At 61.1% G+C, this 121694-nt stretch overlaps 2 protein-coding genes across 2 annotated transcripts; both read right to left on the bottom strand.

Moving 5' to 3' along the window:
- Positions 1-6919: 6919 nt before the first annotated feature.
- LOC119089799 (unconventional myosin-XVIIIa) lies at positions 6920-76175 on the bottom strand (the record flags this gene model as incomplete). Its single annotated transcript, XM_037212616.1, has 16 exons — positions 76036-76175; positions 48714-48920; positions 47803-47979; positions 34460-34682; positions 33406-33548; positions 32709-32870; positions 30306-30459; positions 29383-29641; positions 28837-29029; positions 28223-28454; positions 26909-27071; positions 24936-25125; positions 24358-24528; positions 23693-23905; positions 9356-9484; positions 6920-6946 (listed from the first exon to the last, which is right to left on the bottom strand). Coding segments are annotated over exons 1-16 (2646 nt in total), but the record flags the coding sequence as incomplete, so codon positions are not given.
- A 201-nt stretch (positions 76176-76376) lies between these two features.
- LOC119089798 (disks large homolog 1) lies at positions 76377-102766 on the bottom strand. Its single transcript, XM_037212615.1, has 7 exons — positions 102595-102766; positions 100601-101108; positions 100106-100348; positions 88703-88843; positions 79454-79504; positions 76742-76872; positions 76377-76380 (listed from the first exon to the last, which is right to left on the bottom strand). The coding sequence occupies exons 2-7, from the start codon at positions 101084-101086 to the stop codon at positions 76377-76379; spliced, it is 1056 nt and encodes a 351-aa protein (XP_037068510.1). The 5' UTR covers positions 101087-101108; positions 102595-102766.
- Between the last annotated feature and the right edge of the window lie 18928 nt (positions 102767-121694).

Genomic DNA, 121694 nt, shown 5'->3' with positions numbered 1-121694 from the left:
CAGCGCCGGCTGCGGCGCCTCCGGTCGGCCCCCTCCCTGACTGAGGCTCCGCCGGCCCCGCTGGCCACACGCTGTGCGGTGTGTGCCGCACGTACCGTACCGTACCGCACGTACCGTACCGTACTTCTCGTCGTCTCGTCCTCTGGGCGCCATCCTGTACTCCATTGCGCAAGCGTATAGCTGACCTGGTGGTTTACGGTATACCCAGCCGAGATGGTACAGTGCGGCAACAAGCCACCTCGACCTATCATACTAACGGAGCAGCTTTATGGCCTTGCCTACCATACCGGCGGGCAGCCTCGACAAAGGTGGGTCATGTGGGCAGATGGAGTCAACATTCCGTTAACAACTCCTGAATGCAAGTTCCACGATAACGAGCACCGAAATTAGACAGATATTCGTTGCCAAATAAATGTAACACAAAACGCTGGCCACGGTTTGTCGCGTCGTCGACAGCAGATGGTGTTGCCTGGCGGCCAGCTCGCTCTCGTTTGCTCCGCGATCGCCGACAGACGGCGGTGATCACTGATGACAGGCCCCTCCGGTTATCCGGAGCGAGCGAGGCGTCGCCGGCGGCGCCGCCGCCTATCCTCGCCCCGCCGCGGTCGTCCGGACGCCGCTGCCAGCGCCAGCCGCGCCCGGCCGACCGGGCGCCCGTCGACGCCGACTGTGACACAGACCCGTCTCCGGCACCTGCCAGATGGCAGTCCAGCGGCGCCGCGGTCGGGGCGGGCCCCCAGACCCGCATACCGGGCGGCGGCGGGCGGTGCCGGCGCCGCACCGGAGCCGGGGCGCGCCCAGGCCGCCCCTCGTAACCCCGCGAAACGACCACTCCGCGCCGGCCGAAGCACCTCGCGTGTAGTCACCAGCCGCCGCGGCCGGCCGGCCGGGTGGGCTGGAGACGCGCGCCGGCGGGCCGAGACGGGGCTGAGCGGGCGGGGCGGGCGGGGCCGAGGGGCGGGGCGGGGCGGGGGGGGAGGTGATGGCTGCCCCTCCCCCGCCGGCGCCGCACCTGGCCGTCATCCCGCTCTGTTGATGCGCCGCCGGTAAACACATCGAGGGCCATGTGTACCCACGGAAGCGTCAGCGCCACTTACAGATCACCCAGCCGGCACCTTTGTTTAGCCGCAGAAATGTGAACTGAAGGACTACCACGAGAGATATTCAGGGAGCTCCACTCCCGCTTGGGACTATGTCTCTGAAACGCAGAGATAGCTATTGCAATGGTAAACCACAGAACCTGCTTGGATCGACCATTCACCCCCAGCTCCACCGCCTGCGAAAGTTTGCCACCCGCTGACGGGCGCAACAGGTGCGGACGGTTTATCTACCGTTCCACCCGCCCTGGGCGTTTGTTTTCGTCCACCTGACCTCGGCCGTCCGTCCGGGGGGCGACAGGCCGTCCCATCCCCTTCCCCGCATCTCCCCGCCACCCGATTACCTGGGCGTCTATCTCCAGTTCGCTGACGTCGGCGACCGTGCCGGCCGAGCGGTCGCGCGTGAGCGCGCGCACCTGACAGTCGGCCTGGTCGCTGACCTGGCGGTACAGACTGCGCGTGACGAGCGCAGCCGCGCTGCGCGCCCGCCCCAGCCGCGGCGGAGCATCGGTGGCGGCGGCGGGCGCGCGGCCGCCGCCGCGTCAGCGCCTTCCACGCGTCGGTGCTGTGGTCGGATCGGCGAAGCAGAAACTGGTCGATCTTCTTCGAGAGGAACGCCGACTGGGTGTAGGGCACGTCGGCGGCGGGCACGGCACGGAAGAGGGCGCCAGGCCGCGGCCGGCCGGCCGGCCGCCAGCACACGCTCTCGGAGCGCGGCTCGGAGAGCGGCTTGAGGCTCGCGCAGCGTCGAGCCGGCGCGCCGCGGCGAGCGCTCGCGGCCCGGCGCCGGGCCCTGCCGCGCGGCCGGCGCGCCGCCCAGCAGGCCGCCGCCGGCCGCGGCGACGAGAGCCGGCGGCGACAGCAGCAGCGGCCGCGCCGGGCAGCGAGGCCCCGCGGCCGGCCGCCGGGTGGCCCAGGCCCGTGGCCGTTCAGCAGGGCGGCCCGCCCGCCTCCTCTGGCCGGCCCCAGCTGAGCCATCGTCCCGCCCTCGCCTCCGCCTCAGCCGCCACCGGACCGGAGCATAACCCGACCCCCGGCTGCGCGCGGGGCCCCCACTGTCCGCGGCCGAGCTGGCGGCGCCGCCCGCCCGCCGTCGCCGCTAAACATAGACAGGGACGCGCGCGGAACGCCCGACGCGTACCGCCACCGTCGGAGGCCGCCGCGCACCTATCGCCGCGTATGCGCGCCACGAACGAGACCCACCGCCCGGTAGCGTTCACCGAGGCGCCCTGCGGGGGACCCACTGCCGGGTATGCGTGCCCACCGATGCGGCAGCGGGGGACCCGCTGCCGGATATGCGGGCCACGAACGGGACCCATCCGCCCGGTAGGCGTGCCAACCGATGCGGCCTGCGGGGGACCCACTGGCCGGGTATGCGTGCCACGAACGAGGCAGTGGAGCGAACACCGCCCGCAGGCTAGGCGTACCACCGACGGAACTGTGGACGGTCCAATGTCGGGTATATGTAACACGAAACAAGACTGAGGTCTAGAGGATGCCAAGCCCCAACGGCGATCCTATGGCCAACTGGCCACCTTGAAAGCAGACCCTATGAACGAAGATTATGCGACGATGCCCTCGCGCAAAGGAACAGACGTGTTCAAGCCGTCCCCGCCAGAATAAACGACTTGCTGGCAGAGAAAAAACTGCGGCTGACGAAGAAGCCCTATAAAAGTCATTGCACCGACACTCGGTTGACACTAGAAGTTCACTATCTGACCGACACATTACGTTTCAACAAGGTCTATTTGCCAGGAAAACATTGCGCCTGTTTGAAGATACGCGCGATAGGATAACAACATCAATGAACACACAGGATAAAAAAGTCGACGAACTGGTCAGCTAAGCAAAACATTTACTTCAGGATTGCTTGCAGTACCTTATACCAGGACATCACCAGCTGGTTTACGGATGCTTTTCTAAGCCGTGCATACTGCACAACCAAATATGGTCTGTCATCACTTTACTGAAACCATTGTGGAACAGGACTCACGATGAAGCAACCGGCTATGATCGCAACCAACCTCTCACACACACCAAACAATGAAGCGTGCGATGTCGCGTAAGAAAACACCTTAGCTGAGCTGCAGAGCAAAACTGAACGCCAGGTTCACGCAGCCCCACGCAACCAGCCCATATTCCATCTGACGCATGAGCCGGACAGCAGGACATCGGACCAGTTTTAGGCCGTGTCTCCTCCCTGGCGCGCGTGGCGACGGAAAGCACCACACCCTGCTCGGTCCAGAAAACGGAGCCGGCGTACGCGGACGGCCGCTGGCATCGGACCAGCGGGGCCGGCAGCGGCCAGCCTGCCGCCTGGAACGCCCCGCCGAACGCAGTGCGAACACGAACGGACGTGGCCCAGGCTCCCGAGAGAGCCGGCTGGCGGGCAGCTCATGGCCACGTGCACTGGAGAAACGCGCCACGAAATCCCGCCCACTCTTCCCTTTTGGTAACAAGGCTCAGAGCTTAATGCTTGTGCATCCTGAACAACTGAAGCTTCAGCAGAGTCAGTTCTCGGTCTTCTATTTCCGTTCGTCTGCACAGCCTCTCCGTCATTTCCCGCATGCGCCCTCGCCTGTCCCTCTCCCCCCTCCCCGGTACACCCCTCCATTACGGTAGCAATCGTGTGCTTTACCATAAAACAACAGCCACGTTCCTAGTCCTCGCGCGATGGTCACATACGAGGAGGGGAAAAAACTGGAGAAACGCTACTAGCGCTACTATAAATAGTGAACACCACGCCACGCCACCATAACATTTTCAATCTATGGCTCTTCATCACTGGGGCATTTATTAACAGACCGGCACCTCCGACACTCAATCTATCTTCCCACGCCACTATCGTAAATAAAGCACTATCAACACCTAAATTAATTTTTCTCTTCTGGTGGCCAACCGACGGCGTACGCAATGGATGAATGCCAGACCAAATGCAAACTCTTGAGTGAGCCGCAGGCGCGTAAAATTTCTGACATACCGTAAAACGACATGGGGTGTGCTCGACCTGTAAGTTTAGTACGCGTGCCCCGAATTTATCATTGCCAAAATTGGTCTACGCACATCTTAATAATGTAAGAAACTGTATCAGGAGCGGGCACGTGCCCCGCGGGCCACCACGTGAATAATATGTGCACCCGTGGTCTGCTTCATCTCCACCCCCGCTCCCGGCGGGCACCGAGGGCCACCTCCTCCTTCGCTGTCCGCCCGCCCGCTCGCCAGCCAGCTGGCAGGGCCGTGCCGCTCCGGCCGGCCCCACATTCCCCACCTCTGTCTGGGCAGCCCCACCCCCACACTGCCCGCCTGTCCGCCCCCTCCCCACACCCTCCCAGTTCTGTCGAGGCAGCCGCTTCTACGGGACTGTCGGCGCCGCCTCCTCTCCGCGCTCTTCCACCGTCGCCCCTATCGTGACCGCCCCACCAAACACTGCTGGGGCTGCCCTCCCTCCGTCTCTACAACCCCCCCCCCCCCCCCTTCCCGCCTCCGTCAGCGCCACCCCACCCCCACAACCTGCTGGGGCTGCCCTACCTCAGTCTCTGTCCCCTCTTCCAGCCTCTGTTGGGCCACCCCACCCCCACACCTGCTGGGGCTGTCACCCCACCCCAAGACCTACTGGGGTTGCCCTCACACCGTCCCTGTCCCTCCCTCTCCGCCTCTGTTGGGGCCATCCCACCCCCACACCTGCTGGGGCTGCCCCCTCCGTCTCTGTCGTCCTATTCCCCTCCCCCGCCTCTGTCGGGGGCCGGCCCGCCGCAGTCGGCCGCGCCGGCAGTGGACTGACGGGCCAGCTGCACCGCAGCCCGCCCCCAATGTACCGGATGCACTGCACGAGGAGGGCTGTGCAAACGAGCTCCAACATTTCTCCCGGTTGCAGGATGCAACGCGCCGAAAGAAACGGACAGGCGCCATCTTCGAAATGCTGTCAAAGTTTGACTAGCTTCCAGGTAATGCGGAGCAGCGAACTAACGCCGGTTCGGGTTCAAGCTTCTGGCCTGCGTTCTTTTCTGCAGCAGACTTCTCCGAGCGCATGAGTCTGCTCCTCGCTGGGAGGCCAGCTCCCGTCCCGCCCCAGACGCAGAGTGTGGCTCGCGCCGCGGCCATCGTCGCGCCAGCACCACACATCCTCATCACATAACGAGCACCGACTGCAACACACAGCTACTTCCAATCTCCATGCTAACGTACGGCCAGCAACCCCACGCTTCTTTTCGGGGGAAGGGCCCCTCTGCCAGCCTTCGTGCGTAATCAGTGTATCGATGAGCTATGCAGGTTCGCGCAGGCGCACAGCCGGCGGGACAGCCTCCTTCCAACAGGCCGCTGGCCGCCTGAGAACGCCGACAACACTGAGCGAGTGCGGCGGCTCATCGAGAACATCCCGGCACGATGCTCCCGCGCGGCGGCACGCTCTTACATCATCGGGGCTTTCGTGCGGTTAATAGAGAAACTCAATGCCGGGACAGGTCAGCTGACGGGAACATGCTGTGAGCGAACTGCACACTAATGCTCACCTTGCTTTCAAGCTTGTCGTTTTCATGCTTGTAGACGGTGTTGCCCTTCTCCAACTTTTCGACCTTCTCTCGTAGCGCCAGCAGCTCCTCCTGTAGAAACCGCGATCATTTGATCATTGCGTGCGCCTGAGCCAGACACCTCATGTGCAACGACGCGCAATGAACACATAAAACAGCTACCTCACTTGCATGGCAAATGATCGAAGGAGAGCAAACAAAGTTACAAGTGAGAAGGGAGGGAGAAGGGGCGCGGGACAGTTTGTTTTCAGCCTTTGGCATGCAACTCCATACGGTTAAAGTCACATTTTGGCGAAACTGGGTAGGGCGTTGTCCTGTACCCGCCACCCAGACCCTATACTACTGCAGCCAGAACTTTCCATCGCTTCATTCATTCCAAACTTTCCATCGCTCCCAAAAAAGCGTGCGGCACCCATTTCATCTCTTAATTAAGCACACATGTATGGTGAAGTCAGACAAGCAAACACTCAGCCAAAACGTGTCAAAGTACCGCATAGTCTCTATCCTGCACATACAACACGCCCAACGGCTGAATACTTGGACTGAGAAGGGACCGGGACAGGTCTGAATCAAATGGCAGGCTAGCAGCCGGCTGACCGTGCCTCAGAAGCCACCGGGGCCTGACTTCCGTGCTGTGCTCCAATGAGACCTTTTGAACGTGTGCAGCGACCTCGAGGCTCTCACTGTTGCGAAAGCCATAGCACAAGTGTTTTTAATTTACAAATCTGGGGTCATTTGCTAAATGTGCTGTCGGCGAGACCGTGAAGTACAGCGGACAGTGACATTGGCCGTAAAGTGGGCTAGGTTATGGGCAGTGGCCAATGTTTCCTCCATGTTGGCATTTATAAGTCTGAAAACACACTGGTGACGATGTGTTGCTCTTTTTGTCGTGTATTGGTGTTTTCGAGCGCGCCGGCTGCAGTGATCATTTGGCGCCTAGATGTGCTGCTTTTTAATAAAAAGCAAGATGGCTGTTAGATGGGCCTGTTCTTGTTGTGAGCTGCGTTAACATTCATTTTACAAAATGGTTGAAAGAGAGTGCTGCAGCTTAACATTCATTATGGGAACTTCCCTAAATTTCGCTTTGGTTGCTACGTGACGCTGGCGAGGAAGTCACCACCGCACTCGGCGATTAAAGCGCCACCTATACCGCACGCCACAACCCTGCGCTGCCACCTACCGTTGCGGCTTGCAGCTGCTGTTCGGTGCGGTGCACGTCGAGCAGCGGCGTGACGCGTACTAGCAGGCGCCACCAGGGCCAGCTGCGCACGCCCACGTACTTGCGCACATTCTTTGGATACAGCGGATGGCCAGGTCCTGAACCTGCCGGTGCCAGACGGTGACGCGTCAAAACAGTACGGATGCCAAACACTGCGAACAATTGTACGGTGGTGCGGCAAAGGGCAAGTGCGGATGGTGCGGTAAAACAAGCGAGAGCGGACAGCGACTCAACGTGCTGGAGACGGTCAATACTACTTCTCCAGCGAGACAAACATTTGCTTACATTGCAAAGTCATCGAATGATAGTCGCCAAAGACCCAGTCGTTGATCCCGCGGCGAGCGGCTGCCTACGCTCGGGAGTAAAACCTAAGATAATTGAATGCCTTGTCATTAACTGCCGGAAAACACAGCCGCAAATGTACTCCAGAGCGGGCCGTCCATTACATGCAAAAATCCTTCACACGGCATGCCCCACCAACTCGAACACACACATTTCATCCCTGAAAGCCAATAACGTTCCCACCATCAACAACCAGCACCCCGTATTTAGGAAGCGCGTGGAAATCCCCTCCCAAAGAGCGTCACGGTGCGCGCGCGCCGCGTGCGGCCGTCTGTCACAGCAGAAGCCGTCAGACACGTCCGTGATAACAGGCCAACAGGTAATTGAGGCGAGCGCGGCAAACGGCGCGAGCGGCCAGCCGGCAAGCGGTCCCGCCGTGTCCGGAGCACAGCGGCAGCCTTCTCTCAGCCGACACGCACCCGCCGGACCAACCGCGGTCTCGCCGGGCCTGCAGCGCCGAGACGCCGCTTGCTCGGTCAGACCCACCCTCCTGCGGGCGACGCCGGCCGGCAGCAGGCGCAGCGCCCGCTCCCGGCCGGCCTGCGGTCCCAGCCGCGGGCCGGGCGGTACGGCTAGCCGTGCCGGCCTCGGGGGCTCGGCGCGCGCCCGTCCGCCGCCGCACAGCGACAGGCAACAGGCCGCCAGCAGGCGACCGACACACCGCCGGCACTGGGAGGCGCGGCTCCTTGCCATGCGGACACGACACTGACGCCCGATACGGTAACTTAAGCCCGGATCGCGCCGGGTCGTGACGCTGGACCGGAGCCAGAAAAGGAATGTCACCGAGCGCGCCGCACCGTTCGGTCAGTAAGTCAGCGGCGCCGAACAGGAAGGTTGCTGATGAATGCCCTTCGACGACACCCTTCGACAGACTTATAGAGTGCGGAAATCGGTTTCGTGAAACGGTTGAGGGATCACCGACGGCCCCGAATCACCTAGGCAAAGTCGTTGTATCATAAATTGCTTCCATGTTCGCTCATGTATCAGTAGACATCACTACATTTCTACTGCACATTCTCAGACTTTGAAAGTGTACGAGCGCACTTCAGAGAGTAAATCTACCCCAAAGCATACACTACCGGCGTGCAACCCCTACCCCCATCAATCTCTGACCCAGACATGCGCCATCCCGGTGACCCGCGACGGCCCCGCTGCCCGGAGGAGCCGTCGCCCGCGGCTGGCGGCACGCGCCGTGCCGACGCGGCCCGGGTCAACGACAGCTCCATCAGCGGCGGCCATCGCACGGCGGCTGGGACCGCTAACGAGCCGGCGGCCGGCCAGAATGGCGCCGGCGGGCGGGCCGTGGGAGCGCCGCTCGGCCGCCGGCGGCGCGGCCCGAGAGAGGGACGGCGTCGACCGACCGACGGCCGCGACGGCCCGATCGGCGCGCTGCGCGGGACCGGGGAGCCCAAACACGGCGACACGACGGCAGAGCGTGATCCGGCGGCGCGCCGACCGCGCGTCGACCCCCATCTCGCACGGACACTGGACCAGTGGACGGTAGATGTGGCGACGGACAGTCCCGGAGGTCCTGTCGGCCGTATCTGACACGCGAAGCGCGCCCGAGACGGATAGGCGAGTACGCGGAACACCGCTGTCGCTTGTCCATCTACAGGTGCAGCGAGTGCAGCCGTCACGCCGCGTGCTTGCGGTGACCTAGACACAGTTCACAGCAGCTATCACAGAACCCATCCCACCTGCAGCAGCACGACGGAAAGCGCGCCGCTCTATGAGCGGCGTGCCAGAAAAAAAAACATTTCGCCGTACGCAGAATTCACTGATGGATTACTGGGCCGTCATAGTGCCAGCTAAAGTCGATGACAATCTGCATGGAATCCAGGCACAGCTGCAGCACAGCTGACCACGAACGGCGCACTAATCACTCGACTGAGCGCAGTCAGAACACTTCAGCAACTGTGACATCTACGCTATCAATTATCGCAATCCCTGACAAACGACGGACATTGCCCGTCCGACACCGCAAGCAGTGACCTCGTGACCACAAAAGCTGCCGCCGGCCGGCCGGAGCACCACCGGCCAGCCTTATCGCGTCCACCCTTTGTGACCATCGCTTCCCCGATACAGCTGCGGCCGCGCAGCCGGCCGCGCCTCGCCGCCGCATTCCCGCCGCGTATTTCCGCCGACGCGGCACGCCGACCACGCGACATTACCTTGAGCCGGGCGAACTGCCTGCGCGCCAGCAGGCCGCGGCAGCACGCCTGCAGGCGCACCACCTTGTCCTGGAGCCGCTCGTCGCGCTGCTCCTCCAGCCGCGTCAGCGCCCCCGAGCGGAAGAAGATCTGTCGGCAGGGCGGACGCGGCGTCACACACCGGGCCGGCCTGCGGCGTGCGTCGGTCACACAGCCGGAGCGGAAGGAGATCAGGCGGAAACGGGACGGGCTGGGTCGCACGCTCGGGACGGATGGCGGGCGCACGGCGCACAGGTCACGCGCGCACCGGAAGGAAAGAGGCAGAGAGCGGGTCGGCGGCGCGGTCACACGCAGGAGGGAAGCGCCGCCGAAGCGGGTCGGCGCTGCTCACACGGGAATGACCGGGCACGCGACACGACTGAGCACGGGTCCCAGGCTAGCCGCGACTGAACGCGCGCGCGCGCGCGCGCAAACGCCACGGCACAGACACACACAACGGCAGTAAAAACACTATCACCCCTCATCTCACCCATCTGTATGTAATCACATCGTACTCGACATCGTACACGTCGTATTCTGCAGCGCACTCGGCCCAGACGTCACGCTGCACTTAAATCAAACGACATGACCGGATTCTTTCCCAGAGATTTAGTTGAGATCTGACATCTTACCTTGCATACGCTGTTAAAAACTCCGACCTCAGCTTATCCGCACATCAATTCAAGTTCACCACACATACTTGCCGTAGCATTTTAACGCGTCACAGATCGTCCTGACACGATCGCCCATGTCAGCCTCTCCTCTCGTCGGAGACTAGCCGCTGACCGTCACAGCAGATAGACGCGGTTTTTGGCAAGTGATGCTGTTCTGAGAACGCGTGCTGCCACACGTGCCCTTACGACCGGCGCCCTATGCATTGATCCACCACGACACTCGTGAAACGGTCGCTAGTTGGTCGGGGAGGAGTCTAACCGAGTGTCGCTGAGAGCACAAGCTTGGGCCGGGAGACATTCGCTGACGTCACTGGTTCGACGTCGCGCCTGCAGCCTCGTGGCACACCGTGCCACCCACACGTTACGAGCTGGCGGCTCGAGCTTCGAGAGCAGCTAAACGATGAAGGTACTTTGCGCTCTAGGCTGTAGCGAAAGGACAGTCCGACAGCCAAGCAGGCTACCACAGGTGACCAGTGACGTGGTCATCGGTCACTGAGTTGGAAAAAACAGTGATGCTGTGGTAATAATCAATTTGGGTCATCGTCTAGCTCAGATTATTCGGCGCTTTGATCAGTTAAAAATGCTCGCCAAGGTCCCCGATTTACGGCACATTAGAGCGGGACATTATCTTCGAATATCTTGTAATGACTAAAAATTATTCTTACGTAAGCAAAACCATACGTGATTGACATTTCGCCATTAATTAAAGCCGGCTGATGTCACATAACGCTTCATTAGACATGGTCAGTTGGCCACAACTTCCAGCGACTTTAAGCATAAGCCGTGGGTGACCTTCGAGAGGCAGCATTAGGGACACGCAGCGCCAAAGAACTCATTCCCTTTCCACAGCAACCACACAAAAGGACTATCAACGGCCGCCAGCGCACGAACAAGCGGGCGCACGGAAAATGCCGAGACACGAGAAGGAAAGCCGTGACGCGGTGTCAGCATACCGCCACGAACAGTCTCCAGACGCAGCGCGGCCGCCTCGGCAGCCCGTGACAAGGTCTGGCCAGCTGTCGCGGCGGGCCCACGGCCGCCGCCAGCCGGTCTCCCACGGAACCCAACCGAGTGTGTCGCGTGCGAGGCCCGGCTCCGGCCGCCGGCGGGCGCGCGCACACACACCCGGTCGCCGCGGCCCGGGCACACAGTGGGGCTCAGCGCCTCCGAGCGCCGCTCCACCCTCCACGGCTGGAGGTCAGGCGCAGCCGCCGACCGCCGACCACGGACAGACAACCTCGGACGCCGGCCGGGGCCGCTTGCCGCGGCCCTGGCCGGACAGCGTGCACATTCAGATCACTGACGAACGGCGGGCAAAGGACAAGCGCTGCCCCACCCCGGCCGACATCCCACACCCGATGGGGGTCGTCCCCAGCGCGGCCGCAGCACAAGGACAGCAGTCTCGGACATTCGCACCATCCAACAGTTCTCCCACGGGAGTGCGTGGGACTTCCCGTCCGCCCCGACACCACCCACTGCGGGAGGGCTGCCGATGACGCGGCGGTCAATGGAGCGTGAAAAGACTACTCACTGCCGCTGACCACCCTCCGCCGACGGCGAGCGAGGAGTGCGCGGTCAGAGAAGCGCACCGCTCCGCGCCACACGCACGCGTCACGGCGCAGACCGACGCGGGGGCGACAGCCGGCCGGCCGGGACAGTCACTGAAGAGCGGGCCCGTAGCGGGGACGGTCGCGCGCCGGCCGGCCGGACGCCATCCATCAGCGGCGCCGGCCCGGCGACCTCTCCGCCGACGCACCGCCAAACAGGAAGGGCTGATGACTGCCGGGCCGACCTCCTGCCCCGGCCCGGTCCACTGACCCGGGCGGAGCCTCCCACGCCGCCCCGCCGCCGCCGCCGGCGACTGCGGAGGCCCGGCACGGCGGCTCATCACGCCAACAGATACGTCCGTGCTCTACGCCGCTTGCAGAGGTCCCCGGCCCGTTAAGTGTGACCCGCTGCGCAGTGCAACAGCAATGATCGGGCGGACACGCCAGGCGGTGGTGATCATCCCTGACATGACCGCTACTCAGACAGCACGGGCAGGCGCGGCGCTGCAGCTCACGGCCAGCCCGCCGGCAGCAGGTGTGTGTCTGTGCGTGGGGTCACACACGGCAGGACGGCGCTGACAACTCTGCGCGACCATCACGGAACTCGGCCGCACTCCTTCACTCATCGTGAAGCCTCGATCCACAGCCAGGCGATCCGAGTCCCGGGAGCCCGTCCCCGCCGCTCGATCTGCACCCGCAGAAGACATACCACCTCCCGGCAGAAGAGCCGGCCGGGAGCAGGGCCGCCAGCGGCGTCCCCGGCGGACGATGACGCGGCCCGACCGGCGCTAACCCGGGCTGACCCGGGCCACCGGCCGCGGCGGCGGGCGGGCCAGGGGCGGCCCGGCGGGTGAGCGACGGCGCCGTCGATCACCCACCCGCGCATTCCCGGGCCGGTCGCAAACAATGGTCCGCCACCGGTCAGGAACGCCCGGCGGCCCGCGGTCCGCCCGCAGAGTGGGTCATCTATTCACGGCCGCCGTACACGCCAGTCATCCCGACACCGGTGACCCCCGCCGCGAGCCTCAATGGCTCTGCAGCACGCGGGCGGCACGTGTCCGCCCTGCACACGCAGTCACGCGGCTGCAGGAGCTCGTGTCACATGCCTGGCCGCCGTGTGACGGGACCCCCCTCCCATCGGGCCGTGTTCCTGGCGAGCGGGCACGGTGTCCCGCCGGGGGCCCGTCGAGTCCGAGGGCCCCCGTGCCGGGCGAACTGGGCCAGCGGCGGCCGGGTGGTCCGCTAACGGTGCGCGGGCGCGGGATGCGGCGGCGCTGCTGACCCGAGCTGACCGCGGGTCACGCCGCCGCACGATCCGTGTCAAACACATGCGGCGCCCGACCCGGCGCGGCCCAGTCGCCGCCAACCGCTGCACGATGGCGCCAGGCGGCCGCCGGCGCCGGCGTGACGGCGGCGGCCGCGGCAGAGGACCGCGCTCTCGCGATGCGCCGTCCGCGCGCGTGGGAGCCCGCAGAGGCCATACCGGATGCAGGATCGGCCGAACGGAAGCCCCGCTGTCGGCGCGATCGAGCTTCATTGTCTCTCGAGCCCGCGATATGCCGATGTGACACGCTGGGACCATCTCCGTCTTGTCTCTCGAGCCCGCGATATGCCGATGTGACATGCTGGGACCATCTCTGTCTTACAAGTCTGAGCGGGACGTCATCCACAGCACGCGACGGCGCGGCGGTGACCTCCGCACTCCTTCATATGGATCGGAATGTTTTTATCGACGCCCAAGGCCAGTGGATTTCGACGCGTAAAAACGGCGAAGCAGAGACCGCGACCACAGGCAAGATAAAGTAAGGTTCCTTGGGTCACTGGCCTACAAACGTCCGAGACACGCGCGGAACATCAGGTAACGCTTCATCAAGCACCGTGTAATTGATAATCAATGTTCATTGGTTCCAACCAAATATGTCGATTTGGAAACGCCCCAAGATCTCACAGCTGCCCATCGGGAGCATTAAAAGTGGCGAGATTACAACGTATAAAACCAAACGCGCTCACACTTCGAAACGCCACCTCATGTCAGGACTTGTGGTAACAATCACAGAAATTCGATCACCACCCGAGACATCGTTCCCCGGCCAACCGACCCGCCTCTCCTGCCTGTCGGTTCGCCCACTGCCCTTCCATACCAGACGCGCCTCAAACATCTGAGGCCATGACTGCGGCCGCACGTCCTGCAGCGCCGAGCCCCGGCGCGGCGGGAGCGCGCGGCACGCGGCCGTGTCATCACGACACGGGCCGTGGCGCTGACCGGGCCGTGATCGCCGGGATCGGGCCGCGGCCGGTAGCGGTACAAACTGGCCGGGCCGGTCAACAGCGGCGCGGTCACCGTCCGGCCGGCCGCGAGGCACCGGCGCCGCCGTTCATCGGCATGCCGGCGGCGAGCCTGCACGCCGCCGCGACAGGCACGCGCGCGCCATGGGCCGCCAGAGCACGCGTCGCCGCGGCCGGCCGTGCGTCCGGAGCCGTCAGGGTTCTCACAGCTCCCAGCGGCGGGAGCTATCGTGAGCAGGTCACGGCTGTGTGCCTTACCTGTGATGAGAGTCGACACGAGTAAAGCCAATATTGCTGTGTCCGGATAGGCCAGAGGAGGCAGATTCTTTGCAAGTGGAACATAACCCGTCTGACATCAGGCCACCAGCGGAGTGCCACCTGAGGAGCATCGCTCCTACCAACCTCGCAGCAATGCAACACCAGACTGCGTCCCGGTACCGACCACACACCGCTGGGACGCCTCTGGCAGTGGCTGATTGGACGGACAGCTGTCGACGGCAGACGAGGAAGTGGACACATCCGGCGCCTATCCCGTCCGGCGGGGCCGGGCGGACCTCCGTCCCGCGACGGGCCGCCTGCCGCCCGTGCACTCGCCTGCAGCAGCCCGTCTCTCCCGCGGGAGCCGGCCGCCGGGTACACAGCCGGTCCGCTGGCCGGGGGGCAACGGAGGGCGGCGCGAGCGGGCCGGACACGCGCCACCGCCGCGGCGCCGTGAGCTCGGCCGCCGACGCGGGGCAACCGTCCTCTCTGACCGGAATGGTCGCCACCCTGCCGTAGACGCGGCCAGAGAGCGGCCGCACGAGGCACGGACAGCTTCGCACCTCAGGGAGAGTCGTCAGGCCGACTGTGCGGGCTCTCGGCCCAGTCTGTAATCGCACGGCCGAGCTGGCGGGAAAGCGTAACGCCCGCCGTCCTGATCAAGGGGTCGGTAGTGTGGCCGTCGGCGTTTTCCTCCTTCCTGATGAACCGCCGGCTACCAGGTGACACCCAGCACGTGTTCTTCCCCACCGACGCCGCGACAAAGGTCCTCCCGCAACGACAGCGCTGCGACCACCTCAAGCGCTTATGGATGGAGCGACGGCACCGAGCTGCCGCCGGTCGGAGGAAGCCTCAGTGGGCCAGGCTGTGATGCACACCCGCCCATCACACGTAGAGAGCGCCGACGCAGTCGTCTTGCAGACAGCGCGCTGACCGCCCGCACAACCGACGCGGCTGTAATCTCCGGTTCGTCATGCCCGGATAAATGCCGACCCACGCGGATCTAGCTTTGCCCGAATCCAGGCGATGACAGTGAATATCTAAGCCTGCCAGTTAAATCGATGTAAAAAAGAAGTGATTTAAGCAGCCCCCAGATGAACAAGTAAGCCGTTATTTTAGCATGATAAATGGGCCGATAACAGACCTTGACATTCTGACGGCTAAATCGCGGCATTTGAACCCGGCTGATGGAAGATGGCACGCCGCAGGCTTACCTCCGCGACTGAGCCGAGCCGATCAGTATTCAGGACACATCAACGAACCGGAACGATCATCATTACGTTGGAGCGCGTGGGCGTCCGCGAGCGGGGCTTCGACTCGCCGTCGCGACCGCGGCCGCCGCCCCGCCTCAATCGGCACCACCGCAGGGTCAGGCCGGGTCAGCCCGGGTTACGGCAACAAAGGCCGCGCGCGGCGGGGTCAGTCTCGGCCGGCGAGCGGGCCCGAGAGCAGCCCTGATAGCCAGCTCTCCTCGCCGGCCGCCAGGCTGCGGACCAGCCGGCGCCGACTCACCGGAGCGGCAGCACCGGCCCGTGGGACGCGAGGACAAAGCCGCGAAACGCCGGGCCGGCAGTCAGCCGTGCCCCGGCATCATTAGACACTCCGGAGCGGGGCGGAGGAGCCGCGGGACGGCCGACGGCACGCAGCGCTCCAATCACTCCACCCGGCGCCGCCGACAAAAACTGGCAATCCTCGCACAAAGCGCCGACTCGAAGCGTGAACGCATAAAGCCGGCATCGCGTCGGCGGGTGTCGGGTAACGGGCGCCGAAGCACGCGGCTCGGCGGCCGGCACGCCTCTCGCGGCCGGCGGCCGGCGCGTGCTGGACGCGCCGGCCGGGTGGTCCACACCGCCGCCGCCGCCGCCGCCGCCGACGGAGATGACACACTTGACAGGGGAGGCGCGTCACGGGCCACCGGCGCCGCAGATCTGGGACGGCGTCCGGCGCCGCCGTCCCATCTCCCGAGGGTCGTCACCCGCCGGGCGGCACCGGACGGAGCGGTGGCGACAGAAGACCGTACGGCGTCACATCCCCGCGGTAGCAAACGTGTAAGCGGTCCACACGGGAATTTGCTCACATGTCTAGCCGGCTGGAATCGCTCACCGATAGTCTATTTACAAATGTCGTAGACGTCCGAGCGTGCTCGCGTTTCGACTCCAAACAAGGTGGGCGATGAATTCCAGCCAACCCACCACGTCTGTGGGCAAGCCGTTCGATACCGCCCATTGCTTATCACCAACACCATCGCGTGAATCGCAGCGAAGCTCTGCCGCTTCCTGAGCAGAAGACAAGCGCTCGTTTTGATCGGGGCAAAGGCGGCGCAGCGCGGACACAATGCACCCGCCGCTGGCCCTCAGTTTAGTTCATGACTTTCCAGACCACTCACGACGCTTGCAAGACAAAAGGATGGCTGCTTTCTAGCTATTACGGAACAAAGGCCACTACAGTTTACCCAACGCCAGCATGGAAACCCATTGTGATAATGACGGACTCTTCAAACAGGTCTGGTTTAAACGCTTGTGCACAAGACGCTAAAATGTACTGATGCTGTACACAAAGGAAGGCATGCTGACCCGAGATACTACCTTCACAACCTTCGCCCGATCGAGACACCACCGATCAAAACACCACCTTCTAGCAAAGAACATGCCGCACGTAAAATTTGATGTGTCCAAGATAACGCGCCAGTATAGCACGAACCGCGTCCAAATGAATGCGAACTATTCACTGAAACAATGGGGGAGCCACTAACCGCTGATATTTATATTTGCTGCAGCCAGCTCACTCCTGCGCTGCACGTAATTTTGCGAAATCAAGGCTACACTTCCAGATTTCAACGGCCTGCAACAGCATCCCACATGAGGTAGCTTGAAAAACGCACTATTGACAATCACTCCAGCTTAAGCATCGAGTCCCTGTAATCCCGGATCGAGGCCAGCCGACGGTCCGTTCCCACCGGCGCCGACTGACCCTTCCCACCGGCCGGCGCCAGGGTTCGGTTCCGGCGCCGTTCGGCTGGCTCCGACCCCCGCGCGCTGCGATCGGCCGGCCGGCGCAGAAGGGAGCGAGCAAATACCGGCCCGCGCCGGACAATGGCGAACCGTCCAGCCGTGGCGCCGTCAACAGTCCTGCCCGCGTCGCATGGCCGCCGTCGGCGACACGAGAACGGGCGACGGCAGCCGAGTACACGAGAGCCCGCGGCACAGAAGGCGCGAGTCGGACTGGAATGACGTCGTCTACGTCGGACCGGGCCTGGTCGCAGGCGACCTTCTGAACCCCGCACCAAGACGGTCCCCACCGCCTGTCAGCGGTGGCCCATTACGGCTGCGCGCTCCCATGTCCTTTAACCCGGATTTGGTCGCGGTTGTCCCTCGGCTCGGGCCGGACACCGGCGCGTCCCGCCGTCTCGCGCTCAGTCGCCAGCGACATCCCGGCGCCGGTCGCTCAGCATGCACTGCGTGGCGGTACGGCCCGCCGAGGCAGTCGCCAGCGACATCCCGGTGCCGGTCGCTCAACATGCACCGCGTGGCGGCACGGCCCGCGGAGGCAGCCGCCAGCGACGAGAAAACGCCCCCAGGAGCGGAATGTCCCACGGGGCGAGATCTGACGAGTCACGCTGGACGGCGTGAAGCAACAGGATAGTTGCGACGCCCGCCAATTGCCAACGACGCCGCGGCGCTGCACAACCGCAAACAGATGAGAAACCGCGAGAAAGGGCCGAGAAATCGCCTTCACGACGCCATTAGCCGGATCGCGCCCGTCATGTCGTCAGTCCCGGCGCGGCCACGAGCCGCCCAGCCCGTGCGCACGACGGTGCGCCGAGACATGGGAGAGTCGAGACCGGATCGCGCGCCGCCGTCACGCCCGGCGCGGCGAGCGTGACGACGGCCGGCCGGCCGGGATGAAGATCTCGCCGGCGCCATGAGCGCCTGTCACTGCCGAGCCATCTGGCCACTGACGCGGCGTGAACAGAGCCGCTGACGAGCGTCACGCGCGGAAAAAGGAGAGTTACGAGCGCTGAACCGACACCAGGCGGCACGTTCCTCATCTCGCCATACACCAAATCAGCAGATGGAATGCGGCGCCGTGTCGACGCCGCCTTCTGAGACTGAGACCCCACGCCACGACACCAACGATCTCCATCAGCCACATCCATCCATCGACAGCGCCGCGGCCGACGCTGCGGCGTCTCCGTTTACCTGCAGCTCGGTGCGGAACACATCCTCGGTCTGCACCTGGCGGTCGACGCGCTCCACGCGTGGCGGCGGCGGCGGCGGCGGCGGCCGGTACGAGGCGAGCATGTGGCGGGCGCGCGCGCACCGCGCCGCGCCCGCCGCCTCCTCCTCCTCGTCGGTGGGCTCGGAGCGCTCGTCGGCGGCGCCGCGGCGCGTCGACAGCCAGCCGCCGTCCTCGCCGCTCAGCGACAGCGACAGCGCCAGGGCGCGGCGCGGCGGCCGCGGCGAGCCGGCCAGCACGCCGCTGTCCCCGCTGTCGCTGCCGCCCTCGGTCGCCGCCTCGTCGTACTCGCTGAGCAGGTGAAGCCGGTCGACGCTGAACGCCCGCCGGCGCTGGCTGCGCAGGATGGCGCTCACCATCTGCGGGCTCTTGAGTAAGCAGTCGGTGGTGGCCATGGCGAACTGGCGGCGCGTCTCGCCGCAGCGAGAGCGCAGCACCCGACGGCGACTGCTGCCGGCGCGACTGTCCGGCCGCGACTGAGTCGCCGCCGCCGCCCGCCGCCGCCGCACGAGGCGCCGCCCGCCGCGCTCGCCCGCTCCCCCGCGCCGTAACGGGCGCGCGCTGCGCCGTCCGACCCCGGCTCCGGCCTGAGAGGCACGGCCGAGCGCGGACGGGTCACCGGTCTGGGGGCGGCCCCGGACCGGGTCCGCAGCGGCTCCGGCTCCGGCCGATATCGGCCTGATCAGTCGGGTGACGCGCACCCGTGTCCGGCGGCCGCTCCGCCCGGGTATCGCACTGTGCACTGATAACGGAACGATCTCACTCCGGTGCCACCGTGCTCCGGTGGTCTGCTGAGAACCAGCTCGGAAAAACTGCCCAGGCGATACAGGCGTATCGCAGCTAAGTAATGCGTTTGAGTGCCGCACGCGATAGTCATAAGCGTGGCGCCTGCTGGAGCTACCGGACAATTCTTCCCGAGTTCATAACCGGTGAGATAACCCAAACGGTAGATCACATAAACAACCGTCCAAAGAGCAATCAGAAAGATTCATCGCCAATTCGGATCACACAGAACAAGGTCCTTCAAGGGGTCACCCGCCATGAAATCGGCCCCCAAACGCCGCCGTCACTCAGGAGACGTACATTTATTCGGGCCAAACGAGAGGTCGAGGCTGACCGACGTGCAGCCATTATTTCCACTACAAGCCAGGTGCAGTGATGGGGAGAATCGGACAAGCCAGGCGGAACACCGGCGGCGCGGAGGCACCGTTGTCCGCCTGAATTATCCGCCAGCCGGCACGTCCACTCACACGGAGACGCACGGGTCGGCGGGCGCCGCCGCCACGCTGCCCATTCTCCGTCTCCGGTCTCCGCCCCACACACCGGTCTCCAGAGGGCCTCCGCACCAATCCCGCCAGCTCTAGCGGTCTCTACAGCACTCCAACCATCTCCGGTGATCTCCACACCACTGCCGCCATCATCAGCGGGTCTCCATACTATCTTCATCATCATACTATCCACACTATCTCCTCCCCATACCATACAGCCATCTTCAGCAGGGCTCTGCACTACACCAGTCATCTTCAGCGGTCTCTGCACTATTCCAGCGGTCTCCTCACCACTCCCGCCACCTCCCAGGTGACTCGGCGCATGCCATCCGGTCACGTTCGACCGTCTCATCCCTGCCTCGGGGAACTCTGAGGGCCTTTGTACCTTCATACACCACTCCAATCAGCGCCGCCGCCACAAGCTGTCCGCGCCACAACTAACACCGTTGGACATCCATTTCCACGTTAAGTGTGCACAGAAACGACATGGGCTTTGCGGACGACCGGCGGCAGACGACAGACGGCAGACGGCAGACGGCAGACGGCAGACGGTGACCTCGACCCGCGGTGGCGGCAAGGCGTCGCTCTCCGCACGGCCGCCGAAGTCCCGTGCGGCGGGGCCAGCCGGCTTTATCGACCGGAAACAGCCCTATCCGATCGCGTGGCGTTCGAACTTGGACGGCTTTATGACGCGCAAAGGGTGGAGGCCGTGGGAACACTGGCCTCGTCGGGCTCACTTCCCAGGCACGACCCTCCCTGTTCAGACGGAGGCCACCGATACGACCTGACCCCGCCGCATCGGACAGTCTGATAAACAGTTCACGGGTGTCACTAGACTAGCGCGCAACATCACCGTGTCACGCTCACCAGCGTCCACAGTCTGTCCTCCGCTCGCGGTGCATACAGACCTCACCCGACGGCGCGTCACGCGGCGGCGCGCTCGCCGCTTGTAAAAGAGCGTGAGATGACGGCATCGGTCGCGCTCCACCGGCTCCGTCGCGGGCCGTCGGCTCGGCAGCGCGCGCGCGGCCGGCTCCGACCACCGTCCAACGATGCACGCACACCACCGGGAGGTCCACTCTGGGCGCCTATCGTCAGACAGCCGGCCGGTGCAGGCAGGCCAGAGCGACGCGCTGCCGGGCCGTCTCAGACAAACACTGCAGACAGCGTCGTTCCGCGAGGAACGGCCATTCGATCGCGGTCCGAGTGTGCTCTGGTGCCGATGACTTCTAGGGACTGTCGCGGCAGTGGCCGCAGATGACATCGATCCTCGCCGAGTCATCAGGATTCGGCGGGAAACATCAGCGCGCGGAACCGAAACATCCGTGCGCGACACAACGCGACACATCGGTGCCGCCCGTGAACGAGCCGAAGCTGCGGCGGAGCGCATCCGTCGTCCCCATCCGGCAGCGCTGCTACGCCACCGGGGCGAAATAGCTGCCCTCTCGTCCGACCTGCGCCCTGTCCAGACACCGCCAGCGTCACCTCCGACCGCCGGCGCCACCCCGGCGTCGGCCGGACGGACCGGCGCCGCACACACGGCGACCGCAGGCCGGGGGGAAGCCGAGCCGACCGGCGGCGCGTCGGACGGCGGCTCTGACGCACCGGACGGCGCGGCGCTGGCCCCAACGCCGGCCGTGCGCTGGTGCCACCACTCGAGGCTCCGGGATGAATAGGTCGTAAACGGCGGCGGCCGTGACGCGGCCAGACGCGCGCCACTTCCGCCGCTGCTCGTCCACGCGTGAAACGGCAGCCTCGCGAAGGCTTCACACGCGCTTCTCCCGCGCCGCATGATTTATGGCGCGCCATTATGACGGCCTGCATCTTCCGTCGAACGCACTCCTCCACGCCCGGCGTCAGGCCGCTAGCCTACCGTGGTCGGCCCTACGCCAGCTACACAGAGTCCGCCACTGGCCGCTGCTCGGTAACAAGGGTCGCCGGGAGCCCGAGTCCGTCGCGGCGGCACGATCGCATCGCCCTGCACCGGAAGACCAGCCGCCGACCCGCAGCAGGACGTCGTGCCGCAGAGGGAGCCCGCGCCGACCGTGACCGAGTGCGGCGGCGGCCGCCGACGCGAGGCCCCGACACAGGCCAAACGGCGCGTCTTCTCGCAGGGGCGGGAGGAAATGGATGACCTGCGATGGCTACATCTCCGCGCCGCAGCGGCCGCTCACTGAGCACGATGGTCTCAGGCGAGGGCGGCGCCGGCCGGCCCACCGGGCGCAACCGACCGGCTCCGGGAGCATCCATCAGTATCAGACCACACGGCGCGCGGGCATCCATCCACTGCTGGCGCCAGCAGCGGCGACTGATCGGCAGCGAGCACCGCCCGCGGCCCCCGATCGGCGCCCGGTACACGGCCATTACGTCCCAGTAATAACACGCAGGCCGCCGGCAGACGGATGGCCCCGCGAGCCACGGAGTTCTCGTACCTGCGGGCAATAGTCTCATAGCCAGCTGATGGACCCATTTTGAAGGCTTGAGACAATAACACGGCCATTAGATACGGGCTGACGTTGGACTGCGGCTGCAGCATAAGTGTGTGATGATTAACCTTTGCCCTGGAAACCAAGCAATGTTTTAAAAAGCCCAGTTGAACTGACGTACTCAGCTGCTGTGATGGCCAAGCCACGCTATTCACTACTGAGATTCAGTCTGCAATCTTCGAGCCGATTGAGCACAAGATTCCACTGCCAGTGCTCTTAGTTAGTTATTGAGTTTCAAAGGCGCGCCAACTGGTGCCCGTGCTCTAACCAGTGCAGGACGCAATAAGCGCCGGTCCCCGCTCTTTGCAGCACCCTGCACTGCCTGCACCGCCCTCGCAGAAGCCTGTGGTCTGCAGCTGTCAGCAGCTCGAGCCGTTCTCATCCGCACGGCCGCACCAGACCCGCCGCCGTCTGCCCGGCCTTATCCCGGCCATGACAGCCACTCTCGGCGGCGGCGGCGGCGGCGGCGGCGGCGGCGGCGGCGGGCGACAGCTTTATCACGCCGTAATGGGCCGCCGATGCCGCACTAACGGGGCGCGCCGCCCGGTCCTGCGACAGCGGCAGCCCGGGCCGCCCGCTCGGCCGCCATCTGTCCGTCGGCGCCAGCTGACTCTGTGACGTCACGTCAGACCGGCCGCACAAGACGGGACATGGACACCGACCGCGACGCGCGTGCCGGCCGCAGAGACGGTCGGCTCGTGTGGAGAAACGGCCGCAGATCACGCCGGCCGTGACGCGCGCGCGTGACGAGCCGGCGTCACTTTCCCGACGAGTGTGTGACTGAGCACAGTGAAGCCACGCTGGTGAGATGCCAACTGCATCACGCTTGTCTAAACGCCGCCTGTCACGATACAGGGAGAACAGCGTCCTCCTCCACCAACTCCCGGCGGCGACCGTGATGCCCGCGCACGACGGCTTTACGATGACAGCGATGGCAATGAGCTGACACTGAGTCACCGCATCAAGCCCCCCTTCGGCCAGAACCGACACGGCTTAAGCCCCAGCAGGCGGCGCAGCCTCTTGTTCGGATCACTATCGCCTCTCACGGCGCCCAGCGCGGCACCCGTCAACGCGAGGGGGCGCGATGTAGCCGACCAATACCAGGGCCTAGCGAGGGAGCCGCCTGGACGCTCCATCGGTGTCACACGGGGGAAGGCCGGGGGTCTAACGGGGTGCTGTGACGGGACTGGTCACGACGTTATGGAACGCATTGGCCAGCGCCGCGGGACCCGCTCTTCGCGCCGACAGCGAGAGCCAGCACCTGGACTGCTGCAGCGTTACAGTGGCTCGCTCGCGTGGGGGCCAGCCAACGAAATGTTCCTGCTGACTGGGCAGTGAACACCACGATCGGCCACGCGCAATGGCCTAACCAAAACCCAATGCGCAGGGGGGGGGGGGAGGGGGCACTCCTTAGCAGTCACTGACCTGACTCAGGCTGGCCTGGCCTGCCACCATGACTGACCTGAGGCTGACCTGACCTGCCACCATGACTGACCTGAGGCTGACCTGACCTGCCAGTTACTGACCTGACCTGAGGCTGACCTGACGTACCACCGCGACTGACCTGACTGAGGCCGAGCCGGTAGGCGGTGGTGTCCACGTCCAGCTGCAGCATCAGCTGGTCGGCGGCGGCGCGCTCGTCGCCGGCCTCGTCCTGCTCGCCGGCCGCGTCCGGCGCCAGCAGCGCGAACCGCCGTCCGAACTCGGCGAACGGCATGTGCTCCGGGTAGCCCTGCTTGTGCAGCCGCAGCGCGTCCAGCAGCTGGGCGCCGCGCAGCTGCAAACGCAACAGAGGTCAAGGGACAGTCCCGTCGAGAGGGGGGGGGGAGGGGGAGCGGTCACAGGACGGCAGGGGTGAGCGGTGAGAGTTGGGGGGAGGGGGGGGGGGGGGCGGCGATCAGAGCAGCTGGTGACAGCACAGGCCGCGTTGGGTTGTCCCTGTGCCCTAGTCCGTGGGATGGTGTCAAGAAACGTCAGAAGAGTCGCTGCACAACGCTCGCCCTTAAGATCCTATACCGACGTGTCGCTTTTTGCCGGACAGTAATTACACCGCTCGCGCGGCTGTCACGCACCAAGCAAGGCCGCACGCTGCTGAGCAAGCAGCCTTGCATCAGGTCACGACCTCGCTCAGACGTCTGTACGTGGACGTACCGGAGCGGCCTGACGTGGACGCCAGGCCGCCCGGTGCGACCACCGCGCTCGCCGGCGCGCCCGTCACGCCACGCTCACCTGCGACCGCAGCAGCGGCACGTTGATGACGACCTCCTCGGGGCTGCCGGGCTTGGCGGGCTTGGCGGGCGCGGTGGCCGGCCGGAGGGCGCACAGGCCGGCGTCGTGTTGCGGCAGCAGGCAGTGGACGAAGCGCGGCCGCGTGCGCCGCAGCTGCTCCACAATGCCGTCCTGTTGGCGGGGACACGGTCAGCGGACCGTGGCGCGACGGCGACGAGCGGGCGCCATCAGCAGCCCCGGGCGAGGTGATGGGGAAGTGTTACACACGGCATCTCAAACGGCAAGGCCCATTAACGGCATACGTCAGCCGGGTGACTATGCTTAAATCTTCATCTAAATTCACCTGTACCAGCATTACCAGTTCCCCACAACACAACAGTCACTTACGGCACCGCCTAAACTGACGAACATCTCATAACTAGCCGAGTAATAAACCTAGATCAGTGACACCCAAGCCCGTTGTCACATATGGCCGTGAACCAGTACGCGCCCGTACAGTGAAGACAGAATCCGAGCCCTCGCCACTCGGCGCCCTCTGCCGGGCCGGCGCGGTGGCGCCCTCTGCACGCCGCACTGACCAGCTGGAACTTGACGAGCAGGGCGCGGCTGTTGCGCTTGATGCCGGCGGGGCCGGTGGTGAAGGTGCGCCGGATGCTGGAGGCGCGCCGCAGCGAGAGCGAGCCGTCGATGCCGACCACCGAGCCGCCGCCGACCGACGGGCCGACGCCGGCGCCGCGGGCCGACACGAACAGGCGGCTCACCGTCTCCCTGGCGGCCGGGGAGGGGGCCCAGTCAGTCACGGGGACACGCGGAAGGGGGGGGGGGGGACAGGCATGAACAGGCAGCTCACTGTCTCCCTGGCGGCCGGGGAGGGGGACCAGTCAGTCACGGAGACACGCGGAAGGGGGGGAGACGGACACGAACAGGCGGCTCACCGTCTCCGTGGACAGAGACCCATTAGAGCGGCAGGGTCGGGGGGGGGGGGGGAGGGGGGGGAGGACGTATTAACACCAGCAGCCTGCAACGGCCGGCTTTTTTGTCTTCTGCTGTCCCAGATTGCATAGTTACCGTGTCCACGCCACCCGAAGAAACACAATGCGCTATTCCCCGCCACAAGCAGAGGGGATACTTAGCACTTCCTGCCCCACCGATATTTTTCTCCTAAACAAAGGACCGTGAATCTATCGTTGGTCCCTCTCCAGTACTTCAATGCCGTGAGCTACTATCCAACGCGGGTGCACGAAAACAATGGCCAGCCGGTTTCACGCTTTCCTCTTCGCCCAAAGGCGGAACTGTACGATAGCATTGCAGGTATGCTTGCCTTAAATGGATTGCCACTGAAAATCACACGTGGGGGCCAAGAAATTAATCTCGTGACACGTATGCCACCCGTGAGATCGGTGCCAGTGGCTACACTCCCCCTCCCCATCCTCCGATGCCTCCACATGGCGACAGGCGTCCAGTGTCGACCAGTCCAAACCGGACAATCACAGGGCTTGACGTCCGATTGAAGGGTCTGTGTGATAGTTGTTGACGCGCCGAACACAACGGTGTTATTTTTTCTTCAGGGTCACTTTTTCCTAAGAAGATAAACCGCATGAATATTTACGTATGACCGACCACGTACTCATTCGCCCCTCAAATCTGGGTCGCTTTGGCATCCAGCCCCAGTCGCAGAATGTTCTGTAGGACATACCGAACAACAGTTATCCTCAGCTTTAGTCTTAGTACCTACACTTGAATGTAGTCCTTGTTTTAATCTTCCTTGAAAAGTCTGATTGCATGATGAAACGAAGGCGAACACAGCTACACCATGTGCCACGGGGCAATCTCAACATGCTGCACCAGCCACTCAGCGGGAAAGACCAGATTCGTTCTTTACCGTCGTACTTTTCCGGTCAAACCGTGAGGAACGCCTTGACCTCCACTACGGATAGACATGCTTGACAAATGCTGAGGCATACGTAGGTTTTTTAAAATTTCAAACGCAGTTAGACTAGCTCCCTTTATCGGAGCGTGTTTGCCGTCGCAATTTTCTGCCTGCTCTAGCACGTGAGAGCATCTACTGGCGGCACTTTGCATATCGCTGCGTCATAGACAGCGCTACCAATGTAGCCACATCCCGATCCTTCTTCTACCCGCTACCCACGTGATGCCACACCTCCCACCAGTAGCGTGGTCAGCGGGGAAAGGGGCGGGGGGGGGGGGGGGGGAAAAGAGTAGGGAAGGGCCCTTGGGGCCATGCCTCTCCCCCTGAAGGTTGTCGGGCCATGAAGGTCACACTTCCAAAAGCATAAAAACGGGTCTCGATGCTTTAAAATGGGACCCTGAGCCCTAAAGCCCGATCAAATCCAAAACCTGATTGTTATAATGACTCGGTGGGACCCATTTGATTGAAAGGGTCTCCTATCATGGATTCGCGCCGCTCCTGGGAGAAATCTTGCCCACGCCACTGCTCCCACGACCGGGCCCGCCTGAAGCTAGGACAGACTGAGCACCTAAACGTGCCCACGGTCCTTCACCAGCGCCGCCGTCCAACCCCACCACTCACTTGTTGGACTCCTGGAGCAGCGTGGCCGCGTTGCGTCCGGCAGGCGGCTCCCTGGCGGCCCTGACCCAGCCGCTGACATCGTAGGTCACCGGGTTAGTGCCCTGGAAGTGCTGCAGGGTGACGTGGCCGGCCGCCGGGCCCTTAACCAGCACCTGCTGGTCGGCTGGAACGACGGAGCGCGATGTCACGACTCGGAAGCGCCGACAGGAGACGTTCATGGGCGACTGGGGATTGCTTAGTGTCGACACGTGACACCGCACGGCGCCACCCGTCCGCAAAGAGCACACACAACACGACGGAACCCACTTGTGCATATGGTGTGACATCATTTCTGGTGGCCGTAACAGCCTCAGGAGCGCGAAAATGATGCCACGGTCTCGACCCACATCATCAGGCATGTATCGGGCAGGCATTGCATATTTCAACGCCTGGAGCGCCACTAGCGCGGGTGCAGATCGCTCCACTCGATACAAGAGACATCCGGCGCCGTCCTCCCGGCACCTCTGCATCCCAACGCTGTCTTCCGCCGGCGCCCCGCCCGGCGAACGTCCCGTGCGGAGGAGCGGGCCGAGGTCGCCGCGGCCACCCCACCCGCCCTGCAGAGGCCCCGGCCAGTCGTCCGTCTCGGCTCACTCGCCCGAGGCCGCCGCGGCCACCCTACCCGCCCTGCAGCGGCACCGGCCAGTCGTCCGTCTCGGCTCACCCGGCCGAGACCGCCGCAGCCACCCCACCCGTCCTGCAGCGGCCCCGGCCAGTCGTCCGTCTCGGCTCCCCCGGCCGAGGCCGCCGCAGCCACCCCACCCGTCCTGCAGCGGCCCCGGCCAGTCGTCCGTCTCAGATCACCCGGCCGAGACCGCCGCGGCCACCCCACCCGCCCTGCAGCGGCCCCGGCCAGTCGTCCGTCTCGGATCACCCGGCCGAGGCCACCGCGGGCCTCCCCACCCGTCCTGCAGCGGCCCCGGCCAGTCGTCCGTCTCGGCTCCCCCGGCCGAGGCCGCCGCAGCCACCCCACCCGTCCTGCAGCGGCCCCGGCCAGTCGTCCGTCTCGGATCACCCGGCCGAGGCCACCGCGGCCTCCCCACCCGTCCTGCAGCGGCACCGGCCAGTCGTCCGTCTCGGCTCCCCCGGCCGAGGCCGCCGCAGCCACCCCACCCGTCCTGCAGCGGCCCCGGCCAGTCGTTCCGTCTCAGGTCACCCGGCCGAGGCCACCGCGGCCTCCCCACCCGTCCTGCAGCGGCACCGGCCAGTCGTCCGTCTCGGCTCCCCCGGCCGTCTCCCGGCACCCCGCACCCGACACGCTCCCAGCGCACATACCTCGCGAGTCGTACATGGCGAGCGTTTTCTCGAGGAAGGCGGCGTCGGAGGGCGCCGGCTGCAGCGCCTCCTCGTCCAGCAGCCAGAGCAGGCCGCTGCGCTCGGCGCCGCGCAGCTCCGTCTGCGAGCTGCGCACCAGCCGCGCCGCCGGCGCGCGGTCCAGCGTCGCCACCAGCGGCGCCGGCGCCGACACGTCGCCCTCCAGCTCCGACATGTTCAACGCGATGTTCTCCTGCCGGCCGACGGCAGCGGGCGTCGGGCGATGGGGCGGACCGATGGGATGTGCGAGGGTCTCAGGCAGACGGCGTGCGGTCAAGATAAGAAATTGACTTGAGAACACGCTCGCCAGAAACCAAGGAATAGAGGAACGCGTTCTTGTTAAGCATGCAAGTGCAACGGCATCCGCACCTTCGACAACTTTAACGCACAACATTTGAACGACTAATCGGAGTTATAACGGAGGGGCACGGCAACACAACACTCTTGGTGTGACATCTCAAACTAACAAAAGCACGCCTGGTAAAACTCGAGCAAGACATCTCAGACTAACAGAAGCACGTCTGGTAAAACCCGAGCCAATGGCGTCGTAAGACGTCGCCACCAGCACCACCCACCTGGGCGTATCTGTCCCGCTCGTTGATGAAGGTCTGCTCGTGGAACAGCAGCTGCAGCCGCTCCTGCGCGTAGTTATAGCAGAACTCGTCGAAAGTGGCGCCGCCCTGGCGGCCGCACGAGCTCGGGTTCTGGAAGCCGGGCGTGTCCACCACCACGATGGAGTTGATCGTGTGGGCAGGACTGGAAATGGACCTGAAAGACGAGCAACACAGTAAATCACCCACATGACGCTTCCAAAAACTTGGTCCAAATCCAATGCAACGTTTCTGTCCAAGCCACTCGCAGCCGAACCAAACTTCAGCGAGACGAGCGAGGGCCAACGAAGCATAGGAGTACAAACGCCATGACCAGCACCTTGCGGCCAAAGACGCCGGGCCAGCGACAAGAAAATGAAGTCAAAAGATTTCACAACCGCGATCCCACCCGCGATGAAAGCCGCCAATGACAAGTGCAGTGCACGAGCGCCGCCACACACCCGTTTTTACCCGGGCAGGCCGTGACACGGATCCACAAAACCTCGCGCCGCGACCTCCCCTCCCCCTCACCTATTGATCAGCGACACCAGCACGGACACCAGGTCGCCGTAGAGGCCGGCCACGAACGCCTCGAGCGCCTCGCGCCCCTCGACCGTGCGCTCGGCGTCCTGGGCGCGCGGCGGCGTGCGGTAGGCCGAGCGCGCCAGCGTGGCCGCGCCCGACGACTGCGAGGCAAAGATGGCGCGCGCCAGCTCCTCCAAGCGCACGCCGAGCAGCGCGGCGGCGCGCCGCGCCGCGCCCGGCTCGGCGAACTGGTACTTGTCGGACGGCCCTGGCGACATCGCCGGCGCAGGTGAGACCGAGGCGGGGTGTGGAGTGCGCGGGAGACCAGGTGGGCGCGTTGATACAGGCGGCTTGCTGGGCCACGGGACGTCATTATACAACGACGTCGCTTGGATTAATCGTGACTTGTCAGAAGCGACCTAGCAAAACCAGTATATGGGAGATAATACTGATTCACTGTCTCTTCTGACCGTCAAACTGTTTTACCAAACTATTTATAATAAAATATGGTGGTCTGCCGTACGCAAAACAAACCACAACGGCGTTTTGCTAGCAGTACTGGGGCCATTCTGGTCACTGTCGAAACGGTCATCACTGCACCCCACCCACAAAAAGCCTTTGACTCTGCAATGATGAAAGCTCTTCACCACCGTGATCGGCTTACACCAAGTTCCTAACGGCCCGCTGTCCAACTAACGGCCCTCTGTCCTAAAGACGCTGATCACATGACACCCATTGCATCAGTTCACAGAATACCACTGGCAATCCAGCGCTCGCCTGCCCCACCAGTCAAAGCTTCACCCAGCGCTCGCCTGCCCACCAGCCAGCACTTTACCCAGCGCTCGCCTGCCCCACCAGTCAAAGCTTCACCCCAGCGTCCATCGTCGGCCCGCCAGCCAGCGCTTGACCCCGGCCCGCCACAGCGCGGCAGAGCGCACCTTTGCTGACGCCGGCGGCGCCCAGGTGGAAGATGGCGGCCAGCACAGCCCAGAGGGCGTCGGCCTCCGCCGGCTGGACGGCCAGCGTGCCGGCCGCCTGCAGCAGGCGGGACCAGGCCACCGTGGCGCGCTGCTTGTCCTCCGGCTGCCGGCACGGGCGGCGCGGCGCGGCGGTCAGCGGGGGCCGGTGGCGACGCCGGTGCCCGACGGCGGCCAGGGGTAGCAAGGGCGTGGTGACGGTGATGAGACAAGCACGTGATGTCAAAACGCGCGACTGAGCGAGAATTCGAGGTGGTGGCTCAATGTAGGTCTGTTAGCATACGGCGTAGCACAATGTGAGCCCTCAGATGGAGTAAAAAAGCATAAAAAGCACCTTCATTCACAACGAGATAGATCATATGGTACGCTTCATTGCACGGGACGGCCCTGCACGACTGCAGCGTTGGAGTGGTTTAAACCCCACACTAACAACACAAACAGACATAACAAAGGGGCATTTATGCAATGCGTTTCCGCATCATCGGAAAATGAACATTGCAAACCCATTCCACAAGTTGTACACACATTCCAAATCGGACTACCAGCAGTTGGGTACCGTTCGAGGAGCTCGTCAACAGATCCTCCCACTGCGCCGCGTAACAGTCGCGTACCACCGACAGCTAAAGCAAAGCCGCCACTCCCCAGCGGCCTTTCAACACACATCTGGACGAGCCAGTCGGCTGCCTTTGAACTCCCAACCCACCAGCATCGCCTTACAAATCCGCTGCGCCGTCCGCGGTCAACCACGCGACACGACAGCACGGCGGCGGCTACCGCTCCCCTGGCTCGCTAATTAAACGATCACGTCGCGGCGGCCCGTCTGCGCGCCGCCGCGCCGGCCTGCTAAGTCGCCCGATCCGACCCGAAGCGGCGGCTTACCGCGACTCAGCGCCGCGCCCGCACGGCGCGCCGCCCTCCCGAAGCGCCGCCGCGCCGACCGGCGCCTCTCGCCGCACGCGCGCACCGGCGCGACGCCCCGCTGACGCGGTCGCCGCTTCCGGCGGCGCGCGTCGGCCGGGGCGGGGCGCGGCCGGGGCGCGGCCGGCGTGCCGTCGGCAGGCCGCGACGGCGCGCCGACGCCAAACGCGGCGCTGCCGGCGACGAGCGCCGCCCGATAAACCGTAAAGTAAGCCACTCGAGGTATGCGCCCATGACTACGTCGCGACCTTATCTGGAGCTCAAGCCGACTTTCTCTCCAGGTTTAGGGCCTTCCATGCCGGTCGGCGGCGGGATCGCGGCGGCGCGTCTCGTACCACCACACATCTGACGTCTGCAATCTCCGTGATGACGCCCTCAGCCGCGACTCGGCCGTCGACCGCGCCTTATCGCGCACCGGTTCCCGCTCAGCGATCGTTTACGGCTATCGCCTCAAAACACACGGACCGGCTCGGACCGCCACACAATGAGCATACCACAGCGAGGCCCGTGGCGGGGGGACACGGCCCTGCGCGCGACCTTGGCCACGGCTAACATGGGACTGATTCGCGTGTGCCGCCGCCGGTCGGGCGGACACCTCCGGACTGCCGAGCGGCCGGCCGCGGTCCGGTCATCAGCCCCCGGCGACGCTCTGTGTATTTCCAGCGCAGCCGCGCCGCGCCGGGCCGGGCCGGGCGCACCTGTGCCGACTCCGACGGCAGCGTCAACATCCGGCCGGCGCCGCGGCGGGGCGAGGCGCGGCCGACGACCGAGGCAGGTGTCTGCTGGGCCGCTCGGAGCCGTGATCCACTCCGCGGGCACCGGCAGAGTACGGAGACTCAACGGCGGCTTCCCGGCTCCCCTCTCGCGGCGCGACATCACGCGCGGGTACCGACAGACAAAGCCGGGAAGGGCGGCGAGCTGTTCCGCCATGTCGCTTGGAGGATATCCCAGGCATTCCACCGCGGGTGATCACTGGACCAGAACACACTCTGACAAGCGTGAAAGTGGTGCGGGCCCGAGATCGAAGCTCAATCACCTTTAAAACATCCTGAGCGGCCTGGCATGGCTTTCAGTAATATTACTGTTACCACATCGCATTCACACACCCGACATCGATCGGACACGGTTTAGCTTTTTGTTCAGCGGATGCGGAAAAGACTCATCCTTTCCAGTCCGGCCAGACAGCAGGCGATGTTTCACCTACACCTCTGGAGAAGTGACACGGATATCACCATGAAAATGAGATACCTCTGAAAGAATGTTATCCCTCTATGCGCAACTGTGACCCGGGCTGGCGAGGGATGGGGGGGGGGGGGAGGGGAGCTGGCCCGATGTGAAACAGTGTACTATCTGCAGAGGTGCCCCGACGCTATTTCTCCGACCGTGACCTGCCCCCTGGGCGCGTGTCACCGCTCACAACACAACCGGACGCCGCACCTTCTGCAGGGGCGTCATGAAGCCATTGGTGTCGGCGCCGTCGTCCAGCTGGAGCCGCTGCCGCAGCGCCGGGTCGGCGCCGGCCAGCAGTTGGTAGAACACGTGGAAGTTGGGCTCGCCCTCTGGCCGGCGCACCACGCGGCCTCGCTCCAGCATCAGCACCTGACGAGCACCGACGTACGGGGTCAGGTCACAGGGTCACATAGCGTTATATAGGGCTACAGCGACATTTAAGGCCAAAGGGGCATATAGTGACAGGGTCACGTAGGTCATGTGGCTATATAGGGTCACAGGGTCATACAGGATCACAGGGTCAAATGGGGTCACCTGGGCCATAAAGGATCACAGGGTCATACAGTCTCAGCGCCATAGAGTTCCAGGAATATTTAGCATCACAGGAGCACATAGGTCCAAGGGTCAATACTGGGTCATAGCAGGCGGACCAGGTACGCGGTCACGAGTCGGGCCAAGTCGCTGCCACGGCGCAGCCTGAACACCGTCGGGGGGACACCGGGTCACCCTAGGCCACAAGGCGGGTTCACTCAGCCGCGCTCGCATCGGTGCGCAACGGCCAGCGCCCGCAACGGACCTAGCGTCATGTACGGCACGTGTCGTCCGCAGCCGCCGGCGACAGCTGGGTCGTTGAGGTCTGTGCTATCCGGCGTTAACCGGCATACACACACACACACACACACACCTGAACGGAGCCCGACGCCACCTGACCGGACTGGTCAAAGTCCAGGCTGAAGACGGACGTGAAGCGGGTGGCGTTGGTGTTCATCACCGTCCTGCAGTTGCCGAACGCCTCCAGCAGCGTCCAGGCGGCGTGCAGCTTCTCCACTGTCGGCGGCAGAAGCACCGTGACAGAGCCGTGCCGAGCTAGCGACACCATCACGCTCACACTTCAGAAGCACCGTGACAGAGCCGTGCCGAGCTAGCGACTCCATCACGCTCACAATGAAAGCCGGGGTCGTGGGTCCTTAGCTGCTGGGTCATAAATTCAGTACTTGCGCGGCTCGTATGGTCCCGGTTGACCAACAACTCAGACTTAGCGGGAACCTGAAGCGACCGATGCCCAAATATATGTGCACCCGAATTGGCGACTTCCCAATGGCATATCCAAAGCACGCTGCGCCAGAAGAGGCGAACAAATGGCTGATCCTCTTGGCATGGCAGACTAACGTCCGTGGCCAGTCGGCCCAGACCAGCAGCCTCCCCACGGAGCCGGTAATAGGCCAGCCACGCCGCCATCGTCAACCGCGCGGACTGCGAGGACCAGGTGAGACACCTCGCCGGTCGTACATCACGGGCCGGCGCCGCCGGGGCCGCGCTGCCCGGCACACAGGCCTGTCTGCCAGGCGGCTGCCGTCACGGACCGGGCGCGGCTCCGTCCTCACACGAAGAGGTGCGCCAGACGTCCGGCACGAGGCGCGCGACGTCGAGAGGTAGACGTTCGGCCGGCAACGCTCGTCACTCGCCCGGACCGGACACTTTGCATCCCTCACGTGTACTGACACGGCCACCCTCCCATCCTCCCGATTTCACCACCCGCAAATGCGTGCTGGCAAATACTGACGTCGAACGACTTACAGGGCTGAAGACAAACGGCACATACAGAACTGCAAACAAATATCCTCCTCCCACCCACACGTACACACGGGGAGCGCAGGGCACAGAGGCGTGCCTCCCCCCTAGAGTCGTCTCTCGGCGCCGCCCCCTCCCCCGCCCAGAGCCGGCCCTCAGCGCCGTACCGGTGAGCGGCCGTTGCGCCGGCGCGGCGGCGGCCGTGGCGGCTGTGACCAGGTAGTGGAGCAGGTGGCGGGCGTTGGTGGTCTTGCCGCTGCCGCTGCGGCCCAGCAGCACCAGGCTCTGGTCCTGGCGCTGGCCCAGCAGCGCCCGGTATGCCGTCTGCGCCGTGCAGTAGATGTGAGGCGGCATGTCCTCTGGCTTGCAGCCGCGGAACATCTGGATCACCTGCGGAGAGGCGCCGGCTCCAGTTAGCTCCGCCGAACACAGAGCAAGTCAGATACGTTACGACGAACGAGTCGCAAGCATGACAATCGGCTGACGATACGTGATGATAATGATGGTGATGATGATGATGATGATGATGATGATGATGATGATGGTGATGGTGATGGTGATGGTGATGGCGGTGGCGGTGGCGGTGGCAGTGATGATGGTGATGGCGGTGCTGATGCAGGTGATGATGGCGATGAGACGAGAGATAGCACACGGGGACCTGCACAGTCCGCCGCCATCAGGGCGTCGGGTCGCCTCTGGGATCGCCTGGCCCGCCTGCCGCCCCGCCAGCAGCTCCCGCTCGGCAGAGGCACACCTGGATCACGCAGAGCTGGAGATCCAGGTCAGTCAGGGCCGACGCCAGATCAGCGACATCTGGACCACCTGTCTCGTTTGCCCCACCTCGAGACGACACGAGATACGAGCACGGGACCACCCATGGCGCGTGCGGGCGGCCTCCAGTTCGATGATTTTACGGCACACCTAACTGCCGTGGTCATTAACGCCCTATCTGCTACACCGGTCGCAGTGGCGGAAACTGATACGCAACTCGTGGCCGGCTGCCAAACGAGCGACCTTCCAGTGACGAGGCCGACACTCCAGTGCTGATCTCGAGTCCACTGAACGAACGGAGTGGATCTACTGAAGGGGAATACGGTCACGAGAAAGCACGGCGTGTCCTACGAACGTCTGATCGACCGTATAACAGCCGACCGTATAACAGCCGTCACCAGTCGGTCGGGAGCCGACAGCGGTATCTCATCCGTCTACGCGACGTCGGCGCTACACCACCGACGCCACGGCGAGACCTCCCGGCGGGGCTCGGCCGACGCCGACTCGGGCCGGAGCCCGCCGGGGGCGCTCCAGCGCCATCTGACGCCGTCAGCACACGCCCGGAACAAGCCCGTCAACAGGCCGCCTCTTCACGCAGTCCGGCGACGACGGTCGTAAATAACCGGCGCGTCATATTAGCAGTCGCGGCGGCGACACGGCATCTGTCAACACACACACACACCGCACTGGAGCGGGGCGCGCGCCGCCGGCCGGACGGGCGCGTAAACAGGCGCCACCAGGCGGCGGCCGGCAGCACGAGCCGCGTCGGGTGGCGAGGATCGGACGAGCGGCGGCAGCGAGCCGGTGACAATTAGCGGGCTGTGGCAGCAGCCACCGACAGTGCCAACAGAGGCAGCGACCGTCCGACCAAACGACTGAGCATTAAGCCGCAAAGGCAGCCGACAACAGCACCAACAGAGGAGCAAAACGCTGGCGGGTCGCTGGCTACGAAATAAGTCAGAGATGAGAGGCGAAACGGCGGTGAGAGCCTTCGCCCACCCAACGGATTGGTCGGCAGATCCACGCTAACCCCGCCGCGACCTGACGCACGGACTAGCGAATTAACTAACCCGCACACCACGCAACAATGACGCACCATCCGCACCGGCGACGCTGATAGCCACCGGCCGCACAGAGCCAATCTAGCTGGCCTCTAGCGTCGCGGCAATCGCGGCGCACAGCGCCCGTGCGATTATCTGCGGGGCACCTGCGTCTGCGGCTGACCGATGCGGCCGTCTTTCGGCGTCCACGGCCAGCGGCTGCCGTCCGGACCGCAGCCGGCCAGCAGGCCGCCGGCGCGCGCGGCTCCCGCTGCACGCTCCCTGCCACCGTGATCAACGCGCCACCGTAAGAACCGCTCCGAAATGGCGCGCAAAAACACGCGCAGCACGATTTCACCGACAGCGGTGGCGCTGCTCTCAGAGCAGCTGAGGGCGAATCAACACCGACACCAAATCAGAAAACACGCCGCAAAACCGCACAAGTCGCGAGGATTTTGCGCCGGCCTCGCGGCACCAAGAACCGCAGCAGACGCTGCTCCTCAGCCATTGGTCGGCCTCTGGATCGATTGAGGGCTGAAGCTATCCCACGCGCGGGCGGGGACCGGCGCGATAAACGTCGTGTCCTCCACCTCCGTCCGCCAAATTTGTACACGGTGGCCATCGAAATATCTGGGGCGTCAGATTTTAAACGCATAGGCAGGCGTGATTTAAGACGGGCACAAAAGACTGGTGTAGATGTTATCCAGCCTGGCACCGCTGGAGGATTTAAGGTTTAATGTTCGAGCCAGGTGTCCAGATCTGCGATACATCTTCGTGCAAAGCAGGCAGAGGGTTCCTGAAGCTCTTTGGGCGTGCCATAACGGCAGTGTGTACGCAACACGGGGACCGTACTGTCGCGGCTATTGGTCTGATCACACTGGCTACGCTGGCATAGATTCCAAGGCCAAATCCAGACAGCACAGCACGAAATTCGAACATGCCAAGAGTAAAATGGAACGCATTCGTTCTGATCACTTCTACCCAGGATGCATGTGGCCAAACATAAGTCAAGTGGCCACATCTCCACACAAACGACCTTAAACGTCTCGATTATTCCACGACCGGTAAAAGTTGTGAAGTAGGTCCCGCTTATCTGCCCGCATCGGCCTTACCATGCATAAGCTCACGAATTCAAAACGAAGCCTGACCATGGGACGACGCTATCAGATACAGCGAAATGGTATTTGAACGGAATCTGTTTGGATTCTGGGCATGACTCAGAAGTCAAGATATATCGCCACATCACCATCGATTCATGCTCCCGAGTCAAAACGAGCGTCCTGTGTTGGCTGGCTTTGCAGAAAGTGAGCACACAAGGCCGTCATTCAAACCCGCTGCGCATGCTAAGCAGCGGCGACATTGTCAACATCCCCGTTAGCTGCGCACTGAAACCGAATACCGCGTAACGCGTGACCGGCCAGGGCGCGCCCAGAGAAACGAGCAAACGTAACAACGAAACAAACCTGTAGCATTTACTGGCTTGTCGCAGACGGGCCTTACATCACGTTAACGCCAGCCGGCGGCCTGCGACAACACGGACCACCTGCTGACTGTTCGACAACACATCATCAGCCACCAGGCGCGACAGTACACCGTCCGCGCATTTGGCCCGATCGCCGAACACCTCCGCGTCAACCAGCGCTCGCCTCGCGCTCAAATTGCCGCAGAAGCGCGCCACCCGGATCGAAAATGCATGCGACGTAGAGCGCAAAAACGCTTCCCGGCGGCGCTCCGGCCAGCGGACAAACAGCGAGCGCTCATGCGCGACCTTCGCGCTGCAGGATCGGCTTCGCGATAGGCCGGGTGCGCATCAGCTACGGCTATCGGCCACTGATGCCGCCCCCACAGCGTCGCTCACAAATGGCCACGGGCCGCCGCCGTCGCCGGTCAGCCGGGCGTCGCTCGCGACGGCCCCCGCCTCCGGCACGCGCGGCCGCGGACGTCCGTGCAGTGGGTGGCGGGGATTTGTCGCCGTGCCGTTGGTGCTGTGATTCGCTCACCACGCAGCCTGTAGGTGCACCAGTGGCGCCGACGCACGCTGCAGAGCCATGAGACCTCTCTTCTCATACCCAAACCACTGTCTTACCGTAAGCCACACATACAGCAGACCCCGTCAACGTCCCGCGCATTATCCACAGGTCTAGGCACAAACGCCGACGAATGCACGTCATCGCTGGCAAACAACTAAACCTAACTGCGCCACAGTGCGCAGGTCAAAGTCGTGTCGCCACACAAAACCATTCAGGAGATCTTTCTCGTCCCTCCGCTGTCCACGCCACCTGAGTCAAAGCCCCCGCCGGGTCCGGCCGCCTTCGGCATGCGCCCGGCCCACGGTCGGCGTCCGCAGCCGTCGGCCCGCCGCACACGAGAACGACGGCGTATCAGCCGCATCGACACGCGAGGTCGGCGTCTGTCGCCCGCCCGCTCATTATTCCCGGAATGCGTCGGCGACGGCTGCGATGGCCAGATACCGCGCCGCGCAGCCGGCCGCCGCCACCAGCAACATCCGGAGAGGGCGCCGTGCCGGGACGCGCCCCGAGTCACGCCCAGGCGGCGCGCCGCCGCGGGCCGGCGCCCGGTCAGCGGCACCTCGGCAGCCGGCCACCGCCACCAGCACCATCCGGAGCGGGCGCTGCGGCGGGACGCGCCCCGAGTCACGCCCCGGCAGCGCGCCGCCGCGAGCCGGCGCCCGGTCAGCGGCACCTCGGCGCTCGCTCGCACCTCAACACCGCCGTCACGGGCGGCGTGCGGTCCGGCGAACGCCGTGACCGCCCTATTAGCTGGCCCATAAACACCGAGGTAATCCCGCCGCCGCGCGTCCAGCGCCCCGGCCGGGTAAAACAAACAGGCCCGGCGCGCGGCGGGCGGCTCGGGTCGGCCGCACGGGTCCCCGACGGGTCAATTAACGGGGAGCCGGGGACCACCCAGCGGACAGGGTCGGGCGCTGCCGGACTCTCCGGCCCGTTCCGCTGCGGTTCAGTCCAGCCCGGTTCGGTTCAGTTAGATCCGATTGTAGGCCAGCAGCGGCTGTCGTCCGGATCTGCCGTACCAACCCGAAAGAGCGGAAGGGAATGGGCAAACACACCGAAAAAGATTAGGCATGAGCGTCAGGAATGCATCTCGTCTATGGGAAATACGTAGTGACCTGCTTCCCAGTGTGACTGCTCTAAGCGCATTCGCTTTTTTCCGACGTCTGCAGCTTCTGTAAAATTCGACGGTGCCAAAATTCTCACGTCCTCGTGAGTTTCAATGCTGTGCCTGGCGGTAGATCGATGCGGTGGCGCGGCAGCTCATGCATGTCTGCTCAATTTCCGAGCGCCTTCGCCGGGCGGGGCTCCTGTCAGACTCTCGGTCGGCGGGAGCTCATGATCGGCTCCAGGAGCGCACAGCAAAACCTCCCGGCCAGCTGCCGGTCGGCGGGGCTGAACCTCACGAGCGGCGCGGCTCGCGCACCGGACCGGACCACCTGATCGCTCCCAGGGCGCCTGAGCCGGAGCTCGGCCAGCCTGACCCCGGCACATCTGCCGAGGCCGAGTCATGGGCGGGCGTCGCCCAGATACGGGCTCAGATCGAGCGCCGAGGCCAATCAGGCAAGCCGGCGGCAGCGCGAGCCTACGGCCGCGCGCCTACACGCGGCCAGCGCCACCGGTGACGCCGGCGCTCATCAACGGCACGCTCTCTGGGCATGGTGTCGATGACGGCGTCGATCTGCAGTCTGAGATCACGGCGTCATTCCCCGCTCGCCATCGCGCCATCCCGACGTCATCATCATCATCATCATCACATCAGACGAGTCCTCCCGGACCGCCGTACACACATGACATCCAACACCGCCGGCGCGGCGGCGCAGAGATCGTCGGGCGACCCGAGCGGCCCTCAGACTGTGCCGCTCCCGCTCCACCGACGCCGACCTTGCCGCCCCAGCGCCATGGACCTCCGCGCTTATCGGCCATCGACTTGTCAACGCTAGCCGGAGTCAACAGGCGGCCACCCTTTCGTCGCCAGCCGGGCCGGACGTGGCACCGCAGCTCCACTCTCCCCCCCCCCCCCCCCCCGCCAGAGGAACGTCCGCCCTCGCCGCCAGCCGGACACGACGTTCCTTGTCTCGAGCCTGAGCGGGGCGCCTGTTCTTCCCCGGCGGTCGGCGCTCCACCATGCGAGTCGAGTTTTTAACCGTCACAGATCGGCGCCAACACGCCCGAGGCGCGCGTCTCGTCAAAGCCGGTGCTGATCCCATCCGCCAGCCTTCACCTCCGCGTCCGCCCATTTAGCCGGCGAATTGCCGCGATTCAGCGTGGCCACGAGCGGCGGGCGTGTCTGAGGCGCGCCAACACCGGCGGCCGAGCCCACGCGGAAAAGGCGGGCGCGCCCGCGCCACGCGCGGAAAAAATACCGCCACGGGCCGCGCCGCCAACAATGCGACCACGGCTCATTTGTATGTTTAATTCCATTCTCCGCGGTTATCCGCGCGAACAATACCCGACACGGGGGGCGCCCCGAGCCGCTGATTAGCGAGGAGCCCGGCCTCAGCGCCCGGCTGGTGCCGTCCGACGGGTCACGGCCGCGGGCTGCGCACTCGCGGTCAGACACGACTGGCGGACGCTGAGTCTGGCTCTGCCGACTCGCAGTCCGACTGCGGACTCGAGACACGACTCGACAAGGTCAGACTGCGAACTCCGGGACTGAGAGTGCGACCGTACTGTCTCCGGGAACGGGACTTCATTCCGGTGTTGGACTCCGACGCCGCAACTCTCGAGTCCAGCTCTGCTGACTCACGACTGACACCGGACTCGGGAACACGGGTTCGGCGACTCCCGAGTCCAACCTGACCAGCTCCTGACGTCACTGACTTCGGAGTCCGCCCCGGCCAGCTGCTGAGCCGACTGACTCAGCGACTCTGGTCGTAACCTTGCCAACCCAAGGCCCACTTCACACCCGGGGACACTGACTCAGCGACTCTGGTTGTAAACTTGCAGACCCAAAGCCCACTACACACCCGGGGACACTGACTAAGCGGCTCTAAGTCCAGCCTTGCAGATTCACGGCCAACACTCAACTCGCGGACCCTGACTTTGAAATTTCCGAGTCAAGACCGGGGCACTCAAGGCCGGTTGCCTACCGCATTTCGTCACACGGACTCCACGAATTTGACGCGAAACGCCGCTCTGGTTCTCAGCTCAACGCCAGGGCAGCCCAGACCACGCGCTGACGAAACAACAGCACGGCAGATCTGGTGATAAGCCGTGAAGTCCGTCCGGTACCGCACATCCCAAGTGACAGCTGCCCCGCTGCACCAGCTGAGCGCCTAGGCGTGCCTGATGAGCGACTGCACCTCGTGACTGTAATCGTTGCGGGTGCGAGCAGGGCGTTTAACGACCGTCTCGACAGCATATCCCTTTCAGGGTTAGGCGATCGAGTTGTTAAAGAAATGTCAAGCCGCGATTAAGTTCTGCAGCAGCACCTGCCTTAGCGCACGGAACAATGCGGAGGGTGCTTGCATATTGTCCGGACCCCATCTGGCAGGTATTGTCTCGCCACCACCTGACTGACAGTTACCACCACTGAACTGATGTTATTTTAGCCTCGGTCGGGAGGAGCGGTGGCCACCTTCTGCGCTCGTCCGCTGCTACGCCTCCGAGTGGGCGTGATAGGAGCGTGCACGCCCGCGTGCAGCGCCGTGCAGGCGTGCACGCAGGCGCCACATGAGCGTCAAGCGTCCATCCCTCCTCTCCGCAGCGACAGAGACCGAGACCGGGCGTCAGCGGCCGACACGCGTCCGCCCGGGGAGAAGGAGGGGGCGCCTCGCCTGCCTCCCACTCTCGCGCGTTCCGCCCCGCTAAGCCCGCCCCAAGGTGACAGCCGGGCGCGTCCCCCGCCGCTCCGCCCCCCGACACCGGTCCTCCGGCGGGCCGCGCCCCGGACACCGAGCGTCACCGTCCGGGCCGCCGTCGGCCGCCGCTCTCGGCTGGCGTTAGGTCACCGTTACGTCAGCGCCCTAGCCGCGGCTGTCGCTCCCAGACGCCAGCCCGCGGGCAGATGGCTCGGCCAAGGCCGCGCCACGGCCGCGTCCAACAATGCCCGCTACGCACACTCGCCGCGCGCGTAATCGAGCCGTTGTCAAATCGCGCGCCGCGCGCGATACCCGCCCCGCCGGTGGCGCAAAGCGCGCCGGGCCCGGGGGCGCGCGGTCCAGCCGCCGCCGCCGCCAGGAGCGGCGAGCGAGGCCCGCGGCGGTGACGACACGCGGCGGCCTCGCCTGTCGACGCGGCGCTTACGATGACCAATCGTCCACCGAGAAGCGAGGAACTAAACCCGGGCGACGCGCTGCTGAAGCGCCATCGCTCCCAAATGGAAAAGCCCTCATTTTCAGCGGTCACATTCGCGCCGGCCACCAGCTCTGATCCAAACGAGCTGCCGTCAGTTCCGCACACCTCCGCCAGGGCGGAGAGCGTCCCCGGACCCCGGCGCCCCGCTCCTCCCGCCCCGACGGCCACCGCTCCACCCCCGGCTCGGCACGTGCGGGCGTCGCGAGGACCCCCGTCGGGGCCACCCTCCGTCACTCCTCGGCGGCCGGCCGAACGTTGGCGTGATTACCATACTGGCCAGGCCGGCCGCCGAGGGGCCCGCGCCGGGGGCAACGGGGCTCGACCAACGGCCGCGAGCAGCCGCTCTGGCACGGCCATGTGGCGACGGACGTGGAACGGATGTAGACACGGACGCGGTGGTGATGTCGGCAGCACGGAGATTCCGGCCACCATAATCTGAATGGGAAACGTAAAGTTCACACAATGACTGGTCGTCCCAATAGAGCAGCAAGGTCAAAGGTCAAGCCGGAATTGTCGATAATGCGACATAGAAATTGTTGGGTCCCAGCGTGAGCCGGAGCTGTCCACAGCATGACATAAATTGTCGACCTCGAGCCTGCACATTAACTTCACCTGCAAGAGCGCCAGAAACAACAACTGGACGATCGCCCACACGTGCAGGGTCTATTTGGCTCCACGGACCACAAAGCGACCTATCAGACTGACACCGTGCAGTGCACGTTAGCGCGGTATCGGAAGGACAACATGGACCCTAATCATCGCAGCCAATAGATATTCCGAGCACGCAGGCCGCGCGGCGGGCCAGGGTCACGCGGCAGGACCCTTGAACCGGTTCCAAATTTTGCAATGGTTCCAACCCACTTCCGCGGACTGGCCATCCTTGGGTGTTATTAAACAATGCCTCGACCCTGACCATCGCGTTCAGATAAATCCTGAGCCGACGTGACCGAGCCGGGCCGGGGTCCGAGCGGCGGCTGGCACCGGAGTTCAGGGATCGCCCCGCGCGCCGTATACGGGTCGGCGGGTTCCTTATCTCCCGCGGAGCACTTCCCGTCCTCAGAAGGACCGGGAAGAACGATGGGGACCTTCGAGCTGCCACGCGCCTCGTCGGGGAACTCACACCTCCCGCGTCGCCCTCCCCCCACCGTCTCCACGTCGCTCGATCACCGCCGTCGTCGCGCCATCCCGCCGGACGGGCTCACCGACCGGTGGACCGCGCCCGCCGCGGCCAGGCCCGTGTGGGGCGCCGACCGGGCCGTCCGCCGCGCTCGGCGTCGGCCGCCCGGCCGGCGGGGGCGTCGGGTCAGGCGCCGGGCGACAAGGTCAGGCCGGGGTTGGCCGGAGGTCGGCCGGGCGCCGCAGAACAATCGGCCCGGCCAGGGTCGGCGGCGGCCGCCCGCCGCCGCTGACGGATGGAGCGACGCTTTCAATTTGGGGAAGTGCCGGCGGCTGTCGGCGCGCGGCGGCGGCGGCGAGACGGACGGCACGCGGCCGCGGGAAAACACCGCACGAGTCGTGACGACCCGAGCCAAACAAACGGCAGTACGGGCACCGGTGTCGGGCGATTTTCCAGCCGCCATCACTCGCTTCGGCACGACGGCCCGTCCGTCCAGAACACGCGAAAGGGAATTTCAGAAATAGCACACGCCAGCCACGTGCAGCATCACACCGACTTCGCTGACAACAACGGCCATGGACCGCATGGCTCCTGAGCAGCGGCTGACAAAGTTTGCCTAGAAGCGCCCACAAGGCGCAGCTCGCGTCAGAACGTCCCCGGCACGTCCCGACCGCAACCCGTCGGGCCCCGCGCCGGGCGGACGCCTGCGGCAGACCACCACCACACCGCTGGCCCGTGACGGATGAGAAAGGATTACCAGCGGCAGGTACGGCGATCGGTGCCAGTGCCGCCCGGGCGGAGGACGCCAAGACCGATGGTGCCCGGCAGCGAGCTCCGTCCCGTCTCCGCCTCTCCGGCGACCCGTACATGGCCGGCGGTCGGTCTCGTTCGCCTGACCAGGCCGCCCGCGGCCGGACCTTGCACGCGGGGGAAGCGATCCTAAGAAGGCCGCTAAACCTAACTGTTGTGCACGATCCCACCGCACGTACGGGCCCGCCCGGCGTGACGTCGACGAGGCATGCTGGCCGACGGCCACGTCGGAATGCACAAATAAGGCGTCGCCACCGCACGAGTGGACTTCGACGGGGCGCCGGATCGTGACGTCACGCGGGGTATGACGAATCCGAGGCGGCGGCCAGGGCACGGCCCGCTGCGCCGGCGTGGAGCCGGCACGCACGACGGCCCGGCGCGGGCGACGCCGGGGCCGCGCCAGCTGACGGCGGAGGCGGCCGCCGTGAAGACAGTTAACGAGATCAGGTGCGGCCTGTCGTCTCATCAGCAGTAAACCGGCTCACCGGCTGTGCTTTCTTCTCACGCCTCGGCGCCCTGTACCGTACCGGGGCCAGATTACATCGCACACTTTCGAAACGCGCCGCGGTCGGCGCGTTTACGCGGTCACCCTGGCGTGAAACAATACTCTGCGCAACGGTTTGATGATGATATCAACGTGTGATTTGTTCTAAATCATCTTTTTCGGGGCCGGCGCCGGCTACAACGCCGACACGACCTGGAGCGTCGGCGGAGAGCGCAAGCGTCGCTGCGATCTGGCGGACGCCCGACGGAGCATCGCGGCTGGAGTCCGGATCAGGGTCGTGGCGAGCACGGCGCAGGGTCATGAGATCGAATGGCCGGGCACGGGGTCCTGTCCGGAACAGAGCTAATTGGACCGGATCAGGAAGCGGAATCATGATGAAAATGAGATAACAGCGCATGGGTGTGAGGATTCAGAAGAAAGAGGAAATACATACGTGACCACGAGAGATACAAGGGAAAACGCAGCGGCTGGGATAAAGCGCCACACGGCGACGGGACTACGCGCAGGACAGAGGTCAGAAGCGACCGTGGATCGCACCGCGCATCTGATCTGTTTGAAAAAGCCCGCACGTCTTTCGAGGGCGGGCCGGAGCTGAGGGTGGGGCTGTGGGCGGGGCGCGGTGCTGGCGGGATCGCGCTGGCTGTGGGCGGGGCGCGGTGCTGGCGGGATCGCGCTGGCTGTCTTGCAAGTGCCCAGTCAGCCACCTGCCGGGGTTTCACCTGTCCAGACGACGTCTGATCCGGGTCGGTGCGGCCGGCGAGCAAGAAAGCGAGAGCGCCTCTGGCGCGGGCTCAGGGTTTTGCAATGGCCAGCAGGCGGTCGCGGGGTGAGTGGGGCGAAAGGCCGGGCGACTGCAGCTGCCAGCCCGGCCCGTCTGTATCAGGGGTAAACAACACGAGCCGTGTCCACTGAAGCGGAGCCGGCAAACGCCGATCGAGACCCGCACCGTCAGCGGCGGGCGACCACGCCGGTCCGATCCCCGCGTCGGTAACCATCCGTCGCCGGCCCGAGCTGCCGCTCTTCACCGCGCGCGCGACACCAGCGCCGCATCACCTGCAGCGAACGATGCTGCCCGGCCGCTTCCGACCCAGACACGACGACCCCGACAACAGGCGGCGACGTCGCCGCCCCCGCGCGCGGCGCCGGCGCCGTCGCCGCCGGCCTACGCCTGCGGAGACAGGTGCGGCGACCGGCGGCGAGCCACGCCGCGCGCGCGGGCCAACGAAAACAATCGGCGCGCGCCCATGATCGGGCCGCCGGCGTCGGCGCACGGACGGCGCCGACACACGGCCCCGCGCCGGCGCTGATCAGCGGACGCCATCGCGGCCGTTCACGTCACCGGTCCACACGCCGCCGCCGGCCGCACGCTTCGCAGGGCCGGCGGCGACGCGACGGCAGACGCCTCGCGCGACGCTTAGGGTTCGGGTGGGTGGCGAGCGCCGCTCGAGGGTTCGCGTTCTGCGCCTCAGCGTCGCGTGACGGAAGTGAGAAGGGGCGGGGCGGCCACCGCCGAAGGCGAAATCTAATACACCTCCTATTACCGCTCGCAGTCAGAACAGACGTCTGACAGCGAAAGTTCACCTAGTTATCCGTGCATTAATTGACGAGCATTACCGTCGAGCGCGGCACGCCATGAGCGCCGTGTGCGCCGAAAGCCGGGACAATAAGCTGTCCCGTCTGCCGCCGTACTGGCCTGGCATACGGCAGAAATTCCTGTGAGGAAAGCTGGCGCATCATATCTCACTATCAAAGCTAATATTCGGCCCATCTGGCCGGCTGACCCCCGGGGGTGGGGTGAGGGGGTTCGCTTGAGGGAAACTCGACAAGTACATAATGTACATACCAGTGCGCGAAGCAACCATTAGCAAGGCGCAACAGTGTCTTTTTTTCTAAGCCTTAATGCGCAGTGTTAATCTTATGGGTGCCTGAGCCACATTCATCAGTGGCTCCCGTCGTTTAATGAAGGTTACATTAGGCTTTCAATTGGAAGGCAGACAAATTGCATCATACGCAAACTTCTTGCTACGGCGCCTACTACCAATGGAATCTCTTCGCAAACAAAACGAGTTGCGAAACCGGGCCCGGTTGCGACTAGTTGTTTATGATACTAACACGGCATGAGAGCAAACATTTCGACAGACAATGACTGTTGACCATTACGAAGACGGCAAATACATGAACGTAATTGATAAACCAAGCTAGCGACAAAGTCCGCGTCGATGCAGAAGAGGCTTGCCGATTACCACGATGGCAAAAGCAACTACGACTTACCCAAAGAGAAAGCGCCGTGCAGCAAATATGGCCAGCAATTACGCAAGCTCAGGAAGAAGTGATTAACAGATTTTGAGCATTATCAGCAAAACCCACCTAACCATGCTAAAGGTACAGTTGACGTCTGTCGTGCGAGGCAGCAAGGCTGCTGACGCAAACTAGCTAACCAAGGCCAGTAGCCAGTACTTCTGCGTCCGCCCAGTTTACCCGTAAAGTGCGCTGCTCGCGTCCTTCCACGGTCAAACAACCTCTTGTTTTTAACTCAATCTGAAATCTACGAGCACCATCACTTCATGATCACAAAACGACAGATGATTAGCGCAACTTTGGACATCTTTTCAGGTTCTGGACCGGTCGGCCTGACGACTTTTAGAATCCCGAGAGTTTTCTACCCAACATTGCACCTGAAATATTGCTTGTGATACCCGATGTCTTGCACAAGACATCTCCTTCGCGATGACCGGCAAGATGTTATGTCCCACAAGATCCCACACTGGAACATCCACGCGTGCCCAACAGCGTGTCGTCACCAGTCAGCCGCCAGCGAGCATCCAAAGACGGCCGCACTTGCTGTCACGCCATCCCTAGCGCACGCGTCGGCCTCGACAGCACCTGCAACGCGACCGGACACCATCCCTCCCGCCCCCTCCGGCCTTCCCGGCCGCCTCACCTTATCGGAGTAGATGGCCAGGCTCGACATGGGGTTGACGACCAGCGTGCTGGCGCCGGCCGAAGTGTGGATCAGGTTGCTGCCGTACCGCTGGCGCAGCGTGTGCAGCGCCGACGACTCGTTCAGGTGCCGCAGCTGTGACAGCTCCTCCGTCTGGTCAAACTGCGGCGGGTTCGCCTGCCCGCCGGGAAACGGCCCGTCAACGACGGAGCAACGGCGGGGCAACGGCGGGGCAACGGCGAGGTAACGGCGAGGCAACAGCGGAACAACGGCGGGTCGATGGCGGGTGTGCAATAAAAACGCCTGCGCCTGCATAACCAATATGTCCACACCGTCCAGGCGCATCAAATTCCCAACCTTCAAATTAGTCTTAACTTACTAACTTCACCGCGTTAACCTGCTTTAACTCATCAAAGGTCACCTGAACGGATGTTTGCCGTTGTCACAAACACATGTCCACCCGTTGCGACTCGCAGGAAACCAGACGGTACCCCAATTCGGAACAGCAGCACTGTGCCAATCCCGTTACAGGTAGCTAATGGGACGGCCGGGCTAACGTTCTGACCCCGGCGACGGGCGCCATACCGCCGAGGCTTAGCCCGATCCCCAGCTGGATAACGCGTCCGCTGTCACAGCCGTCACGCACGGTCCGTCACGCCGCCACACATCGTCCGCCACGGTTGATCACACGCCAACTAGCCAGCCCACACCTCGTCACACACGGCCTGTCAAACTCACTCGAGGCGGGACGCACGTGATAAGTCGACAATACCGGCGCAGCACGCTCTGTTGAGTGTGATGCGATACAGCCATATGTGTCCCCTTCCCCTTCTCCTTCCCTTTGCAGCTATTTGCTGACTCGCCGGCTCGTCACGGCGCCCGGCCGCCAGCCGCCTGTCGCGGCCGCGTACCTTCTCGATGTCGTCCTCGTCGACCTCGATGACCTCGTTGCTGTCCTGGAGCCGGATCTTGACGCGTCCGTCGGCCGGCTGGCCGCCGGCGTCGTCGTCGGGCGGCCGCAGCAGGCGCGCCGCCGAGAAGCCCTCCTTGTGGACCAGCCATACCTGGTCGGCGTCCTGCCAAGCGCGCTCCGAGGCCAGCTGGTCCTCCGTCTTGGCCTGCCGGCGACGACGGCGGACGGTCAGCGCGCGGGACGGGCGCGTGCAGACCCCGGGGGCTAGGGCGCCCTGCACCGACATGGCGCACGCAGATTAGCGTCAAACTTGGGCAAACATCGATCACAACAACGCTTCGGATTACCAACAGGAGCACCGCTCGCGCCGGCGGGCGGCTTCCCGGCAAGGACACCGGCCACGACACACGGCGAGAGGCGTCGCCTGGACGCCGGCCATAAACCGAGCCAGCTCGTGCCGTTCACCCCGCGCCCAGACGTGAGCCTCATCGCCAAGAGCGCGCCGGGCTTCACACCCTTCCATAATTCAAAACCGTCCCGCCTCCGCTCCCAGCTGATCTCGGATCTGCGCTGCGGCGTCACGGCGCGGCTGACGGCTGAATGACCGCCCGGCCCACGCCGGTGCCCACCGCAGCCGCGTCAGTTAAACACCGGCATGCAAATACAACGGACGTATAGGGCGGCCCGATGCCGATCGGACCGAAATAGAGCGCGACGGCTGCATGCGAGCGGCCGGGAAAGGCGGCTGCGGTGGGCGGACCGGACCCCGTCCAGAGCAGGCGGCGGCCCGCCCGGCACGGATCACGGCCCGCCCGAGGGAGCCACAGTCAGCAGCCAGCGAGCGCAGGACCGCAGCAGCGGCGGCGGCGACGCACCGTAAGCGTAGCCTCCATCCGGCAGCCAACAGAGCGTCAGCGACAAAAGCGTCGGCCAGCCAGCCACCGGCCGCGTCTGCGAGCCAACCAGCAGCGACAGCAGCTCTGACATTCAGCCAGCCAGTCCAGCCGTGTTTCCGTCACTCAAGAACTGGCGCGTCCCAGAGCCAACAAAAGGCCGTGCCTTCTCTACAAAACAGGCAGCATCAACTCCAGCCGCCGACTGCCAAAAACATCCTCTTCAACACTCAGCCGGGCAGTCAGCGCCTACTCCAGCGGCGGCACGCGGCCGTCAGCGTGGCGACACCGCGGCCGACAGCGGCGCGGCCCACCTGGGAGCACACGTCTCGCGGTGTCGGGCCTACCTGCCGGTTAGCAGGGCGCCGCGGCGGCGGCAGAGGCGGCGGAGGCGCCAGTCGGCAGGCCCACCAGGTCAGCCAGCCGATACACTTCTCACCGGGCGGCGGCACGGGGCGACGGACGGGGCGGCGATCAACACTCGTCCCACTCGCTGTACCCCTCGGTGACGGCCAGCGCCATCCCGACAGCCGGCCCGTACCTTGGGCGCAGCTGATACATGCCCCATTCGAAGCGGGATGAGAGGAGGCGCAGAAGGCGCAGATCTACACCACAGTAATTATCTTCAATTAATGTGCGCGTAGCTGACAGATTAGTTCAATTAACTTTTGTAATTGAATCTTACGCGGGCGCAGGAGGTTATGAAGGTTTTCTAGGACACTCCGTCGTACTATTTTCAGTCGCAATCAAAATGCAGAAACAAGACTACAATTCCCTCTCAAGCCTTTGCAACCAGATAACGTATTTAGCAAATGCTCCATGACACAGCAGCAAAGCGGGCGGATCATTTACAACTTCGTGACTCAATCACATCCAAGCCTCGCAAAATCCCCCGCATCCATCAAATCGTCCAAGCAACAGCCCATTGGTCCGGAGTTGGGTTATCTCCACCACCCGAACCTCACGTCCCGAGCCAGAGTTGCACCTGCCGCCGGCGACACGACCTCCGCGCTCGACCCCGCCGCGCCGTCCTCAGCGCACTTCCGCGCCCAGTCGCGATCTGCCGCCATCCGCTTCCGCCCGCGCGGCACCCTCCCGCCGCGGTCGCCGTCCGAGTTCGGCGCGGCGGCCGCCGGCCGGCGAGCGGACGGCACGTCCCGCTCCGCCGGCGCCGATCTGGGTAAAGGTCGGCGCCGCGACACGGGCCGACGCGGCGCCGCCAATTACGGCCGCGCCGCCGATCCGGGCGCGCGATACGGCCGCCTCCCGCTGCGCCACTTCCTTCCTGGAGAGTGCCTGACGGGCCGGCGGCGACCCGGCGCCGCGGCACCGCGGGCCCGCGCCGCCGCGTCGCCGTCGGACCGTCCGCGGCCAGCCGGGCGGCGGTCGCGGCCCGCCGACAACGGCAGTCGGGCGCGCCGCCGCGCGAGCCGCGCGTGCCCGGCCGGCCCGGGCGCGGTCGTTACGCGTGCGTGGGATGGCGAGCCGGGCCGCGCCGTCCGCCCAGTGTCGCGCTTGGGAAAGGTCGGCGCCGGGCGACCCAGAGGCCGTCGTTGCTCCCACGCTCCGGTCACTGATGGCTGGTGATTACTGGCTGACAGGTGTGTTTTCACCGATAGCACCAGGTTTTCATAGATAGCGACAGGCACTACTCACGGGAAAATTACCGCGGATTTGTTCGACCATACAAAGCCATGTCGTGCACTCATCCAGCAACACGCGCATTTGGAGGGACACACACCGTGTTCCAGATTAGGGGGACGGCGTCCGGAAAGCCCCAGCACTCCATCCAACTTAATGAGCCTGATCTCCTAATAACCAATTGAGCCATCCCGTAGCGGGGATTTTCTCGGAAGACGAGCACATTGGAGCCGGGCGAGCATTCGCCAGTAGACCTCCGTCTCAACTGAATGAGGCTCATCAACTCTGGACCGCTCCACATCTTCCACCGTCCAAGCAGGACGGGGCGGCTCGCTCACAAAACCACTCGGCGCCATTAGCGAAGCAACCTATTACGAGGGGCGCCGCGGGCGGGCGCCGGCAAGCGGCACCTGCCGAAACGAAAGAACCAAACGAGCCCTCTCCACCCCTGCGGACGGCCGCCGGGGGTCAATTCCGCGTACCCCCTCCCCCTCCCCTCCCTCCGCAGCACGGCTCGTCAGCATGCCGCTCCCGCCGAGCTGGCCGCGCCCCGCCAAGGCTGGGAACGATGTGCCGGCATGCTGCGGCCAATACCTGCGGCCAACACGGACCATAAAGCGGGCGCTCATCAGGCGCGTACCGCCGCACCGGCGACCTCCCGCCCGCGCGATGAAGACAATACGCCGGCGCCCCGTGCGCGCTGATGCCACAACGATACGGGCCGCGCGCGCGGGTCACTGGCCCACGTGCCGCCGCGGCAGGCGGTGTGGCGCGGCCCATCCGGTCCACCAGTGCAGCGGTCACCGCGACGTGCACAGGTGGGCCGACGAGATGGACTGGATGACCACGGCAAACATAGCTCCCGGCGCCGTGCAACACTCGACTGCACACTCGCCAATCGAGGACAGACACTCCAGGAGAGGCGTGTTTGAACAGCCACGTGATATCACAGCCGGCGCCGTGCACCTGGACCGCTGCATCCGAGCTCAGCAGAACTGAGTGATAACTCACTAAGTAGGTCGGTTCATGGTCACAGCGCACCGCGCACCGGCGGTTGTTGCCAGCTAATCGCACAGGTGATGTGCCCCGAGCTCCAATGGTGTACAAACACCATCTGATTACTGCGGTAAACAGCACCGACTTTGTATCCTGCTGCAAACGGTGCAGCCCGGAGGAGCCGGCGGTGCAGCCGCCGCTCCGCGCGCGGAGCCGGTCCTCCGACTCCCTGGCGCGGCCGCCTCCCGCCGTGACCGGGCATAGCGGGGCCGAGCCTCGTTATTCCCTCACACAGGTCCGGCCGACCTCCCGGCCCGCCTCAGCTCGGCTGAGTCGCTCCGACGGCCGCCGGCGCCCGGCCGCTGCGGCCGCTGCTCGGCACGTCGGACCGGCGTGTGCGCGGCAGCAGCGGCAGCGGCGGCGGAGCGGCAGCGGCAGCGGCAGAGGCGGCGGCGGCGGGCGGGGCCGGCCGCCACGTCCTTGGCGCAGTTGTGACAAACGACGCGCCGCTGTCGATACACGGTCACGGTCGGAGCGCCGCCGCCCGCCCGCTCCGACACCCGGCGTCTTGTGCAATGCTAATGGCGCCGTATTTCACCGCGCGTCGGGCGCGCCATATTTCACGCGCGCCGCGCGCCGGCCCATTCGTCAGCGGGTTGCCGTGATCGGACGCCGCCGCCCGAATCTGGAGCCGATCGGGCCGCCAGCCGCCGTCGGACGCGGCGCGCCGGGGATAACAGCGGGACACGCGGCGGCGACGCTGTGTAAACGGGCCGGCCGTACTAGCAGGCGCAACGCGGACGTTGTCACGCGACAGAAATACGCCCCCAGACGCGGACCAGCTGGCGGTGCCCGGAAACAACAACACCGCACGCGCTGAGAAGCGTCTCGATGGGCCCTGGCGGAGGTCACTTGACGTTTTCGCCTCTCCATCTCTCTCTCTCTCTCTCTCCCTTCCCCTCTCTCTCTCTCTCCCTTCCCCTCCCTCTCTCTCTTGCTGTTCAACAACGTAATGGAAATCGCCTGCTCTCAGCGTCCTTGCTGTGGTCATACAATCCGATTCTGGCAACGAGACATAACGTAGATCCGCATTAGCATATCAGCAGGCTCTATGGATGATAAATGTCCACCTTATACGTCTGCAGCCCCGATTGTATCGGAACGTGCACTCGATAACCTCACCAAAAGCCGTACATTAGCCACTTCTTGGGTGTAATTCGATGCTTAAAACGTCACACCAAATCGCGCCATGCTAACCCTGCGAAGCAATGAAATATGAGAGCTTCATTCGCATCCTAACGATCGCATTCTCCACTACTAGCTTCTGATGCCCAGCGACGCCAGCGCTATCTTGATCCCGCCAGCTAACTAGCCCTTGCATCCCAACGCTGACTCCTGTCCCCTCACGAAAATTTTCGCTCACCTATACTCTTCAATAGTTCCCTTGTACTAGATTCTGCTTTCCATCCCCAGCTCTGCTCCTTAAGGTCAGACCATGCTCCCTCGCGCTGCCTCCCGCTCCCTTATACCACACCATGCTCCCTCGCGCCTCCTCCTGCTCCCTTACAGTATCTCCCACTCACGAGGCCAGCTTCCGTCACGCCACACCCCGGTCCCTTCCGCTACCTCCCAATCATTTTTACTGCTCCGCTACACTATCTACTGCTCCGCTACACTATCTCCTGCTCCCCAAACCAACCTCCATTGCATCGGAGCTGGTTTCCATACGCTGGCTTCTGCTCCAAATAGCTAATCCCACCTCCCTCACATTAGCTCCAGGCTCCAGATGCTTGTTCCCTCCCCTGCATACTAACTCCTGTTCCTTACAGTGTTTTCGCCCGGCAACTACGGCTCCCGCTTTCTTCCGCTAAAGCTCTTATTCTCCGAAATAGGCCGTCGCTCTCCCATCCCGACTCCAGCGACTGCACCACACGCCAGACCCCTAGCACCCACTTCCGCCACCCACACAGCGGGCACGCATTACCGCCGTGCCGAGCGTCGCCCGATGCTGCCGGGCGGAGCGCCGGCTCGGCGGCGCCGCGCGGAAGAGTTACGCCCGAGTAAGCCTTGACACGGGACGGCGCGGCGCCGCCACCGGGCCGGCCCCGCGACACCGATCAATCGGCGGCCGATAATGGCCGGCGCGTGATCACGGCCGGCGCGGGACGGCGGCGGCGGCGCCACGTCGGAGCCGCCGCGCCGAACCCCGATCACACACGCGCGCGCGCGCCACGCGGCGGACGTGTGGTCGCCGGGCCCAGTGGACGGCGGTGCGCGGTGAGTCGGCCGCCGGCTGACCGGCTGGAACTAATGGGAGGCGACCGTCCGCTGGCCATTACGTCCAGATGCCGACCGCGATTGGGACAGTGACGAGGTCAGAAAGGCGTGGGGCGTAACCTGTGGCGAGAACGCGTCGCGTTTCTAATGGGAGGGGCCACTACCCGTGGTGCAGACATACAGCAAAACGGAAGGCATGATGTGCCGACCCAGGCACTCTGGGTGCGAGAATGCGCTTCTATCAGGCCAAGCGTGCGACACAAAGTAAAGCTGATAATAAAGACCACATTTGCATTGCGGTTTAGTAACACGCGATCACTTGAAGTGACGAAATATACAGACCCAAAAGAGTGCGGCGAACAAAGACGGGAGCAGCGGCAGTCGGGCGGAAGGCGAGCCGGCGCAGGAGGCCAGCAGGCAGAGTGCCGTCAGTCACGTGCGACCCAAAGGCAGGGCGGGGAAGACGGGAGAGCGGAGAGCCGAAAACGGAGAGCGGAGAGCGGAGAGCGGAGAGCAGAGAGCGGAGAGCGGAGAGCGGAGAGCGACAGGCAGAGATCGGAGAGCGAAGAGCGGAGAGCAGAGAGCGGAGAGCGAATCATGACCCGCAGGGCGGGGAGGAAGGGAGAGCGGAGAGCGAGCCACGACCCACAGGGGGCGGGGAGGAAGGGAGAGCGGCTAGCCAGCCACGACCCACAGGGCGAGGAGCGGAAGGGAGAGCGGAGAACGAGTCATGATCCACAGGGCGGGGGAGGAAGGGAGAGCTGAGACCGCGTCACGCCACCGTGTCCTCCACGACCCTGGAGGCCCGGCCCGGCCCGCCCGGCCCGAGGAAGTCGATCGCAGATGCCATCGATGACGGCAGCCGCCCGATTCGGGTCAAGTTCACCACGCGCGCCGCCACAGCGGCTAAATCATCATTCAACCGGCCGTAAATATGCGTGGCGGCGCGGGGCGGCGCGGCCCGGCCGGCCGCTCGTGACTTTGAACCAGATGAGCCGGCGCGCAATGGCCTGTCCGAGCCGTAATTAGCCCGGGCGGCTAACGAATGAATTTCATAACGACACGGCCGCCGGACTGCCGTGAGCGCGTGAGAAATGGCCCGGCGCCGGCGCTACAAGGTCCGCCGTCACTGCCGGCTTGTTGGCGTGTTATGTATCGCCCAGCTGCCGGCTGCATGATTGGATGTGTGTATGCTCGGCGCTGAGCGATGGCGACAGGCGCCCCTGCCCGCCCGGCCTCTGAATTAGTCCGCGCTGGGAGGATTGATACACGAGATCGTTCTGTTGGTTTTCGTTTAGTTTGTGGTGCGGGGATTGGTTATGGTCACTGCGCAGTCCCATTCGTCATGCTTATTGCGGCTGGGAACTGCAACAAAACCGGCAAGCTTCAATTGTGAACTTCCTGTCGTGAAAACGACCATCTGACACTGAACTATCGCGTTTACTAACTCCAGCTTAATTAGGACTTACACACTGAGTCGACTTTCGGCTTTCATATCCGCTATACCCATACCAAATTCAGAGGCATCAGTGTAGGTCACCGGGGTATGCCTCATCACAACACAATGCCTCCAATCCCAACCTCCAGCGCCATCACGACCGACACCTCCTCGGGCCGTACTCGGCCTGCCAGCGAGCCGCCACAGCACCCGATCAGCGCGAGCACCGCGTCACCGGGCCGCCGTTACAGGTCAGCGCCACGGCGGGTCACCGGGCGAGGCCGGCGGGCGCCGCCCGCTCCAAACCGGGCCGACGGCGGCCCCGCGCGGCGGCGGCCGGCCCCGGACAGCCGACACGGCCAGCCGACCGGAGCGCCGATTTATGGCCGCGCCGCGGCCGGTTGACCTGACGCGCCGACACCGGGTCGCGTCGCCGCCGCCACCGCACCGGACGCGGCCCTGACCGGCGGCTGCGGGGCCGCCAGGCGCCGGCCCAACCGCCACCCCACACAGAAGCTCCGGCCGGCCGGCCGCGCTCGCACCCAAATCAGCGATAATCGTATTTGGACAGAGGAGGTTGACTGAAAAGGCGGCACGCAGCCTCCGCATGATTTATCCGCACGCGATGCGGACGGTGGCGAGCATTTATCTTGAGCGGGGCCTTCGTCTGGGCGGCGCGGATAATCGGCGCCGGGGCGCTGGCGGGTGACCTATGACCCGGCCAGGGTCGCCGGGGGTTCCGCCCGGCCAGGGTCAGCTGCCGACCCCGCGTGATGCGGGTGTCAAGCGGCCCGGCCGGTGACGTACGCGAGGTGACGGGAGGCGTCGAGTCCCCACAAACCCCGCCGGACTCAATGCGGTCGTCACACACGAGCAGTCGAACGATCGGAGAGTGCGCACAACTCTGAACGCAACCTGCGCCGCAGAAGACCGCCGAAGGGGGGCGCCGCCCGAGAACAAAGCCGCCGGCCGTGTCGGCCACTCCAACGTCGAGCGAGGCGCAATCACCGCCCGGTCACGTGCGGCGGGACAGAGCCACAAGCTTTTCGAACACGGGCACGAGCCGAGCCGAGTCGGGCCGGGCCAGGCCGGGCCAGGCCGAGCCGAGCCGAGCCGAGCCGAGCCGAGCCGAGCCGAGCCGAGCCGAGCCGAGCCGAGCCGAGCCGAGCCGAGCCGAGCCGAGCCGAGCCGAGCCGAGCCGAGCCGAGCCGAGCCGGGTCCAGTCGAATACAGCCGGGCCGGGCTAGGCCGTGTCGAGTCGGGTCGGGTCGGGTCGGGCCGGGTCAAGTCAAGTCAAGTCAAGTCAAGTCAAGTCAAGTCAGGTCAAGTCGAGTCAGGTCAGGTCAGGTCGAGTCCGGCCAGAGACGGCAGCCGTCACACCGGGCTGGAGCGGAGGCCGCGCGGTATAGCCGGACACCTCAGCGGAGCTGGCCCGGCCTCCGTCGGCCATGCTCGGAGGCGCGAGACGCGCCGGCAGCACGCGACCGCGCTCACGGCTCCGCCATCCCTCCATTAATCACCACTCGACAAAAAAACACGCTGGGCGGCATGACTAACAGCAAAATTAGCCGACAGGACGGCCGAACCGCGGGCGGCATCTTAACGAGTTTGTTTAATCCCGTAACAGGCGGCAGAACAAAAATACGCGACTGCTCGCGGTGAAAACGTCTGCGCGCTCAGTGGGCATTAGTGGTTATTACGAAAAGGGCCATTAAAACGCAGCCATAAATTCGTCACATCGCCGCCGGGCCTCGCGGCGGGGACGCTGCACTCGGCGCGCGCGCCACATGCCGACACGGGAGGCGTCCGCGGCACGCCCCGTTGCAATCGGATTACGATGTGTCGACAGACGGTGTTGGCAAAACTCGGCGCCCGATTCGCCGCGGCCGCGGCCGGCTGGCGGCGCGGCCTTCTCGGCTTCATTAGAGTCGGGCGTTATGCCGGAGCGCACGGGGCGGGCGCCGGAACGGCCGCGGGACGGGCCAGAGGCAGGCCACACCTGCCCGGATTCCGATACAGATTCGGGGGCGATGAATGACGCCCACGGTGCGGACGCCTTCAGTCGTTTCAAGTCAAACACTGACATGGCATATATCAAACTGCACATTCTAGTCGCCGACCCGTCCTCCAGACCCCGGAGACGTTGTTAGACGGCGCTGGAACGCTCCGCTGGCCGCGAATGCCTCATCGGGACCGCGGACTAAACGAGGGCCCTTTGGTCCAGACCCAGCCGCTGGCCACCTCCGCGACCCCGCCCGGGGACGGCGCGCGCCCGTCGGCGCGGGCGGCGCCGGCGCCGGTCGTCGGGCCGTCGGCGGCGGCGATAGTGTCAGCGCGCGGAGACGAACAGCGACGACTCAAGGCTCCGGCCGCCCACGCCGCGCCGCCGTCCGGAAAACACGCCGGCGGCTCAACAGCCGGCCGGGCGTGAGGGCGAGCAGCGGCGACCTTCGCCGGCCTCCGCAGCGCGCGCCGTCCGCACAAAAACAGCCGGCGCGCCGGCGGCCGCCACGTGACGCCCCAGCCCACTCCTCTGTCACGGCGACCACACGGGGCGGACGGATTGACGCACGGGCCACAAAAGACGAGCTCTGTCCCCCAACGTTTGTGTGCATCTCGAAATGTTCCAATGGAGCCGGTGATACCGACTTTGACAACAGCCGCTGGGTCTGCCACGTCTGTAGAATACGCATTCAGATGAGCCCAGGAGCTGTTTTCAATGTGCGCATTTTGCTAGCCCATGAGCCGTTGTCATGTCAGTGTCCTGAACATAGTTACATGGATGAGACAATCTTTGAAGCTCTGGCGAGTGCTTGGTGCGATCAGGACTTCTACGAATACGTGCTAGATAGACAAGTCAATGTTGTAGTGAATAATTCAGACTCGTTCATAGTAACGTTCAATCACCCCAGGGTTCCTGCGCTCCAGACAGATACTGCTCACCAGCGGGTCCCGAGGATGCGCCTGAGAGGACAGGCGTCTGGGGTGTGGCCCGCTCCCTGACCGCAGCCATTCCTCCCCAGACCGCTACGCCCGGGGCGGCCAACCAATTAGGCAACGCCGGCAGCGGCGGCGGCGCCGTCAAGGGCAGCAGTTCCACATCTCCGTCTTCACCGCATCTCCCCGCGCGGCGGGTCGTCGAAGGACGCCGACGCCGGCGACGCGGCCCGCCAGATCTCCGCCACACCCATACGCAAGTAAGAGAAACTTGTCGCCAACGCGCACCGTGAACGTATCTAGTACACGGCACCGGGAGCCGGCATACCAACGAGCCCGTCCGTCCGGCGCTGTTCCGGCGGCCGGCGGAGTCGCTGACCCGGTCGGCTCCCGCGGCGACCCCCGGCGGCGGCGGCGGCGGCGGCGCCGGCCTGTCTGTAGCTGCCGCTCGCGGAGACGGCGCGGCGCACGGCCGTCCCGCACACCAACGACCGGCCGTATCCACAAGCATGACTCTCCGGGCTGGGGCAGGCGCCGGCGCGCCCGCCCCGACGGCCGCCCACCAGGAAGAACCGACAAAAAGCGACCGGTGTTGACACAGCTAATTTCCGTATACAGTCATTTGCACTTGAATCGGCGGCCGCGCGCGCGCCGCTGATCCCAGTCCGCCCGATCAGGGTCAGCCCGGGAGGCGGCCGTGGCGCGGGGTCGGTGGCGACAGGCGACAGGCGACGCGACGGCATCCCGCGGGGTCCGGGCACACCAGCCGCGACCTCACGCGAGTGGGGTCACCCCAAAAAAGTCAGAGCAAGGCGGCATGAAGGGCGTCACGCTGCGGGGGGTCCAGACGCCGGGCCGGTGAGAAGACATGTTCATGGCCCAGAAGTCCCCCCCCCTCTCCCACCCAACGTTTGTAATGTCTCCAGCGCACTGTTGACGATGCTTTCGCTGAAGTGAGTAACGACGGCACTGGATTTCCTTCACTTGCATCATTTCAAAGGATCGACCGATGCTCTTCAAGTCGCTGTTACACATGAGCGCGGAAAAAAGACTGCCGACCTTACACGCTCCATATCGGCACACCACATAAGGTAAAAAATCCTTTAAACTGACGCTATATTTTCATATTTCCGACATTGAATGAGTATTTTACAAACCCAATGGTAATGCATATTGCATGCTACACGCTATATTGTATCAGTGGTCCTGACAGGCTAACATGGTCAGATACTTGCGACTGTGGAGCTTATTCACCGAGCCGTTATGAGGGCAATCGGTCAACATGTTGCAAGAAACGGCATCCACAACGACCACACCCAGCCAGAGTGTCTTCACCGAGCGTCGCCGAGTAGGACAAGCGGGTGGTATCTTGAGCCATCGGAAATACCGGCTAACACGGCGCGCCTGCCGCGTAACATTACGATTAATTGCTTTGCAGCCCCCTGCTGGCCACAGAGCCGGCCTTATTTGTCTGGCCTCGGTCTTCGAAGTCTTGTAAATAACCTCGTATGGCCTTACCGGGTGAAATATGGCTTAATCTCGCAGCACATCCGCGAACGGACAACAGTCAGAATTGATGTGCATTAGCGCCGCTGCCAAACCCAAGGAAACAAACAAGTGCTGATGTCCATGACAAAAAAGCTCCTCGTTCAAGACCAACATCAGGGAATTATCTACACATTAATCGAAGAAAGAGCAACACCCCGGGACAAAAATTTATCCTGAGTACATCAGGCACCGGCCACATGGACTGGTGCCGGATGTACTCAGGAGTAACCACGTGATGCCACGTAATGCGCTGACAGGTCAAATCTCTCCCTGAAAGACTACGTCGGCATAAGCATGTCCGACGGGCTTCCGGAGAACGTGATCTATAGGGTTGCACAACAACCGCCTATGCATGCAAGGCACTCATTTTCGCCATTCGTGAGGTTGATTCTGCTGAAACGACAACCAATTACCGCCGCGCCAAATACCGTGACCGCAATGCGCGCATACCGGCCGCAGTCGGCCAGGCTCAGGCACATAGCAGCCCGTGCCCTCCATCGCCAGATCACCCCACGCACGTCAGCAATCCGTCCCACCAGCATTGCAGCCCCTGCAGCAGCTACCTTTCTCCCTCTCTCTCTATTGCAGCGCCACCAGCTAGCCGGCGGCCTGACGCTGGCACTGGCGCTCCTCTCTCCACCGCCGCCGGAGGCGATGGCGGGGGCGGGGGCGGGGACGGGGCGGCGTGAAGGGTGGGGACTGGGCCGGTCCCCACGGTCCTCGGCTGGCTGGCGGCGGCGGTGGCCGGCCGGAACGCCCGGCCGACGGCCGCTCGGCGTGTTTACCCACATCGCTCGTTATTACATTTGCCGTTCGCGGCACGTGACGTCTCGCCGTGGCGCACTTACGGACAGTAAACAGGCGATAGATCGCTCTGGGGACGAGCTGATACATGTACTAATGTGACCGGGCGGCGCCTGCTGAGAGCCCCGGCTCGGTGCAGAGCGAGAGAGCGGCTCGAGGGAGAGTGGTGGGGGGGGGCGGACACGGAGATGGAGGATAAAGGAATAGACACATTAAAAAGGGGTTAGAGGAGCGGAGAATAGAGGGTGCAAGAGGAGACGAGATAAAAGGAGAAGAGAGATGAGGAGACATAAAGGAGGAGAGGAGGGGATGAGTGGAGTGGAGTGGAGTGGAGTGGAGTGGAGTGGAGTGGAGTGGAGTGGAGTGGAGTGGAGTGGAGTGGAGTGGAGTGGAGAGGAGAGGACAGGAGAAAAGAGAGGACGAGAGGAGAGGGAGAAAAGGAGAGAACAAGAGGGGGAAAGGAGGGGAAAAGAGAGTGAGGAGGAGAAGTGAGGGGAGAGGAGACAAATAAGATAGGGTAATGTATTACAAGCAGATGCAATGAACAAGAGGCAGATGATAAAGAGGGTGACAAGAGTGAGGAGAAAAATGGGAAGACGAAAGGGACCACATACGACAGAACAACAGGAAGCTTCCATGTCTGGAGGACGACGAGGATGGCGGAGTCACGTAAGGACAACATATGGATGCAAGGTGATGGAGGCCAAATGGCTCGACTCAGCTAAACAAACTGACAGAAAAACTAGAAAAGGTCGTAAACACAAGACCGTACACGAAATTGTGTCGTAACGGCCGTGACAAACAAGGTGGTGGATGCAGAATGACCCGAGATCCGAATCAAGTTAAACCCGGAGACGGAATCGCGGGTACCGAAAGAGATCCAAGCGTGGCACAGAAGGTAGCAAGCAACAATCCAGTCCACGAAAACGGCGAAAATATTCGAGAAGTGAGCTAGTTCGCGCCGGACTGCGAGGCTCACAGAAGGGACGGGGGACGAGAAGGGACGGGCAAAGACGAGGCTGACAGAAGGGATGAGGGACGAGACGGCACGGGACGGAGAGAGGCTGATGGCCGGGTGATGAGAAGGGACGGGACGGGACGGGGCGAGGCTGGCAGAAGGGCCGGGGACGGGAAGAAACTGGACGGGGAGAGGCTGACAGGAGAGCCGGGGACGAGACGAGACGGAACGGAAAGCTCTTCGATCGCGGCCCGTGAACCACAGCTGCCTCTCGAACACCGATAGCGTGCGGAGGACTCCATCCCCCACTGCAGATCTGCAGCCAGCACCTGCACCCGGGCCCTTCCCAGGAACGAGCCCTGGCGGCTGGCCTACGCTGGCGGCGTAAGCGCCGGGGCAGCGGGGTGGGCAGGACACCTTTCACCGGCCGACAGCTGCAGCGGCTGCGGCGCAGGGGGGTCAGGTGAGCCGGTGGCAGGCGCCGCCCAGGTCGCGTCAGTCGACGGCGCGGCGCAGCAGGCCGGTGTCTTATTCCGCCCGGCTGGCGGCCCGACCGCCGGCCGGCCGGAAGGCACCGCCAGCGGACGGCGCCCGTCAGGTAATCCCGCCGGCCCGCGCGCTGTAGCCCGGGTAATCCTGACGGGTACATTGCACAGCGACACGGACTGCGCGGCGACGGGGCGCCCGAGCGCACCTGAGCCATCCGGCGCGATTAGCAGGCACGTCCCAGAGATGGGTCGGCCGGCCAGCACAGGGGGCGGCGCTGAGCTACTCAGCCGGCGCACCACCCATGTCAAGGGCGGGTTCTCGGAAACATCGCAGATAAATCTACAATGTCTCCGAGTAGCTCGCCGATCGAACGTGAATGAATGTCCAGCGCTACAGCACCTTTTACACACCGATAACCGGTTCGGCAGCCAGAACGTACCCAAAAACTGTAATTCGGTATCCTGGCTCATCTGGTGCCCGGGCAAGAACAGCCTGACACTCTGGTCCGCCTGGTACCCGGGTCAGAACAGAGGACGGGGACCCTCACAAGGTCGTTGCGGACCTGCTCGTCTCCGCTCCGATGCACCCTCCAGTGCATGATCGTTAAGAGCCGGCGCGGACCTCCACAGCCGCAGAGGCATGCAGCGGATGCCGCGAGCCGCGCCCCTCTGTCTGGCGGAGGCCGCAGGCGGGCGGCTTCGAGACAAAGCTGCCCTCTTCCGCCGGGCTAAGCCCGCCGTCCGGATGTTCTGTGGTTACCCCGCCGTCACGCTCGGCACCAGACGACCTGTTCTTCTCAACCGCATGGCGATTGATCAGCGATGGTTTTTTCTGCTTTGGTTTGGTGGCCTTGCCACCTTCTCGGAAGCGCGTGGCGGTGCGCACTTACCGACAGAGCCTTATCACAGTCCGAGCTCAACCCCTGCAGACAACTCACCTGAAACAGAGGGAAGGAGACTTGAGCACACATACCAACAACCCGCACGCATGAAAGACAACCACAACGGTGAACACCAGCGCAATCAGCCTTGTGCCTATGGGTGCACATACACGGGACGCGCAGGATCCGCTGCGGCGAGCTCCGACCGCGGCTGACGGTGAGTCTCTCTCCGAGTCCCTCACGCTGTCTTCACCCCTGCGCCGCCGGGTGGCACTTCCGGCGGCCACCACGACCCGCAGCCGGACCCCGCCCGGCCGCCACCGACGGCGGAGTGCTGCGTCCACCGCCGCCCGGCCGCCACCGTCGGCAGAGCGCCGGCCGGCGGCAGCGAGCGAGGGACGAGCGCGGGCCGGCACACGTGTCTGGAGTGAGCCGAGACGGGCCGGCGACGGCGACGGCCGTCTGATTGACCGCAGGACGGCCGCAGCCGACCGCAGGCGACCGTCGCGGCCCTGAGCTCAGCCCGTCGGCAATCCGTCACGAGCGAAGGCGGTGAACCACTCGGTCACGCCATGAAGCCACGATAAATGAACGCACGCGTGGGCATCGAAAGCAGGTTTGTCATGAGCTGCACAGCGACAGAGAAGGGTGGTTCTAAGCTTACAGCCCAAAGCTTGACCGTTGGCCAAACGATCCGTGCATCATTCGGTTGCGTGCACTAACAAATCAGCTACCAGCAAATGGCGCAACTCCAACCCGTCATTTTAACTATCGGAAACCTGCAATTAGGAGCTGTAAACTGATTTGGCGACAGAGCAAATGGTCAGCCGGCGTCATAACAACAGATGTTTAACTCGGACGTGCTCACCATCCATGCCCACTAGCACAAGGCCGAGCAAGCTGCGGTGCTTCCTCTCTTAATGGTGCTAATGACCATCCGAGAATGCCCATATCGTAGGCGGGCTCGGTATGTCCGGTGTGAGCGCCTCTATCTCTGGGGCAAGAAAGCCATCCAGGCATTTTCACGTCTTCGCGGATGAGAACGCATACAACCTCCAGTGCATACACTGCATTCAATGATAAGGCGCGCGCAGCCACGGCCGCATCCTTGGTCATCACACCACCTTTACACGAAAACCTCCACATGTGAAACAGATCTGCTCATCCCGCCGGCTTGCCGCGGCCCGACCCAACAGGGACCCGACTCAGGACGTCGTGCCGCGCCACGCCCGGAGCCAGAGCCGGCGCGTCGGCGGTGGCCGACCGGTCGCGGCCCACATGGGCAGCGACGAGCGGGCGCGCGGCGGGCGGCGGGCGGCGCCGGCCGCCCCTGCACTTCACGCCGCCACACCTGGGCCACTTATTCACGCGCGCCGCTCGAAGTGGTCCGCCGCCGACCGGCAGTCGGCAGGCTCAGAGCGTGCGCCGCTGCCGGCCGCCGCTGCCGGCGCGGCGGCCGACCCGGGTCCCCGGCCGCGCTCTCACGCATACGGCGGCCTTATGCATGACATGGGTGTGTTGCTTCACGGTGGGTGTAGCAGCTGGCGCGTGATGGAGAAGGCAATCGCCGGTAAGCGTCGCGCCAATGCATGCCGCTGAAAGCACGGGCGGGTCGGCCTAAGCGGGGACGACGGGTAAAAACCCAGCAAAGGCGCCATAATTTACCGATGGAAAACAAAGACAAAAGCCGCGGAGTGCCGGCTCCAGTCACACCGTCACACCGTCACGACAGACAAATGACGACGGTGGCATGACTGGCCATCCGGGTCTATTTAAACCGAACGCCCTCAGCCAGCGAGCGTCATCGCCTCTGTGCCGAGCGGTGGTCTCGGTGAGCGGGACCACCGCCCACGGTCACGACCAGCGCCGGCCCCACCTCCCGTTCCGTGAGCACTCGGCACGGCGCGACGGCCGGCCGGCGCACGACCGGCGCGGCCGCTCTGTTGACCCAGCGGTGTCGCGGCCACTCCGGCCACCCGGCCGTCAGCGACACCACACACGGCACACCACCGGCAGAACGCGTCGGCGGCCGGGACGCGAAGCGGGTCCGCAGGCGGACCGCGTCGGCCGTCGGCCGCCGCCGGACCGGCGGAGGTCGGCCGCAGGGGCCGGGCGCGGTGTCCGCGGCGCCGCCGCCGGCCGCTACCGACCGCTGCCGTGCGCCGGCCGGCCGCAGGATGGCACGGCCGCGGACCGCAGCGCCGCCGCAGCCGAGCCGCCGTGCTCACGCCGGTGTCCCGACCCGGGGGTGCGCCAGTGACCTCGTGGCGGCGGCGCGGGGGCAGCAGGCCGGCCGCAGCGAGAGCGCACCACGCGCCGCCGCGGTGGCAGAAGTGGGGGACGGCCCAGATACGGCCAGCTGCCGAGAGAACACGACTGCACGGCGGCCCACTTGGCCGCCACGCCGGCCCCGTCGGCACGAGCTGTTTGACGAGAATCTGGGCCGGAGGTTACGGTGCGTTACTCAAAGTCGGCCAGCCTGCGTACGCACTCTCTCGGGCGACGTCTCTGCGCCACACCGCGGCCGAGCAGCGACTTCCTTGGGTGGCACAGGCGAGCCTCGTAATCCTGGGCGAGCCGTGACAAATGGATGCTCTCGATAGTGAGCCGGGATCAGTGGGCTGAACAACAACACGCGAAGGCCGATCATTACGCGCCTGAACGCTTCATGAATTCATCGCTCATTTGTCAGCGCTCGTGCCACGTCGCGGATTAATTCGTCCGGGAACCTGACGCCGGAGTCGACCCAACCTTGTGCTCTGTGGCAGTTGAAGCGTGACATTTCAGAGAGAGAGATGGAATGTGATGGGAGGACTGGCGAGGCTTCGTAAGAACCTCAGGTCACAATGCGTCGTCTGTTAGGTGCGTCCACTGCGACCTCAAACAACCACAAGGAGAAACTAACGCAGCCGGCGCCACGGCGCCTGCCAAAACCAGCGCGACATGGTCGTTGTTTCGCCTCCTTTCTCGGCGGTGTGTTCAGCTCGGGGTACCATTCTCCTCTCCGCCGACGGCCGCCCACGCGGCGCGCTAACAAAGCACACCGTTTGTCGCCGTCGCCGTCGTCGGCGGTCCGCCTCGTCGCCGCGCGCCGCGCTCGGCACGGGCTGACGGCGGCCGGGGGCCAGCGCGCTCGGCCGCCCACGCGCCGTCCGTGCCGGCCGGGGCGGCGGCCGCCGCCTGTCGCTATCTCCGCACTTTACCCGATGGGACGCCGACGTTAACGGCGCGGCCCCTTCCGGCGAAAGCCGGGCCGCGCGCGAGCCGAGGTCGCAACCCGAGGGGCTTCTCTCGGCGGGGGCGCTCCCCGCGCAGGTCCGCCCAGCAGCTGGGCACTGCAGCCGGAGATCAGCCGACTCCGGACGGCCCCTCTCCCAGCAGGCAACGGCCAGCCGAAGTCGTTGGCTAAACGACGCACAATGTAGGGCAACGACTTATCGCTGGCAGGTACGCGGCGTAGCGGCGGTCTCAATATGCTAATGGACGACTGAGGCGAATGACGGTGCCCAATGCCAGAAGGTGAGGCGGAGGGCCAGGTGAGTTTCGATGCACGAACTCGAGGTCAACGCACGCAATAAGTCCCGCTTTGTGGTGAAGTGGTGAACCCAGCCAGGAGTCGCACCGAGCGCGGCGGACAGGAGTGAATGGAAATTAGCGGGCAAGATGATATCATTCATGAGTTTCCAGCATGCATATTCATCGAACGGCAACGTTTTCGCTTAACGAAAAATGAATTCACGGACCGAAAAATTTTAATCAAAACGGTATGCCCGGCGCGGCCGTAACTCACGATCTTGCGCCTACTCATTCGGCCGCGCGAGCGCTGCTGCCCAGCGCTCATAACCACGCCAGAATGGCCTGCTGCCGTACAGCCGGCAATAACTGCATCGATGCCGATCGCCGGATAACAGCAGGTAGCCGTTACGAACGGCACCGGCTCTTTCATCTTCCGCCAGCGCCGCCGGCGTCGGCGCCGGCGCAGCCCGGCCCGCTCCCGGGTCAGTCAGACACCGTCCGAAGCGCGGCGCCCCGCGACCGAGCGGCGCCGCGGGCGGCCGACCGGCGGCGTGAGGGGTCACACTCACGTACGCGCACGCGCACGCGCACGCACGCGCGCGCCAGCCAGCCCGAAAGTGAAAGCCCCATAACTCGGCGTCATTGACGGCGCACGAAGACGCCACTGGTCAACTGGTTTATTCATGGTGGCCGCCGGCGTGGTCCCGTCGGCGCCGCGGCGGTGCGTCCGCCGCGCGCGCACGCACGCGTGCGGCTAGGCCGGGCTCAACCGGGCACCAAGGCCGCGCCGTCGCGCCGGGCCAGGCTTCACAAGCGTGTCGGCCATGTAATGGGGTGTCGATGTCGCTGTCCGGCGAGATCACACGGCCGGGCGGCGGGCGGCCGGTGCGTGAGTGACGGCCCGTGCCTGCAGACCGGACGTGCGGACACGGGGCGTGCGCGGGCCCGCCTCCGCCGGTGCTGCAGGCCGGACAGCGCGACGCTGGGCGTGTGTCAAGTCCACACATTGGGAGAGAGGGAGAGTAAGAGTGAGAGATCGACAGGGCGGGCAGGAGACACAGACAGAGACAGAGACAGAGACAGAGACAGAGACAGAGACAGAGACAGAGACAGGTGACAGGAGACCTGCACCCGGCCGCGCCGCGCCCGCCGCCCACACGCACCGTCCGCTGCCGGCGGCGGCGGCGGCGGCGAGCCGAGACAATCCGTTCTTTAGTCGCGTGACGGCCGGGACAGGAGGCCCACGGCGGCCCACTCTGAGCTCCGCTGACCCGCCCTCCGCCGGCCGCCGCCGCTCATTAGGCCATCTCGGCCGCGATCGCTGATCGGCTGCCGCCGGCCGGCGCAGGTAACGGTCGCCCCGGCGGGCCCCTTTCGACCTGACCTCGCCGCGGTAGCCCCGCACAGCAGTGGTGTGCTCCCGCCTACAGCTGGTGCTGGGCGGCAATTTCGAGCGCGCACGTAACTTTCCATTATTTCGTGGAAGCCATACACCGTCACATCCAACAACAAATTACGCCGTTACGGATGGGGCGTAAATTGCAGGATCATTAGCCGCAAATCGCAGCCCACGACCAGCGCCAGATCGTATCAACACAATAACGAAGCGAGCTGCAGGAGGACGGGCGGCGAGGCAAGCTCACGGCCCACGGCCCGTCCCACGTGAGGCCCGCGACGGCGCCGGTCCCACGGCCGTCGCCCGGCCGTGGGAGCCTGGACGATGTCAACAAACGCCCCTCCCGTCGCACGCGGCACCGGTCACGTCGTTACGCGTCGGATCGTAAGCCCGCTGGGTGGCGAAACCAGCCGCGTCGCTTTAAATTAGTTTATTTGCATATGACGGGCGCCAGCTGGCAATGTATAAACTGCAGACGGAGCGAAGCGGCCGTGCGGCAGTGCGATCAATAGTAACGTAGTTTGTTACGGAAAAAACGTCGAAAGAAACAGCGGAACTTACGAAATTTTAACAAACTTGAAGCATGTGTCACGGGTGAGGCTGCCACCTGCCAATGACGTAGCCAAACCATGAACAAGCAGGTCATTTGACTTAAGTATTCTCCGATGCGCATTGAAGGCTGGCAGTACGTACGCCGCTGTGTAGGTACCCCGCTTCGTAGAGGAAACGGGCCTTATACATCCAGGGCGAAGCTGCCAAAGACAGCCCGCACACGAACAGTAATGCCCGCCGGTGAGTGAGTCGCGCCTGTGAGTGAGCGAGTCGCGTCTGTGAATGAGCGAGTCAGCTGAGCCGCAATGGCGGACAAGCACACGCCCGTCCGCCTCCAGCTCAGCCAATCCACCCGAGTATTGACACCTACAGAGCACCCGGCACGGGGAGACCCCGCGGCGTCGGCAAATGAGCCAAGCCGAAACCAGCTCCACCTGATCAGGCGGCGGCGCGCGCGCCGGCGTGATGTCAGAGGTCCGCGCCTGCCGCCTGACCGCCAGCTGCGTCGGCAGGGTGGAGGGCAGCCGCCGCCCTCCCCTGCCGGCCGCTGGGTGGAGTCGGCCGGCGCGTCTCGGGACGCTCCACCGCGGAAACGATCGCCGCCCCCGCCGCGACACACGACGCGCAAAAACGCGACCTTGCAGCGGCGTCAGTGGCGGCGGCAGCGGCACGGCCGCCGCCGCCGGGGCGTCAGCGGCGACGGCGGTCGCGGCAAAAACGACGCGTCGCGTCACCGGCTCGCCGCGGGCGTGGCCGCGCCACCGCCGACCCCGTCCGCATCACGTAGCCGATAGCTTCCTGACGCCGGCCGGTCGATCGGCCGGGACAATGGCGCAGCCTTGGGTCGCCGAGCGCGGCGCCGGGCGCGGCCCACACCCGGCCCGCCCGGCGGCGACGCGCGAGGGGTGACGCCGGCTCGCGGCCGCCCGAAGGCTGGCCGCCGAACAACAGGGGCGTGCGCGGCGTGGGGCCGCGGCGGCGGCCGTCTGTCACCGGCCGGCAGCCGCCCCCGCGCCGCCGCCACACACCGGCCGTCCGCTACACCGACGCCAGACACCGGCGGTCTTCGCACGGACGCGGCACACCGATTGTGCTCATCAGGAACGAGGGGCACGGGCATCGTGACATTCCGCTCGCACGCGGTATACTGAAAAGGGCGGTCCATGCACGGTAACGAAACGCAATGGATACCACCACAACAGCCGGAACTAATCAACAAGTTCCAACCCAGAGTTCCTGTTCTTAGTCTGCACTCTGTTATCAGGCACCAAGAAATAAATGCTTCAAGATGCCGACCTCCAACCATCCAGCTGATAGCACCCGCGGTGTGATTCATCGTAAAAAGCTGGCTCCTCGCGACACTCATCGCGACACTGAACCTCAGTGCGTTATTCTCTCAACAGCCATTACCACGCACGCACACAGGAGCGGCGTAGCTCCCGTTCGCCTGTCCGTCGGACGCGAATCGTGATCGATGCGCGGTCATGATCGCCGATGAATCACACACGCATTACCCAACATCGCGCATCTGAATGTCAAAGCGTCCCACATGTGACGACACAAATGGACAAGATCGGGCCAGCTTATCAAGGCCGCTGTGAGTGGCCCCGTCAGCCAGACGGTCTCTTCATATCTCAGAGCCGACAGCTGAGAGCCCGCCAGAGTGACGCCTCGCCACCGTCACAAGGTCAGACAATCGGTGCGGCTGGGGGCGGCACCGCGTCTGTCGGCGCGCGCCTCCTCTCCCCAAGGCAGAATGCCGCCGCGTCGCCCGTGACGAAGCCCGCTCGCCGCCTCCGGCCCGTGCGCTCGCCACGCCCTACGCCGGCTGCCAACCGCGACGATACCGGCGACCGCTCCAGCCTGCCCTCTGACCCGGCCAGTGTCCAGTCGGTCGGCAGCGGGCGGCTGCCGTGGCCGGCGCCGGGGCGCGACCCGTCCCCGCCGCGACGGAGAACGGTCGCCGCGTGACCGGCCCGGCTCGGCCGCGGCGGGACCGTGCGCGGGGAGAGCTTCCGAGCCGGCGCCAGGAGACGTTGTGTGACGGCGCCGATAGTCCGAGGTGGGCTATCGGTCCGGGCTCTTTCTCTCCAACAAAATGCGGCGGATCGCGTGCGCTACACGTTCAAACGGTATCCCGATTCAGCCCATTTTCTGTGAACCCTCCTTTAAAAAGGGCGCATTTTCTGGAATAGCGTCGGGCAGCATTCGAGCCGCGAGAATATTTACAGCCGCAAAGCCTTCATCTCAGTATAAGGAAAAGCAGAAAAGCTGCATATTACGGCTTCGGCGTCAAAAGACGTGTGCTTCGAGCAACGAAAAGTACAACCTGAAAGAAAGTACAGACAAGTCTACATGATTCACAAAAATCGTTACACTTGATATGATCGTAACACATCCGAATATGGTACCTATTGGCAAGAACACACGAACGAAACAGTTAAATCGGTCAATCGCCCATTTTAACACCACTAACAGCCATTTCAAACCTCATCCGGGAACAAAATGAAAACCCAGCGCCGAGATCGCGGGCCGAATTACCGGCGTTCACCAACTGCACGCCCTAAAACGCGGCGCGTGCTTCGAGCCGAGCGTCCGCCCGGCGGTCGTCGCGCCACTTCAGACCGGAAAACGCCAATAAAAAGCCAACAAAAGCCGGCTCGTCCCGCAGCCGCCGGCGCGCCATTGACGAGCGCGGTGCGGCGTTGGGCGGCGCCCGGGGCGCGACGGCGCGGCGCGCGGCGCACGGCCCGACGGCGCCGCGCCGCCGTGACGGGCAGAAGGGCGCCGAAGAGGCCGGCGCAGCCCGCGTCGCCGAGCCATGACAAACGGCCGCCGATTACGCAAACCAAACAGAGCTCTTGACCTCCGACAATGCCGCCCTGCCGGTGACACGGCGGGCACCTCGTCACCGGCCTTGGCGTCTCCTGGTCGGCAGCGCGGCTGGACAGGCTCGCATGTCTGGCGCGGGGTGGCGCTCTCGGCGCGGCCGGCTGCGTCAGATACGGCAGCTGTCACGTCAAGTAGGGCAGAGCGGAATGACGCGGCCGTCAACTGCGCCAGACGCAGGGCGCGGCTTTTGTGTCCTGGGTTTTAAGTGCTAGCTGGCAATGTGGGGTGTTCCTTTCCAAGACAACGCCAACCAGTCTAACAACGCACTCAAGTGTGGAACCAGCTGTAATGAAGACAGATGATAATTATTGTTTTAACACAGCCATTATTGTCACAGACTCTCACGCCCGTTTCAGTCCTGTAGGCGGTGAGACAGTTACGCAATGCATGGGATTCTGTGACCAAGCGTTTGCCTCACAGCTGGGCCGCGATCGCAGTAGAAGCGCACAGGGATAATTAACTCAAAGAACAGAAGCTGACTCGACCGGGCGTCTTCTTACCAAGACTGCTACATCACTGTCAGTGCTCTCTGACACATGGACAGTTATTCATTTTTCATTAGGTCGCCGATGTCACCCCATGGGGGCTGTACTGTCAGAAGAAAAAGCCGAGTTTTGCATACGCGTTGACAGGCGGGGTGTTTGTTACTAAGCGCCGGCGAAGTCTCCAAGATAGACGTCAACACAACGTTGCAGTCTCCCCGTCAGCCGCTGCATACAAATTACAGCGCCGGGCGCCATGACAGTGGCCGAGCGATCTTCTCAGTGCATTCCACGTGGCGTGCGTCATACTGGACCGAAGCAACAACAAGCACGGAATTTCCCCAGCAAACCGACTAAAGCATCCTGTTGACTGGCCTCATTCAGGCCCAGTGGCGTTCAACAAAGCCGGCCGGCGTCGGTTGGTCGGCGGCGCACAATAGCCGCGCCCGGCCCGTCTCGGGCGCCCTTTCAGAGCGGCCGACCGCCGGGGCACGCTCGCAGCCCGGCGCAGTGTTGCAGGGCCGCGTGGCGTCACCGCCTCACGCCCGACGGCCCACACGCGGCGCGCGCAGGCCGCCGGCGACGGGCGGCCGGAGGCGGCGGCCGCCCGGCGGGCGCTGCCTTCCCACGGGGTCAGACGGCCGCCGCCGGTCTGGGAGAGGTCGGCCGGCGGCGGCCGGGCCGCGGCGCCGGCCGCGGACGCCACGGTCCAGCCGCGCTCCGGGGGTCCGCGTCCAATGGGCCGCGGCCAACGCTTCAGCACGGCGGACGCGGCGCGAGACGGCCGGCATTTCCGCGACGGAGTGCTGCAGGTGGCGTCCGGCCTGCAGCCCCACGGCTAATTCGTCGGCGCGGGGGGTTGCTATCCGCCGGCATCGACAGCTCACTGGTCCTGCCTGGAGCCTGCCCTTAATGGGAGACAGCCAACAAACAGTGCACGGCGGGCCTTGAACAAAGCTCCTGCCACGAGACACAAAAAGGACGCCCAAAAGCCGTCTACAGCGTGAGTCACACCCGGCCACCGACGGAGGCGGCGGCGGCGACTGATTCACAGCGGCGGCGCGCGCCCAGCCGCGTAACGGAACGGGCCGTGCCGTTACCGCCGCGTGACACTCAGCACCGCTCGCCCGGGCGGCCACGCCTGGGAGCGGCCTGACCCGGGGTCGGGCGGTCCGCCGCCGCTGGGAGCCCGTTGGCGCGCCGGCCCGACGGCACCGCGGAGAAGACGGGGCTGGCCGAGCCGGAGCTCGAGGGCGAGCGCCCCACCGCCGACCGGACGCCGGGAGTCCCGCCGGGAATCACCGGGGCCGAGTCCAGTGCTGCAATCCGGCCCGGGCGCGGACCACCCCCGACCCGAGGTCGGCAGAGCGAGGTCATGCCGTCGTCGCTGCAGATGCGCCGCCTTTGTCGCGGCCGCGCAGCTGAGCGGGCGGTGGAAAAACAACTGACGCAACCTGCTGTCGGCACGCCTAGCCGCCGCCGAGAAACAAACGCGCGACAAGTGTTTTTGAGGCGCCGCCGCGTGAGATTTCTGCAGCAGCAAATTGCGCAGAAGGCCCAGCAGGTGTTCAAAAGCGGCTCATTTGTAGGGCGGTCACCTAGTTAAGCGGACAGACAGAGACGCATGCATGTAATGTGAAGAGACGAGGGAAACATGCACCGAAACAAGTGAACAAGCACACGGTACTGCACCGTCGGACGGACATCAGATGGCAGATAGCTGCTTAAGGTATACAAGCAGTAAAACGACCACGGCATGACTGCCCGCTCGCTCACCAGCATGGCACTGAACCTTTCACGCCTGTTTCGGAGACATATCTACCCTCCCCGTGTCCCACCGAGGAGTGAGGCGGGGTGATCTACCCGACACGGACAGGTGGGCTGGCCCATAAGTAAGGGCAAGCGTGCCGGCGTCTGTCAAACAGACCTGTAGTCCTGTACCAGGACCCACCATATAGAACCCACAGACCTGTGGTCGTCTATGCCCGTCTGTGCGTTGGGTGCCGGTCGGCCGGGCAGCGCACACCGAATAGCTGTATTCATGTTAAGTCGGTGGATCCGCCCCATACTGACAACTACCAATACACCAGTCGGAACGCTTGAGGCGTAGCGGGGAGGCGGATCACTCGTATGCTGAGAAAATGGCACAGAATATAAGGCTTGACGGGGCGCGGCGGAAAATAGCTAGTCTGGTCTTAACGAACCACTCGCCCACTCAGCCAGAACGATTCCCACATGGCGCTGGGTCGCCTGCCGTGCTGATCTTGCTTCAGATTCCCCCAGGACGCCCGCCAGAACCTGACCGAGACCCCTGTCCGCAGCACGCACCTCGCCAAATTTCCTCCGATCTCGCATCGCTGACGGCAGCCAATTTGGCGGATCTCCCGTGCAAGGCCCGCATCCCCACAGCCTGCACATCACGAAGCCTGTACACAACAGGTCAGAATTACAAATTAACTGGAGATCACAGCCGCAGAGCGCTCATAGATTTTAACAGCAGCCTTCGGAGCACGGACCGCATACCTAACAGGACATAATGCCAGTGTGGAAATCGCGCCCGCGACTAGTCACCGATCGGAGCCGGCGCCGGTATTCATGACGCACGGGGTCGGGTCGGCGGGCGGCGTTCTGTCACGGCCGGCGCGAGCGCGCCAGCCGGCTGCGCCGACGCGCCCGACCCGATGCCGATCTGCGGCCGGCACTCTGTCAACACACCGTGGCCGAGATCGAGAGTGGCTCGCGCCGCCGGCCCCTGCGCGGCGCCACCGGACCGACAAACGCGCTGAATGCGGGCGGGCGGGCGAGCGCGACGAGTGGCTGCCGGACCTTGCGCATGTGTCGTTCGTTGGGCAAGCGCGCGGCCCGAGCGGGCACCCCAGAGTGGGCGCGTGACGGCGCGGGCGCTTGCGAGCGCTTGCGTGCGCTTGCGTGCGCGCGTTTCGTGGCAGCCAGACGCCGGCATGTGTGGGCAACGGGCATCTCAAGTGGCGCGGAAGGCGTTCCTCGGCGGTGAGTGATTTGTTTATTCGACTTGGATGTCTGGGGGCAGCGACTGGCCTATTGAAAGATCAAATCCAATCTGGGAATTGATGAGCGCCCCAGAGCGGTCGGCCAGCGCTGCCAAGCGCGGCCGATTTAACGGCCGTCAGAAAAACGGACGGCCACGGCGGCAGTGACCACGGCGCGGTGATTGGCGGCGGCCGCCCGGGCCGGCAAACGCCGAAACGGGAATTAGTCGCGCCGTTCGCCGCCTCTTCCGGGGCCAGCCTCACCCCCGGGCCAGGTCGCCGGGGTCAGCGGCGCCCGCCGGCTGCCTCGCGCGCGCATCTGCATGTGGCTTCGGCCGCCAGCCGTGATTACGGTCGCGATCGGAATAATCGGGCGACGACGGCGGCGGCCGGGCAACCCGCCAGCTCGCGCCGGGTGCCGCTGCAGCCTAATGGCACCGATCAGCGTCGCATTTGGGCCACTCGATAGGCAGATAGCGCCCTGCGCGACGTTAATAGCCGGGCGCATGTCCGCCGCCCCGCAAAAACCGGCCGCGTGTGGCCAGGCACCGCGGTGACGGCGGCTTGCGGCAGGCGCGAGCCGGCCCCTCCCTCGCTCAACGCTGGCACCTACCATGTCCGGCGCGTCACCGTGCTGCTCCTCCAGAATGCGCGTCAGGTCCTTGAAGCTCTTGCCGTTCTGTTTCTTGATACTGCGCGCAGGGAAGTAGACGAGCGCGCGGCACGGCTCGGCCGGGCTCGGGCCGCGCTGGCCGCGCGCCTCGCGCAGCAGCTGCTCGACGCGCGAGTCGCTGGCGGTGCGGCTGAGCGGCTGTGAGGCAGCACGCGCCGCGCCCTCGCCGGCGCTCTGGCTCTTGGTCAGCAGCCGCTTGGCGGGCCGCGGCGCCTTCACCGGGGGCCGCGACTCGGCCCGCGCCGGCGACTTGGCCGGCACGGACTCGCTGCGCCGCAGCGTCAGCTCGAACGGCGGCGGCGTCTTGTCGCGCTCCGGGCGCGGCTGGCTGTGGCACTTGGCTCGGCAACGGGCGGCCGCTGGCGCCGACGCCGGCGGCGGCGGCGAGCCCGGCGGCGACGGCGAGTCGGAGCGCGCCGGCGACGAGCTGGCCGAGCTGCCGTCGCTGCCGAGTCGACGCTGGTAGCCGTCCTTGCGTGCCACGCGGCGCCGGTCCAAGCTGCCGTACAGTGGCTCGGCCGCGGCGGCCAGCTCGGCGGCGCGCGGCCGGGCGCCGGCCGTGGCGCGGCGCCGCTGGGCGCGCGGCGTGCTCGGCTCGGCACCCGGCGCGATGTTGGGCAGCGAGCGGCGCCGCTTCATCACGAACCCGTTTCCGCGCTCATCCTCGTCGCTGATCTCAAGCGTGATCAGCTGCGACACGCGCTTGCCCTCCTGAAAGTCGGACGTCTTTACCACCTTGGAGGCCAGCTCGAGCAGGTTCTCGCGGCGCAGCGGCCGCTCGGCGGACCGCTCAGCCGGCGTCGGGCGCGCCTTGGCCGCCGACGCCAGCGTCGACGAGTGGTACAGCCGGTTGGTGACCGAACTGACGGAGCTGGCTGAGCCGACAGAGCCGGCCGGCGGCCGGTCGGACAGGCCGCTGCCCGGCCGCGTCGACGCCACCGACGGCGTCGGCGAGCCAGCCAGGCCGAGCCCCGAGCCGAACGGCGTCCTGGCGGCGTCGGCTGGCGACGTCCAGCGGGCGCGGCGGCGGCGGCGCGCCAGGCCGCGGCGAGGCGGTGCGGCCGCGGCCGCGGCAGCTGCCGCGCGCGCGCTCGCCGCGTCGCAGCGAGCTCTCGAAGGTGCCGAGCATGGCGGCCGAGTGTCAGCGGCGGCCGGCCGGGGCGCCGTGGCCCATGCGCAGGGGTCACTCTCGCTCTCGCCGCGCGGCGGTGCTCTCGGTGGGGCGCGCGCTCGCGCGGCTGGCTGCGGCGCGGGCGGCGGGGCGAGCCGGACTGAGCTGCCGCCGGCCGCACCGGCGCCGCCCGCCGCCGCCACCAGGAGGCTCTGCCGGCGCTCGGCCCGTAAAAACGCACCGCCCCGTCGCATCCGTATTGGTCGACGATTTTGATCCGAGCGTACCGACGTCGCCAAACTGCTCCTATCAATAAGGCACGCTCCTGGGGAGTTCGATCGTATCGGCATAGCTACAAGCTAGTGTGCCCCAACATATAAAAAGCGCAATTAGTCGCATGCAGGCGTGCCTCGCGAGGCGGTTTTTCTGTCGCCAAATGGTGTATTTTAAGCAACAAAAATCAAAGAAAAACGAATGCGTCGCCACCGAGTTCCGTGATTTCGCACGCAACGCGATTCAATCTCAGCTTCCTGTGCACCTGCGCGCTTCCAATGCGCCCGGGACGGGATCGCTCGCCACATCATGCCCCCTCCCCCGGCAAATCGATTTTCGAACGAGCACTGGCGAGCGGTGGGCGCCAACCATTAGCTGCTGTCTGCACACGTCCCACCGCCGCATCGCTCATTCAATCAGCAGCCGCATCTCGCTCCATGCAAGGCAGCAGCACGTTGCCAAGCAGCAGTGTTCACTGTGCTGCTGACCATGCACCCGGGAGGGGTACGGTGCGACCACATCACCGACGGGATAAGGCCGAGCGGAGCAAAGCTGCTGACCTGCGCCCGGTGCCCACCCGCGCAGCGTCGTGATGTTGACGCTGATACGCGCCCGTTTCATGGGCAGATCAAGGATGTAAACACGGCCGCTGTCACGGCCGGTGGCGTTTCTGCAGCCGACCGATGCCGCGGACGGTCGCCGGGCTTCCCCTGCCGCCGCCAGCCCGGCCGCCATTCGACTCAGCGCTCCAATACAAAGCTGAGGGCAACACCCCGCCGTCCGGGAAGGACAGGAGCCGTGGAGTCTTGAACGTTCCGAACGCTACCAGGTTATGCAGGTGACAGCTGACGCTGTGTGCTCACAGACGGCTCCCTTTGAAGCTCTTCAACTCACGCACGGCAATATCATGAAAATATGTACAAAGCATGGGATTTTGTTTTAACCACTCCGCCTTATCGTAAACGCCAACTTCGCACACATCCCGGCAAACCGCTTCGGAAAAATGCATCGCGAACTGTCTGTGGCACTTCAGTGGTCACTCCAGCGTAGCATAAAAGCATGGTTAAGGTTCTTAGCTATACGTCAGAGTCAGACTGGCCGGCGTTACAGTGTGTGTCGTTGGGGCTTTACGACACACTGGGGCTTTACGACACACTCAGCTGCTGAGGCTATATGGCGTCGCCCGCCTCTCACCCTGGCGGGAAGGGAGGGCGCCGCGGGGAATCGAACCCCGTACCTCTGGTTTCCCAGACGTGCAGTGGTTAACGCAGACGCGTTAACCACTACACTACCGGCACTACACTACACTACCGGCATTACAGTCACAAGGTGACTACATGGCCTGGACGCTGCTGCGTCAACAAGCCGAACTGACCCACTAACCCGGCCATGTACTAATAGCAGCTGCGGGCAGCAGACCGCCGTCTCGGGTCTGACCGAGACGCGCCCCCAGTTCCAACACAGCCGAACGTCTTCCTCCCGCCACCCCTCCCCTTCGCCGGGTCCCAGGGGCTCGTCAGTGGCCTCGGTGGGGTGAAGCCCTGCCATGCAGCGACCATCGTGGCGAGTCGACAGCCCCCGAGCGGAGCACCCCGGAGTGCCGTGCACCAACAGTGGCCTCTGAGCACCTGAGCACCAGCGGATCCGGCCAGTGGCCTCCCAACGCCAGCAGTCCTCCGCTCCACCTCTCCGCCATCTCCCTCCAGCAGCGACCCATGGACGCCAGCAGCGCCCCGCGCACTGGCAGCGGCCTCCGCCGGTCGGCCGCCGCCCGATGTCCAGATAATTGGCGCGTCCCTGGCCGGCCGCACGTAGCCGCGCCGGCCCCACTGCCAAACGGCCGGCGGCGGCGGCGGGCCCAGATCACGTGCCGGCGCCCCCGAGGACGGGCCGGCGGCGCGCGCCGCCCGCCGACCGGCCGCGCCGCCGCCCGCCACCGGTGCCTCAGGTCGCCGCGCGTGAGACGCAGCTCACGCGGTCGCGGCCGACGGAGGTCCGGAAGGCGGCCGAGCTCATCGGGCGCATCTGCCGGCGGGCTTGCAGGGCGTGACGCTGGCCGGCTTCGCGCGCCGTTGCGTCACGGTCGCCCTCCAGCTGGGTCAGCTCGCGCCAGCGTCCGCTGAGGCGCCGCATGCGGAGGAGGCCGAGACACATCCGGGGTGGCGCTCCGACGCGCCAGGGACGAATCAGCGGCGGCGTGCGCGGGCGGCGCGGCGCCGGCGTCCTGCCGCGCCGCCTGCAAGCGCCCCTCTGCCGGCGCCGACCGTCAAGGGCGCGCCGGCTGTCGGCGGCGGCGGCGGCCGGCGGGACGTGCGCGCCGGCGTGACCCCCGACCGGCGGCGGGTCGGCGCCGGCCAGGGTCACCGCCCGCCGCCGGCGACGCTCGGCGCGGCGACCGGCGCCGGTCCCGGCGGCGTGGCGGGCCCGATTTTACGGCCCCGCCAGGCCCGCCGCAATCCGTGTCAGGGTAAGGGTAAGCCCGGCCGGCCGGCACAGCGACCGTGCGCCCGGTAAACAAGATAACCACAGGTTGCGGCGACGGGAGGCGGCGCCGACGACGCTGTCCGCGCAGGCGGTGGGTGCTGCACTGGCGGCAGGCAGCGCCGCCTGGCGGCAGGCAGCGCCGGCTGACGGCCGCCAGAGCGGCGTGGCCGCAGCCGCGTCTTCCGCGATGGCAGGGCAGGGGGAAGAGGAGGGCAAAATTGTTCGAGGGATTCTGGGACGTAAGTGCAAAGCGTATGAGACAGTGAAAATTTCCCGCACATCAGGCATCATCAGGAACAAGCGATACCACCGATATGTAAAATCATCGTCGACACCACGACAACGAGCTTAACTACGGACTATTGAAACAGAACAATTTACAGAAGCGGACAGAAGGGCCTGGACATTTCGACATGAGGGCGATGGTTAGGCACCAGACCACACTCACCATCCCATTGATCACGGCCAAGGACGGACCCCAGCAATCACCGCTCACAGATGGGCACGCCGTTGGACACCGACCGGCTGTAGGCCTCCACAGCTGTCCCGACCCACAAACTCACAGCTGACACGGCCGGCACCGTGACGCATAGAGAAGCCGGGACTCGAGCGATGTGCACGGCTGTCAAAAAGCAAACGGGCCACTTTGCATTTGGTGTTTGGCACAGATCCCTTCCTTAAAGGTTCCTTTTCGTTCGATGAGAAAGAAGGTTGAACCTATCTTAATCAAGCTATGTAAGCTCAAAACTTGCGCGTAATTCATACATCCACTACATTCCGAACCGTCGGAATTACGGAACTAAGCCTCTACGCATATAATGACGCATAAGTGCCGCGTTAAAGATCATGTATGCATTCATAAAGCTGAAAACCGCACAAATCTGCGACAAGGTCCAAAGGACCTTCAACGGGGACCTTTAAAACGGTCGTTGTTTCCGACGACTCTACTTGGTCCAGTCATGGAATACAAGTGACTTGTTAAGGCATCAAACTTTTTCATCATCACACGAATTTCCCAAGACGCTCAGGGAGGCGAGTACATGACATCATCAAGTCATCAAAAATGCGAGCTTAATACTCTCACAAACTCCTGAAGCGATGTCAGCAATAATATATCCCATTACAAACAAACAAGTTTCGCTTTCATGTTAACATTTATCAAACTTCTCGTGCCAGCACTCACCGGTCTAAACATGGCTGGCTAGATCTTGACGTGGGATGACCCAGACCACACCGTTTACGAAACGCACTCGAAGGACAGCAACACTATTACATTCATGGCAGCATTCACTATCCTGACGGTGACTTAACGAAGCATCAGTCTTACATATTAAATAAACAGTTTGGTTGCATTAAGACCGTCGGTGCGCAAGGACAGCTGAGCGTCCCTTATTCGCCCACAAAGACAGGCTCAGCGCCTCCACCTATCGCTACGGGCACGTCCAACAGGGCGCGGGTGGTACCATTTTGGTAAGTAGAAGGCCACCCTGGCGTTTCCACGTTGACGCTCATGGCACGACACGCCCGCGGCCTCGCCTTCGGCACATGCCAGCATCAGACATGCTGTATAGTTCCCGCAGCCTGTTGTTGTCGTCACTGGGGCTTTACGACGTACCCAGCTGCTGAAGGCTATATGGCGGCGCCTGCCTCTCGAACTGGCAGGAAGGGCGGGCATCGCGGGGAATCGAACCTCGTATCTCTGGCTTCCCAGACGAGCAGTGGCAAACGCAGGCGCGCTACGCACCGCACTTCCGGCACCCCTTCCAAAGCCTGGCGTGGCCGAAGCGCGCGGCCACAACAAGGAGTCCACCCCGGCAAGTGTCGAGAGAGTGAGCACAGAAGGTGGCAGACAGCGGCACTGCCGGCGACACAGAAACCAGGCTGTAGCAAAGGGCTGTGACAGAGTGGTTAATGCAGCGAACAGTTGATGCCCGATAGCGCCGAGCGAACAAAACACGATGGGCCGGCCGCTCTCGGACGAGCCGCTCCCGAGTACTGCAGATAACCGACACGGACAAGCAGTTTCCGCGGTCTGCAGGTATCTGACACGGAAAAACGCACGCAGGAAGCTGATAACATACCGTCGCGGCCTGCTAATGTGGCGTGTAACGACCACTGCGCCGGCCCATCAGTCGGGGAGCGCGCGCTCGCACCGTTAATCTTGCGGCCGTTCCCACCGGCGGCAGTGGAGCGCGAAGGCGACGCGCTGAAAAAAGCTGACCCGAACCTTGTTCATCTCGGGATAATTAACAGAGAGTAATGGCGCGATTAGCGCGCCGTTTGCACGCATCGGTCCGCTGAGGAGCTGGGCCGGACCACCGCCCTCGCCAGCTGGGAACGCGGCGTGCATAGGCGAGCCGAACCGCGCCAGCCGCCGGCGCAAACACGGTCGCGCCGCATAATTTCGGGCACGCGCGCAGGGCCGGTGCGAGTGAAAGCCCGGCGCGCCGATGTGTGTGGGTTTTCGGTGCCGACACGTCGTCGCGCTGACGCATCGCCGCCCCCATGAATGGCGGGCCGGCCAATTACGAGCTGATGACGCGCCCGGGGGACGGCCGCCGGCCCCAGACGGCGACCCGGGCGCGGGGTCAGAGGGCCGCACCGGCTCCGGGTCACCGGGTCCCCGTGCGCTGATGGATCGACGACGAGCTGGGACCCGCGCTCGCGTCCGATGCGAGAGTCGGGCGACAAACGCGGCGAGGGTTGCGTTCCGGCGGCCGAGCACGTGTTCACGAAGCGTCAGCGCCCGGAGCTTCGGGTACCGAGGGTCCGGTGCGGTCGGAGGCACGGTGTGGTGAACAAACTGTGTCACTCCAGTTCATACATGGCGTGGTGGATCCGGGCGGGAAAGCTCCACGCGGCTGTTCCCGATGTTGACACCGCAATGCTGATGTATGCTGGCAGATCCCGCTCTTGTTTTGACCAGAGCTTTTAGCCGTGCTGCTACCGCGTCTGCTGCATCGGAGGTCGCCTGATCAGCTCGTGTTGCACGACCCCGTCAACTGCGGAAATGAACCGCCACTTCTCGCGCATGACAGCCTGGCAATCAGGCTCCTCGCATCAGAAACCGAGCACGTCCGTGTCGGGATCACCGCCAGGCATTGGCCCAGGGCGGCTTGCACTGTCCGAACGTGCCACATCTGGAGGCCTTCACAGCCACCAGTCCGTAGATACCGCCAGCTAGCCGCCCGGCTGCGGCAGGTCCCCTCCATCAACTAACTGCAGCAGCAGCTGGGAACATTAGCGTGGGCGCTGGACAGACAAGAGGTCGAACAAGATACCGCACTAATAGCGTTGCATGCCCTGAATAGCCTACCAACGTGACCCACCGTTCTCAGAGCGCCTTAACGACTGTCGTTAGGCGTCGTTCGGGCTGCGCGCAAGCCTGCAGCCTCGCGCCGCCGCACCGGGCCCGGCGCGACGGCGGCGAGCGCGAGTGCGCCGGGCCGCCCCTCTCCGATCCATCTTGCGACGTCCGCGCCGGTGCGTCCCGTCCGGCCGCCGACACCGCCCACAACGCAAACACACGCAACCCATTAGAAATCTGGAGAGGCGGCTGGCCAGGGTCGGCGCCAGCGTCGCCGCGGCCGGCAGCCGCGTGGACAAACAGGCGTGCGCGTCGCCACCGTGAGCGGGTCAGTCGAGCGAAACGCAGACGGCGCGGCCCCTCACGGCCGGCGCGAACGAAACGAAGTCGGATCGCACGGGCGGGGCAAGGGCACCGCCATCTCCCCACACAGGTATATGGGAAACAACAATAAGGTCAAGCACGGCGACCGCAGTCGGAGGAGCGGTGTGACAAATGGCATCAAGTCAGAATTACACAGCAAGCGGCTGGGGAAAGGCCGGTGGAGCACCGCGTGATGACTGCGAGGATGAAATGCCGTCGGGAGTATTCGCCAGAAGCGCATGAGCCGGCTCTGTGGCATGCCCAACACATCTGGCGTCACCGATAGCGTCACGGCCAAACACCGGACGCGCGGCCCGAGTTCAAACGGTCACGGCATCCCTGTACCAACGTCCCGGTCCCCAGCCGCTCAATCCCGGTGGAGGGGACAGCAGCTGCAGCCGCCGCCTCCGTCGGCACCGCTGGCAGCGCACCGGACACGTGAGTGCCGGACTGGGTCCAGTTATCGCGGCTGCGTGCTGTACCGGCGTCGCCACACGCGCCGGGCGGATGGCACGACAGCGACCACAGCGGGGTGCAGGACAACGCCACCCCGACGGCTGCCACCAGCTGGCCGGGGCAACGCGTCTGGGCCAGTGGCAGGTGCACCTCCCAGCGGGCGTGACCTACGGCCGCCCCGGCGACCCCGCACCGTCGCCGCCGTCAGTCAGCACCAGCCTCTGCACCCGGCGACGGCCGCGGCACTGCAGGCGCAGCGGATCCATCCGCGCCGGGCCATTGTCGGGTGATCAGCACTGGGGCTCCCCGGCGCGGAGGGCACCGGCGTGACCGCCACGGAGCGGGCCACGCGGCCGGCAGCCGGCCGCTGGCTCGCCCGGCCACCGCCGCCATGAATAACGCATCTGCCTCCCGTCTCGTCATCGACGGCAGTCCGTACGCAGACTTGCCCGGCATCAGCGATGCATGACATGGAGGATAGGTATGCCTCTGTCTCGGCCGTCTTCCTGAAGGCACCGCTCTCTATTACCGCTTTGCTCCCACGATATCCGATAAACTTCCCCACTTCGTCTACTGTCAGAAGTGGAGTTTATTTTTATCTCTGTTTTGGAACGCAACACGCCATTTGAACAACTCACTACGCATCACAAACGGGTTTAGTCATTGCTAGATAGCTCAAAACATGAAAAGAGAATTAGAGAGTCAACACAGCAATGTCATTATTGAAATTGTGACGAAAACAGGTAACCAGTTTCACGTAAAAAAACTGCACGAAAATATTACTTGTTCAAAACAGCGGTCAGCCAACACTTGACAGTGCTTACCACTAATGCCAAACACATGGAGTGATCCCCTGGCCCCTTCCACCCTGGTGTCTGAGACTTTGGATAGATGTTGGAAGTGAAACCTAACGTAACTGACGCATTACAAACATGCGGACCCAAACACTGCAGTACTTCATAAGGGCTTGGAAGAGCACATGAGCCCCCGAAAATGTTTCCAATCTTCTGACGCATGCGAGACTGCTAAAAAACACACTTTGACTCTACGTCTGACCGCAGTTCTGTCAGATACAGGCAACATCCCTTATTTGAATGTGTCGACCAAATGTTCAGTTTCTGTCGAACTTAATACAAATAGTGCCCAGCGAGCAAACAACACGGTGGCGCATTCCGGAACCATTTTGTCTGTCAATCCATCAACATGAAGATGAACGTCAAGAGTGGCTGCATACTGGCTGACAGGTCCCGACCGCGACGTCCTGTCTGTGAGACTGGGTGACACGGCCCCAATCCTACAACTATGCGCTGTACGCTGCGACCCCGTTACTGCACGACGCTGGGGCCCTCATTCAATGTCACTCTCGATTGCTGGAACTCGGACCTTGGCAATGTAGGGCTTCAATGTCGATCCCCATCACTGCATTCGAGATTTGCTATGCCTCACGACGCTTCGACTACACGTCCCCGCCATCTAGCGTCCGCTGCTCAAACCTTAGTTTTCAAGCCCATTCACCAACTACGCCGCCAGAGGCGCTAGTGCGCGCAACGCTCGGCGCGGCCTCCTGAAGGTCGACCAAACCACTGACACTGAGCCTGGCCACGACCAAACAAACCCCCACAGCCTGACTAACACAGCGCCGAGCATGCCCTCGTCGCGCCACCGCGCCGCCGCGACAGCCGCGCAGTGCACGGGGCGCGGCCGGGGCCAGCCGCGGCCGCCCCGCCGTCGGCAGCGGACGGCGGGGCATCGGACCGGCCGGCCCGGCCGGCTGGAACTCGGTCGGTTCCGGCGGCCCGACCGCGGCCCGGGGCACGGAGCGAGAGCCGGCGCTCACCGTTAGCCGCCTGACTCCTCCCGGCGGCCGCGCGTGCCAGAGCGTGACCGACCGGCCGCAAGGTTGAGGCCGCGCCGGGCCGCCGCCGCCGCCGCCGCCGCGGTGACGAGGACGCGGCGATAAGTTGACGGGAACAGCGCGGCCCGACCCACGGCCAGACAAGACACGACTGATAGGCGATCGTGTGACTCAGTACAACGCAAGGCCTTTGGATTTGCCGACAGCTAATGCGCTGCATCCAGAGACGGCGTGATGAAACAAGCGCAGGCGTACAAGAAAAGATAACATCGCGACCAACAAGTCCCAACAGTTCCCTCGAATGAAAGACTCCCACAGTTCCTTCCAAAGGCAGCCTGTCTCACATAGGCGGACACTGATGCACGACAGCGATAACCACTCCTCGATGTGAAGAGATCACTGGCAACGACTGTAGTGGCGTGTCTACTGGGCGTGTCCACAAGGCGTTTCCACTGCGACTGACGGACTCAGGGCCGTCCCATGTTCTGTGGCTCGTGACGACCCGTGCCTACACGTCGCTCCACCGCCACGGACCACCAGCAGAGCAGGGGGCGGCCACATGGACCGACAGAGCCGGCCGCCCGTCCACTGACGATGGTCGACAGCAACGCCGCACTCGACAGTGACGCTCCGCACCATTCATCAAAGCGAGTAACCACTACCGCAATTAGCGTCACGGTCCCCCAGCGATGGGCACCGATCGACCGAGGACGGCTCCTATCTGGACGCTGCTGACGGCACACACTGACGCTCGCGAACCCACGTCAGCGCAAGAGACGTCATGGGACCCCTGTCCGGATTACACCACCGCGCGCGCGTGCCGTCAGCAGCGCCAGGTCCACCCCAGGACGTCCTGAGCGGCTCCGTCGGGCGGAGCCGGCTCCGGCGCGGCCGCCGTCAGCCGGCGGCGCCGCGCGCTCCCACGAGACTAGGCGCGGCGCGCTGACTAATTGTCTGTCAGGACTTCCGCCGGACGCGGCCAGAGCACAATCCATTAAAAATCGACAGGCATTCCGCGTCCAAATGGGAATGTCGAGCGCACGAGTTGCGTTATTCGTGATGCATGGTCCATCGCAGTTGTGGACTAGGGATTTTCACGCATGTCTCCTCCTTCGGCAAGGACAGCTCGACTTTAAAGGTAGCGTCCGTAAGGAAGAACAAAATGACAGTCTTGCAAACTTACCAAACAAGTTTTCGGCCAGGGCAAAATATCCAACTCGTGCCACAACCCCACCGAACCACCAACGACCGTATTGACCCATCCACCGTCCAGTCGCATCACTTCACGAACGCCATTTTCCACCTGCATGTTGACCGACCCACTCTCCCCAGAACAACCCAGCCACAGACCGTTCCACGCGCGACGCCGCCTGTGAAGCCGGCAGAGTCGGCCGACCGCGCCGCGGTCTGTGGCGCCGCCCGTCCGTCCGGCCTTGACCGTGGGTGGCCGGCGGCGCGCGCGGCCGCCACCGGCCGCTTCCGTCCGCCACGGCCCGCGGCAGCCTCGCCCGGCCGGCCCGGCCCGGCACTCTATGGCAACCGCGGCCGACCGCAACGCGACACCGACACCGGCCAGCGTGACGCGGCTCGACTGGCGTCAGCCGCGACCGCGAGGCCACAGTGCGCTGCCGCCGGCGTCGGCCGCGCCCGCGCCCGCGCCGACCGCGATCACGGCACACAACTCTGACACGACGGCTCGTCGCGGACGCGTTGTTCCGCCCGAGCCCGGCGCGCGCGGTGGAGCGTCCGTGTTCCGCGGCGGCGGCGACGCGCGCGCCGCGCCGGACGGGTGCGTCGGCGGTCGGAGCGCGGGCGGGGGCGCGGCGCCGCCACCTGCCGCCGGGTCACGGCCGGCCGGCCGCGAGCCGCCGCGTGACCGGCCGACGGACGGCGTTCACGGCTCGCGGCCGCGCCGACATGCATATTCAGGCGGCCAACGCCGCCGCCCGACGGGTCGCGGCCGGCGCCGGCCGGCTTAGAAAGCGGCGCCCGGCTCGCCGCGCCAGGTGACCGTTCACGACGGCGCGGCGGAATGCAGCGCCTTATCCGCGCGGAGACACGCTCCGACAGCCGTCCGCCAGACGGCGGGCCGACCCAATCCGCGTGAGCCCGCTTCTAGCCCCGTCCGACGCTCCGAGCCGGCGGCGGCGGGTCCCGCGGCGTCCGTCCGTCCGCCCGTCGGCCGGTCGGTCGGTGGGGCGGGCGGCCCGCATCCGGTGGCGCTGGCGTCACGGCGCGGGGCACACACCACCTGGCCGCGAGCCGGTCACGCTGACGGCGGTGACACGCGCCCGTCCGCCCGCCGGCCGCCCACCGGCCGCCCCGCCCCGCCCCGCCCCGGCCGCGCCGTCTGTGCCGGCCGCCGGTCCGGGCAGAGGCAGGCCACGGCCCCGGACAGAGCAGACGGCGAGGGATGCGCAGCGTACACCGACGAGTTACGGAAAACGACGATAAGAACGCGAGAGCTCGCGTATTTACCACTGTGACAGAGATTACGGCAGGACAGAGAGACAGGCGCCCCGCTGGCTTCGCTCGCCAGGTGCGACCGCCGCATACCACCAGACCGGCAGGACACGCGAGCCTGCCCCATCTCAAAATGCCTGGTCACGAGTCCCGCTCGTCGCCGCCTTATCAAACAGGACGTCACACATCCCACGTCCGCCCGTGCAACCTGCGGTCGCGGCCGCTCCGCAACACCGGCGAGCGACAGGCCCGGGGTGTATGAGGAAGGGGGAGGGGGGGGAGGGTCGTGACCTACCTTGTTGGCGAACCTGAGGCTGCCCGTGCGGCGAAGGGTGCCGTCTCGCCGCACGGGGTCGAGGCCGTCCGCCACTGGTACCCGTGTGCCGTCCGCCGCCTGCCGCTGCGACAGCTCCGACACCTCCGGAATCGGCTGCACCTGACGACGGGGGCACGCCGCGTCAGGAATCGGCGGCGCCTGACGACGGGGCGCGCGGCGTCAGGAATCGGCGGCGCCTGACGACGGGGCGCGCGGCGTCAGGAATCGGCGGCACCTGACGACGGGGCGCGCGGCGTCAGGAATCGGTGGCGCCTAGCCTCAGTGGACCTGAAGGCGGCAAGGGAATGAGAACAAGAGGGTAACAGGGTAAGGTCAGAAATCGGCTGCGCCTGGCCCTACGGGGTCTGTGGGCGACAAGAAAATGAGTGCCCGAGAAAAACAGGGATGGGGTCAGGAATCGGTCGCGCTTGGGTACAGAGAATCTAAGGGCGACAGGAGAATGATTACATGAGAGAAACAGGAGTGGGGTCAGGAATCGGTGGCGCCTGGCCACAGGGGATCTGACGACGACAAGAGAACGAGTGCAAGAATGTAACGAGTGTTGCGAGGAGGCTAACGCCTGACACAAAATATGTCCCAACAGTGCGAGGACACAAAGCTCGCATAATGGTAACAGAGAGCAATGTGACTGTCCACACGCGCACCAGCTGCGCCTATGTGCGTCATAAGAAGGCGCGCAACACTCGGACTGCTCATCGAGCGGTGGTCCACGCCTCCGAGTGTAAGCGCCGTCATCAGCTAAACCGGTCAGGCGCCAGCGCATGGGCGTCGACGACACGACCGTCATCACCTGTCAGCGGCGCGGATGCCTCGCCCGATAACATCACACAAACACAAACACATCACATCACCAAAACGAGCGCCATCGGCCCCCCACCGGTTCGCACTGTGCGTCAACAAGCCGCATGTCCCGGCGCCGGGGAGGGTGGCGAGGGCGGGCCATCCAAGGTCGTGGCGGGGGACGTCGTGGCACACTCGGCGTGTGAAGCGTGCGGCGACATGCTCGCCTTGGCACAGTCGGCGACCGGGAAACTAAGCAATTGCCTAGGTCCGATGAACAACTCTCGGCTGCACTGCGTGGCCGAAGCCCACCTCTTAATACCATGGAAAGAATTCACACGCCAGTATGGGTCCGTATAAGGACGCAGCTCGGGTGACGACCCCAGTCATTCCGCGGCTACTGCATCACCGCACTGACACGAAGGAAAACAAAACCCCTGACGGGCAGAGAAACGACAACAAGCGGGCTGACGATTCCCCATGACTTTGACGAGCGCGCTGGACCAGAATGAGGCACGAGGATGGACTCTGGTGTCGTCTGCGACGCTCTCCAACCGCTATCCTAACGTTGTCTGCTAACTTCGCAGCGGTTATCAATGTACAGTCACTTACAAATAAGGCATGCCACCTTTCAACTTCAGCTATTATGTTATCCATGTCCTCTCCCAAAAAAGGTCACAACACCTCTCAGTTAGCTTTCTAACCAGACGCATTACACCCTTTCTTCTCATTCCATACATGACGCCCATCTTTCACAACGAACTCCAGATAAGACTAACTCGGCGTGTCCCGCCGCGAGCACGCCACAGAGCCACGGGAGGCCGCCGTGTCGCGGCGCGGACGGGCGAGAGCTCGCGGACAGGCGACACCCGTCGGTCGCGCCTCCGCGCCCGTCGCCGCGTCCGGCCGTTGCGTCACCCGAGAAACCGCGCGCCACGGGGCGTCACGCGTCCCGTGTCGCGTGCATGCCACTCCGCCCGGCCCGTCCGCGAATCGATGCCTCGTCGGGCCGCCGCTGCAGACGGCTGAACTCTCGCCTCGGCGCGCGCCGCACAGCCGCCGGCGGCCGCGGAGGTCAGGGGTCACCGGCGCGGGAGCGCGCCGGGTCAGAGGTCAACAGGCCGCCTGGCGCCCGGCCGAGCCCGTCACGTGATAACGTCGCATCTCATCAGATCGGCACGGCTCAGGAGGCGAAATCATCGGGTATGATTGGTATGGTACGTTGAAGCTGATGACGTTGTGCCAGACTCGTGTAAACGTACGGTATCGCAAGCCGCGGCACCGCACGAGCAAGGGACGAGATAGACGTGAATGAAACCCGAGCGCGTTGCAATAGATACGGCGAAGACGAAGCTCGGATAAAAACCACCCGTCAGATATCAGTCGGAAGCCTTCGGACTTCGAACTTGGAAATATCGCACCGCACCGTGACCGCTGACTCTCTGACAAACAACTGAACTCCACCATGACGCGCTGACTTCATTTCACTCCATTAACCGACTGCATCAGAAAACTGCCGATCCAATGTCATGCGCTGAACGCCGGTTCGCCGCAGTCGGCCCGGTCCAAAGGTCGCCGCGCAACTGTCGATGGGTCGGCGGCCGTGGCCCACAGGGCAGCAGGGAGTGGTCGGCGGTCCGGCGGCAGACTGAGTCCAGGCAGAGCGGGCCCGGCTGACGCCATCTATCGACCGGGCTCGGCTGAACACGGACCAGCCGGCCGCCGCGCCGACCGCCGCCCCTGTCTGGCGCGACCGAGCGGCCGGCCGCGGCCAGGCATCGGCGGGCACGGTGACCTCACAACCCGCGACTGGACGCTGATACGGAACGGCCAAACACAGGCCGCGGTCATGCACTGGGCACGGGCCATAAACACGGCAGACGGCCAAGCTGCGACACCCCAGCAGGGCCGAGGTAAGGCCTGGAAAGGCACGTGGCGAGATAATGATGACAAGCTCTTCGCTCCAGTCTCGAGGAGCTGCAGCTTATTTAACTCCAACAGTCCGAGGCACAGGAACGTAGCCAAGGAAGGTGTCCGGGAACCTGCCCGGGGATCCGGTGCCCCTCTTCAGACAACGATTTGTATTTTTTATTACAGATGACTCCCGACTTAAGGTTAAAAATCGGCGCGATGCCTACGAACCGAGCTCCAGTCCCTCTCTTGAGAAAATCCTGGCTGCACCCGTGTTAAGGCATACTGGTCATCGCGTCCGCCAAAACAAATACGAGCTGGAATGCAACAAATGACTTGTGAACATTGCCATTCGGTACAGCTAGTCGATCGCACCGACCTGCAAATGTGCCCACTTTTACACTTATGTACGCCGGGCATACGAGACTTCCCCGCACACCCGGCGAAATATGAGGAGTAGGAGGTATGCCTTCCCACTTAGCTAAAAAAGATAGAAGTATTAATAGTTTACAAACGTCCGATTTGAAACTAATTAGCCTTGTCGAGAAAGCGCTTTTGAGCTACATGCCATGCATTTTCTCGATTCCATTAGTATCCTTCTTCCTGGGGGTCTCCACTTTTCAGCAATGCTGTAAATTTTGGCCCCAATACAAGACCACTGAGGAGGGAGTATGCGGTTTTGGTGTCGTCTGTTATGACCATTTTTTAGTACAAAAACTGAGCGCGAACCACACGTGCTGGCACCAGATGCACCTGTAGTTTTTGTACCAGATGCGCTTGTAATTTATCGGTGATGAAGAAGTTCTCTCCGTAAGAATAATTTTCTACTCATTCCCGGAAAATCTGACCAGGAAATATTGTACAAGCTCACTGTCGTGACGCAATTGTTTATGGGAGCCGAATTCTTCTTCAAGCCGTCTTTCGATTACCGACCTGTGTTATGCATAGGTACGTGCCACCCAAAAAAGCCCCGTTCTTGAGTACCTCTAACATTTATCATACTTCCTCGACCTGATATGCTCGTAATCTACAAATTAAATTGAACTGCTTCTGCATCTATTACGAAAGTCAACGCAATTCAAAATAAACACTGGAATACATGTTTTACAAGTAATGCATAAAACCAAAGCATTCCAATACACCCATCCGAATAACGGAATACCATACCCAAGCCGATATTTCCTCTCTCATACCCCAAAGTCGTACAGAAGTACTAGGTGAGGGGTTAAATAGAAAAACTACCATTAGCATATATGAGTATTTTACGACTTGCCGGGTTGAGGCTCAACGTGCATGCCAGGTACGGTACGACCGTGGCCCAAATGCCGAACTTAAACACAGCAAACATACCCGCTGTTAAAGCCTTAAAGCCGTTTGTCGACGGGTTGAGTACATGCCAGTCTAAAACGGCTCATCTCGGTACGAGCGATGGTGAGATAAGCACGCCCAGCTTTCTCCCCGCGTCTCGTGGGGCTGCAGACTATGAAGAATTTGACGTCACCGCGGTTAACAAGAGAGCGGATGCAACGTCCCGCTGCGTATTCCTCGTTTTGTGGTTGCAGTTTATGTTGCGGCATGTATTTGCATAATCATATGCGTGCATTATAATGAATAAAATATTCTTCTACTTTCAACATTAACTTTCTACTGCACGCAAACTGGTGGGGAAGATCTCACGGCTATCTGCCTGTTCCCACCGCTGTCCTTTACTTCCTGAGCAACAGAAGTCTTTGTTGGTGCCAGGCGTGCAGCAAACAATTTGCGGGCGTTCTCACACGCCATGCAAGGAGCCGAAACGATTGCTAAATTACCATCCTGAACACACCGGGGCGTTTTTGATTATTTGTTGCGTGCCTAGAGCAAACCGGCCTATGAGATACGGGGAAGGAGACGCCACGTCCGTGCTGACAGAAAGAGCAGCTTAGAACCGGCTTATCTAACACGTTTAGTCTTCCAAAACATGCGCCGTGCGCCGCAGCGAGAGTCCACCTCTCAGTGAACTTGTGATCCGCAACCTTCCCCGACGACCCGCCTGTTACATTGAACTGATAGTATCAACATCCGCGTTCTTGGGACCTGTCGGCCAACATGTAATGGTCGCTGCGTGCTCCACTGGTCCTGACGCGACGGATGGTGGGAAAAGCTACTTCACTGATGAACACGAGTTACATGGGCTGCTAAATGGTCGCGTAATTGCGAAAGGCGAAGGTCCACAGGACTACAAGCCCCACCAATCCACTCAGGGCGGAAAACTGTTGAAACCAAACATTTGTCGACGGTGCTGTCAACAGCGAGTTGAGAGCATCTCCTCGCGACACACCACGTTTAAGTGATCTAATTCTGCGATGTTCCAAAAACTCTCTGGGCCGCCTGACTGGACCGTTCGACGATCCATATCACCAGATCTTACGGCACTCGACCTCACATGAGTTCTACCACCCAAACGATCGCACTAATGCTGCAGGTTCCACGCACTGGACCATCCCGCTTACTGCCGCCAGCTGCCGATCAGAAACTAACCCAGCAACCTCCACCGCCGAGCAGCCACAGGCTCATCCCGCACCCGCACCCCACCCGCCCCCGACAACCAATCGGCAGCGAGACAGCGCCCGGGTGACGCCAACAGCGCGCCGTCGCGGCGGCCAAATTCGGGGACGAGCCGACCTGCTGCGGCGCCCACCCCGGCAGCCCCGCGTCGCCGGTCCTCGCCTGCCGTGAGCCGGCCGCATTCGTTCCAGGAAGTGGGCAGAGACAGCAGGCGGCGCGCGTCGCGTCCGGACGGCGCGCGCGCGCGCGCGGCCGGACCGCCGTGCTGCCGCGCGGGCGCGCTCGCGCTGACGTGAATCACGGCCATTCAGAGCCGCCGAGAGTGACAGCGGCGCGCTGTCTGAGTCGCCGAGAGTGACAGCGGCGCGCTGTCGGACCGAATCACGGACGGGAGTCGCCGGCGCCGCCGCCGAGCAGCCTTTGTGGCGGCGCCGGGCTGCGCCACGCCGACGGCCGCCGCGCGCGACCTGGACGTGCCGACACGCACAGCACGGATCGAGAGGCGCCGCAGGGGTGTCATTCAGAGGCCGCCCACTCTCCCCCCCCCCCCCCCCCCCCCCCACTACCGCCCTTCCACAGGCTAGGTCTATCCTTTCAAGCTCCAGTGAGAAGCGGACGGAACGTAACACTGAATGTGCAAAGGGAAATGTTTGACCCTGGGTCTAACCGGGCTACGGCTGACTGGTATGGTATGGCTGACCCCGGCTTTACGTCTGACGTTGGGCTAAAGCCCTGGGTGTGAGCTGGAGAAACATGTCAACTGGCGACAGCTTTCCGGCCTGAGCGGCTGCGTGCGCTAGCCTGACAGACTGCGTGCGCTACATCACCTCTGCGACAAGCCGCGGCAGGCTGCCGGTGCCGAGCCGGCGCCACCACACGGCCGGTGTTTACCGCGCGCCGCCGCGCCGCGTGGGCCTGACCCACTGGCCGGGGGGCGGGTGAGGGGGAGAGGGGAGGACGGGGTGTGCCGATACCGGACACCGGGCGGCCGTGAGTCAGCGGGTCCTACCGAGCAGCGCCGGGCGGCACCAGCGGACCTCTCTCCCTCCCCCCCAGTCCCGTGCCCGCCGACGCGAGCTGTCGCGGTCATCACGTCATCAGGTCCTACGGAGCAGCGCCGGGCGGCACAGCGGACCTCTCTCCCTCCCCACAGTCCCGTGCCCGCCGACGCGAGCTGTCGCGGTCATCACGTCATCAGGTCCTACGAGCAGCGCCGGGCGGCACCAGCGGACCTCTCTCCCTCCCCCCCAGTCCCGTGCCCGCCGACGCGAGCTGTCGCGGTCATCACGTCATCAGGTCCTACGGAGCGGCGCCGGGCGGCACCAGCGGACCTCTCTCCCTCCCCCACAGTCCCGTGCCCGCCGACGCGAGCTGTCGCGGTCATCACGTCATCAGGTCCTACGGAGCGGCGCCGGGCGGCACCAGCGGACCTCTCTCCCTCCCCCACAGTCCCGTGCCCGCCGACGCGAGCTGTCGCGGTCATCACGTCATCAGGTCCTACGGAGCGGCGCGGGCGGGCACCAGCGGACCTCTCTCCCTCCCCCACAGTCCCGTGCCCGCCGACGCGAGCGTCGGTCATCACGTCATCAGGTCCTATGGAGCGGCGCCGGGCGGCACCAGCGGACCTCTCTCCCTCCCCACAGTCCCGTGCCCGCCGACGCGAGCTGTCGCGGTCATCACGTCATCAGGTCCTATGGAGCGGCGCCGGGCGGCACCAGCGGACCTCTCTCCCTCCCCACAGTCCCGTGCCCGCCGAGAGAGCTGTCGCGGTCATCACGTCATCAGGTCCTACGGAGCGGCGCCGGGCGGCACCAGCGGACCTCTCTCCCTCCCCCCCAGTCCCGTGCCCGCCGACGCGAGCTGTCGCGGTCATCACGTCATCAGGTCCTACGGAGCGGCGCCGGGCGGCACCAGCGGACCTCCCTCCCCCACAGTCCCGTGCCCGCCGACGCGAGCTGTCGCGGTCATCACGTCATCAGTCCTACGAGCGGCGCCGGGCGGCACCAGCGTACCTCTCTCCCTCCCCCACAGTCCCGTGCCCGCCGACGCGAGCTGTCGCGGTCATCACGTCATCAGGTCCTACGGAGCGGCGCCGGGCGGCACCAGCGGACCTCTCTCCCTCCCCTTCAGTCCTGTGCCCGCCGACGAGAGCTGTCGCGGTCATCAGGTCACTGACTGACGGCTGACGGACGGGGAGTGAACGATGCTGACCGGGGGGACGGGCGCCGGACGCGTCCCTCGTCGCAGAGTGAGGCCGCAGGTGACGGGGGGAGGGGCGGGTTAAACCAAAGGGGCCTGATCGCAGAAGCGCGATTACCACACACAAACAGAACAAAGGCGTACACACGTGGCAATCGTCACGCATTTGGCAGTTCGGGCCACCCCAACATTCCACATTTTCAGCGTGACCTTCACTGGCGCGCTAGTCAATGTTGTCAGGTATATTGTCAGTGCAAAACTGTCGCCAAGTTCCAACTCCGACCAACGTTGACACGTGAGAGCGACGCCCGGCCCGAAGAAGCGTCAAGCGGAATAGGAAGGAATATAGACAAGGGCGTGCTAACTGTCCTGAACACCTTGAAGAGGTAGCTGTCTGCAAAACAGTCACAGACAAGAGGGACTACAGTGTAACCTGCGGATTTGTAGAAGTTTACATAATGGCATGTGACGAAACCTAGCTGGCTGGTTTTGGGTATCAGCCATCCATGCGCCGCAGCCTTGAAAGATTGTGGGGCATATTGGGTTGACGGGACGGGCAATGCCATTTTTATGAAGTGAAGCTTAACTGCCTGAACTGATCACCATGACCAAGTAGATGCCACCGGTTCACAATCACATGAAGCCGAAGCCGTAGTCATGATTCAAAACTCGTTCGAAGCCAAACCCGAAGCCAACTGTTACAAATGTCGAATTCGGATCCGGCGCCGACCGTTCAAGATGACACGAAGCCAAATTCAAAGCCAAAGCCATTCGAGAAAAATGGCCCAAAGCCGAAGCCGAATCCGAACCCACGACACCAAAGCCGGAGATGAAACCGGCTTCGTCCCCGTAGCTGACATGTATAGCCAATATCTACCATCTAGCAATCACCATTCCTTTTCGTAGTTTCGGACCCTGGTACCAGAAAGGCGATGCCCAGTACGGATGGACATTACATAAGACTACGAAGAGGATTATGGCGATGGTGACCATGGTGGCCATAGCAACGATGGCGATGAATGTCTGAACCACAAAACCATTCTGACGAGCAATGGTTTACCACAACAACGCATGCCACGCACGACCATAATCTAGACCAGAGAGACGAGGTTGAGACTGAAATGGAAAACACGAAGAGCTTATAAAGCGAACAATATTTACACACCCTTAACTGGCACAACCAGTCAGCCGCATGGTCGCCACCAGGGCACTTTTTTGCGAAAGGTAACGGTATTTCACTTACGAGGAAGTCTAAGTCACACGCGAAGAAAATGAAATAAAAATTGAACAGCGTTGACCTTATAGTGATCTTAACAATAAAAAATGACGATAAACATGATTCCGTAAGCTTGCAAGTAATATTTCCAGAATCCTAATAAACGGCGTTGTTTAGGATTTGGAGCCGCGTCGACTCCTGGGTCAACATTGTGCTCCTAAAGCTGTAAATTTACTAGCGAGAAGAATATACAGTACAAAACCCGGTACCCGCAACGAACAAAAACAGCCGGCCGCGTCAAGCAGGTGTGGATAGTCACGGAGGCTACTGCGTGATGATGACTTCTGCGAGGCGGCGGCACTGATGGCTTGCATGCATGTGAAATTTCGATCGGAGCAGGTGAAGACTTTGCCGTGATTGCATCCAAAAAGAAAAATAGCCGCTCACTACAGCCAACAGCTGACGTCTACCGCCATCAGATAGCGGTCATCCGTCAGAACATCGCCGTAGACAAGAGCGGCCTGAGTCCTGATAGGCGGCCGCTACTCGATCCCTACACCCACTCGATCGCTGGGGTTGCAAACATCAACAAATCCATCAATCCGGGAACTCATACATTTCCGTGAACACCACGGCTTCGCGAGGCGGACCCTGATGGCGAAATATCACCGGAATAGCATCGCATTTGGCTGAATCAGCTGCGCACAAGTCCTAAGGAAGTCGCGGTAAGGATTGTTCGCATTTTTAGTTTGAACTTCTGTATCGAAAGCACGCATTTCCCAAACTATGAGTTCTCATGGTAACATGTCAAACAGGCATCTGTACTTACCACTTAACTTGAGCTAACTGCAAATCTCGCCCATAAAAGTCTGGCACACTTTGTCATCATCGACAGCATAATTAAGGCTTTCGCAGTCCATGCATTTCATCATGGGAACTGTGTAACTGACCATAAATCCATACGGCCATTACCGAATGACTTAGTGCCGACAGGCCAGTCAGCACCTACAAGCCGTTGTTAAACACTGAACAAGATCGGCGATGCATCAGGGCACTCTCCGAGCCGTTACCCAGCCGGCAGTGTTATCGAGCTCCCACGTGTCGGGCGGATTCTTTACACTGCGATTAGGGTGTCAAATGGGCGACGATAGCCGGCGATAGCAATTCTCTCCCGCGCCAATCGCCGGCTGGGAGACGGGTCGCGGTGACCTGACACGGCGGGGGAAGGTCACCGACCGCCGCCCCGCGCGTCTCGCCAGGGCCGCGACTATCGGTAGCCGCCACCGGGATGTGATCGCCCGTTAATGGCGGCCGATAGCGCGATAGACACGCCCCCATTGTCGCCAGACCGCTGCGCCGCAGTGACGGCCCGCCGCATCGACCCGCTGCCCGACTGCACCACCGACGCGAACGCGGACATCAGGATCGCCGCGTGGGAACGGAACGCCTGTCCGGACAGCTGTCCATTAGTTCAAATTCAATGCCCTGATTTGAATTGAGTGATGCTGCTCAAACCCGTTCATGAGCACGTCAGGAAAAGTTATGCGACGACCTGGGATGAAAGCTGCTGAGAAGAGAATCCTGCTCCGACGGACGGGAAAACGAACGCCCCTCAGCAATCAGTCGCGGCCAATCTCCCCACTGCGGACAGACGACGGAGTTCTGCGAACGGAATGCCGCGGAACAAGACGCGGAGCGGAATCGCAAACCAACGCATGCCTGCACCTGAAGCGCTTGAGTTTGAGCGAGGCGCCCGCGCGCACGGGGCACACGGAGATGTGCGCTCCTTTGGCACATGAAGCGGACCAAAGCCTGTGGGCTGCGGAGGCTGCAGTGCTATCAACCACGTGCTGGGAACAAGATAGGGAGCAAGTCCGCTCGATACTAGACAAGGAGAGCTCTAAAAACGCTGACAGAGAATTCCCTTGTCTGCTGTCCCAAAAGAGGTCAGAAAATTTCCAAGAGACACATTGAATTCGTCAAAGGAAATCATGGCGGGTCAGGTCGGATAAGACGAACAATCGGAATGCGTCTACCCGCTTGCCTAACTAACCTTAGAATGGCCGCTATGGTTTGGCGGTGTCGGGAATGTGCCGACGCAAACCAAGGCAGAGCGCAATCCATGGTACCACACAATACATCAGTTACCACAGCGCAGACACATCTGTGGTCTGAGGGGAAACGGCTGACTCAGAATCCAATGGCGCTGGGTTTGAGTCTCGCAATATGCGCATTGACTGGCTCCACTGAGAGTGAAAGGTCAGCAGGTAACTGGCTTAAGAGGGCACAACTTGGACGCAAGCAGTCGCGCCGTAACGATGTGCCGCTGATAAAATCCTCCGCACTCCCGGCAAAAGGCCGGAGGCAAATCACCCGACGCACCAGATTACAGAGTCTGGACGGAAGGGGCGATGTGCATGCAACACGCTGTGGTGAACAAAAGCCCTGAACCCGAAGCCACCCACACAAACCATCAGAAATAATATCAAAAGTAAAGCCCACAATATATTAAGATTTTCCTCCAAATAACAAATCCTGGACAATACCATGAGATAAATAAATGTGATGCCAATAAGTTTAACTATCGCAGGGGCTCACTAACACGCAGACCTGCCCACGAATATACATAGCCGGAGGAGGTCCGGCGCCGCGCGCGCCGCAGCCGCCGCACCACTCCAGTTGCACATTGTCCCCGCGCGCCACCGTACCTTGAGCGTCACGGCGTCTCCTGAGTTCCTGATTAACGCCACCACCTGCTCGCGCTCGGCCGTCTCCACGTTGACACCGTTGACCTCGATGAGTCGGTCGCCGGGCAGGAGGCCGGTGTCGCCGTGTGCGCCGGCGGCGCCGCGGCCCGGCTCGGCGAATATGACCGTGCGCTGGCTGTCGCCGCGCGCCGTGCGCTCCAGCAGGATGGAGCGGCGCAGCGCGAAGCCGAACTCGCCGCCCGGCTGGCGCGCCACGCGCAGGAGGCGCGCTGGCGGTGGCGGCGCGGCCGCCAGCGCCGGCAGCCGCAGCTCGTGGCCGGGGAAGCGGCGCGTCGGCGGCCCGCGGCCGGCCGCCTCGCCGGCGCGCGGCTCCGACGACAGCGTCGTCGCGGAGCTCGCCGACGAGCGCAGCGAGCCGCTCGGTGACAGCGTGGGGCTGCGCCGCGGCGTGTCGAACTGCCGCGCCAGCCGCTGCACCGACGAGCTGGACGGCGTTGACGGCGTCGGCGACGGCGGCCCCTTAGGCGGCAGCGGCGGCACGCTGGCGCCGCTGCCGCCGCTAGCGCCGCTTGTCCGCCGCTGGATCAACCGCTCGTAGTTAATGACCTCATTGCGCACCGTGTTCTCGGCCACGACGTTGTGGTCATCGATGTGGTCCGCCACCAGCTGGTAGTCCTGCAGGCTGCCCCTGAGGATGCCGCGCTTGGGCGGCCGCGGTGGTGCCCCGGCGCCGCCGAACGCGCCCCGGCTGGCCAGCGCCTCGCGCTCTGCCTGCGTAAAGCTCTCCATGTAGTCGGCAGTGATACCGCTGGGCAGTTTGTCCTTCTTCTTGGTCTTGCCGACCAGACTTCGACGTGCCTCCTCAAGCCGGCGGAGTTCCTCCATTGTGATCCGCCGCTCCTTTTTGTCCTTTTTCTTATCCTTGTCCTTCTCCTTATCCTTTTTCTTGTCATCTTTGTCCTTCCTTTTGAAGTGGAACATGATGGAATGGGGAGACTGTAACCTGGAAAATAAGTGTCTGCATTATCATTAACAACTGACACAAGCACCAAGCATCTAATTTTCTTGTTTTAGCATGGTGCTACTAGCTGGTAGCTGATACCTACCTACCCAACTCATATCTATGCCCAACAAATTAAATAAAATGCCACAATAAACCAATTGGAAAGGCTTTCTAACTAAGCAGCCCTTCATTTCCATTCTTGACACAGCCACAAATGCTGGTAAACACTGTCCCTTAAAAACAAAATGACTTTAAGGACCTAAAGTTCTAAATGCTACACATTTAATAAATATTGACAACTTGTGGGCAGTTCACTTACACATCCTGCAATTAATAGAAACAATCAATACCAATCTAAACCAGCACAATCTAACTACCCTTGGAATGTGCCCAGTCTGAAGTACTTTTGAATGTCTTTGATTGTTTGATTTCTTGATTTAGTATGAATTAGCAACCTTCTTAAAATATAAACATGATAATGTATTAGCTAAAGCATTACTACAAAGTATGTTTTTGACAAGAAAATATGTTGGTTGGAGAACTTGTTGGTGATTTTATCAGTAAATCCATTTGGATATCACATCTTTAATATAGGAGGATAATAAAACATCCAGAAACTTGATATATTATGGTTCTATGCTAGTCACAACTAAATCACTGCTGGGAAAGGGACATGTCAGTTGCCACATGAACAACACAGGCCATTCATAAACCCATTTACCCTATATGGCTGCCATGCAGCAAAACTTAATAGGACTGAGCTGTAGCAATTGGGTTAGAAATGGTTTAACAATGCTTAAATTACATTTTCTTTCCAAAGATGACCAAACAAATAAAATATGTCCACATACACTTAATCCAATTCTCTACACAAAATTACAAAAAAGACTGGATTTGGTAAGACTATACCCAACATACAAATGGGAATACATGTTTTCCATTACTCTGGCTGTGATTGATAATATCGTGCTACCATGTTGCAATGAGAGAAGCAAGCTGTCATGCTGAAGCATGATAGAACAACAATATCGGACAAACCTTGTATTCCCCTCAATGGAACATCAAAGCTTTCATAAGCATCTATGCACAACCACCATGTACTAAAGATTACAGGACAATCAATACTGATAAAATTAATGTAACACCACGCATCAATTTTTTCTTAACCAACCCTCCCAGCAGCAAAATTTATTTGAGATTTATCGGCCACCATCCCAAAATTCTTGTTCTTATCAACACTGTGATTAGCAGCATGCGTAAAAATATCGCTGGAGTCTCATAACATAACAGTTCACACACTGGAGCCTCCTGACATACTCATTTCCGTAATGAATTATGATTATGTTGTTCAAGGTCATCAGAGCGGGCATGTTGCACACAACTTACCGACGTCACCAAAAAATTCATAAATGACACAGTTCAAGGAAGCGTGACGTGCCGACAAGCTTCTCCAATCCACACAAGTACCTACCCGTATTGTCCTCACCGAACTAGCGAGCAGAGGCACTGCCAAATATCCAATTATGTTTCGTTTCACTCCCCCAAACACTTCGCCTCTTCAGCTCTTTCTCACACTTCACCCCCACAAACGCACCTCACGCCCCACGCCACCACTCGCGCGACCCGCACGGACTCACAGGCACGGGACCCTTAGCCGACTCAGCCTCCCACAAGGGACTCGAGACGAATAATACGCATGAGAGTCACTGTTTGTCTTCCGTGAACCTATGTCTTCCTATGATGGATGTGCTTTACTGTTTTGGGTATGGCTTATTGGGCGCGTGTGATTTTCTTTACGATTTAGATGGGAAACAACGGTTTGAATTATTCTATACTGTCATCGGCTTAGCATGAACAAACAAAAAGAGAACATTAAAGCTCTTGGCGGTCCCGTGAGGCTTTACAGAGGGCGACATCTATCAGAATGTTTAAGGTCTATAGATTCTTATCCCATCCGCTTGATGCCAGAGCGCCAGGGATGATCGCAATAATGAACCCCAGTTGCACAATTGCGTAGAGGTGCGTGCACATTGATATCACCCGATTCTTATTCCTGACTTAGAAACATATGAACTTTGAATGAAGTAGCTCTAGGCATAACATGCATGCGTCGCCGCCGATTTGATTGGCATATGACTTCTTGGCTTTCGTTTACTTCACTTGCATTGTGCGTGATTCATGCATATACTGTCTGACCAGGGGACAGATTTTCCAGGCTGGGAGGACGAAAAAATGATTTCGGGGATACGAGGCGGTTGGTGAAGTGAGAATCTTCTTTCTTGGATAGATCGTGAGCCCTTAGTGGGGAAGATGCTATTTGACAGGTCTGGCAGTGAGCACACCAGCATTTAACGCAATTTCGATTTGATGCACTCATTCCAATTGCAAGTCATTATTATGCCTTGTTTGGCCACAATGCCTTTTTTGACGCCCTCACCCACTCCTCGTGACAATTACATCTCTGCTCCGAGCAAATGCATATGTATTCTTAACGCCACCTATTACATTGCCAGTTTTAGTAAGCACGGGTGCTCATTCCGTCACTAGGTGTCAGCCAGATCGCACGTTCGTCAAATGGGTAAAGGCCCAAGTCACAAGTTTTCGCTTCAAAACTTGGTATAGTGAAAATTTGCACATGAGCAATCAACGTCCATGCATAGCTGGATAGGTGGGCCAATACGCAGTTTGATGGCTAATCCGGAATTCAAACGTACCTATCTCCCAACGAGAGTTCTTAACAGACAGTGCTGTAAATTGGCACGAGGTTTGACCAAGAAATATGGGATGCAATGTAGATATCATCCGTCTAACCGATAGCCATTCTGGTGCGTGTGCGTTGTTTTCCAAAACACCAGCTATAAGCATAGATCAATTGCCTTAAACATCAGGGACCTGGTGCAGCTACGGTGGGAGCACGATTGGGGTTTACAAATCATGCATTCTGCGCACATCTACCGAACCAAACATTTGGAGCACTGCACCGCGTATTCCGGCGTAGCGAATCACAAATCTTATTTGGTCTACCATTGCTCCACGTGATCTGTACTACATCTACTACCAGGGTCTACATTAGGGTTGATGCGACGATGCTGCCTGCATGCCAGTGGCGCAGTCGTGATGGGGGGGGGGGGGGCACAGAGGGTATGTGCCCCCTCCCCCTCCTTAAGCCCTAAAACGATTAAGGTCCGATTTGGGCTCTCGAAGGGCCCTCAGAGTGCAGGGCTCTGTGCACCAATTGGATACCCCGAGTCAACGAGGGCCGCCATGACCATCGGGATCCGCAGGTATTGAGGAGTCGACCCCGTGTCGGTCTGGGCCTGAGGGCCCGAGATTTACACTGGTCGGGGCAATTGATTCAAGGAAGGCCTTCGGTGTCGGCCAGGTGCTTACAGTGCCAAACAGCGGGGGTAGTAGGTCACATTAAGGACCCCGGTCCGTAGGTCCGCGACCTCAAATGTCAGCCGGAGGGCCTCCTGTGAGGATAAAATGCCCCTGGCAGAGCACGGGCCTCTATTTCGGCCAAAGAAAAATGCCGAACAGTCGGCTTCGTGTCGTTCTGAGCCCATGACGCCCATTTCCCAAGCAGGGAGGAGGCCGTGGCCCTACAACAATGAGGGCCCTGTGTCAGTCAGGGGCCCACAGTGCCTAACAAGGAGTCCTCTGTCCGCAAGGGGCCCCGAGTCGGCCACGAGAACATTTACTGAATATCGTCCCGAATGCCAAAGGGCCTCCTACGTTGGTCGGGCTCTCTGACAACAAAGGAAGATATGAGAGCTCATGATGAATCTACCTAGAGACGACGGAAGGGCTCCGTGTCAGTCAGGGCCTCCAGCACGAAACGGGAGGCCCTCCGCCCCATTTCAGCTCAGGGCCCGTGAAGCCGAACTGGGATCTCTGTGCCAAATGTTGGGCCATCTGGTACCTACGGCCATACGGGATCTTGTTGCATCAATGAGGGCTGCTGCATCAATGTGGGGTCAACCACCCCGGTCAGTCAATGCATGACGCATCCCTCTAAGGGCCCTCGGAGCGACCAGGAGGCCCGCCCGTGTCGCCAGAATGGCAGCCGGTGGGCATCCCACGATGAGACGGAAAAGCCCTTCGGTCCTGGGCCAGGAACGATAATGTACTCCCTAGTATTCTATACACGGGACCACTTGCTCGTAATAGGTAAGAGATTTAAGTCCTTGCGTAGTGGATCGAACTCCCACCACTAGATGCCAGCACCAGTACGGGGAGATGTGAATGGTAGTTTGTTCGTTTTATCAATATAAAGTCACACAGGTGAAGCATCCACTGGAGCTGTACTTCTAAATGTGTGAACTAATGCCTTTTACCATTAAAACGTGCTTGTTTCAGATGCGTTATAATTTCCGTCCGCCAGTTGGCCGCCGGCGAGTGTTAGCCGCGAGACAGACATCGTGCGGCCGATAGAGACTGTAACGCCGAACGCCTTTAATCCGTCCCTTTTCTCCTGAATCTTGCTTTATCCCGCATACTCGCGACGCCCGCTTGTCCGGGGCGGGCTGCATGCGTCAGCCACGAGTGGGCCGAGGGCCCGTGGGAAGGGGGACCGCGACCGGGTACCCGCGCATGCGCTGGTTAAAGCTCGGCGGTTGGCCCCCCCGGTGCACGCTCGACTGTCCCATCGTTAATCATTTTCCTTCATCCCATATCCCTGAAATGATCATGTCAGGTCGAAAGGGCTTTAATCCAAAAACCAAAAACCAAAGCAAAAAAGACCGTCGTTTGCTGTGCTGTTTGATGTGAACGAGTGTTTGCTGACAGGACTTGCAAATGTGAATACTCAGTTACATTGCGTAATTTTTTCGCTCATTGAATCTGGATGAGTGCTGAAGATTCGTAGAATAACGTGGGCGATGGTTGGGCAGCTTTTCGATATCACTTCGATCCGGTCTACGTTCACGATGTCCTCAAATCTCTAAATTTGGCAAAACGTCAAATTCGAACGGCTTGGAAAGAGAAAAATCGAAACCATTTAGAATGAAAACCCTGATGACTTGTTGAGTGCAGCATGACGCCCACTTCCGTCAGTTTATCTACTTCCAAATGCGAACATAATTTCATTTTCCAAAAGCTGCTCTGGCTTCTATTCCAGTTATCAACATTACAGGTAAAAATAAAGCGAAAAACAATAACAAAACAAAAACAAAAACAAACAAAGTCCCTCGACAGCAAGCTGTTCAAATCCGGTGTTTATCTTTGGGGGTCTTACACCATCCACTGATGGTGGCCCATCAGGAGCTCAACCAAGTGTCCCACCACCGTGTCAGGACTCTCACTGTACCCCTGTTCAGACTCAAGCCATCACAACCGTGAGTGATTCGGCACTGGAGCCTATATCATCCACCGCATTAGTTGATTACACCACATCGTCTCCGCACGCGCCGCCGCCTCTCACGTGACGGTCATTCCGGCGCATCTGAGGCGCGGTGGCGCGGTCTGGCACGGGACGCCGTCCCGGCTCGGTTGGTCCCGCTGCGGCGCTGCCGACCGCGACGATCGGCAGGAGGACCGGCTGGCCTTGGCGGGCGACACGGTCGGGTCGGGCGTGGTCCGGTCACGCGTCGCTCGGCCGTACATCCGCCTTCGCATCCGTCTCCACCCGACTCCCCTGTCTCGGCGCTGGTCCGCCCTGCGCCGGGCCAGGCAGCGTGGCAGTCGTCATGGAAGCTGGCCCTCAGCGCTATTGTCTCCTCCAGTGCTTCAGCAAACTTCACCAATGACCCGAGCACGTGCGATGATCCAACTCATCGTTTGGTTGCAATTTCGTTTTTTGTTGAGTGTTTTACGTCTCTGTTTTGTTTTGCTTCGCTTCTGTACGGTGTTTTCGATGTCACGTTCATGAAAGGGGTCGCTGCATCGCATTAGGTGGGGGGGGGGGGGGGGGCATGTGGAGGTGTGGTATCTACGCATGATGCTTCACGCAAGGCTTAAACAGCCCGCAAATCACGGTCGACTGCAGGGGTGCAGGTTCTGAAAATAAGTCGTGGAAGGGGGGGGGGGGGCTGACGGGGAAAATGGCTAAACTTACCTTTGAAATACGAGACACGGCTTTTCACCGTAGTTGAATCACTTTTTCAGAGCTGGGGGATGGGTGCTCGAGCCTTCCACCTGATAATAGAGCCACAGCACTGATCTGTTGTCAGTATTCGGGTCATTGACTTTATACTTGAAGAAGGAACCCATTGAGGATTGACTCTGTTGACTGAAATCGCGATAGAAATTAATGCATCTGTACATCTGGGGCTGAGTCTCCGATATGACATATTATCTTGTGTTATTTTGAGCTTGTTTGTGTCGTGATTGAAAACATTCATGGTGTGTGTGTGTTCTTTGCCTAACGATGCAGCCGTTGTCAGAGAGCTCATCACAGACCTTTGAAACGCGGCGCAGGATAAATGAAGGAGTTTATTCATATTCATATATTCATGTAAGGGTGCAACACACACACACACACACACACACACACACACACACACACACACACACACACACACACACACACACACACACACACACACACACACACACCACACACACACACACACACACACACACACACACACACACACACACACACACACACACACACACACACACACACACACACACACACACACACCACACACACACACACACACACACACACACCACACACACACACACACACACACACACACACAACACACACACACACACACACCACCACACACACCACACACACAGGACACACACAGCTATATATATATATATATATATATATATATATATATATATATATATATATATATATATAAGCTGAAAAAATAGACTGAATGTATATATATATATATATATATATAAAGCATTTAATATTCCTGTCTAAGATGTATCTCTCTCGTGCCCAGCACGCAACAAATGCCTCAGACCCTCGTTTCCACAGTTCAAATAACTTAATATAGCAGCTCTCAGCATTGAAAGTTATGGCCTTCTATCCGGCTACGAGCTGAACGTAAGTTTAGCCTATATGCATATAGACAACAAAGGCTATTTTCAGCGCGATGGCTGACTGACGTGAAAGCCTTCGGCCACGGACTCTCGTGGAGCCCTTGCGTGAGCTGGTTTCGATTAGCGGATAGCAGATGGGCACCCACTAATGAAGCGGGACATGGTGCCCGCAGCGATGTTTTGCTTGCTGGTAAGGGTTACAAGATGGAACGCAGAACGGTTCGCACGAGACATGGCTGAGCAACTTTCGACGTGCCTCAAAATCGGTAATCAATGACATTTTGGAAATGTCAAAGGCTCGCATAACACCGAATATCGCCGACAATTTTCAGCTAGAGCAGCCTAGCTGCTGACTCCGCTTTATTTTGAATCCTCTCGACGCACCGTCTTTGCCGGGACCAGATGCGGCCGTCAGTCATGAGCCGATATCAGTGCCGTCGTGGTGAGAGCTCTGCCCAAGCATCCGCCACACCCAAAGAACGGTCCTGCTTTAGCGTGTCAACCTACTTGATAACATAGAACGATGCTGAGCGCTTTACAGAATGTGTTGCTCTTGAAATGACATGTATCGACGGTCGCAAGAGGACGTAGATTTACGGACAATAGTTGCTCCTTCATTCATGGTGAGCGAACAGCAAAGGATATATAATTGTTAGCCAAATAGCAGCCACAGCAGATCAGTGTAAAGCAGCCATATGCAGACACCTTTTCGGAGACGACGGCTGTCTGTGGAGAAACCAGCGAGAAAGATAATACAAAATTACATGGCGTAATGGCTTCGGTTTGGATTTAGAATGTAACACTTTAGCTCAGCGATTTCACGTAAAGAGGATCTTTGTGTTAGCGTGGCATCCGCAAAAAGAATTTGTGGTTCGTAAAGAGCTTACGCACAATGCTATCGAGAGAAATTCGATTTTCGAGCAACACGTCACCATTCTGTATATACTCCGGTTGCAACTCGAAGATTCAAGGCTCAGTTCCAGAACCGATTCCAAGGGAGTCGATCCCGATTTTGGCAGTTACGTAGACGCATGATAGTTACGTAGACGCATGCATAAGAAACAAAAGCTGCATAGGCTGCATGTAAGCAAAAGCTGCATAGGGTTGTTAATAGAAGAGGATAGAACGCTCTACCAGTACTGGAAAAATATTGAGCTACATTCGCTGCACATAAAGGGTGTGCCCGTGAATATATCATGTTTGTCTGGACAACTCTCTTTGATTTCGAGTTAATGGTAAAGCAAACAAAGACACATCTTATTACGCACCATCTTGAAACTGTCATCCAAGTATGGCGATCACGACAACATACGTCCCACGCGCCCTCGCGTTTGATTTCCAAAGCACTTCATCGTACAGTTTGTATCTTTTTGAACACGTCGAGCAAGACTGGCTACGATAAGAATAACTGCCGTTCATAGCAGACTTGTTTTAGTAAATTTATTCATGGTTTTTAGGCGATGCGGTCACGATATGGTCAAATTTACTCTGGCTCCGAGCCATGCAAAGATACATAATAATCTATTCCACCTCCACTCAACAAAATTCGGTCGATTCCGGTGCCAATTTCGACTTCACTAGGAGTCCTGGAGTCAAGCCCAAATATTGTGTGGGGAGCTCATTTACAATCGAAAGTGCAGTCGGTGTTTAATCAATGACGTCGTTTCGTTTACGTGCGTCTGGTTTTGAATAGCAATGTTAATTAGAGCGTTTTACGCAACATCCTGCAGCAAACGTCTGGCTCAAGTTGCCTATAGTGTCCGAATTTTTAGCTACCATGACAGCAGCCGATACCTTTTGGAACGACTTCGGCCTTTGTGTGACATGTCTGCTTCGCCCATAACATTCTAGACACATCGTACAAATACAATACATATATCAATATCTTGACATTGATAATTTGAACATGAATGACGTTTGAAAGTGACATCACAGTATTGTAGGTCCGTACATTACCACGTTCTATGATTTTCGCTTCCATGTATTTCAGCACCCTCGTTTTTTCACCTACACTATATATATATATATATATATATATATATATATATATATATATATATACATACATATATGTACATATATGTATGTTTATATGCATGTGTATAGACAGCTAGATAGATTATCTGATATCCGATACATACGAAGGGTGCATAACTGTGTGCAGGCATTGCTTAGAGTCATCGGATTGAGCAGGCATTGCTTCAGGTCATTGGCCGCATCCGACGATTTACATGCAGCTTATCTTGCAGATTGCAGCGTGCCTTGCCAACTCCTAGCCGTAGCATCCATAGAGAGCGTTAGACTCATATACTGCCCATAGCACTTCGTGTATTAGCGTCGGGTGTATGCGATACAAATCATCCGGATGAAGAAAATCAGGCGGTTTCTTATGCGTCGCTTGAAGTCAGGCAGTTTACCTCTAACCTGTGTACTCTCATTAACAATAAGGAAGTACCTGAGCACAAAATGCAAACCTGAGCATTCATACCGTGGTATTGATGGTAAATCTGAGCATAGAGGATACACAAAAGTGATATTACAATATCCCACGCGCGTACATTACTCCCTCTCACGGTTTTCACTTACATCTATTTTCGTGCCTTCGTTCTTCCACTACTGGCGGGCGGTGCCACGGTAGGCAAAGCACTAATGATCTTACTGGTCCCCTCATGTATTGTAAGTCAGAGTCAAAGCGCCTGCTGCTGCACCCATGACCGAAAAGGAGACGTGAGCACGTCCGCCGCGGAGCTTACGTCAGTGGCGCCATCTCTCGTACGGTCTGCGGCGTGTCTCGCTCCAGGCGGCACGTTAGCCTGTTCAGACGCAGATATATGGTAATGAAATAGGTACATTATTACCAATATAATGGGATATATAGTATAACCATGCGCCTTATGACAACAATGCATTGCATAGCTTAATATAAGCTGATGCAGTATTGAAGAACGAGACAGCGCACATTCCCTGTCAGTTACTGTTGCCTGAGCCATCTGGTGCGGGCTGTCCTGACCTCAAGCCGGCCGTTCGCCGCGTGACCTCGTCGCAGCCGCCTGGGTCAGGTGGCAAGAGTGCAATCGACACAAGACAGTTATGTTTTCACGTGGCGAACCCGTTACTGGTCGACACAAAATGAGATGATGCATTTTTAGGATTGTCATAGGACGTAGACTCGGCGATATGTCGCGTCCTACACCAACAGCTCCATGCATTCCTGAAAATAGCAGGAAACTTAAGGACAATCCCGTCCTTGACCATGTCTGGGAGAGCTGTAGCGGTCCTGGACAGATTTCATGGCTCTGAACGGCCTGCAAGGATTGTCAAGGGCCACGCGAAGTGTAAGTGCTCCGATTCAGTTTATTTCACAAGTTCCCACGTTATCTACAACCGGTTCTTGGACTTCTATCTTCACGCAAGTGCGTGGTTAGAATTAAAGCATAAGTCATGCATTTAGGCGGCTGTGTACTTGCTTCATTAACAATGCAGTATTTCGCCTTTAGACCCCACGTCATTACTTTTGCGTCGCTTAGGCCGTTATAAGCTGTTTGGACAGTTATACTTAAAAATTATGAACATCCACAAATTGATCGGGTAGTTTAAATATTACAAGAAAAAGATCTACCGCTTCTGGCTTTTCAGCATGATGATTTGAGAGTTAATATGCTGAGCTAACGACCTTCAACCTACCAGGAGGTAGTGGTTGAACCACGTTGTAATGCTGACAAACTATTTGTGGCACTTGTCTCTCTGTCTTATCGCTGTCTGATTTGTGGCACTTCATCCGACCTACTCCTCGCTCGCTCGAGATAGAGCGCTCTCTCCATCGAAGACTAGAGCTCTCTCTCTCTCCTCTCCTCGATCTTCCTCTTCTTCGCTTTTCCTCTCTCTCTCTCTCTCCTCTCTCTCTCTCTCTCTCTCTCTATCTCATCTCTCTCTCTCTCTCTCTCTCTCTGCTCGCGCATCTCTCTCGCTATCTCTCTCTTATCGCGCGCTATCTCTCTCTCTCTCTCTCTCTTTCGCTCTCTCTCTCCTTATATCCTCTCTTCTCTCTTCTATCCTCTCTCTCTCTTCTCTCTCTCTCTCTCTCTCTCTCTCTCTCCTCTTCTTCTCTCTCTTCTTCTCTCGCTCTCTCTCTCTCTCTCTCTTTCTCTCGATCTCTCTCTCTTCCTCTCTTCTCTATCCTCTCTCTCTCTCTCTCTCTCCCTCTCTTCTCTCTCCTCTCTCTCTCTTTTCTCTCTCTCTCTCTCTCTCTCTCTCTCTCTCTCTCTCTCTCTCTCTCTGTTTACTTGGTACATTGACAACTGAGTACCGTAAATATAATTTTTAGTTAGTATTGAAACGTTGTTTAAACAGTATCTACCCCCTGATAGCTCGAAGGTCGTCATCTCGACATAAGAACAGTAGATTTACGAGGTAGAAGCGCTCAGACGGTCTATAAGGCCGCACCAGCAACCAAAAACATTTCACGAGCGGCTCGACCTGCTACCTCACCTGCAGCGCACATAGTTATTGACTGCATTTACTGGTCTTAACACGCGGTCGGGTGGGGGGTCAAATTGACCTCCGAAGGATTTTCCAAAATGGTTTCCGAACGACGCGGCGCAGCCGCGCAATTTTTTTTTATACCTGTGGACAATTGAATAGCAGATCGCTTGGCATACAAAATTTAGATGTACCTTGCGAGGTCGCTGACCTATGGCAGATCAAAGTCATGCCATGGTTTCAGCGAAGGCAATTTTTATGGAATCCTTTAATCTGATCCAACAACGGAGTGTTAGACGAAGCCATACATCCCTGAGATGCTTTCTTAGGCAACACAACAGTTGCAAGTGTCAGATGCAAAACTCACGGCAATTTTGCATGATTTTGGTCACCTTGACCTTCAAAAGGTCAAAAGGTCACTGACCTTGAATGAGAATGTGACCTTTTGCTTAGAAACGGTTATCTAGGTTCTGTGATCACTTTGGAGACAGACCTGAAATTTGACCTTGTTTGACCTTTTTCGACCTGAAGGTCATAACCTAGGAACCTGAAAATTTGACATAAGTGATTTCACGTACAGGTCAATGCACCCTATAAATTTGGTGTTTCTAGCTTTCTTAAATCCCGAGATCCCAGGGGGTCAAAATGACCCCTTCCCCCACCCGAGCGAAGGGTATCTAGCCGGCCACCCAGGCGCGTGTTAATGCGTTTGTATGAATCGGTGCTGCAGTCGTGATCGAGCTTGAGTTAACCTTACCATTGCTTATATTAGAGCATACGTACAGTCCGCGCACAACCGTCGAGGAAAATATACACATATTTACATACCGGCCAGCGTCACTGAAGCCCCAAATCATTTCGATGGCGCGCGGACGATACCAGTTACTAACCCCCCGAGGTCCTCGCGCTGCCCCGCCTCCCTCCACTGATGCCGGGTCTTCCCGCTCTTCCCAACGCGGCCCTCGGATGCGGGCGCCTCCCCGAAGCGCTCATTGCTTAGCCACGCGGAACGACCGATAACGGCGGCGACCGCGACGCGCCGCGCGGCGATGAAGCGGTGCCGGTCCGACGGCGCCCCGACGACGCCCCGTCCGCCGACCGCACGGGTGACACGCCGACGCCGCGCGCGCGCCGAACGCGGCCCGACTGAAGGCATTTGACGGTGATTGGGACTGACCTGAGGAGCGCGTCATGGGGTTCAGTTCGGTTTGAGATCGCGACGCCGTTCGGTGTATCCAGGCCGCCTAGTTCTCCGCACAGGGATGCATGCGCGGGTTGGTGGGTAATCCGTGCCGATGGACTGGCTATATGTGCATGCAAGTCGGTATGGAAACTCATAAATAAATGCCAATGCGAGATTACGGAGGTGCTATGCCACGAATTTCTGAACTTATCTGCGCTTTGGTCAAACCGAGGAATGACTTCCAGTGATATGCATATGTAAAACGTAGCGATAAAGCTCTCTTGATGTATTAGGCAGTTCGTTTTTCTACCAGCTTTCTCCTTACCCTTCGATAATTCAGAAAAGTAACGGCTCTGACACGATCAGAATGGGAAATGAGTACTACTCAGTGGTGCTGTCATTGCGTCATCGCTTAACTGCATAACGTGATGGCTGAGGGCATGAAGCAAAAGTGGAAACATTTCAGAGGTTTCGATGTGTTGTAGTTAAAATGTTCGTCATACGCATTCTTCGGTCGTTCTAGAAATACTACGTTACAAAACTTTTCAGCGATCCCCAAGCCTTTTTGAAGCCGATGAATCTGCTGTAATCAGTTGCTACCACAGCAGCATCGTAATACACCTAAATGGCGTGACGAGTGGTATATTTGAATAACTCAGCGTCTTTTAAGCGACCGATGCCCTGAAGCTGGAGCTTGAACGCTCCGAAACTATGCATATACCGATCAAAATCAACCAGAACATGGACGAAAACTTCGAATCGCTGCCTTCGTGCAAGCCAAGCACGGTCGGACAAACCGTTAATTATGACGTCTCAATCGCATCTCCGCGTCCATAACATACACTGATATTTTGTTTGTAGCAAAACGTGTGATTCAGATCTGTGGAGAGTAGCTAAAACTTATTTGATGCGCCTTGGTTGTTTTAGAAGTTAGGCATTCCAGAAGCTGAAAGGTTCAAGCGATTTGCATATCCTAAAAGGAAGGCCATGGCACGCATTCCAAATAGTAATATTTGTGGATCTCACACGATACTATTTGGCCTAAAAAGGCCTTTTAGTACCCGTCCTTACCTGTGCTCACTTTTTAATGTCGTACGAGAAATTCCAAAGACCATTCGTGCCAGGAAATACAACTATATTAAAATGAGCCTTGTAGGCATGTTCTCGTCCGAAAGGATAAGGTAAAATAAGCTTGCTCATGATGTATGACGGACACGCTTTCGTTCATGAGTAATTCCACCACTTGGTTCATGGGCACAGCTCGTTTCTCCTGCACATACAGCTAACATATGCACAGATTAAATAGCAACGCAAATTTTGGTGGTGGAAGTGTGTGTTGTGATTTCAACCCATCTTCCTTCTATGAAAAATGGTGTCAAGGAGTTTTTAAGCAGGCATTTGCTTAGAGACAAATTCTGCCAAATCAGTAGTCATCATATTCGCAAACAAAGTGATATGTTATAGGGACGGAACAGATTATGTAGAATCCATACTTTTGCTTCGTCGTTTGGAGTACAGGTGCGCTAAACCTGTCCTCCCGCCTGCAACATTTTCACACAAGTATATGGGAAGTTATACTGAAACATTTTTCCCGCCCTGGCGATCGAAAACTGATTTCTAACCACGATTCGGATGGGAAGATAAATCGCGAAAATAATCGCCTCACGCATGCTGCACATTCTCATAATACCTCAACAGGGCGTAACAGAAACCTTATTTTACATATTTTTAGTATTTTCAACTCAGATGATTAGAGCCGACCAATCCCTTCCTTACCACCCAGAAGTGTAGTTTCCTGTTCAAGTGGCGGTGGAGGGGTTCAGCCCTCCCCCTTCCTCTTATTTGGGCTCTAGGCCCCCAACTTTTGAAGAAAAGCTGGCCAAATCTGGGGAGAAGCCTGTTTGCTGGCATAGTTGGGGGAAGGCTGGGTCATTGTTTCATTGTTCAGACCTCCAACTCATTTCGTGGAACTACGCCCCTCATACGACTGCAAAATGCCTCCTTACGCAACTTCGTTAGTGAGCGCTGACCAGGCGCTGGCATCAACACGAGCTCAAGAGCGCGCACACCTCTTTACTACGCTGCCACTATGTTTGGCACGTCCTGCCTGCGCTAACCCAGACTTAAAGCAATGAGTTTTTGCCGCACAGTTCATTGCGACGCATTCCCAGGAAGCAGCGAGGTCAGTTGTTTACGGATAAGAACGTTGATGAGAGACGAGGCATGGCAGCGCGCGAACCTGAGCGCGCCGTGAACGCCTGATTTGTTAAGCGCGCGGTGCCCCGAATGGCCTCCAATACCAACGGGATTTCCAAGATCAATGTCAAGGCGCTGCCCTCCTGCCGACCTGCCGCGCTCAGCGCGCGCGAGGATCCACATTTTACCGCCACAAAAAGTCCGCACCCATTTAGAAGTCACCTTGTGGCGTGGCACGGGGCCACGCCCTGCGCCGCCGGCGGCGGCCGGCCGCTGCGGGCGTGACTCGCTACGCCCCCCTCCCCTCCCCGGCGTCCCCGGCCGGCAGGCCACCGCCCGCCGTCAGGTCAGCCGGGGTCAGCCGGGGTCAGGTCGCGCCGACACCCCGTCAGTCGACAGGCCGACACGGCCGACAGCCGCCGCTCGATGGACCGGTTCGCCGGAGCGGCGCCGCCGGCGCCGGCCGGTCGGCAGGGGCTGCCCTTGAAGGGGTGAAGGACCGCCTTGTTCGCGGCGAGTGCCGGCGCGCGGCCGCGCTGCGCCGTGCCGCCGAGCTTGCGGTTTTTGCGAGGTCGGGCTCGGTGCCGCCAATTGCGCGCTCCGATGCCGCGGGAAGGAGAAGGGGTCGGCTGAGGACATGGTGCGGCAACACCCGCGCGTGGTGCAGCACGGCCGGCGGCGGTACACGTGCACCCGCCAGGTGGCCCGGAGCGCGGCTCAGACGTACGACAGCCAACGGGCACGCAAGTGCGGAGCACCTTGTTACATGCTGCCGCGGGAAGGAATGGGTGCGTGTTTAAAGAAGCAATTAAGCAGTGCATTGACTGCTGGAATGCGCTATTTGCGGAGTCGTGCCGTCTTAACGAGTGCTCACTGTGCAAAACACTTTCCCGTTTTACATTATTTAATAAAATCCTACGAGAGCATCAATGGTGCATCGTGTTTCAACCAAACGACCATTCGCCCACCATCTACCTATTATCTACTCAGTCCGTAGTGAAGCCAACGGGTCATGGGAGTTCCATTACCCTATGCAACGTTTCAAAAGGGTCCACCGACTGTTAAGGTTAGCCTAAAATATAGGAGAAACACATTTCTCAATTGCTGCCCTTTTGTTGTTGGCACAAAATGTCAAAAGTAACAACTTTTGGAGAGTTACTTTACGATAAGGGACCAACAGGGCTCAAGAAAAAATACTCATTAGCAATTGCTGATTATGGCCACAAAATAAGAGTGGTCTTCCGTCACCGCACTTCCAACTTTGGGAGGATGCCCATGGGACCAAGTCTTCTTCAAATGACCTCAAATGAAAAGATTCCTACTGTGCACTCTCCTCAGTGCCGTACCATGTCACGACTTCTTCAGACTGCAGTCAGGGGGACCAAGCCCTCTGAGCAGCCTGGGCGTACTCGTTGTATAGCCCATGAGACCACCGTCTGTTGGATCTCGAAGGCTAAGTTGTTCAGTGCATTAGCGAGGAGCATTATCCACGTAGATAAGACAGTAGTGATGGCTTTATTCTTCGGAGAAAAAGCAGGTGAATGGAAATATGGATGGGTTGATATTTCGGAGACATGCCTTTATCGAAACAAAAGCAAAAGTGGTCTTTCTCCTGCTTTTTCTCCGAGGAGTAAGGCTATTACTACCCTCTCACTTCGAAGGCTAAGTTCAAACAAGTCCAAAGACCAAATTATTAGCAGTGTTAGCAAAGTATCGTTACTGTACAGTACAGGCCCTGCTTAGCGTACCCAGCGAGTTCGTGTGCAATGCTTGCCTGAGGGCTGCATGCGCCGCTCTGGAGATTTGGGAACCTCTGAAGGCCTCGGGTCATTACATGGAGCAGAGAACCGCCGCAGCACTGTGGGACGATTCAATGTGGGCGTAATCCCATTTCACGTTAGTATCATTGAACAGGGGCCTGATATGACACAAAATCTGAAATACACACAAATTGGGATAAAAAGAGGCAAAACCCCATAGTTTGTCGTCAGTTTTCTCAAATTGTCGGCGAATTTTACTACGGATGGCCGCTTCCACAGGGAGATCATCATGAGGACTTCTGCTGGGCCCCTTGAAGTTAAGCCTTCTCACGAAACAAGTATACACTCACGTGTCAGAAAACCGCTGTATGACAATCACAGACGCTCAAAGAAGTAAACTAATCAAATAACACGTATTTCTCCCCGCCAATTGCTCCGAAGAGCATCTATAGTAAGTTACCTTTACTAGATGGTCAGTACTATTGCCTGGCAAGTGCCTGACGACAGCTTTACCTAAACACGTTTAAAATTCACGGTGACACACGTACACTGTATGCATTGGATTGTCGCTCACACCCATCAAAACATTGTCATGGTACAACGCCAGTCTCGATCTTGGAGGACCCCCCTTCGTGCAGAAAGTTGAGGGAAGTCATTACCCTCCCCTTGTGGCGGAATGTGATGTATATAAAATCCGATTTCAACCCATCCTCCATATATGTAATCTAATCAGATCCCTAATCACAGTTCAGAATGATCACTTCCCAGATATGCTTGTTCATGTTCATCGATGACATGACACGTGCTAGTTAACACTAATTAAGAGCAGAAGCAACCATTAGTGTGCGGAATTTGGCTTCAAATGTAGGATGAAACAAGCAATAAAATGTGTGCCTGGTCGAGAGCTTCCATAAAACGTTACGTTTGGAGACGGTTCTCGTTTCACACAGCCCGACGGCTGCATCCTAGCAGCAGAGCGAAAAGGACTTCCCGTGTGTATGAACAGCTTATGATCAACAAGCCCCATTCGTTAGACAGTGGATGGCATTGTGTGGCTCCCATTGATCAGAGCGATCCCCTTGCCGGATAGATAAACAGGAACCTGCTCTTCGGACGTCAGTAACAGATCGTCCGTCTTCCCCGGCCCTGTCACGTCCAGCGCATCATCTCGTTACCTGGACATGATGACCTGACGGCGCTCAAACGCCAACTTGTCTGTAGGCCTTGCAGGCAGACTGAGCAAGAGGAAGACGTTTTGCGTAGTTGATCAGAGGAGGAAAACCCAACCAGCGACAGTAAGAAGCATTTAATCGACCTTTAATTAGTCCAGTGCAGAAATACCTACGAACAGCTTCGTCTTAAGGACCGGTCAAAGCGACGCAGATCCTCATTTAGCTGTCCTTGGCCGTTCTTTCATTTCCAAGAATAAGAGAATCAGGCCTCAACGATGAGGGCTTCTTATCCGATAATGAGTGGAGTGGTTTTATTAAGCGGTAATGAGCATCCCTCTCGCGGAAGAGGACCGTGGATGACAAGCTAAAAAGTTCAAGCTTGGTGTGAATCATAGAAAGGCATACGGAGAAGGGAGCGGCAGCCGCTGCCGGCATACCTGAGATACGTTTCATAACTACGCATGTATTATCTTTTGGCAAAATAAGTGGTACCACAGTTCAGACGCGTTCCTTATCAAGCCAAAATCCAGCCCGCGTGTTTCCTTTGCACGGGGAATGTTTAGCCAATATATATTTTTTTGCTTGGGAGATACGGGGCTATTTCGAGGCATGTGTGGAGCATAAGTTTTAATCTTTTGTTTGTTTCGAGGCTGATTTACCCATTTTGAGTGTCATCTACAACAAAAGCATACAGATGAAGTCAGTCTTATTCAATATCGAATAATTCCTACGCGAGGCTCATTATTTTGTCCCAGTCACATTACGTGTCAGGGGATTGGTGAGAGTTGTATCAGTTCTTAATCAGAGCTCCCTCTGCTACAACTGCTGATAATAGTATCTAGCTGGAGGTAAATACGTTTAAGTTTTGGAGACCATGTCCTCGATTTTTGGTAAGTTACTTTTGAATTGCCTCTTTTAAATCGAACAGCTTGCCAATCATATCGCACGGTGGAGAAGTTGTGGTTATGACTTCGTTGTCATAATGTAAGCTGCATCGCCAACAAACTGAATGCGTTACGGTGTGTAGGCGAGATACGCCTGTCTGTGCTATATCGTAATTCGTCGTGATTGCGACATGACATATGTTTCCTTTTCTAATCAATCAGTGTTTGTTTTACTACCACTGCCACCTCGGCTGCTGTAGGTAGGGGGAGCTGCTGTGCGTCAGCTGAGTGGCTCAGAACTGCTATCCGTCGCAAAGATTTGATATAGACCATCCTGATGCTACTTAGACATGATGCATCTCACCCTACTCTCCACTACAAAGGCACGATAAAACGATGTAAGAAAAAACACACACTTATGCGACAGGTTTTACAAAACAAGCGATACAAATCACAAAGCGTTTACTAGCTTTACTCGCTAAAGATCAGGTAACGTCAGAGGGCAGGACGACCGGTGCCGAGCATTGTGTCATTTTAAGCTTTTGTCGCAAAATTCTGCCATTGACGCGGATTTTCACGACCGGATAGAGGAGCCAGTGTTCACACAAGAAGCACTGCTTAGTGGGGGCATTGATCCCAGAAATACATCCAATTAATCGGTCCCAACCAAATCTCAAAAAAACGATTAGGCTTGGTTTCCCGCAATACATGTCTAAAAGGAATTTCAAAGGATGAATATGGAGAGAGGAAAAAGGCCGACCTCTGCAGGCATTTCATCCAACTGGCGCCTAACGTGGTTCCATAGATACTGTGCGCCTGTTGTACACGATGTGAGCAATTTTAAAATTCGAAAATCCTTGATATGCTTAGACAGTACCCTCACCTTCATGGATGCCTTTTGAAACAGTGAATGTGAACATTTTCACTCTATTGTCTCGCCGTAGTGAGCCATTAAAACAAATATTAATTTAGCGCAATTGAAATACTTATGTTGCAAATCACGTTTCAGATAACTTTCCAACGTACTGAAGACTGGAAGCTACGATACACGCAGTGTATAAGACAAAAACAGTTTGGTACATCAACATCACGAGTCATAAGCAAGCAGCCCCTTAGTCGAGTTTTTGCCGCATTTTCCTAAGTTCTGTATGCACCACTCATTCCAAAATAGTTTGTATTTTAACCGCTAGGCGTAGAGCCGACCATAGTTGCGACACCAAGCGCACATGCTTGTACCTTAAGTGCTTGCTTGCGGATTGCTCGTAATTGCTGGCTGCAGGCATTTATGGAGTGGTTCAATGGTTCTGCTCCCGATAGCTTTGGAATTCAGGGAACAGGTCAACGGTCGTGGAACGGCTAAAGTCACTCTAAAATAATAGTGGAACAATTGTGTGAAGAAACGTGAACAAGACGTGACTACGGAGCCACTTTTCGAGGGGGGGGGGGGGGCGGGAAATCGTCTCTAACTGTACGCATTCTTATGCAGTGACAGGCGAAATCCTGCACCCGGGAGTGCAACGATCGCTCAGTTCAAACCGGCAACATCAAAGAGCATAACACGCATTGTGGCCCCGTTCCTCCACGTGGAAAGTTCAACCGTGCCGTTTTTCTCGCATCCCTCGTGCCTCCTGAGGGGTCACACGCTAGCTGCAGAGCCGCACCCGGCGGGGTCAGCGGCCTCGCCAATCTGTATCGCAGCTGGGCCGATACGAGTGATGACTCATAACTGGAGCGCGTGCCTCGGGCGCTCGTCACACCCCGCCCCCGCCGGCTGAGGGTGGGCCGCGGCGCGCTAAGGCGCTCCTGACTGAGTCGCTGCGCACGAGATCACGTCAGGCCGAGTGAGGCCCTCCAACAGTCCCACGGCGGCTGGGCACGCTTCCAATTAGGCTGCACAAAGC

Source organism: Pollicipes pollicipes, unplaced genomic scaffold (assembly GCF_011947565.3).
Source record: "Pollicipes pollicipes isolate AB1234 unplaced genomic scaffold, Ppol_2.1 Scaffold_3087;HRSCAF=3621_pilon_pilon_pilon, whole genome shotgun sequence".
NCBI lineage: Eukaryota > Metazoa > Arthropoda > Thecostraca > Pollicipedomorpha > Pollicipedidae > Pollicipes > Pollicipes pollicipes.
This window is presented reverse-complemented; position numbering and strand designations above follow the sequence as displayed.

What these genes read in the sequence shown, in the direction of transcription:
- LOC119089798 (XM_037212615.1), bottom strand. Translation starts at nt 101,086, where the DNA reads ATGTTCCACTTCAAAAGGAAGGACAAAGATGACAAGAAAAAGGATAAG. An exon ending in CGCCGTCGCCGACGCCGTCA is followed by an intron (nt 100,349 to 100,600) that starts ACGCCGTCCAGC and finishes GTGGCGCGCCAG; the next exon opens with CCGGGCGGCGAGTTCGGCTT. An exon ending in GAGACGCCGTGACGCTCAAG is followed by an intron (nt 88,844 to 100,105) that starts GTACGGTGGCGC and finishes CCCCGTCGTCAG; the next exon opens with GTGCAGCCGATTCCGGAGGT.